Here is a 108753-nt window from a genome sequence, read left to right on the forward strand (position 1 = left end):
CCATAACCCCCCCCAAAATCCCATAATCGCTCCCCCAAATAAAACAGAAACTCCCCCAATCCTTCTACCCCCCCAAACCCCCATCAATCACCCCAAAATGGCTCCAAATCCCCCCCAAATCCCCTTCTTCCCTCAAACCCCCCCGATAACCCCCCGAACCCCCCTTTTCTCCCACCAAAACCCCTCGATACCCCCCCAATCCCCTTCTCTCCCCCCCAAAACCCCCTTCTCTCCCCCTAAACCCCCCCAAAATCCCCTCCTCTCCCCCCAAATCCCCCCAAATCCCTCTCCAAACCCCTCCTCTCCCCCCAAAACCCCCTTCTCTCCCCCTACACCCCCCCCAACCCCCCCCATATCCCGCTCCAAACCCCTCCTCTCCCCAAAACCCCCTGATAACCCCCCAAACTCCCAAAATCCCTCTCCAATCCCCTTCTCTCCCCCCAAAACCCCCTTCTCTCCCCCTAAACCCCCACAAAATCCCCTCCTCTCCCCCCAAACCCCCCCAAATCCCTCTCCAATCCCCTTCTCTCCCCCCAAAACCCCCCTTCTCTCCCCCTAAACCCCCCCAAAACCCCCTCTTCTCCCCCCAAACCCCCCCAAATCCCTCTCCAATCCCCTCCTCTCCCCCCAAAACCCCCTTCTCCTCTCCCCAAAACCCCCCCCCAAACCCCCCCAAATCCCTCTCCAAACCCCTCCTCTCCCCCCAAAACCCCCTTCTCTCCCCCTACACCCCCCCCAACCCCCCCCATATCCCGCTCCAAACCCCTCCTCTCCCCCCAAAACCCCCTGATAACCCCCCAAACTCCCCAAAATCCCTCCCAATCCCCCTTCTCTCCCCCCTAAAACCCCCCGATAACCCCCCAAACCCCCCCATATCCCGCTCCAATCCCCTTCTCTCCCCCCAAAACCCCCTTCTCTCCCCCTAAACCCCCCCAAATCCCCTCCTCTCCCCACAAACCCCCCCAAATCCCTCTCCGATCCCCTTCTCTCCCCCCAAAACCCCCTTCTCTCCCCCTAAACCCCCCCAAAATCCCCTCCTCTCCCCCCAACCCCCCCCCAAATCCCTCTCCAATCCCCTCCTCTCCCCCCAAAAACCCCCTTCTCTCCCCCAAAACCCCCCCCAAACCCCTCTCCAATCCCCTTCTCTCCCCCCAAAACCCCCTTCTCTCCCCCTAAACCCCCCCCAAACCCCCCATATCCCGCTCCAAACCCCTCCTGTCCCCCCAAAACCCCCTGATAACCCCCCAAACTCCCCAATATCCCTCTCCAATCCCCTTCTCTCCCCCCTAAAACCCCCCGATAACCCCCAAACCCCCCCATATCCCGCTCCAATCCCCTTCTCTCCCCCCCAAATCCCCTCCTCTCCCCCCAAACCCCCCCTATCCCCCCCCGGGCCCCCCCATTTTCAGCGAGGGGCGCAGGCGAGCGGCGCGCCCCGCGAGGAAGACAGTAGGCTGTATAGTTATCTCCGAGACGGGGGTGTGACCCTCCAACTATACAATCTACTACCTCAACCCGCGGGGCGCCAGGTCGAGAGGGGGGGGTGGAATTTAGAATTTTTTGGGGGTCGCTATCAGGTTTTATATTTTTGGGGGGGTTTACCTGGGGGGGTGACCTCGGATGAGGCGCCGGTGGCCTTGGATGCCGCGTCCTGCTGGAAAGAATTGAGAAAGGAGGAAAAAAAGGGGGTTAAAAGGGATCAAAGCGCCCCCCCACCCCCCCCCCCCCCGATGATTTTTAGGGGGTGGGGGGCCCCTCACTTGGGTGTCGGGGGCGTCTTTGTCCTCGGGGCCTCGTTCGGAGCCTTTGGCTTCGTCCTCGGCCGCCTGGCGCCGGCGTTTCTCGCGTCGCTCGTCCAGCTCCTCATCCCTCAGGGCTTCCAGGCGGGCCAGGATGGGAACCTTCACCACTGGGGGGGGAAAAAAGGGGGGTAAGAGACCCCCAGAGGGGAGAAAAGGGGGTTTGGGGGAGACGGGGGGGCTGGGGAACCTCTGGGAGGTGGAAAAAGAGGGTCTGGGGGGGCCCTGGGGGGGCAAAGGGGGGATTTGGGGGGGCTGGGAGACCCCTGGGGGGGGGAAAAAGGGAGTTTGGGGACCCCTGGGGGGGCAAAGGGGGGATTTGGGGGGGCTGGGAGACCCCTGGGGGGGGGAAAAAGGGAGTTTGGGGACCCCTGGGGGGCAAAGGGGGGATTTGGGGGGGCTGGGAGACCCCTGGGGGGAGGAATAAAGGGAGTTTGGGGACCCCTGGGGGGGCAAAGGGGGGATTTGGGGGGGCTGGGAGACCCCTGGGAGGTTGAAAAAGAGGGTCTGGGGGGGCCCTGGGGGGGCAAAGGGGGGATTTGGGGGAGCTGGGAGACCCCTGGGGGGGAAAAAAGGGGGTTTGGGGACCCCTGGGGGAGCAAAGGGGGGATTTGGGGGGGCTGGGAGACCCCTGGGCGGGGGGAAAAGGGAGTTTGGGGACTCCTGAGGGGGCAAAGGGGGGATTTGGGGGGGCTGGGAGACCCCTGGGGGGGCAAGTGAAACCCTAGGGGGGACACTGGGGGGACACTGGGGACATGGGGGGCAATGGGGACACTGAGGGGGGTGTTGGGGACGCTGGAGGGGACATTAGGGACACTAGGGGGACACCGGAGACGCCGAAGGAGATTTTGGGGACACTGGAAGGACATTAGGGACACTGAAGGGGACAATGGGGACACTGAAAGGGGTGTTGGGGACACCGGGGAGGGCACTGGGGACACTGAGGGGGACAATGGGGACACCGAGGAGGGTCTTGGGGACACTGAGAGGACATTGGGGACACCGAGGAGGGCGTTGGGGACACTAGAGGGGTCATTGGGGACACTGAGAGGGATTCTGGGGACACTGGGGGGACGTGGGGGACACCGAGGAGGATGTTGGGGACACTAGAGGGGTCTTTGGGGACACTGAGGGGATGTGGGGGACACTGAGGAGGGTGTTGGGGACACCGAGAGGCCACTGGGGGGACACTGGGGACACCGAGGAGGGCGTTGGGGACCCTGGGGGGTCATTGGGGACACTGAGAGGGATTTTGGGGACACTGAGGAGGGTGTTGGGGACACTGGGGGGTCATTGGGGACACTGAGGGGGATTTTGGGGACACTGGGGGGACGTGGGGGACACCGAGGAGGATATTGGGGACACTAGAGGGGTCTCTGGGGACACTGAAGGGACGTCGGGGACACTGAGGAGGGTGTTGGGGACACCAAGAGGCCACCGGGGGGACATTGGGGACACTGAGGAGGGCTTTGGGGACACTAGAGGGGTCACTGGGGACACTGAGGGGGATTTTGGGGACACTGGGGGGACGTGGGGGACACTGAGGAGGGTGTTGGGGACACCGAGAGGACACTGGGGACACTGAGGGGAACAATGGGGACACCGAGGAGGGCGTTGGGGACACTAGAGGGGTCACTGGGGACACTGAGGGGGATTTTGGGGACCCTGGGGGGTCATTGGGGACACTGAGGGGACGTGGGGGACACTGAGGAGGGTGTTGGGGACACCGAGAGGACACTGGGGAGACACTGGGGACACTGAGGAGGGTGTTGGGGACACTAAGGAGGGTGTTGGGGACACTAAAGGGGTCATTGGGGACACTGAGGGGACGTGGGGGACACCGAGGAGGGTGTTGAGGACACTAGAGGGATGTGGGGGACACCGAGGAGGGTGTTGGGGACACTAGAGGGGTCACTGGGGACACTGAGGGGGATTTTGGGGACACTGGGGGGACGTGGGGGACACTGAGGAGGGTGTTGGGGACCCTGGGGGGTCATTGGGGACACTGAGGGGACGTGGGGGACACTGAGGAGGGTGTTGGGGACACTGAGGGGGACAATGGGGACACCGAGGAGGGTGCTGGGGACACTAGAGGGGTCACTGGGGACACTGAGGGGGATTTTGGGGACACTGAGGGGGACAATGGGGACACCGAGGAGGGTGTTGGGGACACTAGAGGGGTCACTGGGGACACTGGGGGGACGTGGGGGACACTGAGGAGGGTGTGGGGGACACCAAGAGGACACTGGAGGGACACTGGGGACATCGAGGAGGATGTTGGGGACCCTGGGGGGTCATTGGGGACACTGAAGGGATGTGGGGGACACTGAGGAGTGTGTTGGGGACACCGAGAGGCCACTGGGGGGACACTGGGGACACCGAGGAGGGCTTTGGGGACACTAGAGGGGTCACTGGGGACACTGAGGGGGACAATGGGGACACCGAGGAGGGCTTTGGGGACACTAGAGGGGTCACTGGGGACACTGAGGGGGATTTTGGGGACACTGGGGGGACGTGGGGGACACTGAGGAGGGTGTTGGGGACACCGAGAGGACACTGGGGGACACTGGGGACACCGAGGAGGGCGTTGGGGACACTAGAGGGGTGTTGGGAGACGTGCTGGGAGCACGAGGGGGGCCCTGGGGGGGGTGTTGGGGACAGCGTGGGGCCACTGGGGACCCCGGGGGGACACTGGGGACAGCGAGGGGACAGCGAGGAGGGCGTTGGGGCCACCGAGGAGGGCGCTGGGGACACGTTGGGAGCACGAGGGGGGGCCTGGGGGAGCCCTGGGAGCCCCAGGGGGGGGTTGGGGACAGCAAGGGGGTGTCGGGGACAGCGAGGGGCCGTCGGGGACAGCGTTGGGGACACGGAGGGGACAGTGGGGACACTGACCGGCGACGCAGTCGTGCATGCTCTCGGCGTCCAGCACCTTGCACTCCTCGGTCCAGCGCGTCAGCGCCGTCGGGATGCTCGACAGGGTCCCTGAGGGGACAGCGGGGACAGCGGGGACAGCGTCAGCCCCGGGGACACGGGGACAGCGGGGACACTGGGGACAGTGCCAGCCCCCCCCCCCACCCGTTCCCAGCCCTGGGTCCCCTCAGCCTGAGGGACCCACCCCCCCGGCCCCATCGCTGGCCCCTCACGCCTGTCCCCGGGTCCCCATCGCCACCGCTGTGTCCCCAGCCCTGTGTCCCCCGCCCCGTCCTCCTGTCCCCATTCCTGTCCCTGTGTCCCTGTCCCTGTATCCCCATCCCTGTGTCCCCATCCCCGTCCCCATGTCCCCCTCCCCGTCCCTGTGTCCCCGTCCCTGTGTCCCCACCCCTGTGTCCCCGTCCCCATCCCCATGTCCCCATCCCTGTCCTCCTGTCCCCGTCCCTGTGTCCCCATCCCTGTGTCCCCATCCCTGTCCCCATGTCCCTATCCCTGTCCCTGTCCCCCCATCCCTGTCCTTCTGTCCCCATCCCCGTGTCCCCATCCATATCCCCGTGTCCCCATCCCCGTGTCCCCGTCCCCGTGTCCCCATCCCCGTCCCCATGTCCCCATCCCTGTGTCCCCATCCCTGTCCTCCTGTCCCCATCCATGTCCCTGTGTTCCTGTCCCTGTGTCCCCATCCCTGTCCTACTGTCCTCATTCCTGTGTCCCCATCCCTGTTCCTGTGTCCCCATCCCTGTGTCCCCGTCCCCATCCCCGTGTCCCCATCCCCGTCCCTGTGTCCCCGTCCCTGTGTCCCCATCCCTGTCCCCATGTCCCCATCCCTGTCCCCCCATCCCCGTGTCCCCATCCCTGTCTCCATGTCCCCATCCCCGTGTCCCCATCCCTGTCTCCATGTCCCCATCCCTGTGTCCCCATCCCTGTGTCCCCATCCCCGTCCCCATGTCCCCCTCCCCGTCCCTGTGTCCCCGTCCCTGTGTCCCCACCCCTGTGTCCCCGTCCCCATCCCCATGTCCCCATCCCTGTCCTCCTGTCCCCGTCCCTGTGTCCCCATCCCTGTGTCCCCATCCCTGTCCCCATGTCCCCATCCCTGTGTCCCCATCCCTGTCCCTGTGTCCCCGTCCCCATGTCCCCATCCCTGTGTCCCCATCCCCGTCCCCATGTCCCCATCCCTGTCCATATGTCCCCATCCCTGTCCCCGTGTCCCCATCCCTGTGTCCCCATCCCCGTCCCCATGTCCCCATCCATATCCCTGTGTCCCCGTCCCCGTGTCCCCGTCCCCATGTCCCCATCCATATCCCTGTGTCCCCATCCCCGTGTCCCCATCCCCGTCCCCGTGTCCCCGTGTCCCCATCCCCGTCCCCATGTCCCCATCCATATCCCCGTGTCCCCATCCCCGTGTCCCCATCCATATCCCCATGTCCCCATCCCCGTCCCCGTGTCCCCATCCCCGTGTCCCCATCCCTGTGTCCCCATCCCTGTCCCTGTGTCCCCGTCCCTGTGTCCCCGTCCCCATGTCCCCATCCCCGTCTCCATGTCCCCCTCCCTGTCCCTGTGTCCCCATCCCCATGTCCCCCTCCCCGTCCCTGTGTCCCCATCCCTGTCCCTGTGTCCCTGTCCCTGTGTCCCCATCCCCATCCCCGTGTCCCCATCCCTGTGTCCCCATGTCCCCATCCCTGTTCTTGTGTCCCCATCCCCGTCCCTGTGTCCCCATCCCTGTCCCTGTGTCCCTGTCCCTGTGTCCCCATCCCCATCCCTGTGTCCCCATCCCTGTGTCCCCATGTCCCCATCCCTGTTCTTGTGTCCCCATCCCCGTCCCTGTGTCCCCATCCCTGTCCCTGTGTCCCTGTCCCTGTGTCCCCATCCCCATCCCCGTGTCCCCATCCCTGTGTCCCCATGTCCCCATCCCTGTTCTTGTGTCCCCATCCCCGTCCCTGTGTCCCCATCCCTGTCCCTGTGTCCCTGTCCCTGTGTCCCCATCCCTGTCCTCCTGTCCCCGTCCCTGTGTCCCCATCCCTGTCCCTGTATCCCCATCCCCGTCCCCGTGTCCCCATCCCCGTGTCCCCATGCCCGTGTCCCCGTCCCCGTGTCCCCGTCCCCGTGTCCCCGTGTCCCCATCCGTGTCGCGGTGCCCCGCGGGGACTCGCCGGCCTGGCTGCCGCCGCTGCCCTGCTCGTGGAAGAAGTCGTCGAGCAGCTCGTCGTCGGAGCGGGCGATGATGTGCACGTCCTCGTTGCCCACCAGCAGGCGCGCGCGGCCCCGGCTCTGCAGCGGCAGGCTGCTGCTCAGCTGCAAGATGTCCGCCGCCGCCGACGGGCCCAGCAGCCTGCGGGGGACAGCCAGGGGACGCGGGGACGTTGAGGGGACGCTGAGGGGACAGGGGGACGCGGGGGGACGCGCTCTGGCGCGGCCCCGGCCCTGCAGCCGCGGCTGCTGCTCGGCTGCAAGATGGCCGCCGCCACCGCCGCCGGGCCTAGGAGCCTGAGAGAGACACAGCGAGGGGACGCGGGGACACTGAGGGGACACAGGGGGACACGGGGGACGTGGGGGGACAGGGTCTGGCTCGGCCCCGGCCCTGCAGCCGCGGCTGCCACCAAGAGAGGCCACCAAGATGGCCGCCGCCACCGCCAAGGGGCCTAGGAGCCTGAGAGAGACACAGCGAGGGGGACAGCGAGGGGATGGGGACAGCAAACATGGAGGGTCTGGAGGGAACAGGAGGGTCTGGAGGGAAGAAGGAGGTTTTGGAGGGGAACAAGGAGGTTCTGGAGGGAAGAAGGAGGTTCTGGAGGGGAACAAAGAGGTTTTGGAGGGGAACAAGGAGGTTCTAGAGGGAACAAGGAGGTTTTGGAGGGAAAAAGGTGGTTCTGGAGGGAAGAAGGAGGTTTTGGAGGGGAACAAGGAGGTTCTGGAGGGAAGAAGGAGGTTCTGGAGGGGAACAAAGAGGTTTTGGAGGGGAACAAGGAGGTTCTAGAGGGAACAAGGAGGTTTTGGAGGGAAAAAGGTGGTTCTGGAGGGAAGAAGGAGGTTTTGGAGGGGAAGAAGGAGGTTTTGGAGGGAAAAAGAAAGCTCTGGAGAGGCTCCTGGTGAGAATCTGGGGTTCTGGGGCTAACATGGAGGTTCTGGAGGGAAAAAGGCGGTTCGGGCGGGAACAAGGAGGCTCTGGAGGGAACAAGAAAGTTCTAGAGGGAACAAGAAAGTTCTGGAGAGGTTCCTTGGGCCGAATTTAGAGGGAACGAGGAGGTCCTGGAGGGAACAAGGAGGTTTTGAAGGAAAAAAAGAGGTTCTGGAGGGGAAAAGGAGGTTCTGGAGGGGAACAAGGAGGTTCTGGAGGGGAACAAGGAGGTTCTGGAGGGAAGAAGGAGGTTCTGGAGGAAAAAAGAAAGTTCTGGAGAGGCTCCTGGTGAGAATTTGGGGTTCTGGGGCTAACATGGAGGTTCTGGAGGGAAAAAGGCGGTTCGGGCGGGAACAAGGAGGCTCTGGAGGGAACAAGAAAGTTCTAGAGGGAACAAGAAAGTTCTGGAGAGGTTCCTTGGGCCGAATTTAGAGGGAACGAGGAGGTTTTGGAGGGAACGAGGAGGTTCTGGAGGGAACGAGGAGGTTTTGGAGGGAACAAGGAGGTTCTGGAGGGAAGAAGGAGGTTTTGGAGGGGAACAAGGAGGTTTTGGAGGCGAACAAGGAGGTTCTGGAGGGGAAAAAGGAGGTTTTGGAGGGAAGAAGGAGGTTCTGGAGGGAACAAGAAAGTTCTAGAGGGAACAAGAAAGTTCTGGAGAGGTTCCTTGGGCTGAATTTAGAGGGAACGAGGATGTCCTGGAGGGGAACAAGGAGGTTCTGGAGGGAACAAGGAGGTCCTGGAGGGGAACAAGGAGGTTCTGGAGGGGAACAAGGAGGTTTTGGAGGGGAACAAGGAGGTTTTGGAGGGAACAAGGAGGTTTTGGAGGAAAAAAGGAGGTTCTGGAGGGGAAAAGGAGGTTCTGGAGGGGAAAAAGGAGGTTTTGGAGGGAAGAAGGAGGTTCTGGAGGGAACAAGAAAGTTCTGGAGAGGTTCCCTGGGCTGAATTTAGAGGGAACGAGGAGGTCCTGGAGGGGAACAAGGAGGTTCTGGAGGGAACGAGGAGGTCCTGGAGGGGAACAAGGAAGTTCTGGAGGGAACGAGGAGGTCCCGGAGGGAACACGGAGGATGAGGAGGGGTTCGGGGAGCGCGTTTCTCACCGCTGGAGGATGAGGGGCGGGTTGGGCTGCCGGGCGCCGGGGTAGTGGACGTGGATGGTGTGTCCGGCGTTGGCCGTGAGCTGGCGCAGGGTGCGCTGGCTGCGGCCCAGGCCCTGCGCGAGGCGCGTGGTGGCGGCGCCGGCGCCGAGGGCCAGCGAGCCGTGGTCGGCGTGACGGACCAGCAGGGGGTGGCTGGCGGGGATGTTCCCCGGAGACGGAGGGATGTCGGCTGCCCCGGGGGGAGAAAAAGAGGGGAAATCAGCGTTTTGGGGGGGCAACGGGGCATGGGAGGCGATAGCGGGGGGCTGGGGGGGGATTTGTGGTGAGGGAGCCCCAAAATCCATGGGGAACGGAGGAATTGGGGGGGATTTGTGGTGAGGGAGCCCCAAAATCCACAGGGAAACGAGGAATTGGGGAGCTGGGGGGGCGTTTGTGATGAGGGAGCCCCAAAATCCATGGGGAGGAGAGGAATTGGGGGGCTGGGGGGGAAATTCGTGGTGAGGGACCCCAAAATCCATGGGAAAAGGAGGAATTGGGGGGCTGGGGGGGGAATTTGTGGTGAGGGACCCCCAAAATCCATGGGGAAATGAGGAATTGGGGGGCTGGGGGGGGAATTTGTGGTGAGGGACCCCGAAATCCATGGGAAAAGGAGGAATTGGGGGGCTGGGGGGGAAATTTGTGATGAGGGAGCCCCAAAATCCAAGGGGAAGGGAAGAATTAGTGATGAGACCCCCAATATCCATGGGGAAATGAGGAATTGGGGCGCCTGGGGTGGGAATTTGTGATGAGGGAACCCCAAAATCCATGGGGAGGGGAGGAATTGGGAGACCGGGGGGGAATTGGGGTGCTGGGGGGGTGGGAATTTGTGCTCAGGGACCCCCAAAATCCATGGGGAGGGGAGGAATTAGTGATGAGACCCCCAAAATCCATGGGGAAACAAGGAATTGGGGGGGTTGGGGGGGAATTTGTGATGAGGGAGCCCCTAAATCCATGGGGAGGGGAGGAATTGGGGGGCTGGGGGGGGAATTTGTGGTGAGGGACCCCGAAATCCATGGGGAGGGGAGGAATTGGGGGGCCTGGGGGGGGAATTTGTGATGAGGGAACCCCAAAATCCATGGGGAGGGGAGGAATTGGGGGGCTGGGGGGGAAATTTGTGGTGGGGGACCCCAAAATCCATGGGAAAAGGAGGAATTGGGGGGCCTGGGGGGGAATTTGTGGTGAGGGAGCCCCAAAATCCATGGGAAAAGGAGGAATTGGGCTCCGTACTGGGGCTGGAGAACATGTTGTCGAACTCGATGATGAGGTCGTCGTCGCGGTCGAAGCGCTCGAAGCGAACGAGGGGGGACGCGTTCATGTCCGGGTAATCCTCGTCCAGTTCCATCTCGGAGCCATCGTCGTCGTCCTCCTCCTCCTCGCCCTCTTCCCCTTCCTCGTCGTCCTGAGGGGAAGAGCGGGCCCAGAATGAGGACAACGGGACCCAAAATGGAGGGAAACGTGGCCAAAAATGAGAGAACTCCACTCAAAATGAGGTAACTTGACTCAAAATGAGGTAAAATTGACTCAAAATGAGGTAACTTGACTCAAAATGAGGTGAACTTGACCAAAAATGAGGTAAAATTGACTCAAAATGAGGGAAATGTGACCCAAAATGAGGGAAACGTGACCCAAAATGAGGGAAACGTAACCAAAAATGAGATAACTCGACTCAAAATGAGGTAAAATTGACTCAAAATGAGGTGACTTGACCCAAAATGAGGGAAACGTGACCCAAAATGAGGTAAAATTGACTCAAAATGAGGTAAATTTGACTCAAAATGAGATAACTTGACACAAAATGAGGTAAAATTGACTCAAAATGAAGGAAACGTGACCCAAGATGAGGTAACTTGACCCAAGATGAGGTAATTCGACCAAAAATGAGGTAAAATTGACTCAAAATGAGGTGAATGTGACCCAAAATGAGGTAAACTCGACTCAAAATGTGCTAAAATTGACTCAAAATGAGAGAAACGTGACCCAAAACGAGGTAAAATTGACTTAAAATGAGGGAAATGTGACCCAAAATGAGGGAAACGTGACCCAAAATGAGGGAAACGTGACCCAAAATGAGGGAAACGTGACCCAAAATGAGGTGAATGTGACTCAAAATGAGGTAAAATTGACCCAAAATGAGGTGAATGTGACTCAAAATGAGGTAAATTTGACTCAAAATGAGGTGAAATTGACTCAAAATGAGGTAAAATTGAATCAAAATGAGGGAAATGTGACCAAAAATGAGGTAAAATTGACTCAAAATGAGGTAACTTGACTCAAAATGAGGTGAATGTGACCCAAAATGAGGTAAACTCCACTCAAAATGAGGTAACTTGACTCAAAATGAGCTAAAATTGACTCAAAATGAGGGAAACGTGACCCAAAATGAGGGAAACAGGACCCAAAATGAGGGAAATGTGACCCAAAATGAGGGAAACGTGACTCAAAATGAGGTACAATTGACTCAAAATGAGGTAAAATTGACTCAAAATGAGGGAAATGTGACCCAAAATGAGGTGACTTGACCCAAAATGAGGTAAACTTGACTCAAAATGAGGTAACTTGACTCAAAATGAGCTAAAATTGACTCAAAATGAGGGAAACGTGACCCAAAATGAGGTGAATGTGACCCAAAATGAGGTAACTTGACTCAAAATGAGGTAAAATTGACTCAGAATCAGGTAAATTTGACTCAAAATGAGGTGACTTGACCCAAAATGAGGGAAACGTGACCCAAAATGAGGTAAAATTGACTCAAAATGAGGTAATTTGACCAAAAATGAGGTAAAATTGACTCAAAATGAGGGGAACGTGACCCAAAATGAGGTAACTTGACCCAAAATCAGGAAATTTGACCCAAAATGAGGTAAAATTGACTCAAAATGGCGCCAATGTGACCGGGGGACCCCAGGAATCAGGGGTGACCCGGGAAATGGGGAGGAATCCCTGGATTTGGGGGAAATCCCAGGATTTGGGGTGCGATCCAGGAATTTGGGGGGATCCCAGGAATTAGGGGTGACCCAGGATTTGGGGGGGATCCAAGGAATCTGGGAGGTGACCCCAGAAACTGGGGGGGAAGCCCAAAATTTGGGGGGTGACCCAGGAATATGGGGGGATCCTGGGATTTGGGGGAGATCCCAGGAATTTGGGGGGATCCTGGGATTTGAGGGAGATCCCAGGAATTTGGGGGGATCCCGGGATTTGGGGGGTGACCCAGGAATTCGGGGGGATCTTGAGATTTGGGGGAGATCCCAGGATTTGGGGGGTGACCCAGGAATTTGGGGGGATCCTGGGATTTGGGGGAGATCCCAGGAATTTGGGGGGATCCTGGGATTTGGGGGGTGACCCAGGAATTTGGGGGGGTGACCCCAGGATCTCCAGTGACCCCAGGAATTGGTGGGTGATCCCAGGAATTTGGGGTGATCCTGGGATTTGGGGGAGATCCCAGGAATTTGGGGGGATCCTGGGATTTGGGGGAGATCCCAGGATTTGGGGGGTGACCCAGGAATTTGGGGGGGTGACCCCAGGAATCGGGGGGGACCCCAGGAATTGGGGGGGACCCCAGGAACCAGGGGGGACCCCAGGATTTGAGGGAGATCCCACGATTTGGGGAGTGATCCAGGAATTCGGGGGGATCCTGGGATTTGGGGGGTGATCCCAGGAATTGGGGGGGGACCCCAGGAACTGGGGGGGACCCCAGGATTCGGGGGGGGACCCCAGGAACTGGGGGGGACCCCAGGATTTGAGGGAGATCCCACGATTTGGAGGGCGCTCCAAGAATTTGGGAGAGGCCTCCAGGCATCGTGGGGGGGGGATCCCAGGATTTGTGGGGGAGGGGGATCCCAAGATTTTGGGGTGACCCCAGGACTTTTTTGGGGGGGGCCCCACCTGGTCATCTTCATCCTCCTCCTCCTCCTCCTCCTCCTCGTCTTGGCTGTCGTCCTCGTCCTCGTTGCTGCCGCTGCTGTCCTCCTCCTGCGTGTGCTCCTCCTCGTCCTCGGGATCCAGGATATTCATGGAATCTTCGCCGAGGAGAACAACGAGGGGACCTCAGCGTCTTCGTCCTGCACCCCCAAAATCCTCCTCCGGGACCCCCCAAAACCCCCAGGCGGAGCCCCCCAAACCTTCGCGGTTGGCCTGCAGCGTGGAGGCCTGGCTGAGGTTGGAAGGAGCTTCGTCCATCAAGACGTCCTCCTGCGACTCGTCCTCGCCCGAGCGACTCACTTGGGTTTCGGGGGGGTTAGAAAACACCCTTAGGGGGGGTCCCCCCAAAATCTGAAGCGGGGGGGGGTTAAGATTTTGGGGTGAAGCCCTCGGTTTGGAGCGTTTTGGGGGTTCTCACCGATGATGGTGCTGTTGCCGGCGGCGCCGTCGCGCTCCAGCAGCTCGTCGATGAGATCCTCCAGCTCGTTCTCCACCTTGAGAGGGTTTCGGGGGGTTAAAGGAGGGGAATTTGGGGTCACAAAGGTGGATTTTGGGGTTCGGGGCCCCCCCTGACCTGCATCTCCTGGGTGCTGAGGCCCTCGGGCTGGCCGGCCAGCACCACGGCGTCGGCCTCGGCCTCGCCGTCCATGTCCCCGTCGGCCGCCTCGGCCTGAGCCGCCTCCGCGTCCTCCTCGGGGGGATCGGGGTCCCCCGTGTCACCTGGGGTGGGGGTGGGGGGACAGGGTCAGGGGGGACGCGGGGGGACGCGGGGAGGGACAGAGGGACACGGGGGGACAGGGGGAGGGACAGGAGAGAGGGGACGTGGGGACACAGGGGGGACATGGAGGGGATTGAGGGGACACGGGGACACAGGGAGGGACAGAGGGACACAGGGGGGTGACAGGGGGACATGGGGAGGGACAGGAGAGAGAGGACGTGGGGACATGGGGGGGACATGGAGGGGATTGAGGGGACACAGGGAACGTGGGGGTGACAGGGGTCACGGGGAGCAGGAGATTGGGGACATGGGGGGACACGGGGAGGGACAGGAGAGAGAGGACGTGGGGACACAGGGTGGGACATGGAGGGGATTGAGGGGACACAGGGAGGGACAGAGGGAACGTGGGGGTGACAGGGGGACACGGGGAGGGACAGGAGAGAGAGGACATGGGGACACAGGGGGGACATGGAGGGGATTGAGGGGACACAGGGAGGGACAGAGGGACACGGGGGTGACAGGGGGACATGGGGGGACACGGGGAGGGACAGGAGAGAGAGGACGTGGGGACACAGGGGGGACACAGGGGACATGGAGGGGATTGAGGGGACACAGGGGGACACAGGGAGGGACAGAGGGAACGTGGGGGTGACAGGGGGACATGGGGGGGGACAGGAGAGAGAGGACATGGGGACACGGGGGGACATGGAGGGGATTGAGGGGACACGGGGACACAGGGAGGGACAGAGGGACACGGGGGGACATGGGGAGGGACAGGAGAGAGAGGACATGGGGACACAGGGAGGACAGGGGGTCATGGAGGGGATTGAGGGGACACAGGGGACACAGAGGGACAGAGGGAACATGAGGGGGTGACAGGAGGACACGGGGAGGAGATTGGGGACATGGGGGGGACATGGGGAGGGACAGGAGAGAGAGGACGTGGGGACACGGGGGGGACACAGGGGACATGGAGGGGATTGAGGGGACACGGGGAGGGACAGAGGGAACGTGGGGGTGACAGGGGGACATGGGGGGGGACAGGAGAGAGAGGACATGGGGACACGGGGGACATGGAGGGGATTGAGGGGACACAGGGACGTGGGGAGGGACAGAGGGACACAGGGGGGTGACAGGGGGACATGGGGAGGGACAGGAGAGAGAGGACGTGGGGACATGCGGGGGACATGGAGGGGATTGAGGGGACACGGGGAGGGACAGAGGGACACAGGGGGGTGACAGGGGGACATGGGGGGACATGGGGAGGGACAGGAGAGAGAGGACGTGGGGACACGGGGACACAGGGAGGGACAGGGGGACACAGGGAGGGACAGGAGAGAGAGGACATGGGGACACAGGGGGGACACAGGGGACATGGAGGGGATTGAGGGGACACGGGGATGTGGGGAGGGACAGAGGGACACAGGGGGGTGACAGGGGGACATGGGGGGACATGGGGTGGGACAGGAGAGAGAGGACATGGGGACACGGGGGGGGACATGGAGGGGATTGAGGGGACACAGGGAGGGACAGAGGGACACGGGGGTGACAGGGGGACATGGGGGGACACGGGGAGGGACAGGAGAGAGAGGACGTGGGGACACAGGGGGGGACATGGAGGGGATTGAGGGGACATGGGGAGGGACAGAGGGACACAGGGGGACAAGGGTGATGAGGGACATGGGGGACACAGGGATATTGGGGGGTGACAGAGGATAGTGGGGGACACAGAGGGACATGGGGCGACACAGAGGGACGTGAGGGACACAGGGATATTGGGGGGTGACAGAGGATAGTGGGGGACACAGAGACATGGGGGGACACAGAGGGACACAGGGATTTTGGGGGGGTGACAGGGGAACATGGGGGGACACAGAGGGACATGAGGGGACACGAGGGGACACAGGGGGACATGGGGATATTGGGGGGGACAGAGGGACATGGGGGACACAGGGATATTGGGGGGTGACAGGGGGACATGGGGGGGGACAGGGGGACATGGGGGGACACGAGGGGACACAGAGGGACACGGGGATATTGGGGGGGGACGGGGGGGACATAGAGGGACATGGGGACACGGGGATTTTGGGGGGGTGACAGAGGGACATGGGGGGACAGGGGGATATTGGGGGTGACAGGGGGACATGGGGGGACACAGAGGGACATGGGGGACACGGGGATATTGGGGGGTGACAGGGGGACAGGGGAGTGACAGAGGGACATGAGGGGACACGAGGGGACACAGAGGGACATGGGGGACACGGGGATATTGGGGGGTGACAGGGGAACATGGCGGGGGACGAGGGGACATGAGGGGACACAGAGGGACATGGGGGACAGGGGGATATTGGGGGGTGACAGGGGGACATGGGGGGGGACAGGGGGACATGGGGGGGGACAGGGGGACACGGGGGACCACGAGGATATTGGGGGGTGACAGGGGGACATGGCGGGGGACAGGGGGACATGGGGGACCACGAGGATATTGGAGGATGAAGGAGACACGGGGGGCCACGGGGGGTGACAGAGGGACACGGGGGGTGACAGGGGGACAGGGGGGGTGACAGGGGGGCCAGGAGGGGGGTCCCCACCTCCGTCGGGGGGCGCGGTTCCCCCGGGGCGGGCGCCGCCCCCGGCCTCCCCTTTGCTCTTGCCGGCGGCGCCTTTGGTGCCGAAGAGGCCGCTGGGCTGGTTGACGATGCGCGAGAGCGTCTCCAGCGGCTTCAGCGCCGCGTTCACCGTGTTCGCCATGTTGGGGCTGCGGGGACACGGCCGCCGGCGTCACCCACGGCCACCCGGGGCCACCAAGCCACCTCCAGACCCACCCCAACCCGTCATAATCGCCAAGACGCCCACCAAAACCCCTCAAGACCCCAATGAAACCCCTCAGGATCCACCAGAACCCCTCAAGATCCCATTGAAACCCCTCAAGACCCACCAGAACCCCTCAAGAACCCATTGAAACCCCTCAAGAACCCCCCCAAGATCTCCAAGACGCCACCGCAATCCCTCAAGCCCCACCAAGAACCACAAAATAATCCTCTAAAGGCCACCAGAACCCCTCAAGACCCACCAGAACCCCTCAAGAACCCATTGAAACCCCTCAAGATCCCATTGAAATCCCTCAAGAACCCATTGAAACCCCTCAAGACCCCACCAGAACCCCTCAAGATCCCATTGAAACCCCTCAAGACCCCACTGAAACCCCTCAAGACCCCACTGAAACCTCTCAAGACCCCATTGAAACCCCTCAAAATCCACCAGAACCACTCAAGAACCCATTGAAACCCCTCAAGATCCACCAGAACCCCTCAAGAACCCACTGAAACCCCTCAAGAACCTATTTAAACACCTCAAGACCCACCAGAACCCCTCAAGAACCCATTGAAACCCCTCAAGATCCCATTGAAATCCCTCAAGAACCCATTGAAACCCCTCAAGACCCCACCAGAACCCCTCAAGATCCCATTGAAACCCCTCAAGACCCCACCAGAACCCCTCAAGAGCCCACTGAAACCCCTCAAGACCCACCAGAACCCCTCAAGACCCCATTGAAACCCCTCAAGATCCCATTGAAACCCCTCAAAATCCACCAGAACCACTCAAGAACCCATTGAAACCCCTCAAGAACCCACCAGAACCCCTCAAGAATCCACCAGAACCCCTCAAGAACCCATTGAAACCCCTCAAGACCCACCAGAACCCCTCAAGAACCCATTGAAACCCCTCAAGAACCCATTGAAACCCCTCAAGATCCACCAGAACCCCTCAAGAACCCATTGAAACCCCTCAAGATCCCATTGAAACCCCTCAAAATCCACCAGAACCACTCAAGAACCCATTGAAACCCCTCAAGAACCCACCAGAACCCCTCAAGAATCCACCAGAACCCCTCAAGAACCCATTGAAACCCCTCAAGACCCACCAGAACCCCTCAAGAACCCATTGAAACCCCTCAAGAACCCATTGAAACCCCTCAAGACCCAACAGAACCCCTCAAGAACCCATTGAAACCCCTCAAGATCCCATTGAAACCCCTCAAGATCCCATTGAAACCCCTAAAAATCCACCAGAACCCCTCAAGATCCCATTGAAACCCCTCAAGACCCCATTGAAACCCCTCAAGACCCAACAGAACCCCTCAAGAACCCATTGAAACCCCTCAAGATCCCATTGAAACCCCTCAAGAACCCATTGAAACCCCTCAAGACCCCACTGAAACCCCTCAAGACCCACCAGAACCCCTCAAGACCCCATTGAAACCCCTCAAGATCCCATTGAAACCCCTCAAAATCCACCAGAACCCCTCAAGAACCCATTGAAACCCCTCAAGACCCACCAGAACCCCTCAAGATCCCATTGAAACCCCTAAAAATCCACCAGAACCCCTCAAGATCCCATTGAAACCCCTCAAGACCCCATTGAAACCCCTCAAGACCCAACAGAACCCCTCAAGAACCCATTGAAACCCCTCAAGATCCCATTGAAACCCCTCAAGAACCCATTGAAACCCCTCAAGACCCCACTGAAACCCCTCAAGACCCACCAGAACCCCTCAAGACCCCATTGAAACCCCTCAAGATCCCATTGAAACCCCTCAAGAACCCATTGAAACCCCTCAAGATCCCATTGAAACCCCTCAAGACCCACCAGAACCCCTCAAGACCCCATTGAAACCCCTCAAGACCCACCAGAACCCCTCAAGAACCCATTGAAAGCCCTCAAGATCCCACCAGAAGCCCTCAAGACCCCACCAGAAGCCCTCAAGACCCCACCAGAGCCCGTCGATCCCCGCCAGGGGCAGGGGTGGAGCCGCACCTGGAGAGGTCGAGGCTGTGGGGGACCCTGGCCAGGTCGTTGACCAGCCCCTTCTTGAGGAAGAGGCGGATGATGTTGTTCATGCCGTTGTGCTGGGTCTTGCTGGCGCTGCTGTAGAAGCTGGAGGTGGACGGGCACGACTCCATGATGGTGCTGATGATGCACATGACGGCCTGGAGCCTGCAGGGGGGACGCCACGGCGGGGGGTCAGGGACCTTCAGACGTCCCAGGGAGGACACCTCAACCCCTCGGAGGACACCTCAACCCCCTGGAGAACATCTCAACCCCTTGGAAGTCACCTCAATCCCTTGGAGAACATCTCAAGCCCTCGGAGGACACCTCAACCCCCTGGAGATCATCTCAAGCCCTCGGAGGACACCTCAACCCCTTGGAGAACATCTCAAGCCCTCGGAGGACACCTCAACCCCCTGGAGAACATCTCAAGCCCTTGGAGAACATCTCAACCCCTTTGGAAGTCACCTCAACCCCCTGGAGAACATCTCAACCCCTCGGAGGACACCTCAACCCCCTGGAGAACATCTCAAGCCCTTGGAGAACACCTCAACCCCCTGGAGAACATCTCAAGCCCTCGGAGGTCACCTCAACCCCCTGGAGAACACGCCATGGTGCCCCCATGATGTCCCTGTGGTGTTTGTGTGTCCCCAGGCTGTCCCTATGGTGTCACCATGATGTCCTGAGTCCCCGTGATGTCCCTCTGGTGTCCCCAAGCTGTCCCCCAGTCCCCAAGTTGTCCCTACGATGTCCTTCTGGTGTCCCTATGGTGTCCCCAGGATGTCCTGTGTCCCCATGATGTCCCCACGATGTCCCTATGGTGTCCCCATGATGTCCTGTGTCCCCATGGTGTCCCTATGGTGTCCCCGTGGTGTCCCCGTGGTGTCCCCATGATGTCCTGTGTCCCCATGATGTCCCTGTGGTGTCCCCATGACGTCCCTATGGTGTCCCCAGGACGTCCCTATGGTGTCCCTGTGTCCCCATGACATCTCTATGGTGTCCCTGTGCTGTCCCCATGACGTCCCTATGGTGTCCCTGTGGTGTCCCCACGCTGTCCCTGTGCTGTCCCCATCATGTCCCGTGTCCCTGTGGTGTCCCCGTGATGCCCTGTGGTGTCCCATCTCCCCGTGTCCCCTCTGTCCCCCCATGTCCCCATGATGTCCCCTCACCGTGTGTGCTTCTTGGTGCTCGTGGCCATGGGGAGCGCGGCCTTGGCCTCGCTGACCAGAGCCCGTGTCCCCATGTCCCCATGATGTCCCCATGACCCTGTCCCCCTGTGCTGTCCTGTGTCCCCATGCTGTCCCCATGATGTCCCCTCACCGCGCGTGCTTCTCGGTGCTCTCGGCCACGACGAGGGCCCTGCCGAGCGCGGCCTTGGCCTCATTGACCAGAGCCCGTGTCCCCCTGTCCCCATGATGTCCCTGTGCTGTCCCCATGTCCCTGTCCCCCTCTGATGTCCCTGTGTCCCCGTGTCCCCTCACCACGTGTGCTCGGTGCTCTCGGCCACGACGAGGCCCCTACCGAGCGCGGCCTTGGCCTCATTGACCAGAGCCCGTGTCCCCCTGTCCCCATGATCTCCCTGTGCTGTCCCCATGGCCGTGTCCCCCTCTGATGTCCCTGTGTCCCCCAGCCATCCCCCTGTCCCCATGATGTCCCCTCACCACATGTGCTTCTCGGTGCTCTTGGCCACGACGAGGCCCCTGCCGAGCGCGGCCTTGACCTCGCTGACCAGAGCCCGTGTCCCCCTGTCCCCATGATGTCCCCATGTCCCTGTCCCTCTATGATGTCCCCATGTCCCCCAGCCATCCCCATGTCCCTGTGCTGTCCCCACGTCCCCTCACCGCGCGTGCTTCTCGGTGCTCTCAGCCACGACGAGGCCCCTGCTGAGCGTGGCCTTGGCCTCATTGACCAGAGCCCGTGTCCCCCTGTCCCCATGATGTCCCCATGTCCCTGTCCCTCTATGATGTCCCCATGTCCCCCTGCCATCCCCATGTCCCCCTGATGTCCCCTCACCGCGCGTGCTTCTCGGTGCTCTTGGCCACGGCGAGGCCCCTGCCGAGCGCGGCCTTGGCCTCGCTGACCAGAGCCCGTGTCCCCCTGTCCCCATGATGTCCCCGTGGTGTCCCCATGCCCGTGTCCCCGCGCTGTCCCCGTGTCCCCTCACCGCGCGTGCTTCTCGGTGCTCTCGGCCATGGCGAGGGCCCTGCCGAGCGCGGCCTTGACCTCGTTGACGAGGGCTCCCTGCGCGTCGGTGCCGCTGCCGGCGGCCGCCAGGCTGGCCAGGAAGAGGCGCGCCAGGGCCGGCGTGTCCTTGTCCTCGGCCCCCGGCCACGCCGGCAGCAGGTGGTCCAGCACGAAGGCCAGAACGCTGCACTCCTGGGGGGACAGCGCGCTCAGGGGACAGCGCGGGGACACGGGGACACGGGAGACACAGGGGGACGAAGACCCCAGGACATGGAGTGAGGGGACACGGAGTGAGGGGACACAGGGGGACAAGGACACAGGGGGACAAGGACACAGGGACCCCAGGACGTGGAGTGAGGGGACACGGGGGGACAAGGACACAGGGACCCCAGGGACATGGAGTGAGGGGACACAGGGGGACAAGGACATGAGGTGACAAGGACACAGGGGGACAAGGACACAGGGACCCCAGGACATGGAGTGAGGGGACACGGGGGACAAGGACACAGGGACCCCAGGGACATGGAGTGAGGGGACACGGGGGACAAGGACATGAGATGATGGGGACACAGGGGGACAAGGACATGAGGTGACAGGGACACAGCGACCTCAGGGAATGGAGTGAGGGGACATGGAGTGAGGGGACACGGGGGGACAAGGACACAGGGACCCCAGGACATGGAGTGAGGGGACACAGAGTGAGGGGACACAGGGGGACAAGGACACAGGGACCCCAGGACATGGAGTGAGGGGACACGGGGGGACAAGGACACAGGGACCCCAGGACATGGAGTGAGGGGACACAGGGGGACAAGGACACAGGGACCCCAGGACATGGAGTGAGGGGACACGGGGGGACAAGGACACAGGGACCCCAGGACATGGAGTGAGGGGACACAGGAGGACAAGGACATGAGATGATGGGGACACGGGGGGACAAGGACACAGGGACCCCAGGACATGGAGTGAGGGGACACGGGGGACAAGGACACAGGGACCCCAGGACATGGAGTGAGGGGACACGGGGGACAAGGACACAGGGACCCCAGGACATGGAGTGAGGGGACACAGAGTGAGGGGACACAGGGGGACAAGGACATGAGATGATGGGGACACAGGGGGACAAGGACACAGGGACCCCAGGACATGGAGTGAGGGGACACAGGGGGACAAGGACACAGGGACCCCAGGACATGGAGTGAGGGGACACAGGGACCCCAGGACATGGAGTGAGGGGACACAGGGGGACAAGGACATGAGATGACGGGGACACAGGGGGACAAGGACACAGGGACCCCAGGACATGGAGTGAGGGGACACAGAGTGAGGGGACACAGGGGGACAAGGACATGAGATGATGGGGACACAGGGGGACAAGGACACAGGGACCCCAGGACATGGAGTGAGGGGACACAGGGGGACAAGGACACAGGGACCCCAGGACATGGAGTGAGGGGACACAGGGACCCCAGGACATGGAGTGAGGGGACACAGGGGGACAAGGACATGAGATGACGGGGACACAGAGGGACAAGGACACAGGGACCCCAGGACGTGGAGGGGACAAGAAGGGACAGGAGGTGACAGGACGGGACAAGAGGGGACAGGAGGGGACAGGATGAGGGGACACGAGGAGCTCATGATGTGGCGTGAGGAGGATCCAGGAGGCCGAGGTGCGAGGCGAGGACAGAAAACGATGGAGCGAGAGAAGGCGACAGGACGAGGGGACATGGGGGGGGTGGGAGGTGACAGGAGGGGACAGGAGGGGACAAGAGGGGACAGAGGGTGACAGGAGGTGACAAGAGGGGACAGGAGGTGACAAGAGGGGACAGGACGAGGGGACACGAGGAGCTCGCGGCGCGGGATGAGGAGGATCCAGGAGGCCGAGGTGAGAGGTGAGGACAGAAAACGATGGAGCGAAAGAAGGTGACAGGACAAGGGGACATGGGGGGGTGGGAGGTGACAGGAGGGGACAGGAGGGGACAGGAGGTGACAGGATGAGGGGACACGAGGAGCTCACGGCGCGGGATGAGGAGGATCCAGGAGGCCGAGGCGTGAGGCGAGGACAGAAAACGATGGAGCGAGAGAAGGTGGCGGGACGAGGGGACACAGGGGGGTGGGAGGTGACAGGAGGTGACAGAAGGGGACAGGAGGGGACAGGAGGGGACAAGAGGGGACAGGAGGTGACAAGAGGGGACAGGATGAGGGGACACGAGGAGCTCACGGTGTGGGGTGAGGAGGATCCGGGAGGCCGAGGTGCGAGGCGAGGACAGAAAACAATGGAGCGAGAGAAGGCGACAGGACGAGGGGACACGGGGGGGTGGGAGGTGACAGGAGGTGACAGAAGGGGACAGGAGGTGACAGGAGGGGACAAGAGGGGACAGGAGGTGACAAGAGGGGACAGGATGAGGGGACACGAGGAGCTCACGGTGTGGGGTGAGGAGGATCTGGGAGGCCGAGGTGTGAGGCGAGGACAGAAAACGATGGAGTGATAGAAGGCGACAGGACGAGGGGACACGGGGGGGGGGTGGGAGGTGACAGGAGGGGACAGGAGGGGACAGAAGGGGACAAGAGGGGACAGGAGGGGACAGGATGAGAGAACACGAGGAGCTCACGGCGCGGGATGAGGAGGATCCGGGAGGCCGAGGTGCGAGGCGAGGACAGAAAACGATGGAGCGAGAGAAGGCGACAGGATGAGGGGACACGGGGGGGTGGGAGGGGACAGGAGGGGACAAGAGGGGACAGGAGGGGACAGGGGGGGCGCGTCACCTCCTTGATGAGCTCGGACTGGCCGGCGCTGTAGCTGTAGCTGGCGATGAGGGCGGCGATGCCCACGTAGGAGCGCACCAGCTCGGCCAGCAGCCGCAGGATGGTGGAGGTCGGCATGAGCGGCCGAGAGCCCCGGCCCCGCGGCCGCTCCTCGGGGCCCCGCTCGCCATCCCGCTCCTTGCGGCCCTCGCGGGACTCCTCGGGGCTGCCTGCGGGGACAGCGGGGGACGTCGGGGACAGCCGGGGGACAGCGGGGACCTCGCGGGGGTCACGGAGCGCGAGGGGACAGCAAGGGGCAGCGGGGACGTCAAGGAGGTTCAGGAGGAGAGGGGACGGAAGGGAGCGGGGATGGGGAGTGGGAGCATCAAGGGGACCTTGGGGACATTGAGGGGACCTTGGGGACACCGAGGAGTGGCTCAAGGGCCTGGGGACATCAGGAGGGTCACAGGTTGTGAGGGGACATCAAGGGGATTGGGGACATCGAGGGGATTGGGGACATCGAGGAGGTTCAGGAGGAGAGGGGAGCATCATGGGGATGGGGATTGGGAGCATCACAGGGATCTTGGGGACATCAAGGGGACCTTGGGGACACCGAGGAGTGGCTCAAGGGCCTGGGGACATCAGGAGGGTCACAGGTTGTGAGGGGACATCAAGGGGATTGGGGACATGGAGGAGGTTCAGGAGGAGAGGGGATGGCAGGGAGCAGGGATGGGGCTTGGGGACATCAGGGATGGGGATTGGGGACATTGAGGGGACCTTGGGGACATTGAGGGGATCTTGGGGACACCGAGGAGTGGCTCGAGGGCCTGGGGACATCAGGAGGGTCACGGATCATGAGGGGACATCAAGGGGATTGGGGACATCGAGGGGATTGGGGACATGGAGGAGGTTCAGGAGGAGAGGGGAGCATCACGGGGATTGGGGATGGGGCTTGGGGACATCGAGGGGACCTTGGGGACATTGAGGGGACCCTGGGGACACCGAGGGGTGGCTCAAGGGCCTGGGGACATCAGGAGGGTCACAGGTTGTGAGGGGACATCAAGGGGATTGGGGACATGGAGGAGGTTCAGGAGGAGAGGGGAGCATCGTGGGGATTGGGGATGGGGATTGGGAGCATCAAAGGGAGCTTGGGGACATTGAGGGGACCTTGGGGACACCGAGGAGTGGCTCAAGGGCCTGGGGACATCAGGAGGGTCACAGGTTGTGAGGGGACATCAAGGGGATTGGGGACATCAAGGGGATTGGGGACATCAAGGGGATTGGAGACATCAAGGAGGTTCAGGAGGAGAGGGGACGGCAGGGATCGGGGATGGGGCTTGGGGACATCGGGGAGAGGGATTGGGGACATCGAGGGGACCTTGGGGACATTGAGGGGACCTTGGGGACATTGGAGGGGTCACAGGTTGTGAAGGGACATCAAGGGGGTTGGGGACATCAAAGGGATCGGGGACATCAAGGGGATTGGGGACATGGAGGAGGTTCAGGAGGAGAGGGGAGCATCATGGGGATTGGGAGCATCACAGGGACCTTGGGGTCATTGAGGGGACCTTGGGGACACCGATGGCTGGCTCAAGGGCCTAGGGACATCAGGAGGGTCACAGGTTGTGAGGGGACATCAAGGGGATTGGGGACATCAAGGAGGTTCAGGAGGAGAGGGGACGGCAGGGAGCGGGGATGGGGCTTGGGGACATCAGGGATGGGGACTGGGGACATCGAGGGGACCTTGGGGACATTGAGGGGACCTTGGGGACATCGGGGGGTGGCTCAAGGGCCTGGGGACATCAGGAGGGTCACAGGTTGTGAGGGGACAGCAAGGGGATTGGGGACATGGAGAAGGTTCAGGAGGAGAGGGGAGCATCGTGGGGACTGGGGATGGGGATTGGGGACATCAAGGGGACCTTGGGGACATCGAGGGGACCTTGGGGACATTGAGGGGGGGGGTCTCGAGGGCTCGGGGACACTGGGGACATCGGGGGGTGGGGGGGGGGCACCTTCTCCCTGGGGGGTCCCCGAGGGGGGGGTCTCGGCCGCAGCTCCATCAGCAGCGAAGACCTGGGCCTGGAGGGGGGGGGGGGAGATCAGAGCTGGGGTTCCAAGCGCCCCCAAATCCACCCCCGGCCCCCCAAAATTGCCCCCCAGCCCCCCAAATCTGCCCCCCAGCCCCCCCAAATCCACCCCCACACCCCTAAAGTGCCCCCCAGCCCCATCTCAGCCCCCCAAATCCCACTCCAAGCCCTCCAAATCCGCCCCAGCCCCCCAAATCTACCCCCAGCCCCCCCAAAATCCCACTCCAGCCGCCCAAATCAGCCCCCAGCCCCCCAACTTCTCACTCCAACCCCTCCAAATCGGCCCCCAGCCCCACCTCAGCCCCCTCAATCTACCCTCAGCGCCCCCAAATCCCGCTCCAAGCCCTCCAAATCAGGCCCCGTCCCCCCAAAATCCACCCCCAGCCCCCAAAATTGCACCCGGCCCCCCAAATTCCCACTCCAACCCCCCCAAATCAGCCCCTAGACCCTCCAGCTACTAAAATTGCCCCCTCAGTCTCCCCAAACCCCACTCCAAGGCCTCCAAATCAGCCCCCAGCCCCCCAAAATTGCCCCCCAGCCCCACCTCAGCCCCCCAAATCCCACTCCAACCCCTCCAAATCAGCCCCCAGCCCCCCAAAATTGCCCCCCAGCCCCACCTCAGCCCCCCAAATCCCACTCCAACCCCTCCAAATCAGCCCCCAGCCCCCCAAAACTGCCCCCCAGCCCCACCTCAGCCCCCCAAATCCCACTCCAACCCCTCCAAATCAGCCCCCAGCCCCCCAAAATTGCCCCCCAGCCCCACCTCAGCCCCCCAAATCCCACTCCAATCCCTCCAAATCAGCCCCCAGCCCCCCAAAATTGCCCCCGAGCTCCATCTCAGCCCCCCAAATCGCACTCCAACCCCTCCAAATCAGCCCCCAGCCCACCAAAATTGCCCCCCAGCCCCACCTCAGCCCCCCAAATCCCACTCCAACCCCTCCAAATCAGCCCCAGCCCCCCAAAACTGCCCCCGAGCTCCATCTCAGCCCCCCAAATCCCACTCCAACCCCCCCAGATCAGCCCCCAGCCCCCCAAAATTGCCCCCCAGCCCCACCTCAGCCCCCCAAATCCCACCCCAACCCCTCCAAATCAGCCCCCAGCCCCCCAAAATTGCCCCTCAGCCCCACCTCAGCCCCCCAAATCCCACTCCAACCCCTCCCAATCAGCCCCCAGCCCCCCAAAACTGCCCCCCAGCCCCACCTCAGCCCCCCAAATCCCACTCCAACCCTTCCAAATCAGTCCCCAGCCCCCCAAAACTGCCCCCCAGCCCCACCTCAGCCCCCCAAATCCCACCCCAACCCCTCCAAATCAGCCCCCAGCCCCCCAAAATTGCCCCTCAGCCTCACCTCAGCCCCCCAAATCCCACCCCAACCCCTCCAAATCAGCCCCCAGCCCCCCAAAATTGCCCCTCAGCCTCACCTCAGCCCCCCAAATCCCACCCCAACCCCTCCAAATCAGCCCCCAGCCCCCCAAAACTGCCCCCGAGCTCCATCTCAGCCCCCCAAATCCCACTCCAACTCCTCCAAATCAGCCCCCAGCCCCCCAAAATTGCCCCTCAGCCTCACCTCAGACCCCCAAATCCCACTCCAACCCCTCCAAATCAGCCCCCAGCCCCCCAAAACTGCCCCCCAGCCCCACCTCAGCCCCCCAAATCCCACTCCAACCCCTCCAAATCAGCCCCCAGCCCCCCAAAACTGCCCCCCAGCCCCACCTCAGCCCCCCAAATCCCACTCCAACCCCTCCAAATCAGCCCCCAGCCCCCCAAAATTGCCCCCGAGCTCCATCTCAGCCCCCCAAATCCCACTCCAACCCCTCCAAATCAGCCCCCAGCCCCCCAAAATTGCCCCCCAGCCCCACCTCAGCCCCCCAAATCCCACTCCAACCCCCCCAAACCCACCCCCAGCCCCCCCAAATCCCCCCCCCGGGCGGTTACGTTGATGCCGAAGCCGGCAGGGGGGTCGAAGTCCGGGGGGGGCCGGGTGAGGCTGCGGTACTGCTGGTACATGTCGTCCCCGATGTCGGAGAGCAGCTGGCTCACCTCGCTGGGCGCCGCGCTTTTGGGGTCCCCCTTCTCGCCTGCGGGAAAAAATATCAGGGACCCCCCCCAAAACGGCCCCCGGTAACCCAAAATGGCTCCAAGCACCCCCAAAATGGCTCCGGGTACCCCCAAAACAGCCCCTGGGTACCCTCAAAAGGGCCCCCGGTAACCCAAAATGGCTCCAGGCACCCCCAAAAGGGCTCCGGGCACCCCCAAAACGGTCCCCAGGCACCCCCCAAATGGCCTTAGGGCACCCCGATTGCTGCTACGAAGCCGAATTCCACCCCCCACGCACCCCAATATTTCCCCATGCACCCCAATTCTTTCCCATACACCCCCCATTGCCCCCTGAGCACCCCAATTCTCTCCTATACACCCCAACTGCCCCCCTACCTGCACCCCAAATCTCCCCCTGAGCACCCCAATTGCCTTCGGAGGTGGCTGTAACCCCAAAACCCGCTTTGAGGATGGCTGTAAGCCCCTGGGGACCCCCAAAACCCCTCTTATGAGTGCCTGAAACCCCCAAACCCCCCCTTGGGGATGGCTGTAACCCCCTGGGGACCCCCAAAATCTCCCTTATAGGTGCCTGAAGCCCCCCAAATCCCCTCTGGAGGTGCCTGTAACCCCCAAAACCCCCTTTATGGTGGCTGTAACCCCCTGGGGACCCCCAAAACCCCTCTTAAGGGTGCCTGAATGACCCCAAATCCCCTCTGGAGGTGCCTGTAACCCCCAAAACCCCCTTTAGGGTGGCTGTAACCCCCTGGGGACCCCCAAAACCCCTCTTATGGGTGCCAGAAACCCCCAAAATCCCCTTTGGAGATGCCTGTAATCCCCAAAATCCCTTTTAGGGTGGCTGTAACCCCCTGGGGACCCCCAAAATCTCCCTTATAGGTGCCTGAAGCACCCCAAATCCCCTCTGGAGGTGCCTGTAACCCCCAAAACCCCCTTTAGGGTGGCTGTAACCCCCTGGGGACCCCCAAAACCCCTCTTATGGGTGCCTGAAACCCCCAAACCCCCCCTTGGGGATGGCTGTAACCCCCCAAATCCCCTTTAGGGTGGCTGTAACCCCCTGGGGACCCCCAAAATCTCCCTTATGGGTGCCTGAAGCACCCCAAATCCCCTCTGGAGGTGCCTGTAACCCCCACAACCACCTTCAGGGTGGCTGTAACCCCTTCGGGACCCCCAAAATCCCTCTTATGGGTGCCTGTAACCCCCAAAATCCCCTTTGAAGATGCCTGTAACCCCCAAAACCCCCTTTAGGGTGGCTGTAACCCCCTGGGGACCCCCAAAATCTCCCTTATAGGTGCCTGAAGCACCCCAAATCCCCTCTGGAGGTGCCTGTAACCCCCAAAACACCCTTTAGGGTGGCTGTAAGCCCCTGGGGACCCCCCAAACCCCCTTTGGAGGTGCCTGTAACCCCCAAAACCCCCTTTAGGGTGGCTGTAACCCCCTGGGGACCCCCAAAATCTCCCTTATAGGTGCCTGAAGCACCCCAAATCCCCTCTGGAGGTGCCTGTAACCCCCAAAACCCCCTTTACGGTGGCTGTAACTCCCTGGGGACCCCCAAAACCCCTCTTATGGGTGCCTGAAGCCCCCCAAACCCCCTTTGGAGGTGCCTGTAACCCCCAAAACCCCCTTTAGGGTGGCTGTAACCGCTTGGGGCCTCCCAAAACCCCTCTAGGGGCCCCCCAAAAGCCGCGGTACCCTCGTCAGGCGCGTGGTAGGCGGCCAGGGCGTTGAGCATGTCGTAGATGACGTCTTTGATGGGATCGGGAATGGCCGGCAGCGCCGCCGGCTTCACCGGCGTCGTCTTCACCAGCTGCACCGCGTTGGGACCCTTAATGCGCAGGTTTTCAAACTCGTCGTCGGAGGCTGAAGGGGGAAAGAGAGAAAAAAAAGGGGGTTCAGGTGGAAAAAGGGGGGACGGGGGCACAAGAGGGCCATGAACCTCCATTTTAGGCCCCAAACCCCCCATTTTGGGGGCTCAAATGATACTCAAAACCCCATTTTGGACCTGAGAGCCCATTTTGGGGGCTAATGGGACCCCGAAATAACAATTTTGGACCCAAGATCGCATTTTTGGGGCTCAAGGGACCCTCAAAACTCCCATTTTTAGACCTGAGACCCCATTTCGGGACTAAAGGGACATCCAGGAGCCACATTTTGAAGTTTAAGGGACCCCAGCACCCCTTTTTGGAGCCCCAGACCCCTCTCAGAGCCCATTTTGGAGGTAAAAGGACCGCGGGGACTCTACTTTGGGGGCGAAGGGACCACTAGGACCCCATTCTAGACCCACAAGGACCCCATTTCGGACCCACAGAGACCAATTTTGGAGACGTAGCTCCTCTGGAACCCCATTTGGGACCCCAAAACCCCATTTTGGGACCCCAGGACCCCATTTTGGTGCCCCTAAGGCCCTACTTTGTACCCCAAGACCCCATTCGGGACCCCAGAACCACATTTTGGGACCCCAGGACCCCATTTTGTTGCCCCTAAGCCCCTATTTTAGATTCCAGGAGCCCATTTGAGACCCCAGAACCACAGTTTGGTTCCCCTAAGGCCCAATTTTAGGCCCCAGAACCGCATTTCGGTGGCCCTAAGGCCCCATTTGGGACCCCAGGACCCCATTTTGGTGCCCCTAAGGCCCTATTTTGTACACCAAGACCCCATTCGGGACCCCAGAACCCCATTTTGGGACCCCAGGACCCCATTTTGGTGCCCCTAAGGCCCTATTTTGTACCCCAAGACCCCATTTGGGACCCCAGGACCCCATTTTGGTGCCCCTAAGGCCCTACTTTGTACCCCAAGACCCCATCCGGGATCCCAGAACCACATTTTTGGTTCCCCTAGGCCCCTAATTTGGACCCCGGGATCCCATATGGGACCCCAGGATCCCATTTTGGTGCCCCTAAGGCCCGATTTTGTACCCCAAGACCCCATTCGGGACCCCAGAACCACATTTTGGGACCCCAGGACCCCATTTTGGTGCCCCTAGGCCCCTCTTTTAGATTCCAGGAGCCCAGTTGAGACCCCAGAACCACAGTTTGGTTCCCCTAAGGCCCAATTTTAGGCCCCAGAACCGCATTTCGGTGGCCCTAAGGCCCAATTTGAGACCCCAGGACCCCATTTTGGTGCCCCTAAGGTCCTCCTTTGTACCCCAAGACCCCATTTGGGACCCCAGAACCCCATTTGGGGACCCCAGGACCCCATTTTGGTGCCCCTAGGCCCCTATTTTAGATTCCAGGAGCCCATTTGAGACCCCAGAACCACAGTTTGGTTCCCCTAAGGCCCAATTTTAGGCCCCAGAACCGCATTTCGGTGGCCCTAAGGCCCAATTTGGGACCCCAGGACCCCATTTTGGTGCCCCTAAGGCCCGATTTTGTACCCCAAGACCCCATTCGGGATCCCAGAACCCCATTTTGGGACCCCCGGACCCCATTTTGGTGCCCCTAAGGCCCTATTTTGTACCCCAAGACCCCACTCGGGACCCCAGAATCACATTTTTGGTTCCCCTAGGCCCCTATTTTGGACCCCGGGATCCCATATGGGACCCCAGGATCCCATTTTGCTGCCCCTAGGCCCCTATTTTAGATTCCAGGAGCCCATCTGAGACCCCAGAACCACAGTTTGGTTCCCCTAAGGCCCAATTTAGGCCCCAGAACCGCATTTGGGTGGCCCTAAGGCCCAATTTGGGACCCCAGGACCCCATTTTGGTGCCACTAACGCCCTATTTTGTACCCCAAGACCCCACTCGGGACCCCAGAACCACATTTTTGGTTCCCCTAGGCCCCTATTTTGGACCCTGGGATCCCATATGGGACCCCAGGATCCCATTTTGTTGCCCTTAAGCCCCTATTTTAGATTCCAGGAGCCCATTTGAGACCCCAGAACCACAGTTTGGTTCCCCTAAGGCCCAATTTGGGACCCCAGGACCCCATTTTGGTGCCCCTAAGGCCCAATTTGAGACCCCAGGACCCCATTTTGGTGCCTCTAAGGCCCTATTTTGTACCCCAAGACCCCATTTGGGATCCCAGAACCCCATTTCGGGACCCCAGGACCCCATGTTGGTGCCCCTAGGCCCCTATTTTAGATTCCAGGAGCCCATTTGAGACCCCAGAACCTCAGTTTGGTTCCCCTAAGGCCCAATTTTAGGCCCCAGAACCGCATTTCGGTGGCCCTAAGGCCCAATTTGGGACCCCAGGACCCCATTTTGGTGCCCCAGGCCCCTATTTTAGATTCCAGGAGCCCATCTGAGACCCCAGAACCACAGTTTGGTTCCCTTAAGGCCCAATTTTAGGCCCCAGAACCGCATTTGGGTGGCTCTAAGGCCCCATTTGGGACCCCAGGACCCCGTTTTGCTGCCCCACAGCCCCTTTTTTTAGGCCCTCACCGGTTCCGGAGCCTCGTGGCGCGGGGAGGGCGATGCGGATGCAGCCGGTGGCCACCTCGGTGAAGACGTTGGGGCTGCGGCAGGCGGCGGGGCCCAGAACCCGCAGGATGTAGTTCACCTCCCGCGATCCCAAACTCCCGGACACCACGCCGGACGTGGTGCTGCCGGCCCCGCTGGTGGCCGCCGAGCGAACCACCTGGGGGGGAGAGAAGTTAGAGGGGGGAAACGGGGCGCCCCCAAAACCCTGCGCCCCCAAAACCCGCCTCCCCGCCACCCCCTTAGCCGCTGCACCCCCTGATTCATCATCCCAGCCCCTCGATTCCTCCATTTCCTCATCCCAGCCCCTCAATTCCTTGATCTCATTATCCCAACTCCTCCATCTTGTTATCCCAGCTCCTCCATCTCGTTATCTCGGCCCCCCAACTCCTCCATCTCGTTATCCTGGTCCCCCAACTCCTCCATCTCGTTATCCCAACCCCCTCAACTGCTCCATCTCGTTATCCTGGCCCCCCAACTCCTCCATCTCGTTATCCCAGACTCCACTGCCGTGTTCCTGGCCCCCCAACTCCTCCATCTCGTTGCCCCAACTCCTCCACCTCGTTATCCCAACCCCACCAACTCCTCCATCTCATTATCCCAAATCCTCAATCTCGTTATCCCAACTCCTCAATCTCGTTATCCCAACCCCCTCAACTCCTCCATCTCGTTATCCTGGTCCCCCAACTCCTCCATCTCATTATCCCAACCCCCTCAACTCCTCCATCTCATTATCCTGGCCCCCCAACTCCTCCATCTCGTTATCCCAGACTCCACTGCCGTGTTCCTGGTCCCCTAAACTCCTCCATCTCGTTATCCCAACCCCCTCAACTCCTCCATCTCGTTATCCTGGTCCCCCAACTCCTCCATCTTGTTATCCCAACTCTTCCATCTTGTTATCCCAACTCTTCCATCTCGTTATCCCAACCCCCTCAACTCCTCCATCTCGTTATCCCGGTCCCCCAACTCCTCCATCTCGTTATCCCAACTCCTCCATCTTGTTATCCCAACCCCCTCAACTCCTCCATCTCGTTATCCCAGCCCCCCAACTCCTCCATCTCGTTATCCCAACTCCTCAATCTCGTTATCCCAACCCCCTCAACTCCTCCATCTTGTTATCCCAACTCCTCCATCTCGTTATCCTGGCCCCCCAACTCCTCCATCTTGTTATCATGGCCCCCCAACTCCTCCATCTCGTTATCCCGGTCCCCCAACTCCTCCATCTCGTTATCCCAACTCCTCCATCTTGTTATCCCAACCCCCTCAACTCCTCCATCTCGTTATCCCAGCCCCCCAACTCCTCCATCTCGTTATCCCAACTCCTCAATCTCGTTATCCCAACCCCCTCAACTCCTCCATCTTGTTATCCCAACTCCTCCATCTCGTTATCCTGGCCCCCCAACTCCTCCATCTTGTTATCATGGCCCCCCAACTCCTCCATCTCGTTATCCTGGTCCCCCAACTCCTCCATCTTGTTATCCCAGACTCCATTGCCATGTTCCTGGCCCCCCAACTCCTCCATCTCGTTATCCCAACTCCTCCATCTCGTTATCCCAGCTCCGGGATCTCGTTAGGGCGGCACCTTCTCCATGGTGTGGCGCAGGGTGCAGGGATCCTCGATGATGTGCCGGAAGAGGAGGGTGACGAGCGGGGTGAAGCCGGTGAAGCCGGAGCTCTGGGTGAGCCCCAAGATGGTTCTGGTGCTGCGCAGCTCGGCGAAGAGCAGAGCGTGTTTGTGGTGGCGCGTGAGGCGCAGGCAGAGCCGCAGGGTCGCGTGGAGGGTGTCGGGGTCCACGGGGACCCCCAACATGCTCACGCAGGCCCGTAACACCGCCGGCACCGCCTCCTCCGCCAGGCCTCGCACCGGAGCCTCCGAGCACCCCGGCGCCTCCTCCGAGGACGGCGGCGCCGACGACGATTCCTCCTCCGACGGCGGCTCGGGGGCTGCGGGGAGACCCCCAGAAGCTCCAACACCCCCTCAAACCCTCTGATTCCCCTCACGCCTCCCTCATTTCCCTCATACCCCCGCTAATTCCCCTCACGCTCCCCTAAATTCCCCTCACGGCCTCTTAATTCCCCTCACGTACCCCTAAATGCCCCTAATTTCCCCTCATACCCCCCCTAATTCCTCTCACGCTCCCCTAAATCCCCCTCACGGCCTCCCAATTCCCCTCACACAACCCTAAATCCCCCTAATTCCCCTCATACCCCCCCTGATTTCCCTCATACCCCCCCTAATTCCCCTCACGCTCCCCTAAATTCCCCTCACACACCCCTAAATCCCCCTAATTTCCCTCATAGCCCCCCTAATTTCTCTCACGCTCCCCGAAATTCCCCTCACGGCCTCCCAATTCCCCTCACACACCCCTAAATCCCCCTAATTTCCCTCATACCCCCCCTAATTCCCCTCACGGCCTCCCAGTTCCCCTCACACACCCCTAAATCCACCTAATTTCCCTCATAGCCCCCCTAATTTCCCTCACGCTCCCCTAAATTCCCCTCACGGCCCCCCTAATTCCCCTCACGCTCCCCTAAATCCTCCTCACGGCCTCCCAATTCCCCTCACGCACCCCTAATCCCCCTAATTTCCCTCATACCCCCCCTAATTCCCCTCACACACCCCTAAATCCCCCTAATTTCCCTCACAGCCCCCCTAATTCCCCTCACGGCCTCCTAATTCCCCTCACGGCCTCCCAATTCCCCTCACACACCCCTAAATCCACCTAATTTCCCTCATACCCCCCCTAATTCCCCTCACGCTCCCCTAAATCCCCCTCATGGCCTCCCAATTCCCCTCACACACCCCTAAATCCCCCCGATTTCCCTCATAGCCCCCCTAATTCCCCTCATGCTCCCCTAAATTCCCCTCACGCTCCCCTAAATTCCCCTAATTTCCCTCATACCCCCCCTAATTCCCCTCACGCTCCCCTAAATTCCCCTAATTTCCCTCATACCCCCCCTAATTCCCCTCACGCACCCCTAAATTACCCTCACGGCCTCCTAATTCCCCTCACACACCCCTAATTTCCCTCATACCCCCCCTAATTCCCCTCACGCTCCCCTAAATTCCCCTCACGGCCTCCCAATTCCCCTCACGCACCCCTAAATCCCCCTAATTTCCCTCATACCCCCCCTAATTTCCCTCACGCTCCCCGAAAATCCCCTCACGGCCTCCTAATTCCCCTCACGCACCCCTAAATCCCCCTAATTTCCCTCATACCCCCCCTAATTCCCCTCACGCTCCCCTAATTTCCCCTCATGGCCTCCCAATTCCCCTCACACACCCCTAAATCCCCCTGATTTCCCTCACACCCCCCCTAATTCCCCTCACGCTCCCCTAAATTCCCCTCACACACCCCTAAATCCCCCTAATTTCCCTCGTACTCCTCCTAATTCCCCTAACGCTCCCCTAAATTCCCCTCATGGCCTCCTAATTTCCCTCACAGCCCCCCTAATTCCCCTCAAGCTCCCCTAAATCCCCCTCACGGCCTCCTAATTCCCCTCACACAACCCTAAATCCCCCTAATTCCCCTCATACCCCCCCTGATTTCCCTCATACCCCCCCTAATTCCCCTCACGCTCCCCTAAATTCCCCTCACACACCCCTAAATCCCCCTAATTTCCCTCATACCCCCCCTAATTCCCCTCACGGCCTCCCAGTTCCCCTCACACACCCCTAAATCCACCTAATTTCCCTCATAGCCCCCCTAATTTCCCTCACGCTCCCCTAAATTCCCCTCACAGCCCCCTAATTCCCCTCACACACCCCTAAATGCCCCTCACGGCCTCCCAATTCCCCTCACGCATCCCTAAATCCCCCTAATTCCCCTCATACCCCCCCTAATTCCCCTCACGCTCCCCGAAATTCCCCTCATGGCCTCCCAATTCCCCTCACGCACCCCTAATCCCCCTAATTTCCCTCATACCCCCCCTAATTCCCCTCACACACCCCTAAATCCCCCTAATTTCCCTCACAGCCCCCCTAATTCCCCTCACGGCCTCCTAATTCCCCTCACGGCCTCCCAATTCCCCTCACACACCCCTAAATCCACCTAATTTCCCTCATACCCCCCCTAATTCCCCTCACGCTCCCCTAAATCCCCCTCACGGCCCCCTAATTCCCCTCACGCACCTCTAAATCCCCCTAATTTCCCTCATACCCCCCCTAATTCCCCTCACGCACCCCTAAATTCCCCTCATGGCCTCCTAATTCCCCTCACACACCCCTAATTTCCCTCATACTCCCCCTAATTCCCCTCACGGCCTCCTAATTCCCCTCTACACCCCCTCATTGCCCCCCAAGCCCCCCCCAAACCCCTTTAGGCTCCCCCAGACCCCCCAAAACCCCTCTATGACCCCCCAAGACCCCCCCCAAACCCCTCTACGACCCCCCAAGACCCCTCTACACCCCCTCATTGCCCCCCAAGGCCCCCCCAAACCCCTTTAGGCTCCCCCAGACCCCCCAAAACCCCTCTATGACCCCCCAAACCCCTCTATGAACCCCCCAAGACCCCTCTACACCCCCTCATTGCCCCTCACGGCCCCCACAAACCCCTTTAGGCTCCCCCAGACCCCCCAAAACCCCTCTACACCCCCTCATTGCCCCCTAGGACCCCCCAAACCCCTCCGTGCCCCTTCATTGCCCCTCAAGACCCCCCCAAACACCCCTAAAACCCCCCCATTGCCCCACTAAACCCCTCACAGGCCCCCCAGACCCCCCCCAAACACCCCAAAACCCCCTCATTGCCCCCTAGGACCGCCCCCAACCCTCCTACGACCCCCCAAACCCCTCACAGGCCCCTCAGACCCCCCACCAAACACCCCAAAACCCCCTCATTGCCCCCTAGGATGCCCCCCAACCCTCCTACGACCCCCCAAACCCCTCACAGGCCCCCCCAGACCCCCCCCAAACACCCCAAAACCCCCTCATTGCCCCCTAAAACCACCCCCAACCCTCCTACGACCCCCCAAACCCCTCATAGGCCCCCCAGACCCCCCCCCAAACACCCCAAAACCCCCTCATTGCCCCCTAGGACCCCCCCAACCCTCCTACGACCCCCCAAACCCCTCACAGGCCCCCCAGACCCCCCCCCAAACACCCCAAAACCCCCTCATTTCCCCTCTAGGACCACCCCCACCCCTCCTACGACCCCCCAAACCCCTCATAGGCCCCCCAGACCCCCCCCTAAACACCCCAAAACCCCCTCATTTCCCCTCTAGGTCCACCCCCAACCCTCCTACGACCCCCCAAACCCCTCACAGGCCCCCCAGACCCCCCCCCCAAACACCCCGAAACCCTCTCATTGCCCCCTAGGACCGCCCCCAACCTTCCTACGACCCCCCAAACCCCTCACAGGCCCCCCAGACCCCCCCCCAAACACCCCAAAACCCCCTCATTTCCCCTCTAGGACCACCCCCAACCCTCCTATGACCCCCCAAACCCCTCACAGGCCCCCCAGACCCCCCCCGAAACACCCCGAAACCCCCTCATTGCCCCCTAGGACCCCCCCCAACCCTCCGACGACCCCCCAAACCCCTCATAGGCCCCCCAGACCCCCCCCCAAACACCCCGAAACCCCCTCATTGCCCCCTAGGACCCCCCCCAACCCTCCTACGACCCCCCAAACCCCTCACAGGTCCCCCAGACCCCCCCCCCATCCCCCCGAAACCCCCTCATTGCCCCCTAGGACCCCCCCCAACCCTCCGACGACCCCCCAAACCCCTCACAGGCCCCCCCAGAACCCCCCCCAAACACCCCGAAACCCCCTCATTGCCCCCTAGGACCCCCCCCAACCCTCCTACGACCCCCCAAACCCCTCATAGGCCCCCCCAGACCCCCCCCCAAACACCCCAAAACCCCCTCATTGCCCCCTAGGACCCCCCCCAACCCTCCTACGACCCCCCAAACCCCTCACAGGCCCCTCAGACCCCCCCCAAACACCCCAAAACCCCCTCATTGCCCCCTAGGACCCCCCCCAACCCTCCTACGACCCCTCAAACCCCTCACAGGCCCCCCCCAACACCCCGAAACCCCCTCATTGCCCCCTAGGATCCCCCCCAACCCTCCTACGACCCCCCAAACCCCTCACAGGCCCCTCAGATCCCCCCCCAAACACCCCAAAACCCCCTCATTGCCCCCTAGGACACCCCCCCAACCCTCCGACGACCCCCCAAACCCCTCATAGGCCCCCCAGACCCCCCCCCAAACACCCCGAAACCCCCTCATTGCCCCCTAGGACCCCCCCCAACCCTCCGACGACCCCCCAAACCCCTCACAGGCCCCTCAGACACCCCCAATCCCCCCGAAACCCCCTCCTTGCCCCCCCAGACCCCTCCCCACGTACCGGGGGGCTCCTCCTTGCTCCTGCTTTCGGGTTCCTGCCCCTCCTCGCTCGCCTGCTCCCCCTCGGCGCCGTCTTTGCCCCCCGTTTTTCCGGCCCGGGGGGGTCGCAGCAGCGTCAGCATCACCGGACGCCGGTTCCCCGTCTCCTCGTTCACCTGAAAACCAGCAGGGGAGGAGGATAAGGAGGTGTAACCCCAACTTTCGGGGTGTCCCCCCCACTTTTTTGGGGTGCGTCCCCCCTTTCTGGGCCTCAACGAGGCCCACGAACTGACCTAAAGGCGAAGCAGCCGCCGCTTCTCCCTCCCCTTGCTCACCCGGAGGGGTCGATAAGGGGGTGACCCCTCACTTTGGAGCTGGTTTCTCCCATTTTTGGGGTCCCCCATCCACTGTTTAAGTCCCTCCATTCATTTTTGGGGTCCCTCATTCACTTTTGGGGTCCCTCATTCACTTCTAGGGCCCCTCAACCCATTTTGAAGCCCCTCCATCCACTTTTGAAGCCCCTCAACCCATTTTGAAGCCCCTCCATCCACTTTTGAAGCCCCTCAACCCATTTTGAAGCCCCTCAACCCATTTTGAAGCCCCTCCATCCATTTTGAAGCCCCTCCATCCACTTTTGAAGCCCCTCAACCCATTTTTGAAGCCCCTCAACCCATTTTGAAGCCCCTCCATCCACTTTTGAAGCCCCTCAACCCATTTTTGAAGCCCCTCAACCCATTTTGAAGCCCCTCCATCCACTTTTGAAGCCCCTCAACCCATTTTTGAAGCCCCTCAACCCATTTTGAAGCCCCTCCATCCACTTTTGAAGCCCCTCAACCCATTTTGAAGCCCCTCCATCCATTTTGAAGCCCCTCCAGCCACTTTTGAAGCCCCTCCATCCACTTTTGAAGGCCCTCAACCCATTTTGAAGCCCCTCCATCCACTTTTGAAGCCCCTCAACCCACTTTTGAAGCCCCTCCATCCATTTTTGAAGCCTCTCCATCCATTTTGAAGCCCCTCCAGCCACTTTTGAAGCCCCTCAACCCATTTTGAAGCCCCTCAACCCACTTTTGAAGCCCCTCCACCCACTTTTGAAGCCCCTCAACCCATTTTTGAAGCCCCTCAACCCATTTTTGAAGCCTCTCCAGCCATTTTTAAGCCCCTCCAGCCATTTTGAAGCCCCTCCATCCACTTTTGAAGCCCCTCAACCCATTTTGAAGCCCCTCAACCCATTTTGAAGCTCCTCCATCCACTTTTGAAGCCCCTCAACCCATTTTGAAGCCCCTCAACCCATTTTGAAGCCCCTCAACCCACTTTTGAAGCCCCTCCATCCACTTTTGAAGCCCCTCAACCCATTTTGAAGCCCCTCAACCCATTTTGAAGCCCCTCCATCCACTTTTGAAGCCCCTCCATCCACTTTTGAAGCCCCTCAACCCATTTTGAAGCCCCTCCATCCATTTTGAAGCCCCTCCATCCATTTTGAAGCCCCTCCATCCACTTTTGAAGCCCCTCCAGCCACTTTTGAAGCCCCTCAACCCATTTTTGAAGCCCCTCCATCCACTTTAAAGCCCCTCCATCCATTTTGAAGCCCCTCAACCCATTTTTGAAGCTCCTCCATCCATTTTGAAGCCCCTCAACCCATTTTGAAGCCCCTCAACCCACTTTTGAAGCCCCTCAACCCATTTTGAAGCCCCTCAACCCATTTTGAAGCCCCTCCATCCACTTTTGAAGCCCCTCTACCCATTTTGAAGCCCCTCCATCCATTTTGAAGCCCCTCCATCCATTTTGAAGCCCCTCCATCCACTTTTGAAGCCCCTCCATCCATTTTGAAGCCCCTCAACCCATTTTTGAAGCCCCTCCATCCACTTTTGAAGCCCCTCAACCCATTTTGAAGCCCCTCCATCCACTTTTGAAGCCCCTCCATCCACTTTTGAAGCCCCTCAACCCATTTTGAAGCCCCTCCATCCACTTTTGAAGCCCCTCCATCCACTTTTGAAGCCCCTCAACCCATTTTGAAGCCCCTCCATCCATTTTGAAGCCCCTCAACCCATTTTGAAGCCCCTCCATCCACTTTTGAAGCCCCTCAACCCATTTTGAAGCCCCTCCATCCACTTTTGAAGCCCCTCCATCCACTTTTGAAGCCCCTCCATCCACTTTTGAAGCCCCTCAACCCACTTTTGAAGCCCCTCCATCCACTTTTGAAGCCCCTCAACCCATTTTGAAGCCCCTCAACCCATTTTGAAGCCCCTCCATCCATTTTGAAGCCCCTCCATCCACTTTTGAAGCCCCTCAACCCATTTTGAAGCCCCTCCATCCACTTTTGAAGCCCCTCCATCCACTTTTGAAGCCCCTCCATCCACTTTTGAAGCCCCTCAACCCACTTTTGAAGCCCCTCCATCCACTTCTGAAGCCCCTCAACCCATTTTGAAGCCCCTCAACCCATTTTGAAGCCCCTCCATCCATTTTGAAGCCCCTCAACCCATTTTGAAGCCCCTCAACCCATTTTGAAGCCCCTCCATCCACTTTTGAAGCCCCTCAACCCATTTTGAAGCCCCTCAAACCCATTTGAAGCCCCTCCATCCACTTTTGAAGCCCCTCCATCCACTTTTGAAGCCCCTCAACCCATTTTGAAGCCCCTCAACCCATTTTGAAGCCCCTCCATCCACTTTTGAAGCCCCTCCATCCACTTTTGAAGCCCCTCAACCCATTTGAAGCCCCTCAACCCACTTTGAAGCCCCTCCATCCACTTTTGAAGCCCCTCAGCCCATTTTGAAGCCCCTCAACCCATTTTGAAGCCCCTCAACCCATTTTGAAGCCCCTCCATCCACTTTTGAAGCCCCTCAACCCATTTTGAAGCCCCTCAACCCACTTTTGAAGCCCCTCCACCCACTTTTGAAGCCCCTCAACCCATTTTTGAAGCCCCTCAACCCATTTTGAAGCCTCTCCAGCCATTTTTAAGCCCCTCCAGCCATTTTGAAGCCCCTCCATCCACTTTTGAAGCCCCTCAACCCATTTTGAAGCCCCTCAACCCATTTTGAAGCTCCTCCATCCACTTTTGAAGCCCCTCAACCCATTTTGAAGCCCCTCAACCCATTTTGAAGCCCCTCAACCCACTTTTGAAGCCCCTCCATCCACTTTTGAAGCCCCTCAACCCATTTTGAAGCCCCTCAACCCATTTTGAAGCCCCTCCATCCACTTTTGAAGCCCCTCCATCCACTTTTGAAGCCCCTCAACCCATTTTGAAGCCCCTCCATCCATTTTGAAGCCCCTCCATCCATTTTGAAGCCCCTCCATCCACTTTTGAAGCCCCTCCAGCCACTTTGAAGCCCCTCAACCCATTTTTGAAGCCCCTCCATCCACTTTAAAGCCCCTCCATCCATTTTGAAGCCCCTCAACCCATTTTTGAAGCTCCTCCATCCATTTTGAAGCCCCTCAACCCATTTTGAAGCCCCTCAACCCACTTTTGAAGCCCCTCAACCCATTTTGAAGCCCCTCAACCCATTTGAAGCCCCTCCATCCACTTTTGAAGCCCCTCAACCCATTTTGAAGCCCCTCCATGCATTTTGAAGCCCCTCCATCCACTTCTGAAGCCCCTCCATCCACTTCTGAAGCCCCTCAACCCATTTTGAAGCCCCTCCATCCACTTCTGAAGCCCCTCAACCCATTTTGAAGCCCCTCCATCCATTTCGAAGCCCCTCCAGCCACTTTTGAAGCCCCCCAACCCATTTTGAAGCCCCTCAACCCATTTTGAAGCCCCTTCACCCATTTTTGAAGCCCCTCCATCCACTTTTGAAGCCCCTCAACCCATTTTGAAGCCCCTCCATCCATTTTTGAAGCCCCTCCTGCCACTTTTGAAGCCCCTCAGCCCATTTGAAGCCCCTCCATCCATTTTAAAGCCCCTCCATCCATTTTGAAGCCCCTCCATCCACTTTTGAAGCCCCTCCATCCACTTTTGAAGCCCCTCAACCCATTTTGAAGCCCCTCCATCCATTTTGAAGCCCCTCCATCCATTTTGAAGCCCCTCCATCCACTTTTGAAGCCCCTCAACCCATTTTGAAGCCCCTCCATCCACTTTTGAAGCCCCTCAACCCATTTTGAAGCCCCTCCATCCACTTCTGAAGCCCCTCCATCCACTTTTGAAGCCCCTCAACCCATTTTGAAGCCCCTCCATCCACTTTTGAAGCCCCTCCATCCACTTTTGAAGCCCCTCAACCCATTTTGAAGCCCCTCCATCCACTTTAAAGCTCCTCCATCCATTTTGAAGCCCCTCAACCCATTTTGAAGCCCCTCCATCCATTTTGAAGCCCCTCCATCCATTTTTGAAGCCCCTCAACCCACTTTTGAAGCCCCTCAACCCACTTTTGAAGCCCCTCCATCCACTTCTGAAGCCCCTCAAGCCATTTTGAAGCCTCTCCATCCATTTTGAAGCCCCTCCAGCCATTTTTGAAGCCCCTTAACCCATTTTAAGCCCCTCCATCCATTTTGAAGCCCCTCAACCCATTTTGAAGCTCCTCCATCCATTTTGAAGCCCCTCCATCCACTTTTGAAGCCCCTCAGCCCATTTTGAAGCCCCTCAACCCATTTTGAAGCCCCTCCATCCACTTTTGAAGCCCCTCCATCCACTTTTGAAGCCCCTCAACCCATTTGAAGCCCCTCCATCCATTTTGAAGCCCCTCCATCCACTTTTGAAGCCCCTCCATCCACTTTTGAAGCCCCTCAGCCCATTTTGAAGCCCCTCAGCCCATTTTGAAGCCCCTCCATCCATTTTAAAGCCCCTCCATCCATTTTGAAGCCCCTCCAGCCACTTTTGAAGCCCCTCCAGCCACTTTTGAAGCCCCTCAACCCATTTTGAAGCCCCTCCATCCATTTTGAAGCCCCTCCATCCACTTTTGAAGCCCCTCCATCCACTTTTGAAGCCCCTCAACCCATTTTGAAGCCCCTCCAGCCATTTGAAGCCCCTCCATCCATTTTGAAGCCCCTCAACCCATTTTGAAGCCCCCCATCCACTTTTGAAGCCCCTCCAGCCATTTTGAAGCCCCCCCCATCCATTTTTGAAGCCCCTCCAGCCATTTTCGGGGTCCCCCGGCCCCTGGCTCGGGGTTACCTGCACCATGGTGGTGAACTGGACGGTGTAGCGGCGCCGGCCGGCGGTGAAGCGCACGCTGGTGTCCCCGGCGCGCCAGGCGGCGTCGATGGTGCTGTTGTTGCTGGCGCTGTAGCTGCACCAGCGCCCCGAGCGGTCATCGAACCACCGCCAGTTGTTCCCAGTCGCCTGCAGGTACTGGGAAAGCCGGGGAAGAGTCATCGGGGGGGACCACAGACCCCAAAATCCACCCCCCGGACCCCCAGTAACTCCCAGGACGCCCCCAATCCCTTCCGAGATTCTCCAAATCCACCCCCAGGACCCCTCAAGCTGCTCCAGGGTCCTCAAATCCTCCCCTCAGGACCTCCCAGTCCCCTCCAGGACTTCCCAGTCTCCCCCAGGACCCCCCCAAATACCCTTCAGGACTCCCCAATCCTCTGCTCTCCCCCAGGACCCCCCAGATCTCCTCCAGGCCCCAAAATTCCCCCCTCAGAACACTCTAATCTTCTCTAGAATCTCCCCAATCCCTTCCACGACCCCCAAATCCCCCTCCAGAACCCCCAAAATCCCCTCCAGGACCCCCCAAATCCCTTCCAAATCCTCAGAACCCCTCAATCTCCCCCAGGATCCCCCAATCCCCTTCAGGCCCCCCCAAATCCCCTCCAGACCTCCCCAATCTCCTCCAGGACCCCCAAAATCACCTTCAGCACCTCTCAATCTCTCCCAGGATCCCCAAATCCCCCTCCAGGACCTCCCAAAATCCCCTTCAGGACTCCCCAAATCCCTTCAGGACCCCCAGTATCCCCCAGGCCCCCCCCAGTCCCTTCCAAGACTCCCCAGATGCCCTTCAGGGCCCCCCAAATCCCCTCCAGACCTCCCCAATCTCCTCCAAGACCCCCAAAATCACCACCAGGACCCCCAAAATCCACTTCAGGACCCCCAAAATCCCCTTCAGGGTCCCTCAATCCCCTTCAAAACTCCCCAATCCCCCCTCGGACCCCCCCATCCCTTTCAGCCCCCCCCAAATCCCCTCCAGGACCCCCCACATCCCTTCCCAAATCCTCAGAACCCCTCAATCTCCCCCAGGACCCCCCAAATCCCCTCCAAAATCTCCTCCAGGACCCCCCAAATCCCTTCCCAAATCCTCAGAACCCCTCAATCTCCCCCAGGATCCCCCAATCCCCTTCAGGGCGCCCCCAAATCCCCTCCAGACCTCCCCAATCTCCTCCAGGACCCCCAAAATCACCTTCAGGACCTCTCAATCTCTCCCAGGATCCCCAAATCCCCCTCCAGGACCTCCCACATCCGCTTCAGGACCCCCCCAAATCCCCTTCAGGGCCCCTCAATCCCCTTCAAAACTCCCCCAATCCCCCCTTGGACCCCCCCATCCCTTTCAGCCCCCCCCCAAATCCCCTCTAGGCCCCCCCAAATCCCCTCCAGGACCCCCCAAATCCCTTCCCAAATCCTCAGAACCCCTCCATCTCCCCCAGGACCCCCCAAATCCCCTCCAAAATCCCCTCCAGGACCCCCCAAATCCCTTCCCAAATCCTCAGAACCCCTCCATCTCCCCCAGGACCCCCCAGATCCCCTCCAAAATCCCCTCCAGGACCCCCCAAACCCCTTCCCAAATCCTCAGAACCCCTCAATCTCCCCCAGGATCCCCCAATCCCCTTCAGGCCCCCCCCAAATCCCCCTCCAGACCTCCCCAACCTCCTCCAGGACCCCCAAAATCACCTTCAGCACCTCTCAATCTCTCCCAGGATCCCCAAATCCCCCTCCAGGACCTCCCAAAATCCCCTTCAGGACTCCCCAAATCCCCTTCAGGACCCCCAGTATCCCCCAGGACCCCCCAGCCCCTTCCAAGACTCCCCAAATGCCCTTCAGGGCCCCCCCCAAATCCCCTCCAGACCTCCCCAATCTCCTCCAGGACCCCCAAAATCACCTTCAGCACCTCTCAATCTCTCCCAGGATCCCCAAATCCCCTCTAGGCCCCCCCTAAATCCCCTCCAGGACCCCCCAAATCCCCTCCCAAATCCTCAGAACCCCTCCATCTCCCCCAGGACCCCCCAAATCCCCTTCAGGACCCCCCCAAAGCCCCTCTGCGTCCTCCTCACCTTATTCATCTGCGCCCATCCGCTTGGAGGACACGGCCGTCTTCTCGTAGAAGTCGATGAGCAGCAGGACGGGCGTGATCCACCTGGATTTTTTGGGGAATAGGTGAACGAGGGGTTCCCGGGGGGGGGCAGCAGGGGGGGTGGAGGTTTCGGGGGCTGCCCCCCCCATCCTTACTTGGGGGTCTGCACCTCCTTGTGTTCCTTGGCCGCCTGCAGGCAGGGCTGAACCACCTCCAGCAGCTTGATGAGAACGTCCAGCACGCAGCTCGATTCCACCACGCGAGCGCACGGCAGCTTCAGCTCCTGAGCCCGGGGGAGGCGCCGCGGGGGTCACCCACACCCCAAAACCCCTCGCATCTCCCCAAAACCCCTTCAAATCGCCCTCAAATTTCCACAACCCCCTCAAATACCCCCCCAAAACTCCCTCAAGTCCTCCCGAATCCACCTCAAATCCTCCCCAAACCCCTCAATCCGCCCTCAAATTTCCCCAAGCCCCTCAAATCCCACCAAACTCTCTCAAATCCCCACAAAACCCTCTCAGATCCCCACAAAACCCTCTCAGATCCCTCCAAACCCTCTCAAATCTCCCCCAAACCCCCTGAAATCATCCCCAAACCCCCTCAAATCCCCACAAACTCTCTCAGCCCCCCCCAAAACTCTCTCAAATCTCCCCCAAACCCCCTCAAAGCTGCCCAACACACCCTCAAATCCCAAAACACCCTCAAATCATCCCCAAAACTCCTCAAATCTCCCCAAAACCCTCTCAACTCTCCCTCAAACCCCCTCAAATCATCCCCAAACCCCTTCAAATCTCCCAAAACCCTCTCAAATCCCCCCAAAACTCCCTCAAATCAAACCAAACTCTCTGAAATTCCCTCAAAACACCCTCAAATTCTCCCAAACCCCCCTCAAATCCCCCCAAAACACCCTCAAATCCCCAAACCCCCTCAAGTATCCCCCAAACCCCCTCAAGTATCCCCCAAACCCCAACAAATCTCTGCAACACACCCTCAAATCCCCCTAATCCCCCCAAACTCCCTCAAAATTCCCCCCAAACTCTCTGAAATCCTCTTGAAAACCCCTCAAATCCCCTCAAAACACCCTCAGATCCCCAAACCTCCTCAAATCCCCCCCAAACCCTCTCAAATCCCCCCCAAACCCCCTCAAGTCTCCCCTAAACGCACTCAAATTCCCCCCCAACACACCCTCAAATCCCAAAACTCCCTCACAAACCCCCAAACCACTCTCGACCCACCCAAACCTCATCAAATCCTCCCCAAACCCCCTCAAAAAAACCTCAAATTCCCCCCAGATCCTCTCAAATCCCCCCCAAACCCTCTCAATCCCCCCCAAACCCTCTCAAATCCCCCCCAAACCCTCTCAAATCCCCAAAACCCTCTCAAATCCCCCCCAAACCTTCTCAAATCCCCCAAACCCTCTCAAACCCCCCCCAAACCCTCACAAATCCCCCCAAACCCTCTCAAATCCCCCTCAACCCTCTCAAATCCCCCCCAACCCTCTCAAATCCCCCCCAAACCCTCTCAAATCTCCCCCAAAACCCTCTCAAATCCCCCCAAACCCCTCTCAAATCCCTCCAAACCCTCTCAAATCCCCCCCAAACCCTCTCAAATCCCCCCCAACCCTCTCAAATCCCCCCAAACCTTCTCAATCCCCCCCAAACCCTCTCAAATCCCCCAAACCCCTCTCAAATCCCTTCCAATCCCTCTCAAATCCCCCCAAACCCTCTCAAACCCCCCCCCAAACCCTCACAAATCCCCCAAACCCTCTCAAACCCCCCCTAAACCCTCTCAAATCCCCCCCAAACCCTCTCAAATCCCCCAAACCCTCTCAAATCCCCCCCAAACCCTCTCAAATCCCCCCCAAACCCTCTCAAATCCCCCCCAAACCTTCTCAAATCTCCCCCAAACCCCCTCAAATCCCCCCAAACCCTCTCAAATCCCCCCAAACCCTCTCAAATCCCCCCCAAACCCTCTCAAATCCCCCCCAAACCCTCTCAAATCCCCCCAACCCCCCCTCAAATCCCCCCAAACCCCCACAAATCCCCCCCAAACCCTCTCAAATCCCCCCCAACCCCCCTCAAATCCCCCCCAAACCCTCTCAAACCCCCCCTAAACCCTCTCAAATCCCCCCAAACCCTCTCAAATCCCCCCAAACCCTCTCAAATCCCCCCCAAACCCTCTCAAATCCCCCCCAAACCCTCTCAAATCCCCCCCAAACCCTCTCAAATCTTCCCCAAACCCTCTCAAATCCCCCCCAAACCCCCTCAAATCCCCCCCAAACCTTCTCAAATCCCCCCCAAACCCCCTCAAATCCCCCCCCAGCCCCCCTCAACGCGTCACCTCGAAGAGGAGGGTGAGGAGCAAGATGCGCGTGGCCAGGTTGGAAGCTTGAGGCAGCGTCGCCATCTGACTGATCCACTCCGACACGGTTTTGGTGTCGCTGGTGGTGAGCGGCAAGGCCGCCTTGATGAGGACGTCGGCCGCTTCCCAAACCTGCGTTCCGAGGGGGGTCAAGGAGCCCCCAAAAACCATCAGGATGATCCCCAAAAACTCCAAATCCTCAAAAATTCCCTTTTTTCCCCTCATTTTTTACCTGTTTAACACCACTTGTTTGAGGACGGAGTCGCGGTAGGCGGCCCCGTTGCGTTTAATGGCCGTCATGATGAGGTCGCAGACGCGGTAAACGGTGTCGGGAAGCTCGTCGAGGAGCTGGGAGCAACCGGGAAGCATGGAATCCGTGAAGGCCAAGAGCTCGGCCGCTTCCAAGGGTTCGGCTCCTTCGAATTTCTCCAAGCATTTGGCTTCTTCTTCTTCTTGGCGCTCGCGGGCGCGACGTTCCTCTTCCTCCTTGCGGCAGGCGGCCTCCTGAGGCCGAGAGGAGGAGGAAAAGGGTGAGAAAGGGGGTGCCCGGGGGGGGAAACGGGGGCTGGGGGGGCACAAAATAGAAGATAGAGGGCACGAAGTGGGGGTTTGGGGGCACAAAATGGGGGTTGGGGGCACAAAATGGGGGTTGAGGGCACAAAATGCAGGATTTGGGGCACAAAATGGGGGTTGGGGGGCAGAAAATGGGGGTTTGGGGAGCAAAATGGGGGGTAGGGGGCAGAAAATGGGGGTTGGGGGGCACAAAATGCAGGATTTGGGGCACAAAATGGGGGTTGGGGGGCAGAAAATGGGGGACTTGGGGCACAAAATGGGGGTTTGGGGGGGCAAAATGGGGGGTAGGGGGCAGAAAATGGGGGTTGGGGGGCACAAAATGCAGGATCTGGGGCAAAAAATGGGGGTTGGAGGGCAGAAAATGGGGGTTGGGGGCAGAAAACGCAGGATTTGGGGCACAAAATAGGGGTTTGGGGCAGAAAATGGGGGATTTGGGGCACAAAATGGGGGTTTGGGGGGCAAAATGGGGGTTTGGGGGGGCAAAATGCAGGATTTGGGGCAAAAAATGGGGGTTGGAGGGCAGAAAATGTGGGTTGGGGGCAGAAAATGGGGGATTTGGGGCAGAAAATGGGGGTTTGGGGGGCAAAATGGGGGATTTGGGGGGCAAAATGGGGGATTTGGGGCACAAAATGAGGGTTAGGGGCACAAAATGGGGTCTCTGTGAGAAAAGGGGCGGGGGGGCAGGAAAAGGGGTTGAGGGGTGAGAAATGGGGCTGAGGGGCAAGAAATGGGGCTGGAGGGGTGAAAAATGGGGTTAGAGGAGCGAGAAATGGGGTCTCGGTGTGAGAAAAGGAGCTGGGGGCAGGAAAACAGCTCGAGGAGTGAAAAATTGGGCTGGAGGAGCGAAAAATGGGATCACAGTGTGAGAAAAGGAGCTGGGGGGCAGGAAAAGGGATTGAGGGGCAAGAAATGGGGCTGGAAGGGCTGAAAAATGGAGTCTCAGTGTGAGGAAAGGGGCTGGAAAACAACTTGAGGGGTGAGAAACGGGGCTGAGGGGTGAGAAATCAGGCTGGAAGGGTGAGAAATGGGGCTGAGGGGTGAGAAATGGGGCTGGAAGGGTGAGAAATGGGGCTGAGGGGTGAGAAATGGGGCTGAGGGGTGAGAAATGGGGCTGAGGGGTGAGAAATGGGGCTGGAAGGGTGAGAAATGGGGCTGGAAGGGTGAGAAATGGGGCTGGAAGGGTGAGAAATGGGGCTGAGGGGTGAGAAATGGGGCTGAGGGGTGAGAAATGGGGCTGAGGGGTGAGAAATGGGGCTGAGGGGTGAGAAATGGGGCTGGAAGGGTGAGAAATGGGGCTGAGGGGTGAGAAACGGGGCTGGAAGGGTGAGAAACGGGGCTGAGGGGTGAGAAATGGGGCTGGAAGGGTGAGAAATGGGGCTGAGGGGTGAGAAATGGGGCTGAGGGGTGAGAAATGGGGCTGAGGGGTGAGAAATGGGGCTGGAAGGGTGAGAAATGGGGCTGAGGGGTGAGAAATGGGGCTGAGGGGTGAGAAATGGGGCTGAGGGGTGAGAAATGGGGCTGGAAGGGTGAGAAATGGGGCTGAGGGGTGAGAAACGGGGCTGGAAGGGTGAGAAACGGGGCTGAGGGGTGAGAAATGGGGCTGGAAGGGTGAGAAATGGGGCTGAGGGGTGAGAAATGGGGCTGAGGGGTGAGAAATGGGGCTGAGGGGTGAGAAATGGGGCTGGAAGGGTGAGAAATGGGGCTGAGGGGTGAGAAATGGGGCTGAGGGGTGAGAAATGGGGCTGAGGGGTGAGAAATGGGGCTGGAAGGGTGAGAAATGGGGCTGGAAGGGTGAGAAATGGGGCTGGAAGGGTGAGAAATGGGGCTGGAAGGGTGAGAAATCAGGCTGGAAGGGTGAGAAACGGGGCTGAGGGGTGAGAAACGGGGCTGGAAGGGTGAGAAATGGGGCTGGAAGGGTGAGAAATGGGGCTGGAAGGGTGAGAAACGGGGCTGAGGGGTGAGAAATGGGGCTGGAGGGGTGAGAAATCGGGCTGGAAGGGTAAGAAATGGGGCTGAGGGGTGAGAAATGGGGCTGGAAGGGTGAGAAATGGGGCTGAGGGGTGAGAAATGGGGCTGAGGGGTGAGAAATGGGGCTGGAAGGGTGAGAAATGGGGCTGAGGGGTGAGAAATGGGGCTGGAGGGGTGAGAAATCAGGCTGGAAGGGTGAGAAACGGGGCTGAGGGGCAGAAAAAGGAGCTGAGGGGGCTCCAAAAAGGAACGAGGGATTTGCGCGATGGACTCGAGGGGCACAAAAGAGGGCGAGGGGGTGGCAAACGGGGGTCAGAGGGGTCCCCAAAGCTCCCGCAGACCTCGGGGGACTCAGCGCGCTGGTCCATGGGGATGTCCTGGCCCAGGGACATGGCGATGGCGCGCATCATCTGGTCCTCCTCCGACATGCTGAGGTCCTGGGGGGCGGCGCGAGGGGCGGTGAGGGGCGGCAGGGGGTGGGGGGGCACCCCCAGGACCCCCCGAAACTCTCTCCTTACCCGCACGGTGCCCCCCATGAGGGGCGGGGGGTGCGTGAGCAGGTACTCGGTGGCTTGCTCCATGGTGTTGGTGTTGAGAAGAGCCTCCATGGCGTGTTCCCGGGAGAAGCCCATGTCCATCAGCTGCGGAACCGAGGCGTTAGCCGAGTTCGGGGGGGAAAAAGGGGGTTTAGGAACAAACAAGCAGGATTGGAGTATGAAAAAGAGGGTTTGGGGGAGGAAAAAGGGGGTTTGGGGGAGGAAAGAGAGGGTTTGGGGGAGAAAAAGGGGGTTTGGGGGAGGAAAAAGTGGGTTGTGGGGATGAATAAAGGAATTTTAGGGAAAAAAAGTGGATTGGAAGGTGAAAAAGAGGGTTTGGGGGAGGAAAAGGAGGGGCTGGGTGAGGAAAAAGGAACTTCAGAAACATAAAAGGGGGATTGGAGGATGAAAAAGAGGATTTGGGGGAGGAAAAAGGGGGCTTGGAGAAGGAAAAAGAGGGTTTGGGGGAGGAAAGAGGGGGTTTGGGGGAGGAAAAAGGAAGACTGGAGGCCAAAAATGAAGTTTAGGAACGAAAAAAGGGGGTTGGAGAAGGAAAAATGAAGTTAGGAACGAAAAAGGGGGTTTGGGGAAGGAAAAAAGGGGTTTGGGGAAGGAAAAAGAGGGTTTGGGGAAGGAAAAAGAGGGTTTGGGGAAGGAAAAAGGGGGTTTGGGGAAGGAAAAAGGAAGACTGGAGGCCAAAAATGAAGTTTAGGAACGAAAAAAGGGGTTTGGGGGAGGAAAAAGAGGGTTTGGGGAAGGAAAAAGGAAGACTAGAGGCCAAAAATGAAGTTTAGGAGCAAAAAAGGGGGTTTGGGGGAGGAAAAAAGGGGTTTGGGGGAGGAAAAAGGCGGGTTGGGGGAGGAAAAAGAGGGTTTGGGGAAGGAAAAAGGAAGACTGGAGGCCAAAAATGAAGTTTAGGAATAAAAAAGGGGGTTGGGGGAGGAAAAAGAGGGTTTGGGGGAGGAAAAAGGAAGACTAGAGGCCAAAAATGAAGTTTAGGAGCAAAAAAGGGGGTTTGGGGGAGGAAAAAAGAAGGTTTGGGGAGGAAAAAGAAGGTTTGGGGGAGGAAAAAGAGGGTTTGGGGGAGGAAAAAGGAAGACTAGAGGCCAAAAATGAAGTTTAGGAGCAAAAAAGGGGGTTCAGGGAAGGAAAAATGAAGTTTAGGAACAAGAAAGGGGGTTCGGGAAAGGAAAAATGAAGTTTAGGAATAAAAAAGTGGGCTCAGTAGACACAGGAGTGGATTCGGAGCGTTGAGGATGGACTTTGGGGGCACAGGAGGGGGTCTGTGGGGCTCAGAGGGGGTGTTTGGGGGCTCAAGAGGGGATTTGCGGGGCCGCGGAGGGGATTTTGGGGTTCACCTGCTGGAGCTGCTGCTGGTTGACCTGGGGCTCGCGGCGCGGGGCCCCGTCCTCGGCGGCGGCGGCCTCGTCGTCGGCGCGGGCGCCGTCGCGGTCGCGGCGCAGGCGCTCGCGGATGAGGGGCTCCCCGCGCAGGATGTGGCACAGGATGGCCAGCATGGACTCGGCCATGCGGCCCCCGTACACCTTGAGCGGCCGGCGGCCCCACAGCTGCCGGATGCACGAGAACGCCGCCTGCGCGGGGGGAAACAGCGGCGTTTGAGGGGAGACGGGGGCGTTTGGGGAGAGGGAACGGGGATTCGGGGGTGTTTGGGGGGAGGGAATGGGGATTTGGGGTGTTTGGGGTGAGGGAACAGGGATTCGGGGTGAGGGAAAGGGGATTTGGGGGTGTTTGGGGTGAGGGAAGGGGGATTTGGGGCGTTTGGGGTGAGGGAACAGGGATTCGGGGTGAGGGAACGGGGATTCGGGGGTGTTTGGGGTGAGGGAAGGGGGATTTGGGGGTGTTTGGGGTGAGGGAAGGGGGATTTGGGGGTGATTGGGGTGAGGGAAGGGGTATTTGGGGGTGTTTGGGGTGAGGGAAGGGGGATTTGGGGGTGATTGGGGTGAGGGAAGGGGGATTTGGGGGTGTTTGGGGTGAGGGAAGGGGGATTTGGGGGTGTTTGGGGTGAGGGAAGGGGGATTCGGGGTGAGGGAAGGAGGATTCGGGGATGTTTGGGGTGAGGGAACGGGGATTTGGGGATGTTTGGGGTGAAGGAATGGGGATTTGGGGGTGTTTGGGGTGAGGGAACAGGGATTTGGGGTGAGGGAAGGGGGATTTGGGGGTGTTTGGGGTGAGGGAAGGGGCATTTGGAGGGAGTTGGAGGCATTAATCGTGAGGGAAGGAGCATTTGGGGTGAGGGAAGGGGGTGTTTGGGGGTGTTTGGGGTGAGGGAAGGGGGATTTGGGGGTGTTTGGGGTGAGGGAAGGGGCATTTGGAGGGAGTTGGAGGCATTAATGGTGAGGGAAGGGGGATTTGGGGTGAGGGAAGGGGGATTTGGGGGTGTTTGGGGTGAGGGAACGGGGATTTGGGGGCATTCAGGGAGAGGGAAGAGGGATTTGGGGTGAGGGAAGAGGGATTGAGGAGCGTTTGGGGTGAGGGAAGGGGGATTTGGAGAGATTTGGGGTGAGGGAAGGGAGATTTGGGGTGAGGGAAGGGGATTTGGGGTGAGGGAAGGGGATTTGGGGTGAGGGAAGGGGGATTTGGGGATGTTTGGGGTGAGGGAACGGGGATTTGGGGCCATTTGGGGTGAGGGAAGGGACGTTCGGAGGGAGTTGGAGGCATTAATGGTGAGGGGAGGAGCAGTTGGGGTGAGGGAAGGGGGATTTGGGGGTGTTTGGGGTGAGGGAAGGGGGATTTGAAGAGATTTGGGGAGAGGGAAGGGAGATTTGGGGTGAGGGAAGGGGGATTTGGGGGCATTTAGGGTGAGGGAAGAGGCATTTGAGGGGATTTGGTGTGAGGGAAGCGGGGTTTGGGGTGAGGGAAGAGGGATTTGGGGTGAGAGAAGAGGGATTTGGGGTGAGAGAAGAGGGATTTGGAGCATTTGGAGTGAGGGAAAGGGGATTTGAAGCATTTGGGGTGAGGGAAAGGGGATTTGGGGTGAGGGAAGGGGCATTTGAAGAGAGAGAAGGGGAATTTGGAGGGAATTGAGGTGAGGGAAGGGGGATTTGGAGGGATTTGAGGTGAGGGAAGGGGGATTTAGGGGCATTTGGGGTGAGGGAAGGGAGGAAAGGGGGAATTTGGAGGGATTTGGGGTGAGGGAAGGGGCATTTGAGGGGATTTAGGGTGAGAGAAGGAGCATTTGAAGAGAGGGAAGGGGAATTTGGAGGGAATTGAGGTGAGGGAAGGGGGATTTGGGGTGAGGAAAGGGGGATTTGGGGGCATTTGGGGTGAGGGAAGGGGGATTTGGGGTGAGGGAAGGGGGATTTGGAGGGATTTGGGGTGAGGGAAGAGGGATTTGGAGGCGTTTGGGGTGCGGGAAGGGGGAATTGGAGGGGTTTGGGGACAGGGTAGGGGTGTTTGGTCTCTCCAAACCCCCCCAAGCCCCCTCTGCACCCCCTCCTGCACCCTCAAATCCCCTCTTCCACCCCTCAGAGCCCCTCCACGCCCCCCAAATCCCCTCTTCCACCCCTCAGAGCCCCTCCACGCCCCCCAAATCCCCTCTTACACCCCTCAGAGCCCCTCCACGCCCCCCAAATCCCCTCTTCCACCCCTCAGAGCCCCTCCCCGCCCCCCAAATCCCCTCTTCCACCCCTCAACCCCCCTCCACGCCCCCCAAATCCCCTCTTCCACCCCTCAGAGCCCCTCCACGCCCCCCAGATCCCCTCTTCCACCCCTCAGAGCCCCTCCACGCCCCCCAAATCCCCTCTTCCACCCCTCAACCCCCCCTCCACGCCCCCCAAATCCCCTCTTCCACCCCTCAGAGCCCCTCCACGCCGCCCAAATCCCCTCTTCCACCCCTCAACCCCCCTCCACGCCCCCCAAATCCCCTCTTCCACCCCTCAGAGCCCCTCCACGCCCCCCAGATCCCCTCTTCCACCCCTCAGAGCCCCTCCACGCCCCCCAAATCCCCTCTTCCACCCCTCAACCCCCCCTCCACGCCCCCCAAATCCCCTCTTCCACCCCTCAGAGCCCCTCCACGCCCCCCAAATCCCCTCTTCCACCCCTCAACCCCCCTCCACGCCCCTCAAAATCCCCTCTTCCACCCCTCAGAGCCCCTCCACGCCCCCCAAATCCCCTCTTCCACCCCTCAACCCCCCTCCACGCCCCCCAAATCCCCTCTTCCACCCCTCAGAGCCCCTCCACGCCCCCCAAATCCCCTCTTCCACCCCTCAGAGCCCCTCCACGCCCCCCAAATCCCCTCTTCCACCCCTCAACCCCCCTCCACGCCCCCCAAATCCCCTCTTCCACCCCTCAGAGCCCCTCCACGCCCCCCAAATCCCCTCTTCCACCCCTCAGAGCCCCTCCACGCCCCCCAAATCCCCTCTTACACCCCTCAAACCCCCCTCCACGCTCCCCAAATCCCCTCTTCCACCCCTCAGAGCCCCTCCACGCCCCCCAAATCCCCTCTTCCACCCCTCAGAGCCCCTCCACGCCCCCCAAATCCCCTCTTCCACCCCTCAACCCTCCTCCACGCCCCCCAAATCCCCTCTTCCACCCCTCAACCCCCCCTCCACGCCCCCCAAATCCCCTCTTCCACCCCTCAGAGCCCCTCCACGCCCCCCAAATCCCCTCTTCCACCCCTCAACCCTCCTCCCCGCCCCCCAAATCCCCTCTTCCACCCCTCAGAGCCCCTCCACGCCCCCCAAATCCCCTCTTCCACCCCTCAACCCCCCCTCCACGCCCCCCAAACTCTCTCCAATCCCCCTCAAACCCCTTTCTGTCCCCCCAAATCCCCTCTTCCACCCCTCAAACCCCCCTCCACGCCCCCCAAATCCCCTCTTCCACCCCTCAGAGCCCCTCCACGCCCCCCAAATCCCCTCTTCCACCCCTCAGAGCCCCTCCACGCCCCCCAAATCCCCTCTTCCACCCCTCAACCCCCCTCCACGCCCCCCAAATCCCCTCTTCCACCCCTCAGAGCCCCTCCACGCCCCCCAAATCCCCTCTTCCACCCCTCAAACCCCCCTCCACGCCCCCCAAACTCCCTCCAATCCCCCTCAAACCCCTTTCTGCCCCCCCAAATCCCCTCGTACCCCCCCGAAGCCCCCCCAGAGCCGCACCTTCTGCGTGACGACGAGGAAGCGGAGGGCGCTGAAGTGGGGCTGCCCGTGGGCGGGCGCCTTGGCGGGCAGGGCGTGCGGCGACTCCAGGACGGTGCTGGGATTCACCATCTTCTCCACCAGCATCAACCAGGCGTCTAAAAACTCGCCGGTGCCGTCGGGTAAATCGGGGTGCTCCAAACCCTCCACAACGGGCACCTTGCCCCCCATCGACAGCGCCCAGTTAAACGTCCTGAAGGAATGAAATACATAAAAATTGAAAAAAAATGGGGGAACCCCTCATTTCTGGGCGATAAACACGAGTATTTTGAGGTTCGAGGGGCGACCCCTAACCTCCAAATCTCCTCTGCAGCCCTAAAATCTCTTTATATCCCCCCCCGACCCCTTCTTCACCCCCTAAATCCCCTCCACACCCCTCAAACTCCCCCCTCACCTCCCCAAGCCCCATTTGCACCCCCAAAATCCCTTCTACAACCCTCAAAAGTCCCTCCTCATCCCCCCAAGCCCCTTCTGCACCCCCTAAATCCCTTATGAACCCCTCAAAAGTCCCTCCTCACCCCCAAAAAGTCCCTCCTCACCCTCCCAACGCCCCTTTGCACCCCTCAAATGCCTCCTGCACCCCCAAAAGTCCCTCCTCATCCCCCCAAGCCCCTTTTGCACCCCCTAAATCCCTTCTGAACCCCCCAAAAGTCCCTCCTCACCCCCCGAGCCCCCTTTGCACCCCTCAAATCCCTCCTGCACCCCTCGAAAGTCCCTCCTCATCCCCCCAAGCCCCTTCTGCACCCCCTAAATCCCTTCTGAACCCCCCAAAAGTCCCTCTGAGCCCCCTTTGCACCTCCAAAACCCCTTCTTCACCCCCAAGAGTCCCTCCAAGCCCCCTTTGCCCCCCCAAAATCCCTTCTACACCCCTCAAAAGTCCCTCCTCATCCCCCTAAACCCCCTCCTCATTCTCTCAGCTCCCCAAGAGGGAGGAGGAGGATGGACTGAGGGGGAATCCTGAGGGATTTTGGAAGGAAATCCTGAGGGGGAAACTCTGAGGGATTTTGAGGGTAAAACTGAGGGATTTTGGGGGAAAATCTGAGGAATTTTGGAGAGAAAACTCTGAGGGATTTTGAGAGTAAAACTGAGAGATTTTGGGGAGAAAACTCTGAGGGATTCTGGGGAGAAAACTCTGAGGGATTTTGTAGGGGAATCCTGAGGGATTTTAGGGGGAGGCTCTGAGGGATTTTAGGGGGAGACTGAGAGATTTTGAGGGAAAAACTCTGAGGGATTTTGGGGACAAAACTCTGAGGGATTTGGAGGGGGAGACTGAGGGATTTTGAGGGAAAGACTCTGAGGGATTTAGGGGGAGACTCTGAGGGATTTGGAGGGGGAGGCTCTGAGGGATTTTAGGGGGAGACTCTGAGGGATTTTAGGGGAAACTCTGAGGGATTTTAGGGGGAGGCTCTGAGGGATTTGGAGGGGGAGGCTCTGAGGGATTTTAGGGGGAGACTCTGAGGGATTTTAGGGGGAAACTCTGAGGGATTTTAGGGGAGGCTCTGAGGGATTTGGAGGGGGAGACTCTGAGGGATTTGGAGGGGGAGACTCTGAGGGATTTGGAGGGGGAGACTCTGAGGGATTTGGAGGGGGAGACTCTGAGGGATTTTAGGGGGAGACTGAGAGATTTTGAGGGAAAAACTCTGAGGGATTTTGGGGACAAAACTCTGAGGGATTTGGAGGGGGAGACTCTGAGGGATTTGGAGGGGGAGACTCTGAGGGATTTGGAGGGGGAGACTCTGAGGGATTTTAGGGGGAAACTCTGAGGGATTTTGAGGAAAAACTCTGAGGGATTTGGAGGGGGAGACTCTGAGGGATTTGGAGGGGAGACTCAGGGATTTGGAGGGGGAGACTCTGAGGGATTTTAGGGGGAGACTCTGAGGGATTTTAGGGGGAGACTCTGAGGGATTTGGAGGGGGAGACTCTGAGGGATTTGGAGGGGGAGACTCTGAGGGATTTGGAGGGGGAGACTCTGAGGGATTTGGAGGGAAAAACTCTGAGGGATTTGGAGGGAAAAACTCTGAGGGATTTTGAGGGAAAAACTCTGAGGGATTTTGAGGGAAAAACTCTGAGGGATTTTAGGGGGAGACTCCGAGGGGTTTGGAGGGGGAGACTCCGAGGGGTTTTGGGGTGAAGAGTGGGGCTTTTGGGAGGTTTCTCACTCGAAGAGGGCGTTGTGGCCGCCGGAGCAGAGGAACTTCTGCAGCATGAGGTGATAGGGGAACTTGCGCTCGTCAAAGAGCATCGGGGAGGTGAAGCCCACAGAGCAGATGAAGAACGTCAGGCTGGGGAGGGGGAGAAACAGAGTCAGCCCCTCCCCTCTCCCCACAGACCCCTCCCCTCTCCCTTTAACCCCTCCCTCTCCCCATAGACCCCTCCCCTCTCCTTTTAACCCCTTCATCTCCCCATAGCCCCCTCCCCTTTAACCCTTCCCACTCCCTTTAACCCCTCCCTCTCCCCACAGCCCCCCTCCTCACACTTTAACCCCTTCTTCTCCCCATAGCCCCCTCCCCTTTAACCCCTCCCTCTCCCTTTAACCCCTCCCTCTCCCCACAGACCCCTCCCCTCTCCCTTTAACCCCTTCTTCTCCCCATAGCCCCCTCCCCTTTAACCCCTCCCTCTCCCTTTAACCCCTCCCTCTCCCCACAGACCCCTCCCCTCTCCCTTTAACCCCTCCCTCTCCCCACAGCCCCCTCCCCTCTCCCTTTAACCCCTTCTTCTCCCCATAGCCCCCTCCCCTTTAACCCCTCCCTCTCACTTTAACCCCTCCCTCTCCCCACAGACCCCTCCCCTCACACTTTAACCCCTCCCTCTCCCCACAGCCCCCTCCCCTCTCCCTTTAGCCCCTTCCCTTTAACCCTTCCCTCTCACTTTAACCCCTCCCTTGCCCCACAACCCCCTCCCCTCTCCCTTTAACCCCTCCCTTGCCCCATAGCCCCCTCCCCTCTCCCATTAACCCCTCCCTCTCCCCACAGCCCCCTCCTCTCTCCCTTTAACCCCTCCCCTCTCCCTTTAACCCCTCCCTTGCCCCATAGCCCCCTCCCCTCTCCCATTAACCCCTCCCTCTCCCCACAGACCCCTCCCCTCACACTTTAACCCTTTCTTCTCCCCATAGCCCCCTCCCCTTTAACCCCTCCCTCTCCCTTTAACCCCTCCCTTGCCCCATAGCCCCCTCCCCTCTCCCTTTAACCCCTCCCTCTCCTCACAGCCCCCTCCCCTCTCCCTTTAACCCCTTCTTCTCCCCACAGCCCCCTCCCCTCTCCCGTTAACCCCTCCCTCTCCCCGTAGCCCCCTTACCGGAAGCGCGGGGTGGGGGTGTAGGGCGGGGGCTGCCAGCTGAGCCCCTTGGTGAGCAGCTTGGTGAGGGCGGAGGCGGTGGCGCGGGCCGCGGGGCTGGGGGCCGGGGCGGCGGCGGCCGCGTGGTGGCTACGACGCTGCCGCACGGGCGAGCCCACGCAGAGCTTCACCAGCAACCCGAACAGCTCGGCCAGCGCCCGGCCCAGCCGCGAGGACGCTGGTGGAGGGGGGAGAAAACACAATGAGCACCCCAAAAAGCCAGCAGCCAAACCCATGGGGACCCCAAAAATCCAGCCCCAAACCACCAGGGACCCCCACATCTAGCATCCAGGGATCCCCCAAATCGACCCCCCTGGGGACCCCAAAAATCCAGCAGCCAAACCCATGGGGACCCCAAAGATCCAGCCCCAAACCACCAGGGACCCCCACATCTAGCATCCAGGGATCCCCCAAATCGAACCCCCTGGGGACCCCAAATATCCAGCCCCATGAGGACCCCAGAAATCCCACCCCAAACCACCAGGGACCCTCACATCTAGCATCTAGGGATCCCCCAAATCGAACACCCTGGGGACCCCAAAAATCCAGCAGCCAAACCCATGGGGACCCCAAAAATCCAGCCCCAAACCACCAGGGACCCCCACATCTAGCATCCAGGGATCCCCCAAATCGAACCCCCTGGGGACCCCAAATATCCAGCCCCATGAGGACCCCAGAAATCCCACCCCAAACCACCAGGGACCCCCACATCTAGCATCCAGGGATCCCCCAAATCGAACCCCCTGGGGACCCCAAAACCCCAGCAGCTAAACCAATGGGGACCCCAGAAATCCAGCGGACAAACCCACGGGGACCCCCCCTCCATGGGAACCCCAAAAAACCAGCCCTAGGGGGACCCCTCGTCCATTTTGGGGGTACCCCTACCCATTTCAGGCCCTTTCAGTCCATTTTTCGGGTCCCTCTACCCATTTCTAACCCCCCAACCTGTTTTTGAGGTTCCCCTGCCCATTCCAGGCCCCCCCCGTCCATTTTTGGGGTCCCCCTACCCATTTCAGGCCCCCCCAGTCCATTTTTGGGGTCCTCCCCACCCATTTTTCCCCCCCAATCCATTTTCGGTGCCCCTAGTCCATGTTAGACCCCCCCCTCAGTCCATTTTTGGGGTCCCTCAGTCCATTTTTCCCCCCCCAGTCCATTTTTGGTGCCTCCAGTCTGGTTTTGGGGCCCCCCCGTCCCGTTTTTGGGGTCCCCCCCTCACCAGAGAGCAGGGGTTTGATCTGCTTGATGCGGGCGGCCATGGCGGGGCTGATCTTGGCCTTGGCCTTGGGGTCGGCGCCGCCGGGCTCGTCCGTCTCCATGGGGGCCAGGGCCTCGCTCTCCAGCCCCATCCCCTCCAGCAGCCCCTGAGCAGGGGGGGGGTCGCCGCCCCCCGCCCCCGACGGCCCCGCGCCCTCCGCCTCCCCCTCTGCCAGCAGAAAAAGGGGGGGTCACCACCGCTAGGGACCCCCAGAAACACCCCCTTCCCCCTATAGACCCCCAGAGACCCCCCCTTCCCCCTACAGACCCCCAGAGACACCCCCTTCCCCCTATAAATCCTCCCATCTCCCAGGAGACCCCCCTCCTTTCCCTCTATAGACCCCGAGACCCCCCCCTTTCCCTCTATAGACCCCAAGAGACCCCCCCTCTTTCCCTCTATAGACCCCAAGAGACCCCCCCTTCCCTCTATAGACCCCAAGAGATCCCCCTCTTTCCCCCTATAGACCCCAAGAGACCCCCCCTTTCCCTCTACAGACCCCAAGAGATCCCCCTCTTTCCCCCTATAGACCCCAAGAGACCCCCCTTTCCCCCTATAGACCCCAAGAGACCCCCCTTTCCCTCTACAGACCCCAAGAGACCCCCCCTTTCCCTCTATAGACCCCAAGAGATCCCCCTCTTTCCCCCTATAGACCCCAAGAGACCCCCCTCTTTCCCTCCATAGACCCCGAGACCCCCCTCTTTCCCTCTATAGACCCCAAGAGACCCCCCCTTTCCCTCTATAGACCCCAAGAGATCCCCCTCTTTCCCCCTATAGACCCCAAGAGACCCCCCTCTTTCCCTCCATAGACCCCGAGACCCCCCTCTTTCCCTCTATAGACCCCAAAAGACCCCCCCTTCCCTCTACAGACCCCAAGAAACCCCCCCTTCCCTCTACAGACTCCAAGAGACCCCCCCTCTTTCCCTCTATAGACCCCAAGAGACCCCCCCTTTCCCTCTATAGACCCCAAGAGATCCCCCTCTTTCCCCCTATAGACCCCAAGAGACCCCCCTCTTCCCCCTATAGACCCCCCCTCCTCCCCCCTACAGACCCCTCCATCTCTAAGGCCCCCCCCCAAGAACCCCCCTTCTCCCTAGAGACCCTCAGAGACCCCCCCCTTCCTCCTATGGGCCCTCATAGACACCTCCTTTTTCCCCAGAGACCCCCCCCACCTCTAAATCACCCCCCCAGACACCCCCATTCCCCCTATGCCCCCCCTTAAAGACCCCCTTTTTCCCCATGCCCCCCCTCCCACCTTTAAAGACACCCCCTTATCACCCTATGGACCCCCCTAAGCCCCCCCGACCCTTTGTGCCCCCCCCAGCCCCCTAGACACCCCCCAGCCCCCTTCTGCCCCCTCCACGAACCCCCCCAGCCCCCCTTTTTCCTCCCCAGACCCCTCCCCACAGCCCCCCCGCCCCACAGCCCCCCCCTTTTGCCCCCCCCACCCCACAGCCCCCCCCTCCCCGTGTCAGAGCCCCCCCCCCCAGCCCCGTACCTGGCCTCCTGCCGCCCTGGGGGGGGCTGGGTGCTCCCCGCTCCTCCTTGGGCACCAGCTTCTGCATGTCGGCCTGACCGAACTCGCACCCCGGGGGGAGGCTGGGGGGGGGGGGGGGTGCTCCTTAGCACCCCAAAAACCCCCAGCGCCCCCCCAGGCCCTCCCCAGCCCCGTTCCAGTCTTCCCTAGGCCCTCCCAGTGCCCCCACGTGTCTCTGTCGTCACCCCAGTGCCCCCCCGTCCCTCCCCAGCCCCAGCCCAGTGCCCCCCCGTCCCTCTATCACCTTCCCAGTCCCTTCTGAGCCCCCCAAACACCCTCCAGCCCCTCCCAGTGCCCCCCCAGTCCCTCTATCACCATCCCAGTCCCTCCCAGTGCCCCCCCAGTCCCTCTATCACCTTCCCAGTCCCTTCCGAGCCCCCCAAACACCCTCCAGCCACTCCCAGTGCCCCCCCAGCCCCTCTATCACCATCCCAGTGCCCCCCAGTGTCCCCTCAGTCCCTCTCAGTGCCGCCCCAGTCCCTCTATCACCATCCCAGTGCCCCGCAGTGTCCCCAGTCCCTCCCAGTGCCCCCCCAGTCCCTCTATCACCATCCCAGTCCCTTCTGAGCCCCCCAAACACCCTCCAGTCCCTCCCAGTGCCCCCCCAGTCCCTCTATCACCATCCCAGCGCCCCCCAGTCCCTCCCGGTGCCCCCCCAGTCCCTCCCGGTGCCCCCCCAGCCCCTCTATCACCATCCCAGCCCCTCCCAGTGCCCCCCCAGTCCCTCTATCACCTTCCCAGTGTCCCCCCAGTCCCTCCCAGTGCCCCCCCAGTCCCTCTATCACCATCCCAGTCCCTTCTGAGCCCCCCAAACACCCTCCAGCCCCTCCCATTGCCCCCCCAGCCCCTCTATCACCTTCCCAGTGCCCCCCAGTGTCCCCTCACTCCCTCCCAGTGCCCCCCCAGCCCCTCTATCACCATCCCAGTCCCTCCCAGTGCCCCCCCAGTCCCTCTATCACCATCCCAGTCCCTCCCAGTGCCCCCCCAGTCCCTCTATCACCATCCCAGTGCCCCCCAGTCCCTCCCAGTGCCCCCCAGTCCCTCTATCACCTTCCCAGTCCCTCCCAGTGCCCCCCCAGTCCCTCTATCACCATCCCAGTCCCTCCCAGTGCCCCCCCAGTCCCTCTATCACCATCCCAGTCCCTTCTGAGCCCCCCAAACACCCTCCAGCCCCTCCCATTGCCCCCCCAGCCCCTCTATCACCTTCCCAGTGCCCCCCAGTGTCCCCTCACTCCCTCCCAGTGCCCCCCCAGCCCCTCTATCACCATCCCAGTCCCTCCCAGTGCCCCCCCAGTCCCTCTATCACCATCCCAGTCCCTCCCAGTGCCCCCCCAGTCCCTCTATCACCATCCCAGTGCCCCCCAGTCCCTCCCAGTGCCCCCCAGTCCCTCTATCACCATCCCAGTCCCTCCCAGTGCCCCCCCCAGTCCCTCTATCACCATCCCAGTCCCTCCCAGTGCCCCCCCAGTCCCTCTATCACCATCCCAGTCCCTCCCAGTGCCCCCCAGTCCCTCTATCACCATCCCAGTCCCTCCCAGTGCCCCCCCAGTCCCTCTATCACCTTCCCAGTCCCTTCTGAGCCCCCCAAACACCCTCCAGCCCCTCCCATTGCCCCCCCAGCCCCTCTATCACCTTCCCAGTGCCCCCCAGTGTCCCCTCACTCCCTCCCAGTGCCCCCCCAGTCCCTCTATCACCATCCCAGTCCCTCCCAGTGCCCCCCCAGTCCCTCTATCACCATCCCAGTGCCCCCCAGTCCCTCCTAGTGCCCCCCAGTCCCTCTATCACCTTCCCAGTCCCTTCCGAGCCCCCCAAACACCCTCCAGCCCCTCCCAGTGCCGCCCCAGTCCCTCTATCACCTTCCCAGTGCCCCCCAGTGTCCCCTCACTCCCTCCCAGTGTGCCCCCAGTCCCTCTATCACCACCCCAGTGCCCCCCAGTGTCCCCTCACTCCCTCCCAGTGCCCCCCCAGTCCCTCTATCACCTTCCCAGTCCCTTCCGAGCCCCACAAACACCCTCCAGCCCCTCCCAGTGCCCCCCCAGTCCCTCTATCACCATCCCAGTCCCTCCCAGTGCCCCCCCAGTCCCTCTATCACCATCCCAGTCCCTCCCAGTGCCCCCCCAGTCCCTCTATCACCATCCCAGTGCCCCCCAGTCCCTCCTAGTGCCCCCCAGTCCCTCTATCACCTTCCCAGTCCCTCCCAGTGCCCCCCCAGTCCCTCTATCACCATCCCAGTGCCCCCCAGTCCCTCCTAGTGCCCCCCAGTCCCTCTATCACCTTCCCAGTCCCTTCCGAGCCCCCCAAACACCCTCCAGCCCCTCCCAGTGCCGCCCCAGTCCCTCTATCACCTTCCCAGTGCCCCCCAGTGTCCCCTCACTCCCTCCCAGTGCCCCCCCAGCCCCTCTATCACCATCCCAGTGCCCCCCAGTGTCCCCAGTCCCTCTCAGTGCCCCCCCAGTCCCTCTATCACCCTCCCAGTGCCCCCCAGTGTCCCCTCAGTCCCTCCCAGTGCCCTCCCAGTCCCTCTATCACCATCCCAGTCCCTTCTGAGCCCCCCAAACACCCTCCAGCCCCTCCCAGTGTCCCCCCAGTCCCTCTATCACCATCCCAGTCCCTCCCAGTGCCCCCCCTGTCCCTCTATCACCATCCCAGTCCCTCCCAGTGCCCCCCCTGTCCCTCTATCACCATCCCAGTCCCTCCCGGTGCCCCCCCCAGCCCCTCTATCACCATCCCAGTGCCCCCCCAGTCCCTCCCAGTGCCCCCAGTACCTGTTTGGGGTGCAGAGGGAGAGCAGCACGGTGCTCTCCCACACAAGGGAGCAGTAGAGCTGGCTCAGCTTGCCCAGCACGCTCAGCCCCAGCTGCGACCCCCACTGCGTCACCGAGATGGCCCGGATCTCGCTCTGGGGGGGCAGAAAACATGGCAGTGACCCCCCCCAGAATCCCAGGGAACCCCCCCAAAGCGCAGGGAACCCCACAAGTCACAGGGAACCCACCCAGATTTCAGGGAACCCCCACAAGTCACAGGGACCCACCCCTAAAATGAAGCAAAATCCCCCTAAAATGAGGCAAAGCCCCCCCAAAATGAGCCAAAACCCCCTCAGAACATGCTAACCTCCCCCAGAATGAGGCAAAGTCCCCCTAAAATGAGGCGAAGTCCCCCTAAAATGAGGCAGAGTCCTCCTAAAATGAGGTAAAGCTCCCCTGAAATGAGGCAAAGTCCCCCAAAAATGAGGCAAAGCCCCTTAAAATGAAGCAAAGTCCCCCCAAAATGAGGCAGAGTCCCCCCAAAATGAGGCAAAGCCCCCCAAAATGAGGCCAAGTCCCTCAAAATGAGGCCAAGTCCCCCTAAAATGAGGCAAAGTCCCCCAAAATGAGGCAAAGTCCCCCTAAAATGAGGCAAAGTCCCCCCAGAATGAGGCAGAGTCCTCTAAAATGAGGCAAAGTCCCCCCAAAATGCCCCCAGGGACCACTTGAGGGCCTTCTAGGACTCTTCTAGGACCCCAAGGAACCCTCTAGAGGCCACTGGGACCCCTTTAGCGCCTTCTAGGACCCATCTCGGACCCTGAGGAACTCTCTAGAGCCTAAAATGAGGCAAAGTCCCCCTTAAACGAAGGAAAGTCCCCCCAAAATGAGGCAAAGTCCCCCCAAAATGAGGCAAAGTCCTCCCAAAATGAGGCAAAGTCCCCCAAAATGTCCCCCAGGACCACTTTAGGGCCTTCTAGGACTCTTCTAGGACCCCAAGGAACCCTGTAGAGGCCACTGGGACCCCTATAGCGCCTTCTAGGACCCTTCTAGGGCTCTGAGGAACCCTCTAGAGCCTAAAATGAGGCAAAGTCCCCCTTAAATGAAGGAAAGTCCCCCCAAAATGAGGCAAAGTCCTCCTAAAATGAAGCAAAGTCCCCCATAAAATGAGGTAGAGTTCTCCTAAAATGAGGCAAAACCCCCCAAAATGAGACAAAGTCCCCCTAAAATGAGGCAAAGCCCCCCAAAACGAGGCAAAGTCCTCCCAAAACGAGGCAAAGCCCCCCTAAAATGAGGCAAAGTCCCCCCAAAATGAGGCAAAGTCCCCCCAAAATGAGGCAAAGTCCTCCCAAAACGAGGCAAAGTCCCCTAAAATGAGGCAAAGTCCCCCTAAAATGAGGCAAAGTCCCCCTAAAATGAGGCAAAGCCCCCCAGAATGAGGCCAAGCCCCCCAGAACGAGGCAAAGTCCCCTAAAATGAGGCAAAGCCCCCCAAAATGTCCCCCTGGGACCCCTTAGGGCCTTCTAGGACCCTTCTTGGACCTCCAGGAGCCCTCTAGAGCCCCCTGGGACCCCTTTAGCACCTTCTAGGACCCATCTTGGACCCTGAGGAACTCTCTAGAGCCTAAAATGAGGCAAAGCCCCCATAAAATGAGGCAAAGTCCCCCTAAAATGAGGCAAAGTCCCCCTAAAATGAGGCAAAACCCCCTCAGAAAACACTAACCTCCCCCAAAATGAGGCAAAGTCCCCCTAAAATGAGGCAAAGTCCCCCCAAAATGAGGCAAAGTCCCCCCAAAATGAGGCAAAACCCCCTCAGAAAACACTAACCTCCCCCAAAATGAGGCAAAGTCCCCCTAAAATGAGGCAAAGTCCCCCTAAAATGAGGCAAAGTCCCCCTAAAAACAGGCCAAGCCCCCCCAAAATGAGGCCAAGCCCCCCCCAAATGACCCAGCCCCCCCCTTTTTTACCTGTCCGACGCGGCAGGTGTGCACGAACATCATGATGTAGGCGTGGGCGGCCGTGAGGGCGTGCAGCAGCGGCGTGGCCTGCGCCGAGAGCGTGGCGTCCTGCACGGCCCCCGCCGCCGCCAGCTCGCGCAGCAGAACCGACCCCCCCGGCGCCTCGATGGGCCGGTGCAGCGGCTCCAGCGCCGACAGCACCGCGTCCAGCTGCAGCAGCCCCTCCTGCAGCACCTTGGGCTCGTGCGACAGCGTCTGCCGCCGCGGCCGAGCGGCAACGGGGAAAGAAAAGCGGGATTGGAAGGAGGAATCGAAACCTCAAGGGGAAAGCGAAATCTCAAGGGGAAAGCCAAATCTCAAGGGGGAATCGAAATTTGAAGGAGAAATCGAAATTGGAGAGAAGGGGAATCAGAATTGGAGGGAGGGGGAATCGAAATTGGAAGGAGAAATCAAAATTTGAAGGAGAAATCAAAATTGGAGAGAAGGGGAATCAGAATTGGAGGGAGAGGGAATCGAAATTGGAAGGAGAAATCAAAATTCGAAGGAGAAATCAAAATTCGAAGGAGAAATCAAAATTCGAAGGAGAAATCAAAATTCGAAGGAGAAATCGAAATTGGAGAGAAAGGGAATCAGAATTGGAGGGAGGGGGAATCGAAATTGGAAGGAGAAATCAAAATTTGAAGGAGAAATCAAAATTCGAAGGAGAAATCAAAATTGGAGAGAAGGAGAATCAGAATTGGAGGGAGGGGGAATCAAAATTGGAAGGAAAAATCAAAATTTGAAGGAGAAATCAAAATTCGAAGGAGAAATCGAAATTGGAGAGAAGGGGAATCAGAATTGGAGGGAGGGGGAATCAAAATTGGAAGGAGAGATCAAAACTGGAAGGAGAAATCGAAATTGGAGAGAAGGGGAATCAGAATTGGAGGAGGTGGAATCAGAATTGGAGAGGTGGAATTGGAATTGGAGGGAGGAGGAATCGAAATTGGAAGAAGGAATCGAAATTTTTGAAGGAGGAATCGAAATATTTGAAGGAGGAATCGAAATTGGAAGGAGGAATCGAAATTGGAAGGAGGAATCGAAATATTTGAAGGAGGAATCGAAATATTTGAAAGAGGAATCAAAATATTTGAAGGAGGAATCGAAATATTTGAAGGAGGAATCAAAATTTGAAGGAGGAATCAAAATTTGAAGGAGGAATCAAAATTTGAAGGAGGAATCAAAATTGGAAGGAGGAATCGAAATTGGAAGGAGGAATCGAAATTGGAAGGAGGAATCGAAATTGGAAGGAGGAATCAAAATTGGAAGGAGGAATCAAAATTGGAAGGAGGAATCAAAATTGGAAGGAGGAATCGAAATATTTGAAGGAGGAATCGAAATATTTGAAGGAGGAATCGAAATATTTGAAGGAGGAATCGAAATATTTGAAGGAGGAATCGAAATATTTGAAGGAGGAATCGAAATATTTGAAGGAGGAATCGAAATCTCAAGGGGGAATCGAAATCTCAAGGGGGAATCGAAATCTCAAGGGGGAATCGAAATTGGAGAGAAGGGGAATCAGAATTGGAGGGAGGGGGAATCGAAATTGGAAGGAGAAATAGAAATTCAAAGGAAAAATCAAAATTGGAAAGAGAAATTGAAATTGGAGAGAAGGGGAATCAGAATTGGAGGAGGGGGAACCAGAATTGGAGGAAGGGGAAATCAGAATTTGGAGTGGGAATCAAAATTGGGAGGGAGAATTGAAATTTGGAGGAGAATTGAAATCGGGAGGGGAAATTGAAAATTGAAGGGGAAATTGAAAATTGGGAGAGGAAATCGAAATCAGGAGGGGAAATAGATATCGGGAGGGGAAATAGATATCGGGAGGGGAAATAGAAATTGTGAAGGGACCTCAGGCCCTAATTAACCTTTTCTGGGTCCCCCCAGGCCCTAATTAACCCTTTCTGGGTCCCCCCAGGCCCTAATTAACCCTTCCTGGGTCCCCCCAACCCCTCTTTGGCTTCCATCCCCTCTCAGTCCCTTGCCAGCCCTCCCCCACCCCCCATTTTCGGGGTGCCCCCCCGGCTGTTGTTGGGGTACCAGGATGGATTTGCAGACGCCGGCCACGGCCTGGCAGGCGGCGGAGGTGGGGAAGTCGACGGGGAGGTTGGGGAGCCCCAAGATGGTGACGAGGGGCCGGAGGCCTCGCTGCGCCACGAACTCCTGGCAGTGATCGTCCGTCGTGTTGTTGCTCAGGATGGACTCCACGAATTTCATCTTTTTTTTGGGGAGAAAACACACCGATTTGGGGGTTCAAAAGAAGAATCTGGGGCTCCCCGAACCCCAGAAACGAGCAAGGAGGGGCTGCCCCCCCAAGTTTCTCCTCACCACGTTGAGGATGTAATCCATCAGCGGGATGGGGATGCGCTCCTCCGTGCCCACCACCCTGCGGGAAAAAGCGGGGGGGGACACCCCCAAAATGGCACTGGGACACCCCCAAAATGTCCCTTGTCCCCTCCCAGACACCCCTGTACCCCCAAAATGTCCCCCGGCCCCTTCTAGACACCCCTGTCCCCCCACCCCATGCCTCCCCAGACACCCCTTGTCCCCTCCCAGACACCCGCCAGGCACCCCTGTACCCCTAAAATGCCCCCTGTCCCCCCCAAATGCCCCCTTGTCCCCTCCCAGACTCCCCTGGTCCCCCCAAAATGCCCCTTGTCCCCTCATAGACACCCCCAAGACACCCCTGTACCCCCCAGACACCCCCAAAATGCCCCTTGTCCCCTCCCAGACACCCCCTATACACCCCTGTACCCCTCAGACACCCCCAAAATACCCTGTTATCCCTCCGAATGCCCCTTGTCCCCTCAGACACCCCCAAGACACCCCTGTACCCCCCAGACACCCCCAAAATGCCCCTTGTCCCCTCCCAGACACCCCCTAGACACCCCTGTTCCCCCAAAACGCCCTGTTATCCCCCTCAAATGCTCCCCTGTCCCCTCCCAGACACCCAAGACACCCCTGTACCCCCCAGACACCCCCCAAATGCCCCTTGTCCCCTCCCAGACACCCCCTAGACACCCCTGTACCCCTCAGACACCCCCAAAATACCCTGTTATCCCTCCGAATGCCCCTTGTCCCCTCCCAGACACCCCTGTACCCCCCAGACACCCCCAAAATGCCCCTTGTCCCCTCCCAGACACCCCCTAGACACCCCTGTACCCCTCAGACACCCCCCAAATGCCCCTTGTCCCCTCCCAGACACCCCCTAGACACCCCTGTACCCCTCAGACACCCCCCAAATGCCCCTTGTCCCCTCCCAGACACCCCCTAGACACCCCTGTACCCCTCAGACACCCCCCAAATGCCCCTTGTCCCCTCCCAGACACCCCCTAGACACCCCTGTACCCCCAAACGCCCCCAAAATACCCTGTTATCCCCTCAAATGCCCCCTTGTCCCCTCCTAGACACCTCTGTCCCCCCGAAACGCCCTGTTATCCCCCCAAATGCCCCCTTGTCCCCTCCCAGACACCCCTGTACCCCCGAAACGCCCTGTTATCCCCCCCAAACACCCCCTAGACACCCCTGTACCCCTCAGACACCCCCAAAATACCCTGTTATCCCCCCCAAATGCCCCCTTGTCCCCTCCCAGACACCCCTGTCCCCCCCAAACGCCCTGTTATCCCCCCCAAACCGCCCCCCCCCCCCCCCCAATCCCAAATCCCCGGGGGCGCTCACGTCTGCTGGGGCTCGGCCTCGCTCTGCTGGGCGGCGCTGAAGCTCTGCATGGCCTGCACCTCCTCCTCCTCCTCGTCCTCGCTGGAGGCCTCCTCGGCGGCGTGAGGGGAGCGAGGCGGGGGCGCCGCCGCCGTCCCGTCCGCCTTCTGCATCGACGGCTTCTGGCAGATGTACCGCGGGTCGCGGCCCAGGCTGCAGATTTCCTCCAGCAGCTACGAAAACGGAGAGAATTTGAGGTGGCGGGAGGCGCCGCGGTTTATTTTTGGGGTCCCCCAGGGCGCCTCGATAAAAAAGAGTTTCGGGGGTTACCTTGATGATGGCGGTGGTGGCGTCGGTTTTGAGCGTGGGTTGGTGCCGCATCAGCTCGTCCACCGCGCTGCCCAGGTTGGAGGCCGTGTCGCCTGAGAGGGAGATTTTGGGGGGATAAGGGGAGATTTTGGGGGGGATAGGGGGAGATTTGGGGGTAGGAAGAGGGTTTGGGGCAAAAAAAAAGGGGGGTTGGGGCAAAAAAATGGGGGGTTGGGGCACGAAAAGGGGGGTTTGGGGCATGAAAAGGGGGATTTGGGGCAAAAAATGGGGGGTTAGGGCAAAAAAATGGGAGGTTGGGGCACGAAAAGGGGGGTTTGGGGCATGAAAAGGGGGGTTTGGGGCAAAAAAATGGGGATTTGGGGCAAAAAATGGGGGGTTAGGGCAAAAAAATGGGGGGTTTGGGGCACGAAAAGGGGGGTTAGGGCAAAAAAATGGGGGGTTGGGGCACGAAAAGGGGGGTTTGGGGCACAAAAAGGGGGGTTTGGGGCAAAAAAATGGGGATTTGGGGCAAAAAATGGGGGGTTAGGGCAAAAAAATGGGGGGTTGGGGCACGAAAAGGGGGGTTTGGGGCACAAAAAGGGGGGTTTGGGGCAAAAAATGGGGGGTTAGGGCAAAAAAATGGGGGGTTAGGGCACGAAAAGGGGGGTTTGGGGCACGAAAAGGGGGGTTAGGGCAAAAAAAATGGGGGGTTAGGGCAAAAAAATGGGGATTTAGGGCAAAAAAATGGGGGGGTTGGGGTACAAAAAGGGGGTTTGGGGGTACGAAAAGGGGGTTTGGGGGTACGAAAAGGGGGTTCGGGGGCACGAAAAGGGGGTTCGGGGGCATGAAATGGGGGGGTTTGGGGCAAAGAAAGGGTTTAGGGTACAAAAAAGGGGGGGTTGGGGTGTGAAAAAGGGAGTTTGGGGTGTGAAAAGGGGGGTCGGGGCACAAAAAGGGGAGTTTGGGGGATGAAAGGGGGTTTGGGGTATGAAAAGGGGGGTTTGGGGCACGAAAAGGGGGGTTTGGGGCACGAAAAGGGGGGTTCGGGGCGCAAAAAGGGGGGTTCGGGGCGCAAAAAGGGGGGTTCGGGGCGCAAAAAGGGGGGTTTGGGGCGTAAAAAGGAAGGTTTGGGGCACGAAAAGAGGGTTTGGGGTGTAAAAAGGGGGTTTGGGGTGTAAAAAGGGGGGTTTGGGGGATGAAAAGGGGGGTTCAGGGCGCAAAAAGGGGGGTTTGGGGCACGAAAAAGGAGAGTTTGGGGGATGAAAAGGGAGTTCGGGGCGTGAAAAAGGAGGTTTGGGCGCAAAAAGGGGGGTTCAGGGCGCAAAAAGGGGGGTTCGGGGCAAAAAAGGAGGGTTTGGGGGACGAAAAGGGGGGTTTGGGGGATGAAAAGGGGGGTTCAGGGCGCAAAAAGGGGGGTTTGGGGCACGAAAAAGGAGAGTTTGGGGGATGAAAAGGGAGTTCGGGGCGTGAAAAAGGAGGTTTGGGCGCAAAAAGGGGGGTTCAGGGCGCAAAAAGGGGGGTTCGGGGCAAAAAAGGAGGGTTTGGGGGACGAAAAGGGGGGTTTGGGGGACGAAAACGGGGGTTTGGGGGATGAAAAGGGGGGTTTGGGGCACGAAAAAGGGGGTTAGGGGCACGAAAAAGGAGAGTTTGGGGGATGAAAAGGGAGTTCGGGGCGTGAAAAAGGAGGTTTGGGCGCGAAAAGGGGGGTTCAGGGCGCAAAAAGGGGGGTTCGGGGCAAAAAAGGAGGGTTTGGGGGACGAAAAGGGGGGTTTGGGGGATGAAAACGGGGGGTTCGGGGCACGAAAAAGGAGAGTTTGGGGGATGAAAAGGGAGTTCGGGGCGTGAAAAAGGAGGTTTGGGTGCGAAAAGGGGGGTTCGGGGTGCAAAAAGGAGGGTTCAGGGCACGAAAAAGGGGGTTTGGGGTGTAAAAAGGAGAGTTTGGGGGATGAAAAGGGAGTTCGGGGCGTGAAAAAGGAGGTTTGGGCGCGAAAAGGGGGGTTCGGGGTGCAAAAAGGAGGGTTCAGGGCACGAAAAGGGGGGTTCGGGGCACGAAAAGGGGGGCTCGGGGCACGAAAAGGGGGGCTCGGGGCACGAAAAGGGGGGTTTGGGGTGCAAAAAGGAGGGTTCAGGGCACGAAAAGGGGGGTTTGGGGCGCGAAAAGGGTCCCCCATCCTGAAATTAAGGCCCCCAAACCCAAAATGAAGGTCCCCAAACCCAAAATGAAGGTCCCCAAACCCAAAATGAAGGCCCCCTACGTTCAAACTAAGGCCAACTACCTCCAAATTAAGCCCCCTCATCCCCAACTTCAAGGCTCCATCCTCAGATGAAGGCCCCGTACCCCCTAATTAAGGCCCCGTACCCCCTAATTAAGGCCCCGTACCCCCTAATTAAGGCCCGCCACCCCCAAACGGCGCCCTCCCCGCTCACCGAGGGGGTCCGAGGAGCGTCGCCGCCGCATGGCGGGCAGGTAATCGGGCGAGAGCAGCACCTTGAAGAGGCGCTCGAAGGGCTGGCACTGGACGAAGGCCTGCAGGCCGCGGGCGTTGAGGCAGAGCGCGCTGAAGACGTTGGGCAGCGAGCCCAGCACCTCCCGCGTCGCCGGCACCTGGAAAACGAGGAGGAAAAAAAAAACCATGAAAAAAGGGGATGAAGGAGGCGCGGGGGGCAGGCCCCGAAGCAAAATGGAGGCGCGACTCACGTCTTTGATGAGCAGCGCGTGCAGCATGACGTCGGTGAGGCCGTTGTCCTGCAGGGAGGAGAGCAGGGAAGGCTCCTGGAACACGAAGACGGTCACCACCTCGGTCGCTGCGGCGGGAGCAGAGAGAAAAGAGACAGGGGGGGGGGTTCTGAGGAGGAGGAGGAGGGGGCGGGGTGCGGATTTTTTGGGGGAGACCGGGAGGGGATCCCCATTCAAATCCAGCCCCCCAGAAAAAAAACGGTTCCGAGCGATCGAGGGCGCGGAGCTCACCCAGGAGGAAAAGGGAAGGGCCGTAGTACTCGGCGTTGCTGATGATGTGTTTGAGGGAGGTGGGGAGCGAGCCGTCCATCACTGAGGTTCGAGGGGAGAAAAGAAGAAAATGTGGGGAGAAAAGAAGAAAATGGGGGTGAGCGGGGGGGTTTGTGACACAAAAAGGCCTCGGGGTGACCTGAAAAAGACACTTGGTGCCTCAAAAAGGCCTCTTGGCGCCCCAAAATGGCTTCTTGGTGACCCAAAATGGCCTCTTGGTGACCCAAAATGGCTTCTTGGTGACCCAAAAGAGCCTCTTGGTGCCCCAAAAAGCCACAATGTCCCCTCGGTGCCTCAAAAAGGCCTCTGGGTGACACAAAAAGGCATCTGGGTGACCCAAAAAGGCCTCTTCGTTCCCCCAAAATGCCTCTGGGTGCCCCCAAAGTGCCACAATTGCCCCTCAGTGCCCCAAAAAGGCCTCGGGGTGACCCGAAAAAGACATTTGGTGCCTCAAAAAGGCCTCTTGGCGCCCCAAAATGGCTTCTTGGTGACCCAAAATGGCCTCTTGGTGACCCAAAATGGTCTCAAAAAGGCTTCTTGGTGCCCCAAAAGAGCCTCCTGGTGCCCCAAAAAGCCACAATGTCCCCTCGGTGCCTCAAAATGCCTCTGGGTGACCCAAAAAGGCCTCTTCGTTCCCCCAAAAGGCCTCTGGGTGCCCCCAAAGTGCCACAATTGCCCCTCAGTGCCCCAAAAAGGCCTCTTGGTGCCCCAAAATTGCTTTTTGGCACCCCAAAATGCCACAATTACCCCTCAGCGGCCCAAAAAGGCCTCGGGGTGACCCGAAAAAGACATTTGGTGCCTCAAAAAGGCCTCTTGGCGCCCCAAAATGGCTTCTTGGTGCCCCAAAATGGCCTCTTGGTGACCCAAAATGGCCTCAAAAAGGCTTCTTGGTACCCCAAAAGAGCCTCCTGGTGCCCCAAAAAGCCACAATGTCCCCTCGGTGCCTCAAAAAGGCCTCTGGTGACCCAAAAAGGCCTCTTCGTTCCCCCAAAAGGCCTCTGGGTGCCCCAAAAAGGCCTCTGGGTGCCCCAAAAAGGCCTCTTGGCGCCCCAAAGTGCCACAATTGCCCCTCAATGCCCCAAAAAGGCCTCTCGGCGCCCCAAAATGGCTTCTTGGCGCCCCAAAATGGCCTCTTGGTGACCCAAAATGGCCTCTTGGTGACCCAAAATGGTCTCAAAAAGGCTTCTTGGTGCCCCAAAAGAGCCTCCTGGTGCCCCAAAAAGCCACAATGTCCCCTCGGTGCCTCAAAATGCCTCTGGGTGACCCAAAAAGGCCTCTTCGTTCCCCCAAAAGGCTTCTGGGTGCCCCAAAAAGGCCTCTTGGCGCCCCAAAGTGCCACAATTGCCCCTCAATGCCCCAAAAAGGCCTCTCGGTGCCCCTAAAAGTCCTCTTGGCGCCCCAAAATGGCCTCTTGGTGACCCAAAATGGCCTCTTGGTGACCCAAAATGGCCTCAAAAAGGCTTCTTGGTACCCCAAAAGAGCCTCCTGGTGCCCCAAAAAGCCACAATGTCCCCTCAATGCCTCAAAATGCCTCTGGGTGACCCAAAAAGGCCTCTTCGTTCCCCCAAAAGGCCTCTGGGTGCCCCAAAATTGCCTTTTGGCACCCCAAAAGGCCTCTGGGTGCCCCAAAGTGCCACAATTGCCCCTCAGTGCCCCAAAAAGGCCTCTGGGTGCCCCAAAAAGGCCTCTCGGCGCCCCAAAATTGCCTTTTGGCACCCCAAAATGCCACAATTACCCCTCAGTGGCCCAAAAAGGCCTCGGGGTGACCCGAAAAAGACACTCGGTGCCTCAAAAAGGCCTCTTGGCGCCCCAAAATGGCTTCTTAGTGACCCAAAATGGTCTCAAAAAGGCTTCTTGGTACCCCAAAAGAGCCTCTTGGTGCCCAAAAAGCCACAATGTCCCCTCGGTGCCTCAAAAAGGCCTCTGGGTGACCCAAAAAGGCCTCTTCGTTCCCCCAAAAGGCTTCTGGGTGCCCCAAAAAGGCCTCTTGGCGCCCCAAAGTGCCACAATTGCCCCTCAATGCCCCAAAAAGGCCTCTCGGTGCCCCTAAAAGGCCTCTTGGCGCCCCAAAAAGGCCTCTTGGCGCCCCAAAAAGGCCTCTTGGCGCCCCAAAAAGGCCTCTTGGCGCCTCAAAGTGCCACAATTGCCCCTCAGTGCCCCAAAAATGCCCCTCAGTGCCCCAAAAATGCCTCTTGGTGCCCCAAAAAGGCCTCTTGGCGCCCCAAAAAGGCCTCTTGGCGCCCCAAAGTGCCACAATTGCCCCTCAATGCCCCAAAAAGGCCTCTCGATGCCCCTAAAATGCCTCTGGGTGACCCAAAAAGGCCTCTTCGTTCCCCCAAAAGGCCTCTCGGCGCCCCAAAAAGGCCTCTCGGCGCCCCAAAGTGCCACAATTGCCCCTCAGTGCCCCAAAAAGGCCTCTCGGTGCCCCTAAAAGGCCTCTTGGCGCCCCAAAATGGCTTCTTGGTGACCCAAAATGGCCTCTTGGTGACCCAAAATGGCCTCAAAAAGGCTTCTTGGTACCCCAAAAGAACCTCCTGGTGCCCCAAAAAGCCACAATGTCCCCTCGGTGCCTCAAAAAGGCCTCTGGGTGACCCAAAAAGAACTCTTTGTTCCCCCAAAAGGCCTCTGGGTGCCCCAAAAAGGCCTCTTGGCGCCCCAAAAAGGCCTCTTGGCGCCCCAAAGTGCCACAATTGCCCCTCAATGCCCCAAAAAGGCCTCTCGGTGCCCCTAAAAGGCCTCTTGGCGCCCCAAAATGGCTTCTTGGTGACCCAAAATGGCCTCTTGCTGCCCCAAAATGGCCTCAAAAAGGCTTTTTGGTACCCCAAAAGAGCCTCCTGGTGCCCCAAAAAGCCACAATGTCCCCTTGGTGCCTCAAAAAGGCCTCTGGGTGACACAAAAAGGCCTCTCGGCGCCCCAAAGTGCCACAATTGCCCCTCAATGCCCCAAAAAGGCCTCTGGGCACCCCAAAGTGCCACAATTGCCCCTCAGCGCCCTAAAAAGGCTTCTGGGTGCCCCAAAAATGCCTCTCGGTGCCCCAAAAAGGCCTCTTGGTGCCCCAAAATGCCACAATTGCCCCTCGATGCCCCAAAAAAAGCCTCATGGTGCCTCAAAAAGGCCCCTTGGTGCCCCAAAAAGGTCTCTGGGCGCCACACAAAGGCTCCTCAGCACCCCAAAATGCCTCAATTGCCCCTCAGCGTCTCAAAAAGGCCTCTGGGCGCCCTGAAAAGGCCTTTTGGTGCCCCCAATTGCCCCTCAGCACCCCAAAATGCCACAATTGCACCTCAGCGCCGCAAAAAGGCCTCTTGGTGCACCAGAAAAGCCTTTAGATGCCCCAAAAAGGCCTCTCGGTGCCCCAAAAAGGCCTCTTGGCGCCCCAAAATGCCACAGTTGCCCCACAGGGCCTCAAAATGGCTTCTCGGTGCCCCAAAACTGCCTCTCGGCACCCCAAAATTCCACAATTGCCCCTCAGCACCCTAAAAAGGCCTCTCAGTGGCCCCAAAAGGCCTCTGGGTGGCCCCAAATTGCCCCTCAGCGCCCCAATCGCCCCTCGGCTCTGGGTTCGTGACCCCCCCGAGGGGCTGGGGACACCGGGGGGGGCCCCCGAGGGCCTCTCACCGTGGCGGATGCCGTCGGAGAAGGCGGGATCCTGGATGGCTTTCTTGAGGAAGTTGAGCATGGATTTGAGGAGGGCGGCGCGCTGCGGGATGCACTGAACGCCTGGAAAAGGAGAAACGGGGGACACAGCAACGTGACCCCCCACTCTGCGGTGTCCCCGGCGTCCCCTGCGACGTCCCCAAGGCCTCGCGAGGACTTACCGCCGCGCGGGGACGGGGGGGTGGCAGCAGAGCTGGTGCTGGGCCCGGCGGGGGCTGAGGGAGCGGGATCCGAACGCGCTTCGGAGGAAGGGCCGGGGCTGCTCTCCATGGCCACGTCTGAGACTTGGGGACGAGGACACGGCGTGAGGGGACGGCGAGGGGGGCTCTAGGGACATTTGGGGGGCTCTGGGGACATCGAGGGGGGCTCGGGGGACATCGAGGGGGCTGGGAAGGGGCCCTGGGGACACTGAGGGGGCTGGGAAGGGGCTCTGGGGACATTGAGGGGGCTCTGGGGACATCGAGGGTGCTGTGAGGGGCTCTGGGGACATCGAGGGGGCTGTGAGAGGGCTCTGGGGACATTGAGGGGGCTGTGAAGGGGCTGTGGGGACACTGAGGGGCCTCTGGGGACATTGAGAGGTCTGTGAAGGGGCTCTGGGGACACTGAGGGGGCTGTGAAGGGGCTCTGGGGACACTGAGGGGGCTCTGGGGACATTGAGGGGGCTGTGAGGGGGCTGTGGGGACATTGAGGGGACTGTGAGGGGGCTCTGGGGACATTGAGAGGTCTGTGAAGGGGCTCTTGGGACACTGAGGGGGCTCAGGGGACATTGAGGGGGCTGTGAGGGGGCTCTGGGGACATTGAGGGGGCTGTGAGGGGGCTGTGGGGACATTGAGGGGACTGTGAGGGGGCTCTGGGGACATTGAGAGGTCTGTGAAGGGGCTCTTGGGACACTGAGGGGGCTCAGGGGACATTGAGGGGGCTGTGAGGGGGCTCTGGGGACATTGAGGGGGCTGTGAGGGGCTCTGGGGACATTGAGGGGGCTCAGGGGACATTGAGGGGGCTGTGAGGGGGCTCTGGGGACACTGAGGGGGCTGTTAAGGGGCTCTGGGGACACTGAGGGGGCTCTGGGGACATTGAGGGGGCTGTGAGGGGGCTCTGGGGACACTGAGGGGGCTGTGAAGGGGCTCTGGGGACACTGAGGGGGCTCTGGGGACATTGAGGGGGCTGTGAAGGGGCTGCGGGGACACTGAGGGGGCTCAGGGGACATTGAGGGGTCTGTGAAAGGGCTCTGGGGACATTGAGGGGGCTCTGGGGACATTGAGGGGGCTGTGAAGGGGCTCTGGGGACACTGAGGGGGCTGTTAAGGGGCTCTGGGGACACTGAGGGGGCTCTGGGGACATTGAGGGGGCTGTGAAGGGGCTGCGGGGACACTGAGGGGGCTCAGGGGACATTGAGGGGTCTGTGAAGGGGCTCTGGGGACACTGAGGGGGCTCTGGGGACATTGAGGGGGCTGTGAAGGGGCTCTGGGGACACTGAGGGGGCTCAGGGGACATTGAAGGGGCTGTGAAGGGGCTCTGAGGACATCGAGGGGGCTCAGGGGACATAGAGAGGGCTGTGAAAGGGCTCTGGGGACACTGAGGGGGTCTTTGGGGACATTGAGGGGGCTGTGAAAGGGCTGTGGGGACACTGAAGGGGCTCTGGGGACACTGAAGGGGCTGTGAAGGGGCTCTGGGGACATTGAGGGGGCTCTAGGGACACTGAGGGGTCTGTGAGGGGGCTCTGGGGACACTGAGGGGGCTGTGAAGGGGTTCTGGGGACACTGAGGGGACTCTAGGGTCACTGAGGGGGCTGTGAAGGGGCTCTGGGGACATTGAGGGGGCTCTGGGGACACTGAGGGGTCTGTGAGGGGGCTGTGGGGACACTGAGGGGGCTCTGGGGTCACTGAGGGGGCTGTGAAGTGGCTCTAGAGACATCAAGGGGTTGTGAAGGGGCTCTGGGGACATCAGGGGGGCTCAGAGGACATTGAGGGGGCTGCGACGGGGCTCTGGGGACATTGAGGGGGTTCTGGGGACATTGGGGGGGCTCTGAGGACATTGAGGGGGTTGTGAGGGGGCTCTGGGGACATTGGGTGGCTGCGAGGGGGCTCTGGGGCCATCGGGGGGTCCCCTCACCCTCCATGTCGGTCTCCATGTCCTCGCCCTCGGGCTGGGCGCTGGCCGGCGGGCGCTGCACCCGCGCCTTGATGACGAAGGGACATTCGCGGCGGCACAGATCCACCTCGTGCTGGGGACACCCCAAAAGCAGGGCCTCAGCACCCCAAAAAACCACACAGAACCCCAAAAATAGAGCCTCGGCGCCTCAAAAAACCACACAGAACCCAAAAAACCCACACAGAACCCAAAAAAACCACACAGAACCCCCAAAAAACCACACAGAACCCCAAAAAATAGAGCCTCATTGCCTCAGAAAACCACACAGAACCCCAAAAATAGAGCCTCGGCGCCTCAAAAAACCACACAGAACCACAAAATGGTGCCGCAATACCCCAAAAAAACATGAAAAGCCACAAAAACAGCCTCAGCACCCCAAAAAACCACACAGAACCCCCAAAAGCCACACAGAACCCCAAAAAACCCACACAGAACCCCAAAAATAGAGCCTCATTGCCTCAGAAAACTACATAGAACCCCAAAAATAGAGCCCCGGCGCCTCAAAAAACCACACAGAACCACAAAATGGTGCCGCAACACCCCAAAAAACCCATGAAAAGCCACAAAACCAGCCTCAGCACCCCAAAAAAACACACAGAACCCCCAAAAGCCACACAGAACCCCAAAAAACACACAGAACCCAAAAAAACCACACAGAACCCCAAAAATAGAGCCTCGTTGCCTCAGAAAACTACACAGAACCCCAAAAACAGAGCCTCAGCGCCTCAAAAATCACACAGAACCCCAAAAACAGAGCCTGAGCGCCTCAAAGAACCACACAGAACCCCAAAACAGGCCTCAGCGCCCCAAAACACCACCTAGCACCCCAAAAAAACACACAACGCCCCCAAATGGGCCTCAGCACCCCAAAAAAACACCCAGAACACCAAAACCAGAGCCTCGGCGCCTCAAATAAACCCACAGAACCCCAAAATGGCGCAGCAGCACCCCAAAATCCACAAAACGGAGCTTCAGCACTCCAAAAAGAACACAGCACCCCAAAACCAGGCCTCAGCACCCCAAAAGTGCCTCTCAGCACGCCAAAAGGGCCTCTTAACGCCCCAAAATTGCATCTTGGAGCCCCAAAAAGGCCTCCTGGTGCCCCAAAATTGCCCCTTAGCCCCCCAAAATGCCACAATTACCCCTCGGAGCCCCAAAAAGGCCTCTTAGCGCCGCAGAAAGGCCCCTCAGAGCCCCAAAAAGGCCTCTTGGCACCCCAAATTTGCCCCTTGCTGCCCCAAAAAAGCCACAATTGTCCCTCGGGGCCCCAAAAAGGCCTCTGGGTGCCCCAAAATTGCCCTTAGGCGCCTCAGAAAGGCCTCTTGGTACCCCAAAACAGCCCTTCAGCACCCCAGAATTCCACAATTGCCCCTTGGCCCCCCAAAAAGGCCTCTTAGCCCCTCAAAAAGGCCTCTTGGTACCCCAAAATTGCCCTTAGATGCCCCAGAAAGGCCTCTTGGTGCCCCAAAATTGCCCCTTAGCCCCCCAAAATGCCACAATTCCCCCTCGGACCCCCAAAAAGGCCTCTTAGCGCCTCAAAAAGGCCCCTTGGTGCCCCAAAATTACCCTTAGGCGCCCCAAAAAGGCCTCTTGGTGCCCCAAAATTGCCCTTAGATGCCCCAGAAAGGCCTCTTGGTGCCCCAAAATTGCCCCTTAGCCCCCCAAAATGCCACAATTGCCCCTTGGCCCCCCAAAAAGGCCTCTTAGCCCCTCAAAAAGATCTCTTGGTGCCCCAAAATTGCCCCTTGGCACCTCAAAAAGGTTTCTTGGTGCCCCAAAAACCCACAATTGCCCCTTGGCCCCCAAAAAAGGCCTCTTAGCGCCTCAAAAAGGCCTCTTGGTGCCCCAAAATTGCCCCTTAGCCCCCCAAAATGCCACAATTCCCCCTCGGACCCCCAAAAAGGCCTCTTGGTGCCCCAAAATTGCCCTTAGGAGCCTCAGAAAGGCCTCCTGGTGCCCCAAAACAGCCCCTCAGCACCCCAAAACGCCACAATTGCCCCTTGGCCCCCCAAAAAGGCCTCTTAGTGCCTCAAAAAGGCCCCTTGGTGCCCCAAAATTGCCCTTAGGCGCCCCAGAAAGGCCTTTCGGCGCCCCAAAACAGCCCCTCAGCACCCCAAAATTCTACAATTGCCCCTCGGAGCCCCAAAAAGGCCTCTTAGCGCCTCAAAACTGCCCCTCAGCACCCCAAAAAGCCCTCTGGGTGCCTCAAAAACACCTCTTAGTGCCTCAAAAAGCCCTCCGGGTGCCCCAGAAAGGCCTCTCGGCGCCTCAAAACAGCCCCTCAGCACCCCAAAATTCCACAATTGCCCCTTGGCCCCCCAAAAAGGCCTCTTAGCGCCTCAAAAAGGCCCCCTAGTGCCCCAAAATTGCCCTTAGATGCCCCAGAAAAGCCTCTTGGTGCCCCAAAATTGCCCCTTAGCCCCTCAAAATGCCACAATTACCCCTCGGACCCCCAAAAAGGCCTCTTAGCCCCTCAAAACTGCCCCTCAGCACCCCAAAAAGCCCTCTGGGTGCCTCAAAAACGCCTCTTGGTGCCTCAAAAAGCCCTCCGGGTGCCCCAGAAAGGCCTGTTGGCACCCCAAAACAGCCCGTCAGCACCCCAAAATTCCACAATTGCCCCTTGGCCCCCCAAAAAGGCGTCTTAACCCCTCAAAAAGATCTCTTGGTGCCCCAAAATTGCCCCTTGGCACCTCAAAAAGGTTTCTTGGTGCCCCAAAAACCCACAATTGCCCCTTGGCCCCCAAAAAAGGCCTCTTAGCGCCTCAAAAAGGCCTCTTGGTGCCCCAAAATTGCCCCTTAGCCCCCCAAAATGCCACAATTCCCCCTCGGACCCCCAAAAAGGCCTCTTAGCGCCCCAAAAAGGCCTCTGGGTGCCCCAAAATTGCCCCTTGGAGCCCCAAAAAGGCCTCTTGGTACCCCAAAACAGCCCCTCAGCACCCCAAAATTCCACAATTGCCCCTTGGCCCCCCAAAAAGGCCTCTTAGCGCCTCAAAAAGGCCCCTTGGTGCCCCAAAATTGCCCTTAGGCGCCTCAGAAAGGCCTCTCGGCGCCCCAAAACAGCCCCTCAGCACCCCAAAACGCCACAATTGCCCCTCGGAGCCCCAAAAAGGCCTCTTAGCGCCTCAAAACTGCCCCTCAGCACCCCAAAAAGCCCTCTGGGTGCCTCAAAAACGCCTCTTGGTGCCTCAAAAAGCCCTCCGGGTGCCCCAGAAAGGCCTCTCGGCTCCTCAAAACAGCCCCTCAGCACCCCAAAACGCCACAATTGCCCTCAGGGTCCCCAAAAGAGCCCTGAGCCCCCCAAAGCCCCGAAGTCGGGGGGTACCTCGAGGCGGTAGATGAAGATGGAGAGCCCGCTGTGCGACTGGAAGGCGGCCATGTCGAGGTTGGTGATGAGATCCACCACCCGCACGGCTCGCGTGACGAACGTGATCTGGTCCTGCTCGTCGCCCAGGAACTTAATCACCTTCAAATCGAAATAAAAAAGGGGTGAGGAGGAAAGAGGGGGTGCCTAGAAGGTTTTTTCGGGGTGTTTTCTCGCAGCGCGAGGCCTACTTTGAGCAGCGCTTCCATCATGCCGCACGAAACGAGAGCTTCGCCGCCGGCGTCGTAGCTGGCGAGGTGGTAGAGGAAGGAGAAGAGCGCGGTGGCGAATTGGTGGGGGTAAGGCTCCATCGAAGGGTCTGGGGGAGCAGGAGGTTAAAAATCGAGGAGGAAACGCCTCAAAAATAGAATTTTGAGGGTTCTCGTCTCGCTACGAACGCACCGATCATGGCCTGGATGCAATTCCGAACGAGAACGGGGAGGAAACCGTGGTAGGAAGCGGTGCCGGTGCAATCGATGATGCTGCTGAGCTTGGGGGTGCGTTCCAAGTGGACGATGGAGGTGAGGGTGCGCAAAGAAGCCGCCTTGATATCCTAAAAATGGTTTTAGGGGGTCGAGACGAAGCCGGAGAGAGGGGATTTGGGGGTTCGGGGGGGAGGTTTGGGGGTGCCGCTCACCATCAGCTGCTTGTCGGTGATCTGGAGGACGTCGACGAGCTCTTCGATGAGGCCGTTGTATAAAATGCTGTTGGCTGATTCCTGCAAGGCGTTCGAGTACACTACGAGGGGAAAAAAAGAGGGGGGGTCACCTAAAAAAGGGCCTGGACACCCCAAAAAACCGCTTCAAAGAACCCTTATCTCGTTAAAAAGGTCTTAATTAACGAATTAAGCTCCCTACCCAGGATGGAGATGGCGTGGAGCCGGGCCTGAACCGCTTGGAGCCGCTTCTTGTGGTTGGAGAAACCGTGAGCCAAGCGGATGTGGGTGAAAAGCAGCATCTGGGGGGGGGAACATGAGGAATATGGGGGGTCAGGGGGGATTTCGGGGTGCAGAAAGGATTTGGGGGGGCTCAGGGGGGATTTGAGGGGGTCAGAAAGGATTTAGGGGGGGCTCAGGGGAGATTTGAGGGGATCAGAAAGGATTTAAGGGAGCTCAGGGGAGATTTGAGGGGGTCAGAAAGGATTTGGGGGGGCTCGGGGGGGATTTGAGGGGGTCAGAAAGGATTTAGGGGGGCTCAGGAGGGATTTGAGGGAGTCAGAAAGGATTTAGGGGGGCTCAGGGGGGATTTGAGGGGGTCAGAAAGGATTTAGGCGGGCTCAGGGGAGATTTGAGGGGGTCAGAAAGGATTTAGGGGGGGCTCAGGGGAGATTTGAGGGGGTCAGAAAGGATTTAGGGGGGCTCAGGGGGGATTTGAGGGGGGCAGAAAGGATTTAGGGGAGCTCAGGGGGGATTTGAGGGGGGCAGAAAGGATTTAGGGGGGGCTCAGGGGGGATTTGAGGGGGTCAGAAAGGATTTAGGGGGGCTCAGGGGAGATTTGAGGGGGTCAGAAAGGATTTAGGGGGGCTCAGGGGAGATTTGAGGGGGTCAGAAAGGATTTAGGGGAGCTCAGGGGGGATTTGAGGGGGGCAGAAAGGATTTAGGGGGGGCTCAGGGGGGATTTGAGGGGGTCAGAAAGGATTTGGGGGGGTCAGAAAGGATTTGGGGGGGGCTCAGGGGAGCTCAGAGAGGACTTGGAGGGATTTGAAGGGGCTCGGGGGGGATGTGAGGTGTCAGGGAAGATTTGGGGGGGTCAGGGAAGATTTGGGGGTTCAGGGAAGATTCTCGGGGGGTCACCGCAGCGTGTGGCCCCCCCCCGGAGCCAGGGGGCCCCCCCAAATCGCGGGGGGCCCCCCCATTTCTGCTTCATTCACCTGCTTATCCTTGGGGATGCTGTACATCTTGGTGAGGGACTCCATGATCTCCGAGGGGCTCTCTGAAATCTTGGGGTGCAGAGAAAATTGGGGGGCAGAGACCCAAAAAAGGGGGTGCAGAGGGGGAAGGGGAAGGGAAAGAGTTGGGGGGGGGCCCCCCTCGTTGCAGCAGGGGCCCCCCAAATCCACGCTGACCCCCCCCTCTTCGCTCACCTTATCCAGCTGCTCGATGTGGATATAGTGCAGGGTGGTGCTGGTGGCCTGGGGGGGGGGGGGGGGGGGGAAGAAATTTTGGGGTTCAGGGGGGGTCTGAGAGGTTTTGGGGGGCCCAGCGGGTTTTTGGGGGGCCCCCCAGGACCCCAAAAATGTCCCCCATGACTCACCCGCTTGTCCACCTTCACCTCAAGGCCCGGCTCGGCGTAGAACTCGAAGTGGAGGGTGGTGGCACTAGGGGGGTATTTCTGGGGGGGACAGAGGGTTTGGGGGGGTCAGGGGACCCCAAAACAGCATTGGGGACCCCAAAACACGACGAGGGGACCCCAAAACACGACGAGGGGACAAGGAAAGGCACCAGGGGACCCCAAAGCGGGGTCAGAGGACCCCAAAACAGCATCAGGGGACCCCAAAATAGCATCAGGGAACCCCAAAATACAATGAGGAGACGAGGAAAGGCATCAGGGGACCCCAAAACAGCATCAGGGGACCCCAAAATACAATGAGGAGACAAAGAAAGGCATCAGGGGACCCCAAAACAGCATCAGGGGACCCCAAAACAGCATCAGGGCACCCCAAAATACGATGAAGGAACAAGGAAAGGCATCAGGGGACCCCAAAACAGCATCAGGGGACCCCAAAATACAATGAGGAGACGAGGAAAGGCATCAGGGGACCCCAAAACAGCATCAGGGGACCCCAAAATAGGATGAGGGGACAAGGAAAGGCATCAGAGGGCCCCAAAGTGGGGTCAGGGAACCCCAAAACAGAATCAGGGGGCCCCAAAGTGGGGTCAGGGGACCCCAAAATACGATGAAGGAACAAGGAAAGGCATCAGGAGACCCCAAAATGACATCAGGGAACCCCAAAACAGCATCAAGGGACCCCAAAACACGATGAGGGGACCCCAAAACACCATGAGGAGATCTGGAACAGGATCAAAAGACCCCAAAATAGCATGAGGGGACCCCAAAACACAAGGAGAGGACCCCAAAACACAAGGAGGGGACCCCAAAACACAAGGAGGGGACGTGGGACAGAGTCAAAGGACCCCGAAACAGCCTCAGGGAACCCCAAAACAGCCTCAGGGAACCCCAAAACACCATGTGGGGATGTGGAACAGGGTCAAAAGACCCCAAAATGGCATCAGGGGACCCCAAAACACGATGAGGGATCCCCAAAACACAAGGAGGGGACCCCAAAACACAAGGAGGGGACGTGGGACAGAGTCAAAGGACCCCGAAACAGCCTCAGCGAACCCCAAAACACCATGAGGGGATGTGGAACAGGGTCAAAAGACCCCAAAATGGCATCAGGGGACCCCAAAACACAAGGAGGGGACCCCAAAACACAAGGAGGGGATGTGGAACAGGGTTAAAAGACCCCAAAATGGCATCAGGGGACCCCAAAACACAAGGAGGGGACCCCAAAACACAAGGAGGGGATGTGGAACAGGGTCAAAAGACCCCAAAATGGCATCAGGGAACCCCAAAACACGATGAGGGGATGTGGGACAGAGTCAACGGACCCCAAAACAGCCTCAGGGAACCCCAAAACACGATGAGGAGACCCCAAAACACAAGGAGGGGACGTGGAACAGAGTCAAAGGACCCCGAAACAGCCTCAGCGAACCCCAAAACACAATGAGGGGACGTGGGACAGGGTCAAAGGACCCCGAAACAGCCTCAGGGAACCCCAAAACATAATGAGGAAACCCCAAAACACCATGAGGGGATGTGGGACAGAGTCAAGAGACCCCAAAACACGATAAGGGGACCCCAAAACACCATGAGGAGATCTGGAACAGGATCAAAAGACCCCAAAATAACATGAGGGGACCCCAAAACACAAGGAGGGGACCCCAAAACACAAGGAGGGGACCCCAAAACACAAGGAGGGGACGTGGGACAGAGTCAAAGGACCCCGAAACAGCCTCAGGGAACCCCAAAACAGCCTCAGGGAACCCCAAAACACCATGTGGGGATGTGGAACAGGGTCAAAAGACCCCAAAATGGCATCGGGGACCCCAAAACATGATGAGGAAACCCCAAAACACAAGAAGGGGACCCCAAAACACAAGGAGGGGACATGCGACAGAGTCAAAGGACCCCGAAACCGCATCAGGGAACCCAAAAACATGATGAGGGGATGTGGAATAGGGTCAAAAGACCCCAAAATAGCATGAGGGGACCCCAAAACACAAGGAGGGGACCCCAAAACACAAGGAGGGGACCCCAAAACACAAGGAGGGGACCCCAAAACACAAGGAGGGGATGTGGAACAGGGTCAAAAGACCCCAAAATGGCATCAGGGGACCCCAAAACACAAGGAGGGGACCCCAAAACACAAGGAGGGGATGTGGAACAGGGTCAAAAGACCCCAAAATGGCATCAGGGAACCCCAAAACACGATGAGGGGATGTGGGACAGAGTCAACGGACCCCAAAACAGCCTCAGGGAACCCCAAAACACGATGAGGAGACCCCAAAACACAAGGAGGGGACGTGGAACAGAGTCAAAGGACCCCGAAACAGCCTCAGCGAACCCCAAAACACAATGAGGGGACGTGGGACAGGGTCAAAGGACCCCGAAACAGCCTCAGGGAACCCCAAAACATAATGAGGAAACCCCAAAACACCACGAGGGGATGTGGGACAGAGTCAAGAGACCCCAAAACACGATAAGGGGACCCCAAAACACCATGAGGAGACCCCAAAACACCATGAGGGGACGTGGAACAGAGTCAACGGACCCCAAAACAGCCTCAGGGAACCCCAAAACACAATGAGGGGATGTGGAACAGGGTCAGAAGACCCCAAAATGGCATCGGGGACCCCAAAACACGATGAGGGGACCCCAAAACACGAGGAGAGGACCCCAAAACCCGCTGAAACGGCTGCTCACCATCATGTGGAGGTCGCGGCAGCACTCGGCCAAGCCAAACCCGTTCTCCTTCCCGCCCCAGCTCTGCGCGGGAGAGACCACACGTCAAGCAAAACACGGTGTGAGGGACGTCAGGGACCCCCCAAAAAACGGAGGGGACCCCCCCTTTACCTCAGCCAGGTGCTGGAGGCGGGAGAGGAGGGGGCTCCGCTTATCCGACCCCAAGCGGGTGATGTAGTTGGAGCGTTTGCTGAAGACGTAGAGGAGGTTCAGCACGGCCAAGACCACTTGCATGTCCGAGGAGGCCAGCAGCGTCGTTAAGTGCTGCGAATCGTGAGAAAATTAACTTTTAATCATCCAAACGGCTGGTTTCCGCGCCAACAAAAGCCATTTTGGGGTGTCTAACCCCCCCCCAAAGTACCTCGATGGAGCTGTAGAGGTGGCGGGAGAAGCTGTACTCGATGAGGAGGGCGGTGAAGTTGAGGAGAGCCAAGAGGAGGGCCTTGAGCTGCTCCCGCTCGGGCCGGTCGCAGGCCAACATCCAGGACATGTTCTCCACGGGGCGACCGGCTTCCGCTAGGATCCCATCGAAACGATCCAGGAGATCCACCCAGTGGTAGAGCTCGCACTGCGGGGACAGTGGGGAGACATGAGGGACACCCCCGTAACCTCGGGGACAGCGGAAGGGCCTCCAACCCCAATTTATAGGCTCGGAGAACGGTTTGGGTTGAGCGGGGCCTTCAAAATCATCCAGTTGCGCGAGCAGGGACGCCTCCCGCTGGATGAGGTTGCTCCAAGCCGCATCCAACTAGGCCTTGAACATCTCCAGGAAGATGTTTCATAGCTTCATCAATTAAAAATGAGCAAAATCGAGAGCGATCTCAGCAAGTTTGGAGATGACACAAAACTTGGAGAACCTCCTGAGGTTCTACAAGGCCAGGAAGGCCTGGAAAAGCTAGAAAAATAGAGCTTTGAGAACCTCGTGAGGTTCTACAAGGCCAGGAAGGCCTGGAAAAGCTAGAAAAATAGAGCTTTGAGAACCTCGTGAGGTTCTACAAGGCCAGGAAGACCTGGAAAAGCTAGAAAAATAAAGCTTTGAGAACCCTGTGAGGTTCTACAAGGCCAGGAAGACCTGGAAAAGCTAGAAAAATAGAACTTTGAGAACCTCGTGAGGTTCTACAAGGCCAGGAAGGCCTAGAAAAGCTAGAAAAATAAAGCTTTGAGAACCTCGTGAGGTTCTACAAGGCCAGGAAGGCCTGGAAAAGCTAGAAAAATAGAGCTTTGAGAACCTCGTGAGGTTCTACAAAGCCAGGAAGGCCTGGAAAAGCTAGAAAAATAAAGCTTTGAGAACCTCGTGAGGTTCTACAAGGCCAGGAAGGCCTGGAAAAGCTAGAAAAATAGAGCTTTGAGAACCTCGTGAGGTTCTACAAAGCCAGGAAGGCCTGGAAAAGCTAGAAAAATAGAGCTTTGAGAACCTCGTGAGGTTCTACAAAGCCAGGAAGGCCTGGAAAAGCTAGAAAAATAAAGCTTTGAGAACCTCGTGAGGTTCTACAAGGCCAGGAAGGCCTGGAAAAGCTAGAAAAATAGAGCTTTGAGAACCTCGTGAGGTTCTACAAAGCCAGGAAGGCCTGGAAAAGCTAGAAAAATAGAGCTTTGAGAACCTCGTGAGGTTCTACAAAGCCAGGAAAACCTAGAAAAGCTAGAAAAATAAAGCTTTGAGAACCTCGTGAGGTTCTACAAGGCCAGGAAGGCCTGGAAAAGCTAGAAAAATAGAGCTTTGAGAACCTCGTGAGGTTCTACAAAGCCAGGAAGGCCTGGAAAAGCTAGAAAAATAGAGCTTTGAAAACCTCGTGAGGTTCTACAAAGCCAGGAAGGCCTGGAAAAGCTAGAAAAATAGAGCTTTGAGAACCTCGTGAGGTTCTACAAAGCCAGGAAAACCTAGAAAAGCTGGAGAATTAGGGCTGGGAGAACCTCCTGAAGTTCTACAAGGCCAGGAGGACCTAGAAAAGCTGGAGAATTAGGGCTGGGAGAACCTCCTGAAGTTCTACAAGGCCAGGAGAGACCTAGACACGACGGAGAAATAGAGCTTTGAGAACCTCATGAGGTTCTACAAAGCCAGGAAAACCTAGAAAAGCTGGAGAATTAGGGCTGGGAGAACCTCCTGAAGTTCTACGAGGCCAGGAAAAACCTAGATACGATGGAGAATTGAGACTGTGAGAACCTCGTGAGGTTCTACAAGGTTAAAAGGACCTGGAAAAGCTGGAGAAATGGGGCTGGATGAACCTCGTGAGGTTCTACAAGGTCAAAAGGACCTGGAAAAGCTGGAGAAATGAAATTGGGAGAACCTCCTGAGGTTCTACAAGGCCCAGCGCAAAGTCCTACGTGCAACTTCTCCTGATAACCTATTCCAGCTCCTCTCCAGCTTCCGTGGAGCTCCTCCAGGTCACTCCAAGGTCTCCTCGGAGCCTTCTCCAGGCTGGAGAACCCCAACTCTCTCATCCTGGCCTCGTACGGGAGGTTCTCCAGCCCTCCCATCGTCTTTGTGGCCTCCTCTGGACCCGTTTCAACACTTCCATCTCCTTTTTATGCTCCTCCAGCTTTTTTAAGTGCTTCCTGCCATTTTGGGGGTGAAACCTGCCTCTCCGAGAGGAAAAAATGGGGTTTCTTGCCATTTTTGGGGTGAAACCTGCCATTTTTGGGGCGCCCCTGCCTCTCTGTGAGGAAAAAAATGGAGTTTCACATTATTTTTGGGGCGCAAGCTGCAGTTCTCTGAGGAAACTGTGGTGCTTCCCTCCATTTTTGGGGTGACATCTGCCATTTCTGGGGTACCTCTGCCTCTCGGAGAAGAAAAAATGGTGTTTCCCAACATTTTGGGGGGGAAACCAGCCATTTTGGGGGTGAAACCAGCCATTTTGGGGGTGAAACCAGCCATTTTGGGGTGAAACCAGCCATTTTTGGGGTGAAACCAGCCATTTCACGAGGAAACTGTGGTGCTTCTCTCCAATTTTGGGGTGACACCTGCCTCTCGGTGAGGAAAAAATGATGTTTCCCACCATTTTGGGGGGGAAACCATCCATTTTTGGGGTGAAACCAGCCATTTTGAGGTGAAACCAGCCATTTTTGGGGTGAAACCTGCCTCTCCGAGAGCAAAAAATGGGGTTTCTTGCCATTTTTGGGGTGAAACCTGCCATTTTTGGGGCGCCCCTGCCTCTCTGTGAGGAAAAAAATGGAGTTTCACACTATTTTTGGGGCGCAACCTGCAGTTCTGTGAGGAAACTGTGGTGCTTCCCTCCATTTTTGGGGTGAAACCAACCATTTCCTGAGGAAACTGAGGTGATTCCCTCCATTTTTGGGGTGAAACCTGCCATTTTTGGGGTGAAACCAACCATTTCCTGAGGAAACTGTGGTGTTTCCTCCAATTTTGGGGTGACACCTGCCATTTCTGGGGTACCCCTGCCTCTCGGTGAGGAAAAAACGGTGTTTCCCACCATTTTGGGGGGGAAACCAGCCATTTTTGGGGTGAAACCAGCCATTTCACGAGGAAACTGTGGTGCTTCTCTCCAATTTTGGGGTGACACCTGCCTCTCGATGAGGAAAAAATGGTGTTTCCCACCATTTTGGGGGGGAAACCATCCAATTTTGGGGTGAAACCAGCCATTTTGGGGTGAAACCAGCCATTTTGGGGGTGAAACCTGCCTCTCCGAGAGGAAAAAATGGGGTTTCTTGCCATTTTTGGGGTGAAACCTGCCATTTTTGGGGCACCCCTGCCTCTCTGTGAGGAAAAAAATGGAGTTTCCCGTTATTTTTGGGGCGCAAGCTGCAGTTCTGTGAGGAAACTGTGGGGCTTCCCTCCATTTTTGGGGTGAAACCAACCATTTCCTGAGGAAACTGAGGTGATTCCCTCCATTTTTGGGGTGAAACCTGCCATTTTTGGGGTGAAACCAACCATTTCCTGAGGAAACTGTGGTGTTTCCTCCATTTTTGGGGCGACACCTGCCATTTCTGGGGTACCCCTGCCTCTCGGTGAGGAAAAAACGGTGTTTCCCACCATTTTGGGGGGGAAACCAGCCATTTTTGGGATGAAACCAGCCATTTCACGAGGAAACTGTGGTGCTTCTCTCCAATTTTGGGGTGACACCTGCCTCTCGATGAGGAAAAAATGGTGTTTCCCACCATTTTGGGGGGGAAACCATCCAATTTTGGGGTGAAACCAGCCATTTTGGGGTGAAACCAGCCATTTTTGGGGTGAAACCTGCCTCTCCGAGAGGAAAAAATGGGGTTTCTTGCCATTTTTGGGGTGAAACCAGCCATTTTTGGGGCGAAACCTGCCATTTTTGGGGCACCCCTGCCTCTCTGTGAAGAAAAAAATGGAGTTTCACACTATTTTTGGGGCGCAAGCTGCAGTTCTGTGAGGAAACTGTGGTGCTTCCTCCAATTTTGGGGTGACACCTGCCATTTCTGGGGTACCCCTGCCTCTCGGTGAGGAAAAAATGGTGTTTCCCACCATTTTGGGGGGGAAACCATCCAATTTTGGGGTAAAACCAGCCATTTTGGGGTGAAACCAGCCATTTTTGGGGTGAAACCAGCCATTTCATGCAAAACCCGAGGTGCTTCCCCCCATTTTTGGGGTGTCTCCCCCCATTTTCAAGAGCCTCCAGCACCATTTGGGGCCAAGCCCAGCGTCACCCCCACGGTTTCAGCCCTCCCACCCCAGCTCTAGCCCCTCCCTGCGTTTCGGGGTGTCCCTCCCCGGGTTTTGGGGCCCCCCCCAGGTTTCGGGGTCCCCCCCCCGGGTTTCGGGGTCCCCCGCACCTTCCCGATGTTCCATGTCTTGATCTGCTGGAGCTCGGCCAGGAGCTGCTCGTCCCCGCAGCCCTTCAACTTCTCGATCAGCGCCCGGCAGTCAGCGGGCTGGGGGGGGACACTTAATGTCACCCCCTGTCCCCCCAAAACCCATCGATGTGCCCCCCCCGAGCACCCCCAACCCCGAAAATGACCCCAAACAGCCCCAAACGGCCCCCCAAAACGGCCCCAGCACCTCCCACGCCCCCCCAATGTCCACAAATCATCCTCAAGCTCCTTCAACACCCCAATTCCCCCCAAAAATGCTTCAAGAACCCCTCAAAAGGCCCCAAGCCCCCCCAAAATGCTTCAAATCACCCTCAAAATGCCCCAAGCCCCCCAAAAATGCTTCAAATCACTCTCAAACTAGCCCCAAGCCCCCCAAAAATGCCCCAATCCCCCCAAAATGCCACAAGCCCCCCAAAAAGTGCTTCAAATCACCCTCAAACTAGCCCCACGCCCCCCCAAAATGCCCCAAGAACCCCCAAAATACCCCAAGAACCCCTAAAAACATTTCAAATCACCCTCAAACTCCCTCAAACTAGCCCCAAGCCCCCCCAAAATGCCCCAAGAACCCCCCAAAATGCTTCAAATCACCCTCAAACTCCCTCAAACCAGCCCCAAGCTCCCCAAAAATGCCCCAAGCCCCCCCAAAATGCTTCAAATCACCCTCAAACTCCCTCAAACTAGCCCCAAACCCCCCCAAAATGCTTCAAATCACCCTCAAACTCCCTCAAACCAGCCCCAAACCCCCCAAAAATACCCCAAGAACCCCTCAAACTAGCCCCAAACCCCCCCAAAAATGCTTCAAATCACCCTCAAACTCCCTCAAACGAGCCCCAAGCCCCCCAAAAATGCCCCAATCCCCCCAAAAATGCCCCAACTCCCCCCCAAAATGCCCCAAGCCCCCCAAAATGCTTCAAATCACCCTCAAACTCCCTCAAACTAGCCCCAAACACCCCAAAATGCTTCAAATCACCCTCAAACTCCATCAAACTAGCCCCAAGCCCCCCCAAAATGCCCCAAGAACCCCCCAAAATGCCCCAATCCCCCAAAAAATGCCCCAACTCCCCCCCAAAATGCCCCAAGCCCCCCCAAAATGCTTCAAATCACCCTCAAACGCCCCAAAATGCTTCAAATCACCCTCAAACTCCCTCAAACTAGCCCCAAGCCCCCCAAAAATGCCCCAAGAACCCCCCAAAATGCCCCAATCCCCCAAAAAATGCTTCAAATCACCCTCAAACTCCCTCAAACTAGCCCCAAGCCCCCCAAAAATGCCCCAACTCCCCCCCAAATTGCCCCAAGCCCCCCCAAAATGCTTCAAATCACCCTCAAACTCCCTCAAACTAGCCCCAAACCCCCCCAAAATGCCCCAAGAACCCCCCAAAATGCCCCAAGAACCTCCCAAAATGCCCCAAGAACCCCCAAAATGCTTCAAATCACCCTCAAATTCCCTCAAACTAGCGCCAAACCCCCCCCAAAATGCTTCAAATCACCCTCAAACTAGCCCCAAGAACCCCCCAAAATGCCCCAAACGCCCCAAAATGCTTCAAATCACCCTCAAACTCCCTCAAACTAGCCCCAAGCCCCCCAAAAATACCCCAAGAACCCCCCAAAACGCCCCACTCCACCCCAAAATGCTTCAAATACCCCTCAAACTCCCTCAAACCAGCCCCAAGCCCCTCAAAAATGCCCCAAGAACCCCCCAAAATGCCCCAATCCCCCAAAAAATGCCCCAACTCCCCCCCAAAATGCCCCAAGCCCCCCCCAAAACGCTTCAAATCACCCTCAAACTCCCTCAAACTAGCCCCAAACCCCCCCAAAATGCTTCAAATCACCCTCAAACTCCCTCAAACGAGCCCCAAGCCCCCCCAAAATGCTTCAAATCACCCTCAAACTCCCTCAAACGAGCCCCAAGCCCCCCAAAAATGCCCCAATCCCCCCAAAAATGCCCCAACTCCCCCCCAAAATGCCCCAAGCCCCCCAAAATGCTTCAAATCACCCTCAAACTCCCTCAAACTAGCCCCAAACACCCCAAAATGCTTCAAATCACCCTCAAACTCCATCAAACTAGCCCCAAGCCCCCCCAAAATGCCCCAAGAACCCCCCAAAATGCCCCAATCCCCCAAAAAATGCCCCAACTCCCCCCCAAAATGCCCCAAGCCCCCCCAAAATGCTTCAAATCACCCTCAAACGCCCCAAAATGCTTCAAATCACCCTCAAACTCCCTCAAACTAGCCCCAAGCCCCCCAAAAATGCCCCAAGAACCCCCCAAAATGCCCCAATCCCCCAAAAAATGCTTCAAATCACCCTCAAACTCCCTCAAACTAGCCCCAAGCCCCCCCAAAATGCCCCAACTCCCCCCAAAATGCCCCAAGCCCCCCCAAAATGCTTCAAATCACCCTCAAACTCCCTCAAACTAGCCCCAAACGCCCCCAAAATGCCCCAAGAACCCCCCAAAATGCCCCAATCCCCCCAAAAATGCCCCAAGAACCCCCAAAATGCTTAAAATCACCCTCAAATTCCCTCAAACTAGCCCCAAACCCCCCCAAAATGCTTCAAATCACCCTCAAACTAGCCCCAAGCCCCCCCAAAATGCCCCGACCCCCCCAAAACACCCCCAAAATGCCCCAAGCCCCCCCCCAAATGCTTCAAATCACCCTCAAACTCCCTCAAACTAGCCCCAGGCCCCCCAAATCATCCTCAAACTCCTTCAAGGCCTCAACCCCCCCCCCGAAAAAACACCCCAAGCCCCTAAAAACACCCCCAACCCCCCAAAAAAAACACCCCAAGGTGTCCTCAAACTCCCTCAACGCCCCAAGCCCCCCCCCAAAACCCCCGAAACCAATGCCTGAACCCCCCAAAAACCACACCAACACCCCCAAAACGCCCCAAGCCCCCTAAAAACGCACCAAATCCCCCCAAAACGCCCCCAAAAAAAAGTGAAACCATCCTCAAACTCCCTCAACGCCTCAACCCCCCCCAAAAAATACCTCAAATCATCCTCAAACTCCTTCAACACCCCAATCCCCCCCGCAAAAATACCCCAAATCATCCTCCAACTGCGCCGATTGCCCAAAATCGCCTCAAAACACCCCAAAACGCTTCACCCCCCCCCAAAAAAAAATAATTAACCCCCCCCCGCACCGCCTCCGTGGGGGTTTTCTTCAGCTTGGTGCGATCCACTTTCATTTTGGGGGGGTCAGGTCCTCACGCTCCGCCTGGGAGAGACACCAGAAGGGGTCGATTGGAGAAAAGGGGTGGGGGGGCAGGATTGAAAAGGGGGGTTCAGGGCTGACCCCCCCCCCCAAAAATCAAACCCCTCTGGGTGAGGGACTCGCCGTCCCGGCAAGCTCCGCGGCGCAGCCGGCGGCGCCCGATGACGTCGCGGCCTCTGGCTGAACAATGAATGTGCAAAACCCCAGCGCGGCGGCTTTTTTTTTGGGGGGGGGGGGGGTCCATTCCTTCACCCCCCCTTTTCTCCTCCCCCCCTGCACCCCAAGCCAACCTCCCCCTCGTCAGCGCCGCCGGCCTAACGAAGAGAAGCTCGTTAGTGACCTAATTAAACGCGCCACGACGCGGAGTCGACGCCGGTTGGGTTCCCCCCCCCCCCATGTCCAAGAATCCCGGTGCTGCCGGCACAGCCGGTTTGGTGACGGTGACGCATCAAATTGGGGGGGGGACGCCCCAATTGGGGGATATTTTGGGGTGCCCCCCCAAAAAAAAGCGTTTTGGGGGACCCTTACTTAAAAATTAAGGTGTTACGAGGCGCCCCCCCCTCAAAATGAGGCAGTTTGGGGCGTCTCTGCTAGAATGAAGATATCCTGGGGTGCCCCCCCTTAAAAAAAAGAGCATTTTGGGGTGCCCCCCTTTAAAAAAGGACCATTCTGGGGTGCCCCCCCCGAAAAAAAGCGGTTTGGGGGGGCCTTATTTAAAAATGAGGGTGTTACGAGGCACCCCCCCCCTCAAAATGAGGCAGTTTGGGGTGTCTGTGCTAGAATAAAGATACCCTGGGGTGCCCCCCCTTAAAAGAAAGAGCACTTTGGGGGGCCCCCCCTTAGGAATAAAGCACTTTGGGGTGCCCCCCCTTTTAAAATGGGGCATTTTGGGGTGCCCCCCCTTAAAAAAGGAGCATTTTGGGGTCCTCCTCCCCGCAAAGCTCCCACTAAAGCTGACCCCCCCTGGGCCTTCTACCCCCCCAGGGTGGTTTTAAAGCCCCCCCCCAATATTTTAGGGGTACCCCCCCCTCAAAAATAAATAAATTGAGGGGGTTTAAAGTGAGGAAAAAGTTTTGGGGGGGCCTTACCAGGAATCACAACCAATCCATCCTCGATCCCGGTCGCTCGGTACGGAGAGAAGGGGGGCGAAGCCTGGTGCTTCTAAAAAGGGGGGGCAGCAAAATTTGGGGGTGGGGGGGAGGTTTTGGGGGGCTTTGGGGGGGGGGGAAATAACGGGGAGACCCACGGGGGGGGGTTAAAATAATGGGGGGGGTTGTTATGTTATAGGGGGGTGTTTAAATGATTGAGAAGGAGAGTTAAGGGATACGGGGGGGCTCTAAATAATGGGGGGGGTGTAAATTAAAGGGAGCTGAACCCCTAAATCCCAAGAAAGGGCCCCCCCAAATCTTGAAGGGGGGTAATTATAGCTGGGGGGGGTGTTAACCTGAGAGAGAGGGACCCCAAAATCCCTTAGGGGGGGAATTAGGGGGGGTAAAGCCACAGAGGCGACCCTGAAATCCTGAGGGTTTCGGGGGGGGGGAATAAATAATTTGGGGGGGGTCTAAAAGGGGGGGGGACCCCAAATTAGGAGAAGCTGCAGGACGAACCCCCTAAATCCTTAGAAGCAGCTCAAAGAGGCTCTTAAAGAGCAAGAAACTGCTGGGGGGGGCGGGAGAAGAGGCAATAAAATGGGGACTGGGGGCTCAAACACTGCGGGGGGGGAAATATTAATTAAAATTATTAATTAAAATGGAGGGGGAAAAGGGGGTTAAGTCAGGGATGAGGGGAGAATGATGGGGGGGTTAAAATGTGAAAGGGGAGCATAAATTAAGGTATTAAATCACAAGGGGGGGTTAATCACAAGGGGTAAATCACACGGGGGGGGTAAGTCATAAAGAAAAAATAAATTATATAAAGAAAAAATACACCAGAAGGAGGTAAATACAGGAAAAAAAGAGAGTAAATGATAGAAAAGAACTAAAAAATAGAGGGAGAGACTAAATAATAGAGAAAATAAAGCTTAAATCATTCTAAATCACAGGATACGGGGTTCTAAATCACAAATGAGTGAGGAAAATCAGGGAGGGGGGAGCCTAAAATCAAGGGGGGGTTGAAAATTAAAGGGGGGGGTGTTGAAAATTAAAGGTGAGGGGGGTAAATCGAAAAGGGGGGTACGAAGTTATGGATTGGGGGCGTAAATCGGAGAGGGGGGTTAAATTAGAGAAGGGAGAGGAGATCACGGCGGGGAGTAAAATGGGGGGTAAATCGGGGGGGTTAAATCACAGGGGGGTAAATTGGGGGGGTAAATCATGGGGAGGGGGCGAGTTAGGGGGAAGAGGGGTAAATGAGGAGAAAAAGGGGGGTAAATTGAGGGAAAGGGGGGGCAAATCAAGGCGGGGGGGCAAATGACAAGGGGAGTAAATCGAGGAGGGTGTAAATCACGGGGAGGGAAATCAAGGGGGGGGCAAATGACAGGGAGGGGGGACAAATGACGGGATTGGGGGGCAAATGACGGGACTGGGGGGCAAATGACGGGATTGGGGGGGTACTAATTCCTAGATTGAGGGGCTAAATGACCGGGGGGGGGCGTTAAATGAAGGGCAGCAGCCAGTGGGGGGGGCGTTAAGGATCACGGAGGCCGCTGAGGGGAGTGGGGGGGGGGCGGCGGGAAGGGGTGAAGGGGGGGGCCCCCCCTCCCCTTTGTAGGAAGCGGAGCCGCGGCCGAGCTCCTCCCGCCCGTCCCCGCGAGGTACCTGCTAAAGGGGAGACGGCGGAGGAACGGGTTAAAAGAGGCGGGGGGGGGTGGTGTGAAGGGAAATGGAGGGGGGGGGGGTCAGCACCGGGCCCGGCCGCCTCCTGCCGCCGCCGCCGCCATCTTACACAGCGCCCCCCGAGCCGCCGAGATCCCGCGAGAAGACGGAGTCTCGCGAGAACTGCGCGCGGGACGGGGAGGGGGGGCGGGAACCGAGGGAGTCTCGCGAGACTTCGCCCCTTCGCCCTTCAGCGCCCCGCCCCCCGGCGCCGGAAATCTCGCGAGATCTCGGAGGCGAAGGGAGCGCCAAGGCGAAGCCTCGCGAGATTTCCTTGCGGCGAGCAAGTCTCGCGAGATTTCCTCCCTCTCCAGCCTCTCTCTCGCGAGATTTGGCTTGGTCGCTTCGTGAAATCTCGCGAGGCTTCAGCAGAATGGAAGAGTCACGGAGCACACCGGAGGGGGGGGGGGGGGACACACCGGGAACGGGCGGTGCTCGCAATGAAAGGGCCCGAAGCCGGTAGCGGCGACACCCCCCGCCGTCCCCCTCAAGGCCCGGCTCACTCACCGGCTGAAAGAACGAGATCTCGCGGCGAAACCTCGCGAGAGGCGGAGGGAAGAGAAGCGGGAAGAGGAGCGGGCCCGCCCTGAGGGGGAGGGAGCGGGGGGGGCGGGGAGAAGGGGAAGGATGGAAGGTTGGGGGGCGGGGTGGGGGGGACGCTCCCTCAGCGGCGGCAGCAGCGGTGGCTGAGGGGGAGCGCGAGATCTCGCGAGAGTTGAAGGGGAGGCTGAGGGGAGGTGCGAGTTCTCGCGAGACTTGGCGGGGAGCGCGAAAATTTGAGATGGACCGTGAGATCTCGCGAGAGTTGAGCCGGGGGGAGGGGGTGAGAGCGAGATCTCGCGAGAGTTGAGGGGGTTGGGGGTTTATTGGGGGTCCAGGGGTCACCCCCAAACCTGGGGGGGTCCTGGGTGCATTTTGAGGGGGGCAATTCTCACTTCTGAGCCTCCAGGGGGCCTAAAATCCAGCCCTAGCCCCCCCCCCAACCCCATAGACACTTCCAGGGGACCCCAAAACCCACCCCAGCTTTCCCAACCCCATCAGGGGACCCCAAAATCCCTTTCTGAGCCCCCAGGAACCCCAAAACTCAGCCCTACCCCCCCTCAAAGGTAGGACTGGGTGAAGGGGGGTCCCCTTGATTCCCCCCCCCCCCCACCTTTTCCCTCACAAACCCCTGAAATTTAGGGTTTTCTCCTTTATTTTATTATCCTAACAAATACAAAACTCCGGGGCGGCTCCACATCCCCCCCACCCCCCCCCCTCCTCGACGCGCCTGCAGAACCCAGGAGGCAGCCAAAAAGGCTCCACCTCCCCCCCATTCAATCAATCAATCAATCAATCAATCAATCAATCAAAGCCCCCTCGGTGCCCAAGGGGAGGGGCTGAGGCGACAGGGGGCGTGGTTACGCGAGGCCATCACCATATATGGCAAAGGGGGCGTGGCTTGGGTTAGCCACGCCTCTATTACGTCACCCCTAGCGGCCAGTAGGGGCGTGGCCTCGCGTATCTTCCATATAAGGAAAGGGGGCGTGGCCACGTGGCTCCCATTGCAAGGTATCAGCAAAAGGGGGCGTGGTCTCGAGCAAGCCACGCCCCCTCCCAGACCCTTCGTCTTCCATATAAGGAGGTGGGCGTGGCTTAGCGCAGACCACGCCCCTCAGTTCACATTATCTCATTTGTGGGCGTGGTCTCCGTTGGCCACGCCCCTCCATGCCCATATAAGGGCAAGGCCCCGCCCCCTCAGAGCAGCAGCTTCCCGTTGCGGTGGATCTTGAGGATCCGTCCCAGACGCTGCTTGGCCGTCGCCAGCCCCTTCTTGGGGCGCTTTCCTGCAAAAACATGACGGGGGTCAGCCCCAAAAAGCTCTTGGAAACCACATTTCTGTCCCCAAACCCTCCCGGACCCAGAAGCCCCTCGGATCTGCCCCAAAACCCCTCGAATCTGCCCCAAAACCCCTCGAATCTCAACAAAACCCCTCAAATCTGCCCCCAAAACCACTCGAATCTCACCAAAACACTCAAATCTCACCAAAACCACTTCAATCTGCCCCAAACCCCCTCAAATCTCACCAACACCCCCTCAAATCTACCCCAAAACCCCTCAAATCTTCCTCCAATCCCTTCGAATCTGCCTCAAGCCCCCATGAATCTGCCCAAACCCCCTCGAATCTGCTCCAAAACCCCTCGAATCTGCCTCAAAACCCCTCAAATCTGCCCTAAACCGCCTCAAATCTGCCCCAAAACTGCCTCAAATCTGCCCCAAAACCCCTCGAATCTGCCTCAAAACCCCTCGAATCTGCCTCAAAACCCCTCAAATTTCAACAAAACACCCTCAAATCTACCCCAAAACCCCTCGAATACGCCCCAAAACCCCTCAAATCTGCCCCCAAACCCCTCGAATCTCAACAAAACCCCTCAAATCCGCACCCAAACCCCTCGAATCTCAACAAAACACCCTCAAATCTGCCTCAAAATCCCTCAAATCCGCCCCAAACCCCCTCGAATCCGCCCCCAAAACCCTCGAATCCCACTAAAACCCCTTCAAATCTCACCAAAACCACTCAAATCTCACCAACCCCACCTCAAATCTGCCCCAAACCCCCTCAAATCTCACCAAAACTCCTCGAATCTGCCCCCAAACCCCTCGAATCTCAACAAAACACCCTCAAATCTCCCTCAAAACCCCTCAAATCTGCCCCAAAACCCCTCGAATCTCAACAAAACCCCTCAAATCTGCCCCAAAACCCCTCGAATCTCAACAAAACCCCTCAAATCTGCCCCAAAACCCCTCGAATCCCAACAAAACGCCTCGAATCTGCCTCAAAACCCCAAGAATCTGCCCCAAAACCCCTCGAATCCGCCCCCAAAACCCTCGAATCTCACTAAAACCCCTTCAAATCTCACCAAACCCCCTCAAATCTCACCAAAATCCCCGCACCCCCCAAACCCCCTCGAATCTGCCCCCAAAGACCCACCCATCTGCCCCAAAACCCCTCAAATTTCACAAAAAAACCCTCGAATCTACCCCAAAACCCCTCAAATCTGCCCCAAAACCCCTCGAATCTCAACAGAACCCCTCAAATCTGCCTCAAAACCCCAAGAATCTGCCCCAAAACCCCTCGAATCCGCCCCCAAAACCCTCGAATCTCACTAAAACCCCTTCAAATCTCACCAAACCCCCTCAAATCTCACCAAAACCACTCAAATCTACCCCAAAATCCCTCAAATCTCACCAAACCCCCTCAAATCTCACCAAAATCCCCGCACCCCCCCAACCCCCCTCGAATCTGCCCCCAAAGACCCACCCATCTGCCCCAAAACCCCTCAAATTTCACAAAAAAACCCTCAAATCTACCCCAAAACCCCTCAAATCTGCCCCAACCCCCCTCGAATCTCAACAAAACACCCTCAAATCTACCCCAAAACCCCTCGAATATGCCCCAAAACCCCTCAAATCCGCCCCAAAACCCCTCGAATCTCAACAAAACCCCTCAAATCTGCCTCAAAACCCCAAGAATCTGCCCCAAAAACCCTCGAATCCGCCCCCAAACCCCTCGAATCTCACTAAAACCCCTTCAAATCTCACCAAACCCCCCTCGAACCTCCCAAGGACCCCCTCAAACCTCAAAAAAAAACCCCAATCTCACCAAAATCCCCTCAAATCTCACCCAAACCCCACAAACTGCCCCCCAACCCCCTTAGAGCCCCAATTTCCCCCCCAAAAACCCCTTAAATCCCCCCCCAATCTGCCCCCCAAACCCCCTAGACCCCAATTTCCCCCCCAAACTGCTCCCCAAACCCCCATAAATCCCCCCCAAAACCCCTCTAGACCCCCAATTTCCCCCCCAAACCCCCCCTAGACCCCCAATTTCCCCCCCAACCCCCATAAATCCCCCACCAAACCCCTACAAGTCCCCCCAAACCCCCTAAAAATGCCCCCCAAACCCCTTGAACCCCCAATTTCCACTCTCAAACCCAATAAATCCCCCCAAACCCCCATAAATCCCCCCAAACCCCCTAAAAATGCCCCCCAAACCCCCTTGGACCCCAAATTCACCCCCCAAACCCCCTTAGACCCTCAATTTCCCCCCCAAACTGACCCCCAAACCCCCTAGACCCCCAATTTCTCCCCCCCAACCCCCCCAAATCCCCTCCATCCTCCCCCCAACCCCCAATTTCTCACCCCCAACTCCCCCAAAACTGCTCCCCAACCCCCTTGGACCCCCAATTTCTCCTCGCAAACCCCATAAAACCCCCCAATTTCTCCCCCCAAACCCCTCTAGACCCCCAATTCCCCCCCAAACACCCTTGGACCCCCAATTTCTCCCCCCAAACCCCTCTAGACCCCCAATTTCCCCCCCCCAAACTCCTCTAGGCCCCCAATTTCCCTCCCAAACACCCCTTGGACCCCCAATTTCTCCCCCACGACCCCCTCTAGACCCCCAATTTCCCCCCCAAACCCTCCTAGACCCCCAATTTCTCCCCCCCAAACCCCCCTAGACCCCAGATTTCCCCCCAAAACCCCCATAAATCACCCCAATGCCCCCCCAAACTGCCCCCCCAAACCCCCTAGACCCCCAATTTCCCCCCCAAACCCCCTTAGACCCCAGTTTCTCCCCCCAAACCCTCTTAGACCCCAAATTTCCCCCCCAAACCCCATAAATCCCCCCAATGCCCCCCAAACTGCCCCCAAACCCCTGGACCCCCAATTTCCCCCCCTAGACCCCCAATTTCCCCCCCCAAACCCCCTTAGACCCCAATTTCTCCCTCCAAACCCCCCTAGACCCCAAATTCCCCCCCAAACCCCCATAAATACCCCCAATGCCCCCCAAACTGCCCCCCAAACCCCCCAGACCCCCAACTTCCCCCCAAACTCCCCTAGACCCCCAATGTCTCCCCCCAAACCCCTCTAGACCCCAAATTTCCCCCCCAAACCCCATAAATCCTCCCAATGCCCCCCAAACTGCCCCCCAAACCCCCTAGACCCCAATTTCCCCCCCAAACCCCCTTAGACCCCCAATTTCTCCCCACAAACCCCCCTAGACCCCAAATTTCCCCCCCAAACCCCCATAAATCCCCCCAATGCCCCCCCAAACTGCCCCCCCAAACCCCTAGACCCCCAATTTCCCCCCCCAAACCCCCCTAGACCTTCAATTTCCCCCCCAAACTGCCCCCCCAAATCCCCTAGACCCCCAATTTCCCCCCAAACCCCCATAAATCCCCCCAATGCCCCCCCAAACTGCCCCCCAAACCCCTTAGACCCCCAATTTCTCCCCCAAACCCCCCTAGACCCCAAATTTCCCCCCAAATCCCCCTAGACCCCCAATTTCTCCCCCCAAACCCCCCTAGACCCCAAATTCCCCCCAAACCCCATAAATCCCCCAATGCCCCCCCAAACTGCCCCCCAAACCCCCTAGACCCCCAATTTCCCCCCAAACCCCAAATTTCCCCCCCCAACCCCCCCTAGACCCCCAATTTCCCCCCAAACTGCCCCCCCCAACCCCCTAGCCCCCAATTTCCCCCCCCCAAACCCCCCAGCCCCCCAATATCCCCCTCCCCGTTACCGGGGGGCGCGGCGGTGGCGGCGAGGGGGGGTCTCCGCTGGCTGAGGAAGACGCCGGGGGCCATGGGGGTGGGGGCTCTCCCCGCCTGAGCCCCCCCGAACCCCCCAGCCCCCCGGGACGAGCCGTGTACTCGTGATCAGCCAAACTTGGGGGGTACGGGGGGTCCTGGGGGGGCTCCGGCTCCAATTCCGCCCCCGCCACCTCCGTTTCGGGGTCCCCCCCCGTCTCGGGCTCCGCTTCGGGCTCTTCTTCCTCCTCCTCTTCCTCTTCCTCCTCTTCTTCCTCCTCTTCTTCCTCCTCCTCCTCCTCCTCTTCCTCCTCGGGGAGGGCGGCGAGGGGGGGCGGCGTTTGGGGGGGCCCTTCCTGCGCTGCAGCTTGCGGTGCTCCTGGGGGGGGGAGGAAAAGGGGGGGTCAGGGGGGTGTTGGGGGGCAGTTAAGGGGTTTGAGGGGTAGTTTGGGGGGGCTTGGGGGCATTTAAGGGGTTGAGGGGGCATTTAAAGGGTCTGGGGGGCAATTGGGGGGGCATTTAAGGGGTTAGGGGGGAATTTAAGGGGTTTGGGGGACAGTTTTGGGGGGTTAGGGGCATTTAAAGGGTCTGGGGGGCAGCTGGGGGGCATTTAGGGGGTTGTGGGGAATTTGGGGGGCAGATAAGGGGCATTTAGGGGGTTTAGGGGGCATTTAAGCGATTTGAGGGGCAGTTAAGGGGCATTTAAAGGGTTTGGGGGGTAGTTTGGGGGGCTTGGGGGCATTTAAGGGGTCTGGGGGAGAATTTGGGGGGCAGATAAGGGGTCTGGGGCAGTTAAGGGGCATTTAGGGGGGTTAGGGGGCATTTAAGGGGTTTGAGGGGCAGTTGGAGGGCATTTAAAGGGTTTGGGGGTAGTTTGGGGGTCTTGGGGGGCAGGTGGGGGGCATTTAAGGAGCTTCGGGGGTAGTTTGGGGGGCTTGGGGGCATTTAAGCGGTTTAGGGGGCATTTAAGGGGTCTGGGGGGGAATTTGGGGAGCAGTTAAGGGGTTTGGGGGGCAGTTAAGGGGTCTGGGGGCAGTTAAGGGGCATTTAGGGGGTTTAGGGGGCATTTAAGGGGTTTGAGGGCAGTTGGGGGGCATTTAAAGGGTTTGGGGGGTAGTTTGGGGGGCTTGGGGGGCATTTAGGGGTTGAGGGGTAGTTTTGGGGGGGCATTTAAGGGGTTTGAGGGGCAGTTGGGGGGTTCAAGGGGGCATTTAATACTCCCTCGACCCCTTAACTGCCCCCCCAAAGCCCATAAATACCCCCTGAACCCCTTAACGACCCCCCAAACCCCCATAAATAGCCCCTTTAATCCCTTAAATACCCCAAAGCCCCTTTATTACCCCAAAGCCCCCTAAATACCCCCATTAACCCCTTAAATACCCCCAAACCTCCTTTATTACCCCCAAAGCCCCTTATTACCCCCTTTTAACCCCTTAAATACCCCAAACCCCCTTTATTACCCCCAAAGCCCCCTAAATACCCCCTTTGACCCCCTAAATACCCCATTTAACCCCTTACTTGCCACCCCAAACCCTCTAAATACCCCTTTTAACCCCTTAAATACCCCAAACCCCCTTTATTACCCCCAAAGCCCCCTAAATACCCCTTTTTAACCCCTTAAATACCCCTTTTAACCCTTACTTGCCACCCCAAACCCTCTAAATCCCCCTTTTAACCCCTTAAATACCCCATTTAACCCCTTAAATACCCCCAACCCCCTTTATTACCCCCAAAGCCCCCTAAATACCCCCTTTAACCCCCTAAATACCCCCTTTAACCCCTTAATTGCTGCCCCAAACCCTCTAAATCCCCCTTTTAACCCCTTAAATACCCCTTTTAACCCTTAAATACCCCAAACCCCCTTTATTACCCCCAAGGCCCCCTAAATACCCTCTTTTAACCCCTTAAATACCCCCCTTAACCCCTTAAATACCCCTTTAACCCCTTAATTGCCGCCCCAAACCCTCTAAATCCCCCTTTTCACCCCTTAACCGCCCCCAACTCCCCTAAATCCCCCCTTTACCCCCCTAACTGCCCCCCAGCCCCCCTAATTGCCCCCCCAGCCCCCCCTAACTGCCCCCCCGGGGTACCTGCTGGGCCAGCTTGGCGGCGGCGGCCGCCAGCCCCGTCTCGACGGAGGCGACGCGGGTTCCCTCGCGCACGGGGCGGCTCTGGCGCGGCAGCGACGGCGTCACCCGCGCTGGAGACCCCAAAAAAAAAAAAAGGGGGTGAATTCAGGGGACCCCAAAAAAAATAGACAGGGGAGAATCGAGGTACCGTCCCCACAAGTTTAGGGGTTAACGGGGGGGGGGTGCAGGGGGCGGGTTAAGAAGAAAATTCAAGCCGAGACACTTAAATCCCTCTCGAAACCCCCAGGGGACCCCAAAATCCAACCTCAGGCCCCCCAAAACACTCAGGGGACCCCAAAATCCGACCTCAGACCCCCTAAAACACTCAGGGGACCCCAAAATCCAACCTTAGACCCCCTAAAACACTCAGGTGACCCCAAAATCTGACCCCAGCCCACCCTAGACTCACAGGGGACCCCAAAATCTGACCCCAGAACCCCTAAACACTCAGGGGACCCCAAAATCCAACCTCAGACCCCCTAAAACACTCAGGGGACCCCAAAATCTGACCCCAGACCCCCTAAAACACTCAGGGGACCCCAAAATCCGACCTCAGACCCCCTAAAACACTCAGGGGACCCCAAAATCCGACCCCAGACCCCCTAAAACACTCAAGGGACCCCAAAATCCGACCTCAGACCCCCTAAAACACCCAGGGGACCCCAAAATCTGACCCCAGACCCCCTAAAACACTCAAGGGACCCCAAAATCCGACCTCAGACCCCCTAAAACACTCAAGGGACCCCAAAATCCGACCTCAGACCCCTAAAACACTCAAGGGACCCCAAAATCCGACCTCAGACCCCCTAAAACACCCAGGGGACCCCAAAATCTGACCCCAGACCCCCTAAAACACTCAGGGGACCCCAAAATCTGACCCCAAACCCCCTAAAACACTCAGGGGACCCCAAAATCCAACCTCAGGCCCCCTAAAACACTCAGGGGACCCCAAAATCCGACCCCAGACCCCCTAAAACACTCAGGGGACCCCAAAATCTGACCCCAGACCCCCTAAAACACTCAGGGGACCCAAAAATCTGACCCCAGACCCCCTAAAACACTCAGGGGACCCCAAAATCTGACCCCAGACCCCCTAAAACACTCAGGGGACCCCAAAATCTGACCCCAGACCCCCTAAACACTCAGGGGACCCCAAAATCCGACCCCAGACCCCCTAAAACACTCAGGGGACCCCAAAATCCGACCCCAGCCCCCCTAAAACACCCAGGGGGCCCAAAATCCAACCTCAGACCCCCTAAAACACCCAGGGGACCCCAAAATCAGACCCCAGACCCCCCCAAAACCCACCAAGGGACCCCAAAATCCAACCCCAGCCCCCTAAAACACTCAGGGGACCCCAAAATCCAACCCCAGCCCCCTAAAACACTCAAGGGACCCCAAAATCCAACCTCAGGCCCCCTAAAACACTCAGGGGACCCCAAAATCCAACCTCAGACCCCCTAAAACCCCCAGGGGACCCCAAAATCCAACCTCAGACGCCCTAAAATACTCAAGGGACCCCAAAATCTGACCTCAGACCCCCTAAAACACTCAGGGGAACCAAAATCCAACCTCAGACGCCCTAAAACACTCAGGGGACCCCAAAATCCAACCTCAGACCCCCTAAAATACTCAGGGGACCCCAAAATCCAACCTCAGACCCCCTAAATCACTCAGGGGACCCCAAAATCTGACCCCAGACCCCCTAAAACACTCAGGGGGCCCCAAAATCTGACCCCAGCCCACCCTAGACTCACAGGGGACCCCAAAATCTGACCCCAGAACCCCTAAACTCACAGGGGACCCCAAAATCCAACCTCAGACCCCCTAAAACACTCAAGGGACCCCAAATCCGACCTCAGACCCCCTAAAACACTCAAGGGACCCCAAAATCCGACCTCAGACCCCCTAAAACACTCAAGGGACCCCAAAATCCGACCTCAGACCCCCTAAAACACCCAGGGGACCCCAAAATCTGACCCCAGACCCCCTAAAACACTCAGGGGACCCCAAAATCTGACCCCAAACCCCCTAAAACACTCAGGGACCCCAAAATCCAACCTCAGGCCCCCTAAAACACTCAGGGGACCCCAAAATCCGACCCCAGACCCCCTAAAACACTCAGGGGACCCCAAAATCTGACCCCAGACCCCCTAAAACACTCAGGGGACCCAAA

General features: G+C 58.7%; 2 protein-coding genes across 2 annotated transcripts; both read right to left on the bottom strand.

Annotated features, from left to right (window-relative positions):
- Positions 1-1558: 1558 nt before the first annotated feature.
- Positions 1559-98900, bottom strand: LOC138734968 (E3 ubiquitin-protein ligase HUWE1-like). The gene is made up of 60 exons (XM_069882798.1): positions 98825-98900; positions 97160-97232; positions 96001-96074; positions 92824-92922; positions 88433-88639; positions 88183-88335; positions 88033-88095; positions 85300-85377; positions 85130-85177; positions 84917-84985; positions 83905-84004; positions 83685-83785; positions 83450-83600; positions 83239-83366; positions 83009-83149; positions 79648-79759; positions 77698-77820; positions 77498-77599; positions 73844-73924; positions 73574-73680; positions 73303-73480; positions 70897-70988; positions 70588-70799; positions 69238-69295; positions 68950-69126; positions 66883-67128; positions 64941-65074; positions 62137-62237; positions 60603-60809; positions 59348-59564; positions 58213-58335; positions 56015-56246; positions 52259-52492; positions 50883-51005; positions 50706-50801; positions 48063-48327; positions 47803-47960; positions 45618-45745; positions 45458-45525; positions 43350-43540; positions 38271-38424; positions 33509-33870; positions 31891-32086; positions 29205-29372; positions 27396-27538; positions 25388-25454; positions 23397-23605; positions 20608-20819; positions 18432-18611; positions 16205-16371; positions 13470-13615; positions 13314-13389; positions 13096-13194; positions 12860-12993; positions 10205-10376; positions 8939-9167; positions 6878-7056; positions 4692-4781; positions 1761-1909; positions 1559-1654 (listed from the first exon to the last, which is right to left on the bottom strand). The coding sequence occupies exons 3-60, from the start codon at positions 96043-96045 to the stop codon at positions 1574-1576; spliced, it is 8361 nt and encodes a 2786-aa protein (XP_069738899.1). The 5' UTR covers positions 96046-96074; positions 97160-97232; positions 98825-98900; the 3' UTR covers positions 1559-1573.
- Positions 98901-100098: 1198 nt separating this feature from the next.
- LOC138734967 (histone H3.v1-like) lies at positions 100099-106648 on the bottom strand (the record flags this gene model as incomplete). The annotated part of the gene is made up of 3 exons (XM_069882797.1): positions 100099-100707; positions 104442-104827; positions 106539-106648. Coding segments are annotated over 3 exons (658 nt in total), but the record flags the coding sequence as incomplete, so codon positions are not given.
- Between the last annotated feature and the right edge of the window lie 2105 nt (positions 106649-108753).

This window comes from Phaenicophaeus curvirostris, unplaced genomic scaffold (assembly GCF_032191515.1).
Source record: "Phaenicophaeus curvirostris isolate KB17595 unplaced genomic scaffold, BPBGC_Pcur_1.0 scaffold_344, whole genome shotgun sequence".
Lineage (NCBI taxonomy): Eukaryota > Metazoa > Chordata > Aves > Cuculiformes > Cuculidae > Phaenicophaeus > Phaenicophaeus curvirostris.

Bases quoted from the DNA above. Each gene is read 5' to 3' on its own strand.
- LOC138734968 (XM_069882798.1), bottom strand. From the start codon at position 96,045: ATGAAAGTGGATCGCACCAAGCTGAAGAAAACCCCCACGGAGGCG. The intron at 10,377-12,859 runs GTGGGGCCCCCC...TCTTCCCCTCAG, and splicing joins AGGAGGATGAAGATGACCAG to GACGACGAGGAAGGGGAAGA. The intron at 7,057-8,938 runs GTGAGAAACGCG...TGTCCCCCGCAG, and splicing joins CCGCCCCTCATCCTCCAGCG to GCTGCTGGGCCCGTCGGCGG.